The sequence below is a fragment of the Chanos chanos genome, chromosome 8 (genome assembly GCF_902362185.1).
Source record: "Chanos chanos chromosome 8, fChaCha1.1, whole genome shotgun sequence".
In the NCBI taxonomy this organism is placed as follows: Eukaryota; Metazoa; Chordata; class Actinopteri; order Gonorynchiformes; family Chanidae; genus Chanos; species Chanos chanos.
The window spans coordinates 11394897-11537210 of record NC_044502.1 but is presented as its reverse complement, the minus strand read 5'-3'; the positions used below and the strand labels follow the sequence as shown (position 1 = coordinate 11537210).

The following is a 142314-nucleotide window of genomic DNA, read 5'->3' as shown; positions in this document are numbered from 1 at the left end:
GTCCTGTTCCTTGCTATGGAAAGTCAGGAGGGACTTACAGGGGAGCTCCAGGCCAGGGGGCCCAGTGGAGGTGCGAACTGCAGGTGGGGAGTTTCGCCCATCTGCCATGTCTGACTCTGAGCACTGAGGCTCTCCGTGCATCACAGCCAGACCCAGACGCAGCCGCTCCGCAAATGACTGAGCCCTGAGATCACACACACACACACAAAAACACACACACACGCATGAAAACACACAAAAAAACACAACAGAGTGGAATTAATGAACGATGAGCCCTGTGTCGGTTGTAAGACGAAATAAAACTGTACATTTTTGAGAAAGATTGATCGGATTGTGAACAGAATAACCAAAAATTTTAAATGCTTCTTGTGCTAGCAGACATTATGACTCAGCACTCTCCTTTGATCTAACTTATAAACTTATAACTTTTCTAACTTATAGAAAATGGTGCAGAGGATTCTGGGTACTGTAGTTCACAAAATCTGCAATGCTGCCACATTGCACAAATACATCCTAAAATATACTGCACCACTTTAAGAGTTTGCAAGGTATTTAATTATTGTCACAACATATCTAAATAAATAAAGATACTGTATGGTTAAAAAATCAACTCAGTTTGATAATCTCTCCATAGCTTTAGTACAATGAAAGCATTTAACACATACAAACTGCATTCTTCTCAAGCTTTAGAGACAAATATCTGTACCAGCACACAAACACACAGCCACAAATTTAAACAAACAATCACTGAGAAGCTGCCAAACCTCATCTTACCTCTTTGCAGCTGATGGAGATTTTGCAACAATCACGGCATTTCTGTAATCAGGAATCTACGAGAGCGACGAGGGAAAGAACAGATTGAAATCAATACAGAAAACACGGGGCAAAAACAAAACCTATCAACACATCAAACACTGTGGAAAACGTGACAGAAGGAGCAGAAGTGTCTAACAGTTCACAGACGCATCCCACGTTTGGGACAAGAGTCCTTTATCTGCGTTGTCACTACTCGAACTTTTATGACACACGCATGCAGGTCAACAAAATCGTAAATCACCCGCATCTGAAAATCAATAGCAGAACGGGCTCGTAGCCGTAAGCCCTGCAATTAACTCCTTACGCTTCCTCAACGACCTCTCCGCTAACAGCCTGCTAGGCTAAAGCCAGAGCGAAAGGGCCGGAGGCGGTTTAAAGTACCTCCTCTTGGATGTACTGAATGAGGAAAGGGGAGGCGCGCAGGTTGTCCACGGGGAAGGTGAAGAAGCCTTGGATCTCTTTCTGGTGCAGGTCCATGGTGATGATGTGTGTGAGGCCTGTACAGGAGCCATAAAAGGAGCATTAGCGAGGCGTACAGAGAACACGGGGGGTGGGAGGGGGGCGGGTAGTGTACTTTTCCACACACGCTCAGCTCTGCCAGAGGACGGTCTCAAACACGGAGATTTATGATTAAAAAAAAAAAAAAAAGGCGGAAGCAATTCAACTGCATCAATTAGTCATAAACCACATTCAAAAATTCAGATCTGCCTACTCCATATGGTGTTCACACTGTCAGACAGGGATACAGAATTAAAGTGAATTCATATGAACTTGAAGGTTCAGTTCTTGTGGTCGTTCATCAGAAGAAAAAAAAATCACATTCTCTGGTATGCAGTAGGCTTTAACAATTTTAGAAACAACTAAAAATAAAGAATTACTCTCTGCGTGGGTCACCATGGTAACATAACTCATAACTTGGTTATTAACTTGGATGGTTAAACTGAAAATAACTTGACTGAAAATAAATACTGCTTCTCAAAGCTTCCTAAGACCCCCCCCCCCCCTCCCAAAAAAATTCAAAACATAACAGATACAAACACGCATGAAAAATGACACTCTCAAGCTATGACCACAGCACAAAAGCTTCAGCAGAGACATCCAAATGGAACGATCGACACTTTAAAAAAAACAAAACAAAACACAATCCAACTGCTGCCGTGCCAGTGACGACTAAATGCTCATTTTAAGAGCAGATACAGCATGGGTTGGGCCTTTTGGCTCAGAATGACTCAACTAACGACGGCAAACAAAGCCAAAGACACTTCCTTGTCCTACCTGCTTTGGCCAGCATGGAGGCCAGCAGTTTGCACACTATGGAGCCCCTCTTTCTCATCTTGCACTGTTTGCTGTAGGGGAAATAGGGAATGACCCCTATGATGTTTTGGGCACAGGAGGTCTTCAGTGCGTAGGCCATGATCAGGAGTTCCATTATTGCTGTGTTTACATCTCTGTACGCCACAAAAACCAAAAACAAGCGTCAAATACACCACAAACAAAAATAAGCAACGAATCATACAGTGTACGTTACCGAAACTCTTAAAGATGTTCCGAGTCATTTGCGCAAACGCAGTCAAGTCGTTCGCTGCCATTAAATTGAAAAGGAGCAAAACAGTAAAGTGCATTTTGTGTAGTAAAGTAAGGTTTGTGCTGTATTTGTACTACTTTCATAGTTACTTTCAAAAAAATTTACATGACACAAAAATGAAGAAACCCTCACAATAAATAAAACCCTGGAAAATGATCGATTTTAATCTCTGACTCACGCATTTGTTCCACTTGCTCACGATAGTGGTACAGTTTGCTCAATACGGCTGTAGGCATTATTACTGTATTCTGATTGTCCATATCAAGATACTCAGCCTCATATTACCATCTTGAATCTGTGCCCATAGACTTGGCCAACTCTAAACAGTGCGAAAGGTCATATCAAAACAGTCATCCATTCAATGCCTGCCAAAAAATAGAAGTTTAACCTGGATCTCATTAGGGTGGTGTTCTTTTTTTTTTCCCCCATTCTGTCTTTCTTTTTCCCTTTTTTTTTTACATAATTCATGCTTTAACTAAATGAAAGCATTGTTTAATGGGAAAAGGTGCATCATTTTAGATTCCTTGTACAAAAACACTTTAGTCAATAATTATATGAGTTCTGCCAGGTGGGTGTGTTATGAATACCTACACTAGACCTTAAAGAACTGTATGTCGGCTGTCACATATCATTCCTCATGACAATAAAACATTCCAACTGGTTTATAAACGCCTATGGACTATGTGATAAACACGTGCAGGTGGTCTGGGCGGGGTGTGAAAAGGTCGATTCTACTGACACTGGAGATCTAACTTGAGCCGCGAGCCAACTGGCTTCGTGTTACGGCTTCGTTTTACAAACCTCGGCCACCTAAGGGTCCAGCCTGACCCCGTCACTACGGCGAACTCCTGAGCCCGCTCCAGAGTGACGGTGACCGCACAGCGAGTTCCACTTACCAACTGCTCTTAACGACAGATCCCAGATCAGTTTTCCAAACCTCTGCCCTTACTTTTAGGCTCACCATCTGAACTGAACTCTGCAACTGAAGTCAGACTTTGTGCCTACGTCACGGGCTGTCAGTTTAGTAAGCTGATCCTCACGCCTTTTATTTCCATCTGCCATTGCTTAATTTCTCTCACACTGTTCTGAGAGCTTTATCTGATCAAAGGATCATGACTATACTGGAACAATACAATCTTAAAAGACTTTCTCTCTGGTGTCAAGAATAAGCCTGTCTCTGACTGAGTCTCTCTGGATGAAAAGGTTATGAAAGTAAAGGTGATGAAAGCAGACCACTGAGGACTGGTTTATTTTTTCCTCGGTATGGTCTGGTTTCTTACCTCGGTATGGTCTGGATGATAAAGATGTCTTGTCCTCTCACTGACTCTTTCACATCCACTCTGGTCTCTGTTCATATAGAGGGGACAATCAGAGAGAGGCAGTTGCGTAACGCAATCATTTGTCACCTGAGCTTATTGCTTAAACGAAAAATGAGATGCAATGTAAGGCAAACTTAATGACATTGAATCACTTAATGCAATCACTCAATGAGGAAGAAAAAAAATTTGCGATAACCAGAGGGGTGGGAATTATAATGTCTTTACCTCTGTTTGCTTCTTGGTAGACGACTGACTTTCCCAACTCCACACCAAGACGCCTTTGGGAAGACACAGGGTGAGGTCATAAGAGAACATTCCCAAATTCATTCCTTCACACAAACACGTGAAAAATGTTAAAGAGCAAGTATGTCGTCGGCCCCCGAATTTGACCAGTTTCAAAGTAAACAGCAAACTTTTGTACTGTCTGAGATATGGTAGGCTTTATTGCCTGCCCACACCCCCAAAACTAATATTTTCCAGACCAATAACCACGGACCCAAAGTCATCAGTTCCTGATCTTTACAACAGAACCCTACCTCATGCTCAAACAGAATGGGCCTGTTTAAAACAGGACTGGGGAGCAGAGACCAATAAACAGGGTGGGCTGCACTGAACACGTAAGCTTTACAAGACTCATTGTTGAAATGTGAACTATTCCTATGAAACTGTTTTGTGTAAACAGACGTATCTTACATGTTTGTTTTATATTCAGTAATACAAATTCACCCCCCCCCCCCTTCCCCATAAAATATGGCACAGGCTTGCTGTATTGACTGGCAACGCTTGACAGAGAGTCAAACATCAATATATTCCTATCAGACAGTGAGGCGAGCAGACTGAACGGTCATGGTCTGTGTGTCTGGCCGGCTTTACGTGATGCCTGAATGGCACTCATGGTCAGTTCTATTCAGATTCTCTCTCTCTCTCTCTGGGTAGTCTCTATGGGGGAGAATACTGTAGCACATTGGCTTTCATGGTTCACTTCCTCCTTGGCTGCACATTCTATGACAGTTCGAGGACACATAACCAAAACAGAGCAGCACAGCTGTAGGGAGTGACAGCTCAGTGGTAAAAAAATTGAGTTCTTCTTTTTTTTTTTCTTTCTTTACAAACACAACTCTATACACAGAATGGAGGTATTAGAAATCACAAAGATTCCACTGACTGATTGACATGGGGCATTATCTATTCAGAGTAAATCACCGTAATGTGTCTTTCAACATGACACACATCATCACAAACAACTCAGACGGATAAAAACCTATACCATTTGTGGTCTTTCTGTTTTGAATTGTGTTTTGAGTGACTGATAAGTTAAGAGTCAGCTTGACTCAGGGTCCATATTGAAAAACAATTCAGTTCTCTGGGGAGGTAAATAGTCTTCAGCTTGCTCCCGCAGGGGAGTGTAGTTTTTAGTAGAGTATGTCTCTGGGGGTGGGGAGGGTTTCTCCAGCATCAACAGTTCACTGTTTTTCAGGGACCTTGAGTAGCAGAGATGCCTTTCATTTCGATGCGTTGGCCAGGTTAGTGACAGATAGCCTTCACAGATCCTCTGACTCCTTGTTTTTATAATTAGGTTGAACACCTGCAAAATTTCCTCCTTTGATCCCCGTGACACTAAGTGGCAGCCCAAGAGATCTTAAAGGGGCAAAAAGTTCAAAACAGCTGTTTTCTGTCTTTTGTTAATGCATTAATGGTACAAGCAGTCAGAAACCTTTTTTGTCTTGTTTGACATTTCCAACCAATGCCATATTAAACAGTGTTGACAGCATACCTAAAGCAATATGCTTGTCCATGAAAAGCAACTGTCAAGTTAATTCACTCTTTTTAATATCTAACTGTAGATATGTAAAGTATATTTTTCTTTCTCTGAATTTTGTGTTATTTTTGCTGCATTGTCAAAATATTCAAACTCTTCATGCTTCCCCAACCATGAAGATGGTTATGAGAATGTAAAGTTTAGGGTTTAGTATTCTCTCACATGTAATAAAACCATGTAATCTTAGTTGAGTGGGATCTCTTCAGTGTTCTAAGCAAGCCACTTGTACCATTAACAGTAATGAAGTTTACAGAAAGACGAAACGCATGCTAGTCCAGTGGAAAGAGTCAGTTGAGCTCTCAGTCTTGTACGGCAGGAAGATGTTTACAGTATGTGAGAAGCCGCAGTAAAGTTACAAAAAGGACAGAACTCGGGTCAGTAACACAGAGAGAGATGCCATTTTGGGTCATGTTGGCATGACAGAGTTTAAGGGAGCAAGGAGCTTAACTTATAACAGCCGTCAGTGACATTCCTGCCTTCTCGTCAACAGTTTTGCCAAATCCTTTGGGCATACTTGGGAGAGAACTGGCTGTACGCCCATGAATATTACCAAATGGAAATGTGTCACTAAGCTGTAGGCATGTTTGTTGATGAAGCATCGTTGGTTTCAGCCTGCGCTACAAACTGCAAACTCTTACGTGCATTTGCAAAGTATGGTTCTGTGGAAACCACTACACTAAACTGGCTAAAGCTAGCCACGTCCATCCCAAAAAGTGAAGTGGTTACCAACATGTACAACAATGTACTGATGTTTTGAACTTGGATTGAATCTAGAGAAAAAACATAAGATATTAACTTCATACTAAAACTGGACGATCTTGATATGAGCTATGCTCAAAGCAGACAGAAAACAAGGACAAGTACTTGTACTTACTCTGTGATCCTCTTTGCAAGCTCTGTGCATGCTGTGGTAGAATTGGCGGAGAAGACTCGGTATCCGCTTTTTCCGACATTCATTCTGGAGTTGTAACCATAGGACAGCTTTGCAGAATGAGACTGAGAAAAAGAGAACTTGTGAGGTCCAAATCGCCTTTTGGGCATATTTAAAACCGTTGGTCAAAATGTATCTGACCTATATTTCGCAACAAAAAATGCAGTGGTACAAATTATACGCTGAAGAAATGTGACGGGGAAAAAATGAGAGTAAGAACACAAAAGCCACAACGTAAAAGTAGGCCAACCTTAGTTTTCTTGTCAGCACTTCTCACCGCCACCACCTTACCTATGCGGTTTTCATTCACACTGTCCAGACAAGCGCCCACACTGAATAACTAGCCTACCCCTAATATTCAGCACAGAATTTTACTGACGGAAATGACCGTTGCGGCTTGTCTGGACAGACCATGTAATAATGCACCCTAAATAAGTCTATGGCACTCACCTTTAGGACACCTAACAACAGCAATCGATTTGATAATATGCCAATCACTGACGATTTTTTATGTCGTCCAGCATTACCTGCGACATAAGAACTCAGAGATCACCTGTTTAAAGACAGGAAATATAACTAAGAGGTGTGGTTAGAAGACACTTCAACCGTACCGAAAATATTATCTATCGGTCAGCACAAAGACTCAACACAGCAATAAACACGCACAGAAGAGCTGTAACTGCTATTTGGACTTCGCTCGCTTCCGACGCATAGACCACAATATGATTGGTCGGTTGTCCCAGGATCGTTAAATCTACAAACTAAACACTAACGTACAGGGGACGATGGTAGGAACCGCGAAACAAAGGCAAATTTGCTGCTTTATTTGTACCACTCCAAACTTTGTTGCAATGCGGTCAGAAGAATATTATGCCACGCGTAATTTCATTGGACAACTTCAGGATGTGCTCGATATGTTGGGATGACCAATGAAACTTGCCTATTTACCAGAGTAGGCGGTCCGCTGGGTTTTACACCAATCATGTCGAATGGTTGTAAACTGAGGTCACAGTCAAAAATGCCAAAAGCTGCATTGAGCATAAAGTAAGCATTGTATCGTTACTGTGAAACATTGAAACCACATGTGCAGCAACTAGACACTTTTGTCATTTGCTGTTCACTACTGTATTTACGATCCATAGGGAGGGTCTATAATATGACCTCGAAAAACGACCACAAAATATTTACTAAATTTAAAGATACCTGACACGGTTATAACGATTTCAGACCAAGTGGGTAAATAATAGTAGTAAATACTTATTGTAAAGTACATTTCTGAAATAATTCTAAAAATGAGCGTTTACTTCCAGTCTTCAGTAACCACATGCAGATGTTTAATCAATCATTTACAATATTACAATATACAAAATTTGGCAATATAATTACATTTACAACTAACAATTAAATTATCTTTCAAAATAAATACAGATAACACAAATAACTCGATGTACAAGTAGGTAATCCACAAAAATACACATAACTCCAGTTTGCCTCCATGACAGAGATGCAGATTTGAATTGACTGACATCATATGTAGCTAAAATGAACAACTTTTCAGTTGTGGATAGTGACTGTAGTAATGAAGTTGTGATACTGTGATACACAGTTAATGCATTTCCACTGATTAATCACAAGGCCCCTCTTGGGAACGTAACTGCACTTTTAAAAGTAATAGCTCCAATCCTGATCACCATTCCAAAGTGTATTTTAACTGACATTTAGCATACCTACAATAAGACACTACTGGATTATCTTGTTTTCCAGGTTCCTGCTGTGGTTTAAGAACTATGGTTCTCAAAAAGCACCACAACTTTTTCTTAGAACACTTTCCTCTTGTGCAGCTTGTAACTGAGTACATGCTCACCCATGGCCAGCCATCAGTAGATTAGTACATGTAACATGACAGTGCAGTGCACCTTAAGGTCTTAAAGGATAAAAAAGGACTGCAGTTTTCCTTCAAACCCAAAAACTGGATTTAAATCGGACATTCAAACTGACAGTTTTGGCATGCCGCTTTAGCGTGTCATACCGTGGCCCTTTTCCTTGCTAGTTTTTTTAAGCTTGAGGAGAGTTCAAAGCCTCTACGTAATACACACAGTATTGTCAATAGTCAAAAAGAAGAGGAGATGAGAGTGTCAGTGAACACCACCCTCACTCTCCACCCTTGAGAACTTTCTCCTTCAGCAGGTCCAAAATCACCTGCCTCTCCTGTTTCTCCAGTTCAAAGCGACGCTCCCTCTCTTTACGTTCCGCGCCAAGGCGTTCCCTCTCCAGCGCGATCTTGCTCCTCTGGATCTCCAGTTCCTCCCGTCGGAGCGACATCTCCTCCTCGCGCAGGCGCTGCTCGGCCTCGGAGCGCTTCTCCAGGAAGCTGAGGATCTCGGAATACGTCTGGCAGCAGCACTGGCAAGGTCGTTTGGCCGTAGGGGCCGCGAGTTCTGTTAGCTCCACCCCCTCCTCGGGCTCAGGGGTAGCAGGCACTGAGAAGTAAGATAAGAGCAAGGGTTTAACAGAAGCGTCACAACTTAGATACAGTAAGAGCAGAGATGTTATCAAAAGAGTATTGTTATCGTTTTTGAAGACTGATGTTAATATGCCATAATGTGTATGACTGTATTCTGATATTGCGCCTCATGGTAAGAAGGTCTTGGGTTCGATTCCCGGCCTTTCTGTGTGGAGTTTGCATGTTCTCCCCGTGTCTGCGTGGGTTTCTTCCCACAGTCCAAAGACGTGCAGGTTAGGTGAGACACTAAATTGCCCCTAAGTACGAATGTGTGTGTGAGTGTGTTTGTCTGTGTGTCCAGGGTGTTTCCCCGCCTTTTGCCCTATGAGCGCTGGGATAGGCTCCAGCACCCCCCACGACCCTAATCAGGATAAGCGGCTTAGATAATGAGTGAGTGAGTGAGTGTATTCTGATATGTAATAAGATAATCGCTAAGAGGATAGGCAAGCCTCTGAAAGAAATTCCTGTCTTGACTTTATAATGACTGTTGCTATACAATAAACATACTAAAGGGCATACATGGAAAAGCAAGACAAGGAAATCGAACAGCTTGCAATGAACTGGTGCCTCAGGGGCTTGTTGTAATGTCCCGATATGACATGCTTGTGCCATTGTTTCCTCACCAGTGGGTGGCGCTGTAGTCAGAGACAGTACATTAGGTTTGTCAGGCTCTGGCAGTGTGAGTTCCTCCAGTGCTCTTTTTCTCAGCTCCTCATCCTGGTACTTGTTTTCACCTCTACCCATAAGCCCCTTCTCTGCCTCCAACTCCAGCACTTCATGCAGGAGGTCCTCTTTCTGGGCATAAAGTCTCTCTGTCCCAAATCTGAATATGGCAAGCATAATAAATAAGAGGACTACAATAGTGCATTCTAAATACAGTTCCCTTGCTATTTTCATGAAAACATACCAGTTTCTGATTTCCACAAATACTGTTTTTACTGTCTTACAAAATAAAATAATCAAACCAATCTTGGCGAGTGAGACTTGCAGAATTAAAAAAGTGAAGAAACTCTACGATATAAATATTTCAGCTACTCCTCATGCTTATATAACCATGGTAAAGATCAATTTAGTAACTGAGAGCCAAGCTTAGAGCCTAACCGCACCTGCGCAGACTGGCAAAGTCTTGTTTCTTGTAGTAGTCAAGCAGCAGCATTGTTCTCTCCCGACAGCGTCTGCCATCCACCTCAAAGCTCTCATCCTGCAGGGCGGCTGTAATGATCTCCCCCACACGGGCCCAGATGCGGCCTGATTCTTTTGAGTTAAAAGGGTTCTGGGCGATGACCTCACGAAGCAAGAGGATGTCGTGTCGAGCAGAGAAACGCACCTGTCGCTTTCTAGGAGGGGTTAAGGGCCCGGTGATGGGGAAACCTGAAGGATGGCATAAAATGGTGACAGGTTCACAATACTAATACTGAGCACAATTGGTGCTTCAGAGAAGCATAGCAGAACAACTATATTCTTGTCTTTTTAATTTTCAAACTAACTCCATTGTGCTCTGGACAAAGGTAGAGTATGCAAGCAAAAAAAAAAAAAACTACTTAACATCTGGTGATTTCATGTTTGCTTTTTTATTTTAATTTTTTTTTTTCTAACAACAGTGCCATTAGTTGTTAAAATACATGCTAACATTTCACTGATCGTACATAAAAAAATCTGAAAAGCAGGATTACAAAAACAGATGTGTCACTTTAAGCTATTAATGTAAAAAAGCTTCATTCCAGAGAATTCTCTCTTTGGTAAAGTCACCAAAACCGTATTACTATGTAAGATTTACCAAATTATGACACACCATGAACTGTAACGGCGGCGAAACGACACTGCCTTATGTTTAAAATCTTGCTGCGACGCATTCCTCACATGCTGCATGACGTAGCCATAAATCGGCGTGCCAAGCACAAGTAGACACTACTTCTACCATGCACTGACTACGCAGTGAGAAACTGACCCAAATCAATCTCATTTTTTGACGATAATAGCTGTGTTTCTCTTCAACGGAAAGTCATGACGCGTCGGATCCAACATCAAAATACAACAGCCGTGCACGATTTACTACAGTGAACATTTTAGACGTAGCGGTTGATTAGAGGTCTTACCGTTATTCGGCATTTCCACCACACGTTCCATGTTCTCCTATAATGGGAATCAGCTGATACACATGAACTGCTGAGGTCACTGTACACGTCCACTCACCAGTACAGGTTGCACTCTGACGTGTAACTCAACTTCTCGGGAAATCTGGCAAAACTGGGGAACTAAGAAGGCGCAAGACCACAATCTCCCACTAGAGGGCGTACGAATGTCATGTAAATTTCACCGTTACTGTGACGATAGCTCAGAATTCATGCTTCATTTTGAGTAGGTGGATAAGTAATTTAGAAGACCTCATTGCAGCACATCTAGTTGCACACTCAGAAGCCGCTTAGAACACAGAGTTGTAGTAAAACGAGTGGTCTGTGATCACTGAGAAAGAACTAGCCGGTGGAAGTAGTCATTTCATGGAAGCCAAATGTTCTTTAAAGTAACACATTTAGAATAAATAACCATCTATTTATGATTGTCAGTTTTGAAATTAAGCAGCACCATACGAGAGTATCTCCAAATGTGCCTTAAGGTTGAATATGTGAAACTTCTGTGTAGAGCACTAGTCTATGTTCCATCTCTCCAATCAGAGCGCCCTTATTTGCACTGTCTAGAATTCCCTCTGGTGGTTCAATTGGAATCTATGCCCAGCACAGAGCCCCCCCTTAGGTGTGTGGGTTCTGTAAATTGTGTGTAATCAATGCAGAGCATATTTTTAGATACAAATTAGCATCATTGCTTTTACAGCGATATCAGAATCAGTGTATCATTTGCCCAGGTGGTCAGATATAGTTTGTTAACAGAGCATGCAGGTACCCAGAGAGCTAGCTCTCAAATGTCTTTAAGCTACACAAGCTGTACTCATGTTCGAACAAAGTGAGATCATTATAAATGCATACGCAGACGAGGTGTCCAGTTATTCACAATCAGTTCTTTGGGCATGAAATTCAGTCTTCTAATATGAAGACTTAAATGCAGTCTTTTTTCAGGCTACCAGTTTCTAGTTTCCTAATCACTTAAGCCAATTCATTCATCATCACTAATTTTAAAAAAAAGCATAGCTGCATATCTTGTCATCAATGCAGTCATCAGTCCAGTTCCACTATCTTGTGTGTGTGTATGTTGTTGTTGTTTCATTTTCATTGCTTTTCATTATGTAGAGTGCACTGGGATATATAAAAATCTCAGTTAACCACTAATTGTATCATTTAGTCAGGTGGCTGTGGTGAGTGTTTAGATCACTGAGAACTGAAAGCGCGCATAAACACAGAATAAATAACAATGGAAATCCAGGTAAAAAAAAAAAAAATCTGTGCGGGGCATGTGGTAGAGGAATAAACCAGATGTACAATGCATACGCCCAGAGGACAATGGGATCGTTTCATCAAATGGATGGTCAAAATGAGTGTGCTAAAAAAGAAATGGGATATATATATATGTTTTTGCATGTTCCTCTTCTCATCTGATCACTTAGGAATCTTTTATGACTAGACTGAAAACGAGCATTGTGAAAGCAGAGAGAAATAGAATGCTGTTAAATGTGCACGAGGAACACATCAGATTTATTCTATTTACCAATATACATCAAATGTCACACTGTCAGGACAGAGAATTCTCCCACTGATTTACTGTGACAGACAAGGGAAGAAAAAAAAAAAAAAAACAAGGGAAAAAAAAACACAGCTTTGTAAAGAAGCCAGGCTGACTTGTAAATTGCTTGACAAATTACTCTGACAGCTTACTTTAGCGCTTTGGGAGCTCAAGATGAAGTCGTTCAGCAACAAAAGTTAAACTCTCGACCTCTCCGTCCCCGGATATTCCAACGGGTTTGACCTTACATGACCTCTACGTTTGACTGACAGCCCCAGCGACGACACCAAAATACCGTGTGAATAGTCGTAGGGTTGGCATGCACTGATGAGGTTATACCAACAGCCCTGGAGAATGCAATGACTGTTATCAAATTTTGCGCAACGTTTCAGAAAGTGTCAGCACGCACGACTGGAAAAGAAAACCCTGAATAAATTCATGTGTCGGAGAGACGGGGAGGCCTGCTGATTCTGAGATGGAATGTTACTGAATACCTCACACACCTTTTTTTTCTTTCCGGTCACGACTTTGGTTTACTTGCATAGCAAACACATGCAAATGGATGCTGCTCTATGACTCGAACCCCACATACCAATTAAAGATGACCCTCAAATACCAGACTGATGCTCTATTTACCAGCTTGTCTGTCTCGCATTGGGTAGGTTAGCTAAGTTAAAAACCACCGCACATGCCTTGTATATGGATATGACAATACAAAAGTATACAGTGGTCTGTCAGATTATGCATCACTGTTACTGGTATGAATTGTCTTATATCTGTAGCTCCAAATTCATGTCACACACTTTTTCTTTCTCTCTCTGTTATTTACACACACACACACAAACAAATTCATCCGGTGTCACGTGCTACAAACAGTTGCAATACAGGTTCTGTTTGTGTTGTTTGTCACTGCGGATGCACATGCAGTGAACTATAAGAAGTAACCACTCAGATACATGGACTTTGATACCCTTACACCAGGAGGTCATCGCAGGTCTCCATGACGACGATGCCAGGCACCATTTTCCAAGTGACGCCCACGAGTCTTTCATTCTGCTCTGGTTGTCTGCCCCTTTGTTTGGCTGTGACTCACTCGGGAGAAAACTCTTTGAAGGGGACAACCGAGCGCATACACTCAGGGAAGACCAGTCATCAAGCGAGGATAGCAAATAATGTCAGGGATTTTTTTTCTTTTTTTTTTTGTTTGTTGTTGTTTTGCTTTTTTCTAAGCAGACAGTATGGGCACATGGTACGTTTCCCAAACGCATACTGATACATACATAACGCAAATAAAATTATGCTCGCTGACCAAACATACTGCTTTATCCTAATTAGTTTCAAATGCAATCAAAACTCACTTGGCACCATACTCCCCTCAGGCACAGCCGAGTAGCAGCTTCTATTGAGACAGTTTCAGCGAGATGTGTTGATTTGTCCTGAGAACATTTCAAATCTCTCACTCTGCTGCTCTCAGTAACTCAGAAAGACAACTGGTATCGTACAGATTATTAATACATGACGGTGAAGACAGCTCTCGTAATTAATTCAGAACACTGTAAAATACAGAATACAATAAAATGCATGCTTTATCTATGCAACGCATTATTGTGCGGCAGATTTCTATTAAAAAAATGAATTAGTGTTGATTTCAAAATCAATGTAAATCAGTTTGGGATTTTATGTGTGTCTTAGCCCCTCTAACTGCCTTTTCTGTGTGTGCATGTGTGTGTGTGTGTGTGTGCATGGGTGCGTGTGTGTATTTGTGTGAGTGTTATTATATCCGTATATAAAGCCCAGCTCAGCCCAATTGCTTCATCTTTTCCATCACAAATTGTAGGGACAAATCACAGCATGTTGTATCAAGGACCAATTATATGCTACGAAGCTAGCCACAGTTCTCCCCCTGTGCTCTTTAGTTCTTAAACTCCAGTGTGTGTGTGGGTGGTAATTAGTATGCAGTATAGCGATTGCCCTCTTCAAAGGGTCCCTCTCTTGTCTCCTCCTGAGAGCTGGAGGACAGCCACCACCCATTCCTTAACCCTCTGACCCCTCCTGGAGTGGAGCGATGGAGTGATAGGAGACCTCCTATCTGACATTTTGGTCACCTGCGATTGGCATTCTGCGCTGTCCGTCAAGGCTCGTGCCTCTGGAGGTTGAGAGCAGGCTTTGCTCGGCATGAGGGCTGCTGTGTCAGCTCACCTCTGATTATCTGTTCACCTTTTGGGGATTACCTGCGAGACTAAATTATTCAGCTCCTAATCTCTCTCCGCAAAGAGACGGAGGGGAAACCGGCAGCCTTAGCTCCGACATGCTGCTTCTCTACCATTGGCTGGTGTTCCCAATAGTACATATTCCACAGTGGTATTCAAACATATACTAGTATAAAAATCTCTCAATCCTTCCCTCTTTCTCCCCCTCTCCTTCTCTCGCTACTTCTTTATCTCTCTTTCCCACTTTCTCTTACTCTTTCATAAAAAAAAAAGAAGAAAAAATTGAGTTCTCGTTATTATCCGGACAAACAGTAGTCCAGTATAATCTATTAGACCTATCTGTTCCTGTTTCCTCGGCACCATTAAACCACGGAGCTTCACCCCGTCATTAAATTAGCTCTTAGCTCTATAGGCCTGTTGGGGTAGAGCAGGAAAGCGAGTTCGTTAATGACAGAGTCTCCACTTTAGTCTCTGCTGGACCAAAAAAAAAAAAAAAACACATCCCTTTCATGCTGTTATTTGAGCCACCGTTCAGATCAGGAGGGAAAAACGCAACAGAAGCACTCCAGATATTTGAATCCTTGATCTCCTTGATTGCAAAAGCGCACGGGCTGCATGATGTACAACAAGCAATAACACAAGGCACATTTTAGTCTCATTACTTTCTACGGCATCATCAGATAGTGCAACTCAAATTGTAGTTGGAACAACCCCCCCCACTGCCGGACTGCAAGATAGAGCAGTGATGCTCACAGTAAATTGCTCCATATTTAATTGAGTGGATTTAATGCAAACCGATTCCTGTCATAGCGGTGGGCTTTTTTCCTTTCTCCGGAACGTTCTCTAGAGTCCTGCACGGAAGGCAAAAAAGGAAAAAAAAAAACATAGGCAGATCTTGCTATGACAATGCAGACAAAACAACAACATCGAACACAAGGATTGTTTATCTAATCAGGCAGGAAGCTTGGAGACAGGATTTCATTTGGCTCGTGAAGAGAGGGTCCAGAGCATCGACTGACAAAGTCCAGATCTCATGATCAAGTTCATTTAGTGCCAAAGAAAAGGGATCCTTGTCTACGTGTGTGTAATAGAATATACACCGAAATTTCGAGACTAATTTGGAAAGTTAAGCGCCGAGGCTTGCTCAGACTATAAATACGACTAGCATGTGTTACTGTGACAACTGTGGTTACTTTGAGTAGAAGTCTACAGCATTCTACATCTGGTCGCATGTTAAATAGCATCAGAAAGCAAGTCAGACAGACGTGAGATATATTCGAATCCAGAATTATGTGTATGCACGCTGTCTTCAGTAGTCTTAAACAACAAGAAACAAACCAGGAGAGCCATCAAAATGACCACACATCATCTCGCACAAATCCACGCTGTATTTTCAGGAGAGGTGAAAGATGGTTATTCAATACCAGAGGATACAATATGACAAAAAAAAAAAAAAAAAAAAAAAAAAGCACTTTCTGACAAGTTTTCAAGTCCAGTATCACGTTTCACTTTCAATTATGTCCAGCCATTCATTAAACTCCATTGCAGTTTATTCAAGTAGCAGTAATTAACAATTCTTTTATTGCGAAACACCGATGTTTGATAGCCCATTAAATTTTGAAATATGACATCAGTTGTATTTTCTCCCACGCAGGTGCAAGTCATATTTTTTTTCTCAGATTAGAAGATTAATCACCTTGCCCATTTGAGAACACTCGGTTCTTTTAATTCATTGGCTTATTGCAGTGGGAGATTTATACACATCATATGCCAAAGCAGGATGACACAAAGGCAGCGTCATGTTGGTCAGAGAAGTGGGGTAGAGATGGTCTGGGTTACCATCACGCTCATGCCTTGGGTATTCCTCCAGAGAAGCATTCTGTGAATAGTTACCAAGAACTGATTAAAGCAAGTGCAAGGTAGATTTTTTTTTTTTTTTTTAAGAGATTTCTTTTATTGCAGTGAAATACAAATGGGTTGCAAGCCAGTTAGCAAGAAACTTAACTGTGAAAAAAGAGACCTATTCATACTGTTGTAAAATGATCAGTTGGATATGTGGCTGATATGGTTAAATTATGTATTAACTGTGTCTTGAAACAGAAACGTATTCTAGTGAACAGACTATGGAAAAACAACCAATTTTTTAATTTATAACAAACAGAAAATTCCAAAAAACGATTTTTAGGACTCACCAGTTTTCTAGCCATTGCATTGAGGACACTCTCTACATCTAGAACCCACACCTGCAGGGGAAGATCAGTTCAACACAGACAACACTGGTAATCAGAGCTGGCACACGAGGACATGAATCATTAAGAGAGAAACAGAGCAGAGAAGAATCGCTTAACATCTTTCTCACAGAGGACTCCCGTCTCTGTCAGAAAATGCATACTCTACCGCGAAACATTTCGCACATAACTTTTCATTCCGCCATATATTATATATATATATATATATATATATATATATATATATATATATATACTTGACATCATTATCTCAATCAGAGCTGACCTAAAATAAAAAAAAAAAAAAAACATATCTGAAACAAAGGTACTGAGATTTATACGTTGACTAATTACAATCCTCCATGCAGGTGAAGCAAGTTGTAACGGGAACTTGTGATAAATTCTAAATTCACGCTGGAGCCGGTCTGACTGTGATCCCCGAGCCACAGGGGTCACAGTCTGATGTCTTCAAGGATGAATGCGTTCAGTAACGGCAACTGAAAAAAAGCGGGCTGTGTTATCTTACTGTGTGGTTTTGTCTCTTCTCTATGCTCCACTCTCTCACGTTCCTCCAATGCGCTGGCAAGCTAACGCTAGCCACTCTGTTAGCATCTCTTCTGGACATTTTTTCCCTGGTCTTGCTGTAACTGTCCTCCACTATCTCACAGTGCCTTTCACCCAGTGCTTAGACCTTATGTCCACCTGCGATTGGATCGCCTTGACGTCATCAATTCCGCCTTTGTTGGGGGGGCAACACCTATTTGGTGTGATAATTCGATACCTGACATTCTAACTGACCGCGACCCGGTCCCGCATAAGCGGCAGAAAATGGATGGATGGATGGACATGTGTGCAGCCGAACTTGCAGCCAGAACAGGGGTCACTCTCTACCTTAGGGAGTATGTCGATAGTTTGCGTCTTTCGCTTGATGAAGTGGCTCGAAAACTGAAACAAATTACTTGAACTGACAGCAGTGGCCTTATTTCTGTAAACATGACGTTGATTTGTTAATTGTTATCAGCTAGTGGTTTTATGAACTGTTAAGTATTGAGGGTGTGACAGGTGTACTAACGGAGATAGACTGTATGAAATGAACAGGCAAAAAGATTAAGCTGCAACAACATGCTGTCTCCAGGACTCTATTTCAATATGTCGTTAAAAGCCCAACATAAAAATTAGAAAGGAAGGATTGGTGGACAGAATGTAAGTGGGAGACTAAGAAATATCGCATGCTTTATTGCTCAGATAACAGGAGGACCTGGCAGAGGATAGATAAAAACATTGCCATGAAATGTAATGCAATCTTTTAAATTAAAATCTTATCTGATATCCTGACATGACTACACAGACAGACATTTACATTGCTTCTGGGTTGGTAATTTGTTGATTCTCCTGTACTTTGTGTCCTCATATAGCCCTACCTGTGGGGCCAAAGGCTAAGATTTAAGGAGGCACAACGACGTTGGATTGCTTGAATGAGAAAATAGGACGAGTTTTTGAAATGCAGAAAATATGCCAAAGCACTAAAGACAGTGGAAAGCGCTCTTGCTATATGGAGTAATAAAGTAGCGTTCTCACCCTGTGCCTTCCTCTTCATTTAGCCAAGGCATTTTGTCCCTCGAGGCTTGCCGTAGACATGCCTGGAGCTTGAGGTTTCCCATAAACCTGTTTTTAGAAAATCAGAGGGGTTTTTATGAATACAAGCTTCTTCTTATATGACACTGGGTTCCAACACCGAGACACTCAAAATTTTAGTAATCAAACTAATACATTTTCTTCGACTTCATGTCACCTCATTCTTTAAGATTATTATATCATGAAAGCCCTGGATCATCTGCCAGTTTCCCTCCTGGTCAGCTGTATCCCCTTGGGTTAAAACTAAGGTACATACATTTGGGGGGGTTTTTTTTGGGATTACCTTCACATAGGCAGAATCTCAATGCTACTGTCTAGCAAACTCTCCACTGAGAAGTCCCACTGTCATTAGACCTGTACCTGGCACTGGGCCAGTGATGCATGTGCTTAGGAATCACCATGGAAACACAATGAATTAGGGAAGAGATGATGCATTATCAACCTGAAACTAGCTTGGCTTGTCTTTATCTGATATTATGAGGCCCAGGTTTGAAAAATTAATATTCATCCATCACTCAAAAGTGGGGTTTTTTTTGTTTTGTTTTTTTCAAATTTGCATTACGGTATTCTTATATTAAATTATAAGGAATTTGAACATTTTAAGAAGAATCTGATAAAAAAAAAACCTATCGTGGTCTTCTGTACTGTGAGCAGTACCTCATCTCCGCGACCCTGTCTGGCTTTGAGGATGTCACTTGTGTGTGGGTGCCTGATCACCCCGAACATACGCCATCTCGTTCTCCCTGATTTCCTCTGGTTGCCTGGTGTTGAACAGAATGCAGAGATACAGAGAGGGAGACAGACAGAGAGAGCGAGAACGAGAGAGAGAGAGAGAAGGAGGGAGGGAGGAAAAAAAAGACAGACATGTCACTACACATTAGTGGAGAGGAAGAGACAGGGGCCTGAGAAGTCGGTGACTGTTGTCTTTTGCATTTTACTATAAGCGATACTGAATAATGATTCCACTCAGTGGAACCTCTTTTAGCCTGCAGAGAGATGACTCCAGCCGTGACATGTTTGTATCATTCTGTTTGTTCATTTTTGGGGAGATCCTCTAGTAGTCGCTTATGTAACGTACATGCCCGTGAGTCACAGCTAATTAGGGATCCATGATTCAGTTTTTTTTTTTTTTTTCCTGCGAATTTCCTTTTGTAGCTTACGCAATGACTACATAGTTTTCCTCAGTTTGGATATGTGACCCCATTTTGAGTGTTTTATGATAACTGCAAAAATAACTGTGTTTCTGTTTTAATTGTGTTTTTGCAAGGTCGGTGTCTTCTTAAGAAATGAGACATATTTAATGGCAAGAGATTTATATGAAATCTACATTTGAATGTGATTATGTGTCAGTCTGCGGTTACCTTCTCGCATTTACGAGCAGCTAAGGGTTCAGTGACGTGAGATGCTGAGAGATATTCTGGTTTATCTCTCAAGTCAGAAACCAACTCACTGTGTCTGCATTGCACCATCTGACAGACATTTTAAAACTGAGCAAATTAGCGATTTGTGTTCCCTTCGTGTTTTTAAATTGACTCAACTTTTGCACATCTGTTCTCTCCTTATGTAGGATCATTTACGTAACAAGAATAGATCAAACGAAATTTATTATAATATCCAGCTGGAGGACAGTAAATTGTATTTTGTAGTCAAGACAAGATACTTTAGCCATCCTCTTTTGTTATATACATTTTGTGATATGTATTGGGTATTTTATAGATGCTAGAATTTGTCCACGTCCGTGTCAAAACACAGAGTGAAGACTTTTAATATTTTTGTGTATGAAAAGCATTTAAGACAAAACAAGAGAACATGTAACAGACATGGAGACTCTGCTGTACCAGTTGTCATTTATCTGTGGATGCGGGAGGGGAAGTAACACCCATCTCCTTGCATTTCGCAGTTAAACGTTGTACTAAAACAAACAGGCCCTTGGGACAGGTAAGATATTCACACAGAGAATTATCTGCAATATGTCTTTCCTAGGAACCAATGTCTTTCCCTCCTGTTCACGTCTCAGTGCAAGCACTATTATTACAATAAACTAATATTGCAAGACATGAACTTGCACTTTAAAAAAAATGGATTATCTGAAAAACTATTTTTTAAATCTCATAACCTTCTTGTCATGACACAACTTTAAATAAAAAATGGCGAAAGCCTAAGTCAAACTTCCAGTGCACCTCTTCCGCATAATATATGTGTATGGTCGCATGCCTTGGTACAAAAACTAAATCCAGCAACCTTTTTCCTCCACACAGGAAACTACTTTTAATCTCTCTGTCTCTCTGTTTCGAGGTAGACAGTGGCAGCCAAGGTTGTTAAATAAGATAAGGTGCTATGAAATGTACTCCGCTACATATTTAAAGGATTATCAGATAAATTGAGGATACATTGGCTTGACATATTAAGGAAAAGCTTTGACAAATTGCCTGCTCTAAGACTGAGCTTGTTTGACTCCACTTTCACTGAGGCATCTTGCCCTAAGTATAAATACAAAAACCAGGTAGCAAGTGGAATTCGGTATCAGTTCAGCAGCTGTACCAGAGCCGTGAAGCTTCTGAAGCTAATCCATCAAAGGGGGATGTTTAGCGTGCCTTAAAATGCCGTCTTGGATGCACGCTGAATGCTACCCTCCCGCCGCCTATCAACAGAACTTTAATGCAACAACGTAAAGATGCCAGCGTTTGAACATAAGCTTGATTTGCACTAGTTTCACGTCCATTCAGGCTGTGTCTATGAATATTCACAAGGGCCTTTGTTTCACTCACACGCCGTGACTCAACTGTGAGGTACCCTTCAACATCAGTATTAGCAGTATTTTCGAGAGGGGAAAAACGAGATAGAACTTTCTCGCCTTGAAACAGCCGTACACATGAAAATGGAAGAAAGTGAAATACAAATATATATATATATATATATATATATATATATATATATATATATATAAAATAAAAAAACGGGGAAAAAACAACCTTTGTTCTCTGTGGGGGATCCATCTGTGGGGGAGACAATTTTGTAATTACACAAAAATTACATGTGGTTATCAATAACTCCTACAGCGAGCTGAACGATTTAAAAAGATTTCCAGCTCCCTGCTGTTTGTTCGATGTCCATTCCTGTCAGAGTCCAACCAGGTCTCTGCCTGAACAAATCTATGTATTCGTTTTACAGACAAGAAATATTTGCAGATAATATTTCACTAGAGGTTTATGTATGCGCATGATACATGTACGATAAAGCTTTGTGCATGTATGATGAAGTTTTGTACGGAGCAATAAAAAGAAAAACTTATGTTTACGAACGATGTAGACACAAGTGAAAGAGACCATAACATTTCTGTAAGGTACAACATGCAAACACCAACCTCCAGGACTACACATGAAATATTCAGCAGAGACAGACACTAATATACTCACGGCTTGACTCTGTTAGAGAAGCGTCGTCGAAGGATGATAGCCAGTGTAGATAAGACCATGAGCGTTGTGCACATGCTGTCATGGTCATCTACCCAGGCCGGTCCACGGTGACGATGGGCTCAGAACCAAACAGCCATGGCTCCCACTGGTCGAGAGTAGCAGACTTAACAAAGACTGTTTGCCAAGTTACCGCTATTCCTGTTCCCAGCCCCTACTCCCCACCTTCACCAACTGTCAGATTAACCTCAGGATTAGAGAGGGCATGTTATTGAAGCCAATCCAAGGAAGAGTCACTCTCATTGACTGGGGGATTGGGGATTGTGAGCACTGGGTGTGTTAATCCTAACCAAAACACCCTGTTCTCATTCACCGGGACTCAAAGAAATATGAAAGGAGCATGTCATTAGGAAGAATGATGATTTTATAATTGCATGAGCGCATATTGGTGCACATTCATTGTACACATCAAAAATACTCTCGGTATTAAACAGGAGAAAGTGCGGCAATCTTCTCAACATCATGTTAAAATCTTGGCCTCGTACAATCCACCTGGTTCTAGCTAATCATGCTAAGATTAGCATTCTGGAACTCCCCTATCGCACCAAGGGAAGAACATCAAACCTCCATTTATGGAGCTGTTTTAAGATACCTCTCATAAATAGTATTACCTTGACTTTCTCAAACACAGAGAGCCCCAAACAAATGGTTCCTATCCAGAATGCTAAAGATGACAGTTTTAGACACTGATTGAGCTTGTAAATGGATGTGACCTTTGCTTTGGGTAAAACAGGAACCTGCAATATTAACCTGAATCAAATGAATTTGCTCATTCTTTTATTCATTTCTTTCTTTGTTTTTCTTTTTTTCTTTCTTACATCCCCGTCATGATGGAAAAAAAAGAGAACTGGAATATTACTAAACATGTGATTATATCTGAATGTGTCCAAGAGCTGTCCTTTTAGTGTGTTTATGATACCTGAATAGCATCAGTTCTTGCCTTATTAGGTACAAATGAGGAAATGTGTCAGGAGAGGCAGCAGTTGGGGTGTCGAATTCAGGCCAGGATCCATGCGTCTGGAATAGATTAAATTCCTCCATCCAAGTGCTCTACTGCTCACAGCATTTTTGGGAGTGTTCAGAATGCTTCACAATGAGCAGTGATTCTTGATTAGGTCTAGCTGTTCTTTTTTTTATTGTTCATATCATAAATTTTTCAAATATTCAGCGGTCTGGGAAATACAAGACATTTGGGATTTTTAAAAATTAATTAATTAATGTTTCAGATTCACAATTTTCTTAACACTACTAGACATCACTTTGTCCATGCTGCTTACAGAGGAATTTGTCGCATCACAATTTGGAGGCTATATATATAAAAAAAATGTCCATTGACATAGTGGTCTTATGATCAGTAATCACATGTAGTAAACCATAACATGGTTAGGCTGGTCCTCAGAGACATGGCTATAGGTAACTGTAGATCCATAACAAGGTTCTGGACCCGATCAGCACAGTAATACAGTCAAATGTTATTCTTGTCGATGTCCTGCCACTACTTGCCATTATAAATAGCTTTCCTTCTAATCCTCCTCTTAAGCCTGGATCTGCTGAGTCAGCATGTAGGTGAGAGGGGCTGGGAAGGGGTGGAGGTGGGGGGTAAAAAAGGCCACATGCTGGTAAATGGATCACGTGGAGGAGATTATGGTATATGTGCGTCTGTATTATGGCGTATTTGATTCTATGTTTTACGTCAGCAAATTTGAACTTCAAAAAAGGATCCTGTACTTTAGACTAACAATTTTTATGTATTGTTACTGACCATGTTTTAAATCTATGAATTTCCAAACCCAATCTATTCTACAGCCAATTCTAGAAAACGTGTGACCAACTGGATTAAAAATAATATGTGTTTTATCTCCATCTTTGATTTGATTATACAGTGTAATGCAGTAAAATAGCAGACAACTAAAATGACTATAGATAATACATTTATTTATAATCATAGTGCCTTTTCTCTACATATGTGAAATTACAATGTCCTACATTAGCAATGTATACAATAAGGATCATAAACAGTATGTCTATATTCATATTTCAAGACATAAATACTTGCTCATATATTTAGAAAAATATAAAGTCCAAGCTTTGAATTAACAAAACAATTCACAACTAAACTTAAACACAGTGCTGTAAAAATGAAAAAGAAAAGTCTCTGTGACAATATAAATGAACCGTGTGTGTGTGTGTTTGTGTGTGTGTGTATAAGAGTGTGTGTGTTTGCGTGTGTGTGGGCACATACTGTGCATTTGTATGAACATATAAACCTAAATGTACATTTGTATGATGTTCGTGTAAAAATGCAAGTTATGAACCGTTATGTGCATTTTCCAACTGAATTACTGAGTACAGTTTGACTAAACATACAGATGACGGCTTCAATAAGTTGTTTTGTTCCATTATACTCACTGGCCACTACATTGTTATTGAATACAAGTGTGAGGCTCCAATCCTACATACCAGCAAAACTCCATGGTAATGTACTTTCAGCCAGAAGCAGATCCTTGAGGTGTGCTTCCAGAAAAATCTCACTTTCTTAGCACAACTAAGTTAAAAAAAAATAAAATAAAATCAACAAATACCTGCACACACTGGGTCATTGAGGAGGACAGTTCCACTCCTCTGAAACAGAGTGTAAACAAAAACAAGCAACAAAACAAAACCCTCCAGAGAACCTGTTAAAAATCCCACTGCAAAAAAAAAAAAAAAATCTTTGTTCTAAGTGCCCTCTATGTCACCTCTATGTGTTTGAATGTGATTACAGTGAGCACTGCTGAAGGTTATTGCACAGAGATGTGAGATTCTGTCAGCAGGTGGGCGCAACACGTTAATGAAAACATCTGTCAGGGGAAAAGTGTGCTAGATGCAGACAGAGACAGAGAGAGAGAGAGAGAAGAGGAGGGAGAGAGAGAGAGAGAAAGGCAGGAAAAGACAGAGTGAGTGAGGGGAGGAGAGAGCAGGAGACAGAGAGAGGGAGAGAGAAAGAGAGAGAGAACAGTGCATTGCCATTTTGTGACTTAAGGATGGCACACAGCAATGTTTAATAAACAAGCTGTCGAAAGTAGCTCATTCAGGATTCAAACATTCGTTCAGCAGCAGTAACAAAAACGGTGTTAAGAGGTGCAGGAACTAAAAAGGGCTGAAGGCTCAAACAGGCCAGCAGATTACATGTAGATGTGCCACTGACGTCAGCTGGACTGGATAAGGGCTGTTTACAAAAATAACAGTCATGAAGTCCTTCTTGGTTCCCTTTATATCTGGTTATTGCTCACCCAGCAATAGTATGTGTGAGTGTTTGTGTGTGTGTGTGTGTGTGTGTGTGATTGTGTGGAATTTCACTGCTTTGTAGCGATGTGAGTTGTGTGTTGATTTTTAAAAGTACACTTTTTAGTTTATTGTTTCTAGTGCTAGGTTTCTATAGTTTCTAGGTTCCTAGTAGTTCAGCAGACTAAGATATCCAACTTAGACCCACAAACTCTAGATAGATAGATAGATAGATAGATAGATAGATAGATAGATAGATAGATAGATAGATAGATAGATAGATAGATAGATAGATAGATGGATGTGTATGTGTGTGTGTGTGTGTGTGTGTGTGTGTGTGTGGTTTCAATACTGGGAATGTTTGACTAAAAACTTTATCTTGCACTTTTTGCTAATTCAACTTGTCTGAGCTTGGTTCTAAGTAAGGATTAAAGTTGGGGTAATACTGATAGGTTAATCTCTTTTACAGTATGATTCAAAGAATTGTTTCTTAACAATATGACTGCTCTAAGTGCTTAAACCAACTTTTTGAATTTATAAATAACATATTAATAGATGACATCTGAGGGGCATTTCACCCGACAAAGGAGGAAACAGTAAATTACACAGTAAACTATACTGCCATTAAAAATACTCTCTTTCTCTCCCAGTATCTGTTTACCAATGTATGGATATACCTATCTATCTATCTATCTATCTAGCTATCTACCTATCTCTCTCTCTCTCTCTCTCTCTCTCTCTCTCTCTCCATATATATATATATATATATCAATTAGACTAATGTTAAGGTAACCATATAGGTAATCCTATTGATCCTACATAACGGTCTTACCACCAGATAACGGATAGTCATCTAAGCATACATTTAATACATTTAAGCAGCCTGAGCGTTCACAAAAATCAGAATAACCAAAACATGTACTGCTGAGGAGACGTATTAATGTCTTCTAGATTGTTCTGAGTGTGTTTCTTTCCTTCTCATTCTATTCTGAGTCCACTCTGCCATAAATGATCTTGTGTGGGTCAAGGGTGATTTTCAGTCTAAATGAAGTGTTTTTGACGAATGCTTTTGTTGTTGTTGTTGTTGTTGTTGTTGTTGTCGTTGTCGTTGTTGTTGTTTAAAGGTGAACAGGAAAGATAGGCGTGCAAGAGGGTGTCACCCCATGATTTGTATGTGTGTATGTCCATAGCTGAGTCTCAGTGCTAATGAATGATAGTCAAACACAGCAAAGAAAGTAAATTACCAGCTCTCACAGTGTTCTGTAGTACTGAGCTACTGTTCTGTAATATTGAGCCGCTATGTAGTTAGGACTGTGATGTAATATAAGCCGCTTCAAAGTCTGGTGAAATTAGTGTCTGTGTGTGGGCATGTGTGTCCAATGTGATAAAAAAAAAAAATCATTTGCATGTTTCACTAAGACTGAGATTCATTTGGCAAAAAAGTAACAGTCAGTGAGGGCACACATATAGACACACACACACACTCAGTCACTGTGCACTATACAGTAAGGACAGTACAACACTTCAGAGTTAGAAGAACTACACACACAATGCCTCAGTAGAGTCGAGGAATGGATCCACGACACCTGGGATTAGGGGAGTACAGTAGAACACGAGAAGATTCTATTGATTCCAAAAAAATCCTCACACATCTCTGGTTCCTGACTATTCTCCCTCCTAATCTCTCTGTTCATTTGTTGGCCCAGTGAGGAGTTTAAAACCCGCATGCTGGTCCAGTCGGACCTTTGAAAGGCCCAAGGCCGGTCTCACACAGCTGAGCTGGAGAGTTTGACCCAGCCAACCTCGGCGTAGGCCCCTGTAATGTGCCAATAGAGCGCCCCCATCAGTTTCGTCCAAGCTGTTGTCACTTCAGGAGTAAAGTAATCTGGGAAATCTTCCCCCAGGACTTCCAGTATGACACCACTTATGATCTAAGGGGTAAGAAAGGGATTGGACAGAAAAGAAAATGAGAGAGAGGGAGAGAGAGAGGGAGAGAGAGAGGGAGAGAGAGAGGGAGAGAGAGAGAGAGAGAGAGAGAGAGAGAGAGAAAGGAAGTAGAAAGATCTAGGTGAGCAAAATGATGGCCTCACCAGAAGTTCAGTAGTTTAGCTCCTTGCTTATGGAAGCATATGTAACTATAATAGTTTCCTGTCCCTTACCTTGAAATACATGGGCTCCACCTTGTATTTGAGGGCGTGGGCCTTGCCCACTATGCCCAACACAGAGGAAACTTTGTCTGGGTCATGGAGGTTCTCCACTACTGAATTGATGGCATTCATGACACGACGGGCGTGCTTCCGCAGCTGAGTGCTCCGTTCCATCTCCTCTGGATCATCCATATGTTGGAACTGACTGAAGTACTGCTTTGCTGATGGGAAGTTCACAAAGAACCTAAGACAAAAAACAAAAACAAAAAAAAAAACACTTTGTTTAAATGTCTTGATTAGAGACTCACTAAAGAACATGTGCTTCTCAGATTTTGTGTCTTCCCCTAACCAGATCACTCATGCTTGTCATGACAATATTGAAATCTTAAATTGTTTACCCCGAGGCCACAGACTGCTTTCCATCTGATTTCGTTGGGGATGTTGACTATGTCAGAGTATGATCTAAAGCTAATGAAAGTGTCTCATTTCTGAGAACTCAGTCATTCATGCCAAAATCAGCCCCAGGGCCCTCCATTTCTCATCTGGGTTAACTGAATTAATAATTTAAGTGTTTATGCCTATGAAATTCATTAAGGAGAAATTGCAGAGGATCAAGTAAATACCAATGATGGGAAATGACAGATGGATAAACTCTCCAAAGATGTGAAAAATGGAAGGAAGAAGAAAATACTTAGAGGAGAGGATGGCAAAGTAAAAGTCTTTCAGAATGAGAGAGAGAGAGAGGGAGAGATCAAGTGGCGGTGTGTTATCGTCCGCCGTTTGAACGTGAGCGGCAGCCCAGCGTATGATTGCTCTGGTTGGCTGAAGAGGCGCTGATGAGAGGGAAGTTATTAAGTCACGGCGGGTGTAATGAGAGGCAGGTGCAGAGAGATGAAGAGAGAGAGATCGCTGGAGCCCTGCTGTCACTGTTGCTCTCCTAGCTCTGCCATCCTCTTAGCAAATGCATGAGAGCCTAAGCATTCATTATAAGCCTGCCATCATAAACAGTCGAGGAAATCAAACTAACATACCAAAAATTGTTTGTCGCTGTCTCAGCCTCGCATATACATTACAGCGAACGCCTTGTCATGTTGAAAGCGTCAGTAGCTGTCACAGTCCCACTAGCATCGAGTAAACAGGAGAGCCGACTTGTTTACTTTTCCTAAATTTATATATCTGGTGGAATGAGTTCATTCACTTTGACTGTTTCTGTTGTAATAGAAGCTCTGTTTTCTAAATCTGCTCCATATATGTCATCAAAAAAAGAGCGTATCGTTTTACGTAAATGGACTAAAATAGATTGCATATTTGTTGTGATTATGAATATCGGTCATCACATCAGAAGCGCACATCTACTGTAGTTGGACTATTCTTGGTACTTCCAGCATGTCCTCATTCAAAGCGAAGGTTTATAGGAAAGCTATTTTTAGTATGGGCTTCCAGACTTTCAGCAGATAAAGAGGACTTCAACTTTGCTTGCTCTCAGAGCTCTAACTGGAAGATTAATCCATTAAGATTATGTGAGTTCAAAGGAAAGGAAAAGGAAAACTAATAGAGGGAAAAATTTCCATAAATTCTAGAGATATATTTAGGCTTCCCCTCTGCATTCCAGCGATCGCTGTGGAGTCCGGAGAAGAAGGGAAAATGTGACATAACCCAACACTTTTGTTCTCACTTCAATGGAAAGAATTTGCTACGTCGTTGTCATAAACAAAAAAAGATCTACTTAAGTTAGCATGGTTTTGCAGCACTGAAATGTCTGCAGCTCGCACATTCTGCTTCGGCGGTGACCTAATTTAACTTATCCGAGTGCTGTTTCACACGAACGAGACTAACTGGAGGCATTTATTCATTTATTAGCGTGGGCCCTTGGAAACACCATTAAACTGCATCTTCTGGATGTTATGACTAACTGTGAAGACGAGCGCCAGCTCGTAACTGCCCATGCGTACCTTTTCCAGCTGTCACTTTGATCTCTTGGAAATATAATAGAGGAGCCCAACAGTTGTGTGTTCATGAATTAGCATAAAATGCGCTCGCAGCTCAATGACAATAACTTTGGAGATGCGCCTCCTCGTCTCCAAGTTACACAAGACGCAAAATTCCGTACTAGGAGTTACCGTGAAAGCTAGATGCGAGCACTGAGGATGAATAACGCTCACCAGGGAATGTGAGGTGTTGCTAAACTCTACAGTTAAGGAATTACTAGGTCCCTCGGTTAAAACGCCCTTGAAATTGGTGGAGAGGTTTGTTGGGAATAAAGAAGTGTATCTTAGAGCAAGTGCACCCTCTAAAAGCTAACGAATGAATCTGCCCTTGAATTTCAATAACTCTATCACTGCTTCGTAACTGGGGGCTGACTAATCACATTCTGATTTGCCAGGGGAGGACATGTGTGGTGTGGAATATGCTTCGAGACCACGTCGTATACTATAAGACATGTCCTGAAGCGCTCGAGATTCTTAACGCGTTCTGATCAAAGATGAACTAATTGTCATGCTCCACAGATCCGAAGTTGTCTAGAAATTCTAAAGAGAATTCAAAAAGCATCTTGAGCCATGAACACTGTAAATAGCTGGGACTGGTTCCTGTAGCTATTGCATGATACATCTGAAGTCTACCGTGTTAATTATATCAATACAAACCCCCCACCCCCCACTAATTCAACAGATTCAGTTGCTCACTCAGTGTTTTGTGAGTTTAAAAAAGGGCCATATGGAATGAGAAATGCCTTTGGTGGTCTAATCAGTGAGTGAAATTGCATTTGTACGCATTGATGATATTGTCAGAGGCTATTGTCAAGAATGTTCAGTCATTTGCATGAGCATTCATATTTCAAGACCTCGTAATATGGACACTGTGTCCTTTTGAACTAAAAGCTTGTGAGGCATCCATATGAATGCATTTAAGGTTGTACAAGGACAGTTTGGTTATGGGATGTGGGTAGAACCAGGTATTCATCAGTAAATATCCATGTCACACTCATGTCTTTGTAATAACCATAGTTTCTTTTTTTAGGGGTTTTGACTGACGTGTTTTTGAGGGAAAGAGGCAAAACTTAACCAGCTCGCCAAAGTCTCATCCTCAGCACCAGCTGCCGTTAAAGTCGTACTGTTTTCGTCCCCAGTAAACCTCTCATTTCTGTAACACATTATATTCACGTGTCAAAGGTCACTGCAGACAACCTACACCACCCTGTGTTCCATCAGCCTGCGCTGGTAGCTTATTAAAACTGTTTAGTTTTGAGTGTGTTTAGAGGAGTCATGGTTTAGAGGAGGCACAGTTCAGAGGAGTCATGATGCTCACTTGCCAATGAACATGCTGAGAGCCAGGAGTCTACACCGTTTACGAGGGTAACAAATCAGTGGAGTAAAGAGAGAGACATGAAGAAACGCCAGTGCTGGAAGCTGTCATCCACAGATAAGAAAGCATCGCGCAAACACACACACATATACACATGCGCACGCATTCACACACACATTCATACATACACAAACACGCACACATGCATGCGCACACATGCATTCACACACACACACACACACACACACGCACACACACACACACACAGAGGCACATTCTTTTCCATCATCCCAAGGGATTCGCTCACCACCTCTAACCCAAAATCACAACGTCTCTTCTGACAGTCGTCGTGGCAACCCGATTCTATTTTAATGAGCCCTTTGGGTTTCATGTGTGAGCCACAGGGTGTATAAGCATGAAGCCTCAGAACAGGAATATGTCACACAAACATATTGTCCAGTAAATTCATTAAAGCCTGGCCCTGATCTTCTCAGAGCCTGAAGGATATCCAAGGTCACATTAAATACTTGTGGTGCTTTAATATATGATCTCGGTCTCTGGTTTTATATGTATTTCTATATGTATCTTCTGACAACACATTGAAAATGTCCAAGGCACTTCACTTCTACAATCTAATGTGGTTACACTCTCAATTCTAATTGCCATAATTTCTCTAAATTGTTATTCTTCTTCTTCATTTTTTTTTTCGAGTATTTGCCTCTAGTTCATGTGTCCACCGTGTGTTATTCTAGAGGAGGAATCTACCCCTCAGCTTAAGAAAGCATAAAATGATCCGAAATGACTTCACACTAAGAGCGCCTACCTGTTAAAGTAGTGGGAGGTGTTCTTTCTGTTTTCTCTGTATATGATATTCTACAGCTATTTTCAATCAGGCGTAAGTTAAAAATAACCCCTACAGTCAGCAAAGGTACCAACGAGCTGATTTCACACGTAGTTTAGCTCCTGAGACGGTCTGTGTGAACGTGTGTGATGGCACATCATTCCTTGGCAACGTTCACCCCACAACCCTGTCAAACGATTTTCAGAAGAGAACATTACGAGCGCAATACTCGAGAGAAAGACTAGGAGGAGGAAAAAAAAAAGAGAGAGAGAGAGAAAAAAACATTTTTGAGAGTAACTCTTTTTTTATATAGTAAAGAATGGATCATCTGTTTCATTCTCTATGCCATGGTATGGATGATGGGGTAGAACTAACATGCTGAGTGAGTTGGTGCCAGTGCTGTGAACAGCTGTGCATCTGTATCTGCTGGGCACTGCCAAGTCTAACCCCTCTGACTGGCTCTCCTTGCATGATATCATGTGTGCTGTATAAAAGCCAAACACCTTTCCTTAAGCTGATTGGAAAATTTGTGCCTCACATGGTTATTTTGGCGGAGAGAGGCTTTATAGCAGCAGTGTTCAAACCGAGGTGTTGAATGAGCTTGGAAAAAAGAAAATCAAAAGAAATCACCTCTTCTTTAAGCAGTTAAGACATAGAGCAGAAATTTAAAAGGGATGTGTGAATTTAAGAACATCACCCCCAACAAAAAGGAAAATATTTTAAATGTATTACTACTATTATCTTCTGATAAGCTCCCAAGTGTAACATCCTGATGTTAGACTCTTTGTAACATTTTTTTTTCAAGGCTTTATCAGGACATTCGGATAGACTGAGAATACGCCAAACTTTTTAGTGAATAGTTACAGGTTGAAATGGAAGAACGCTGTTCAAAAAGAAGGATCTAAAATCAGCGTAGAAAGACCAAAAAAAAAAAACCCCAAAAAACAACAGCAACAACAACAACAACACGAATGTTAATCGTAAAGAAAAAACAGAGCAAAGTGGCACCTGACGAGGATGGCGACGCCCACATCCTCGCAGCTCTCGTAGACGCGTGCCCAGGTGTCCTGCACGATGGCGCGCTCTGTGTCGGAGAGCGGTTCGGCACGCTCTCGCTCCGTGTCGCTGTCTTCCCTCTCCTTCTCCATCCCGCAGGCGCGCCACGGGGAGACAGGCACAGAGCGAGAAGGGATAACGGCGGACTGAGGAGGTGGAGGAGGAGCAGAGCGCCGATGGAAAAGGAAGGGACAGCAGATGCGCAAAGCGAGAGAGCAGAGAGCGTGCATCCACCCCCCACCCACCCCTCTCTCTCTCTCTACTCCCCTGTTCTATATACTCAGACTGGTACGTTCTCTCTCTCTCTCTCTCTCTCTCTCTCTCTCTCTCTCTCCCCAACTTACTCCTCTCAGCCGTATGCTATCTGTGAGCTGTTTCCTTTCTCACTCTGTCTGTGTGTATGCAGATTTATCTGTCTGCCTGTCTGTCTGTCTGTCTGTCTGTCTGTTTCTACCTCCTTCTATGTCTCTGTCTCTTCTAGACTCGTTTAATCTTGCTTTCTCCACTTCTTCTCACCGCTACAGCTGCTGTCTGCTTTCTGAACTTCTGTTTGTAAGGACCTCGGATACAGAGCCCACAAAAAGAGGGAGGGAGCAAAAGGGAGGAGAGTAGGAGTGAGAGAGAGAGAGAGAGAGAGAGAGAGAGAGAGAGAGAGACTGGGAGAGAGGAAGACGTATAGACAGTGAGAGAGAGAGAGAGAGAGAAAGAGAGAGAGAAAGGGAGCAGTTTGAATTCCTCTGTTACCAACCTACCCCCTCTTATCTCTGTTCTTGCCTAATGTACACATGTATATACACACTCACGCACACACACTCTCTTCAGGGCTGCTGTTAATTGCACTGTGCAGCTGTGCCCAACCCTTTTGAGACACAGAGAGATTGGATGAGGACAAAGACAGCGTAGTCTCATGAAAAAGCGTAAATAGATATATGCAGGTGGACAGTCACAAACACGCACATTCAAATATTTAGATCTACCGAGTATTGAAGCCCATCACCCATCTCACACAGTTAAAGGGGACAAAATCAGATTGGATGTTGTTTTGATTGCTTTGAAAATCAGGGATGCTTAGAGAAAATCCTTTTCCCTCGTAGCCTGACCTTTCCTTTTCTTTTAAAACACGCAGTCTTATTAAATTCATTATAACTAAAAGGTTCCTAATGTTCTCACTAAAGTTGAAAACCATCAACCTCATTTCTTGGAAGTCCTCAGAAAGAGCTGCACATGCACTCTATAAGCAAACAGTTTAGAGCTAATGTGTTCCTCGCTAAGCTCTCTAAGAAGACATACATGAAAGTGGTTGGGCTTTATTAGCTGTTAACCACAGAGTGGAGGGTCAACCGCGGTTCAACGTGGGCCTGATTCTGCCTGACGTAACACCAGTGTTGTCCTTCTCCTCCTCCTCCTCCTCCTCAGATCTGAGGTTTCTCCGAAATCAACAAGGGGGATTTTCACCACAAGGGGACAAACGAGTGGGGTCCGGGGTCGGGTGTAGTGGAAATTTTTAAAAACGCTGCGGTGGTTTTATGTCAAAGGCTTAAATAATGACAGCATTAACAGTCATCGTAACGGTTCCATTTTTAATTTTTCACTGTCATTATCCGGTCTGATGAAAAGATAGATAGATGTGTGTTTGTTTGTGTGTGTGTGTGTGTGTTTATGTACATACATACTGCTAGCTACATATAGACATACTTATATGGTCCCAAGAATGCTTTTTTCTTTTGAGTCAGTAGACAAAGCACTATTTGAAAAGGATTAGTGAATTATTGTGTCGTTAAGTTGATTAGTTGATGAATAACTGCCAAGAACAAAGCAGGCGGTAACAATGCATTGACATTTTAATTGAATCACTCTTATGAAAAGAACATCACTTCACTTGAATAGTCACAGTCAAATTTATGTATCACCAATTCAGTGCATGGACATATCAGCAAAGCCAAGGAGTATTCATCACAGTGGTCAAACTGAAATGTTTTATTTAAAAACTTTTCAATAGCCTCTTTCTAAAAGGATGGCATTCTTTCATAGGAAACATTAAGAGCAAATGTTACAGTTGGCACAGAAACACTCTAAGTAAATCTTATGGTGACTGCACAACCCACTGACTTTGTGGAGGCGTAATGCAAACCTTCTCTTTCTTGAAATATCTTGACGTGTCTCGGTTTTGAGCTTTAATACAACAAAAAGAGAGAGAGAGAGAGAGCGAAAGAGAGAGAGAAAGGAAGGGAAAAAAGAGAAAGCTATCGGTTGGCTCAGCATATCACATGAAGTAAATAGTGCGACACTGAGATTACACTTTGGTCTTTCCTCTCCTCCCCCTGCATGTGTCACTCTTAATATGAAACAAAGCAGCTTGTCAGATTCACTTACCCCATCTGCACGGATCATCTTTCGAGGACTGCTTCTGCTGTGGAGGGAAGACCATTATCATGATTATTTCATAACTATTATCACATTTTCACACCGTGTTAGACGCGTTTTAAAGCCTGACGAATGCGTATTCGCAAGGCTCGCTGGAGCGGCAGAGTTAAAACTCAAAGAGTTTTTCAAGCGGACCAAGAAACGGCAGAGTGGAGAGGTGGGGGTTTAAAGGGTGTAATGGCCTACTTTTGCTTTATCGTGAACTTCTGTGAACTCTTAGACTTCTGTGTGGTCTGGATGGGGGGGGGGGGGGGGGGGGGGGGGGGGGGGATTGTTGGCACTGACATCTGAAAACCAGGGGCCGGGATCGATGCATGTATGGAAAGAGAGACACTTACAACAAACTTTTCATTTTGTATTTCATTAGTTCATTTTGTTGCTTCTGAAACCAGGTTTTTTTTCAAAATGTTCTGTAATCATTTGCTGAGATGTCTAGTTCAGAAAGAGAGAGAGAGAGAGAGAGAGAGAGAGAGAGCAATTCAGCATGCCCCTCTTAATGTGCTAAGTTCATTTATACACACACACACAGATAAATATATATATATATATATACACACACACACACACACACACACATATATATGTATGTATGTATGTGCGCAAAAATTATCATGTGTATCATTGAATGTGACAGAGAGAGAGAGAGCGAGAGCGGGACAGTGAGAATCACTCTTCTCCAATGAGAGAGATTAAATAAATTAATAACAGACGAATGTGGTGACATACTTACATGAAACAATTATCAAGAATTTTCACATGCCTGTGTCCAACAATTCATGTGCACTAAAGTATTATCATAAAGTAATGCACCATGAGAACGTTTGTTTGTTAACTCAAGTTAAATGCAACATTGCCATCTAGTTTCAGTAATGTGCAAACACAACTTAAAAGAGAAGATTTGTCCTCCGATAATTGCACTATCACAAAAGGTTATTCAATGTAAATCGCACATACATCCCCTGAACTGTCATGAAGATGACCAACATTATTTTACATGATTTTATAGTCACTACGAAAAGAAACAACAAAAAGAAAGTTAATACATGTCGTTATGGTAAAAGAAGATTTTGGAGATTTGTTTTATAAAATAATGAGCGATATTTTCTCAAAGACTCGAAATGATCACTTGGGAAGAGTAGGAGCAGACTATCAATTCGGGGTCATTTAAGGTTTTTCAGTATATTCAAAACAGTTTTGGTTACTTACAGTAGGTGACGCTAGTCGATCAGTCATTCGTACAACATTATGCCGAAGCCCATGTATTTGATTACATAATCGTTTTAAATGGTGAAGACTCCGCGTAGCGACACGTAAATTTGCCATTCAATAACAATTAATTACTGACAATCGCATTTTTAACATTTTTATACAACAACGGTACAAGAGTGCTAAAGGAGGCGTACACCATCATTTTTGTTGGGCAAATGGCCAGTATTGTATGCGCAGCCGTTAGTCTTTGTCGGTTTACTCGGTGATGTTGTTCGTTGCGTTGAAACTTCCAGTTGCGTTACACGCTGCACAAACCCCACGGCAACTAATGAACTGAGAAATTCTTAATTAGTTAAGTGTGGACTTTAGAACTCTATTTGTCCTTGTTGCTTTATCGTGAAGAGATGTTTGGGGTTGTAATCAGTCTATAATTAGACTGTGATAGCTTCTCAGTTTGCGCCTCTCGGGGCTCGCCTAGGAAATGAGATTCTCGTGCTGAAACCTTAATCAACTTCTTAATCGTTCGCAAGCATATTCATACAGCACCTCAATATTAATCTCACCCCATCATTTCGCGATTTTCAAACCGTGTGGCATTTAAAAACTCTCCAGAATCACAGCCTGGATGAGAAATTTGTGAGCCTGTCAAATGAGCACACCTTCAAATATTGGAAATGATCTAAGAGACAATGTGATTTTCTGTGAGGGGTGGAGAATAAATGATTGGCAGATTGAGAAGGGTCTGACTGCAGAGCCACAGAGCTGCAGTTTCATGCCAGCAGTTTCACACCAGCAGTTTCAGGCCAATGGCCGATTGTCTAGCCCTAACCCTATATCCTAACCTTAACCCTAACCTTAAAGTGTCATGCCGCTGGCCTGAAACTACTGGTGTGAAGCTGCTGTTAGGCGTAAAACTGTGACTCTGCAGACAGATACTATTGGGCAGATTGGCCTGAGTCAAGTCGGAGGAGTTCCCGTGACTGGCTGATGATCCATTAACAAACAACGCAGATTTATCATGTCTTAATAACAGGCTCGTACTGTTAGTCAGACCAGCAAACTTGGAACACAAAGAGGTGTGTCAAGGTGTGACAAAACAATACCAATGTGGGCTATTACTCTGCCTTACTGGAATGTGACAGTTTTTACTATATTAAATACAGTGACGTCATTTCTGCCTCCACTGACTTCCATTACACCTGGGGGGTGTTCCAGAAAGCGGGTTTAGTGAAAACTCAGAGTTAGTCAACTCAGAGCTAGTAGTAAATCTCCTAATAGCCTTATGGCTTTGTTTTGCTAGGGGAACGAAGCCATAGGGCTCTTCTATTAGGACGTTTACTACTTACTCTGAGTTAACTGACTTTTCACTAAACCCGCTTTCTGGAACACCCCCCTGGTCTGCTTCACTTCAAATACTATTAGGCCGAAAAAAGAGCATACTTAAAGCACAGCACATTTAATTGCCAATGACTATTCTCTTCAAAGAGATTCCTATTCAAAATACTCTAAATTGTGTTTCATTTTTTAAATTTCAATTGTTTATTCAAACAGTGCAACTCTACCGACCATCTGTGCTTTATGTAAGCGTTTAAGCTTACTCACAGTTTATCTGATAACATTTCCTGTGAAAATTTCAAGTTAGTGATGAAATGTTTATGGCATGTAGACACAGGGTCAAAGACAGCCTCAAGGGGAGTTGTGGGAATTTCCATAATCATAGCTTTTCACCACACAGTGTCTGTACTCTATGCTATGGTATGATATTCATTGTACATCATCGTAGTATTTTGAGGGATGACAAATCTGGATTCAAACCACAAGTAAAATGTTGTTGGATGAAGTACAGAGAATATAATCAATATCACAGGTAATCCTGATTGCTTGCACTAATAATCAGCAACAAGAGTCTTAAACACAAAGAAACCGCATCCATTGGGTTGTCTCACAAAAGCATGCTTTAATTTATGTTTTTGATTGATATTATTCCAGTAGTCATTTTGTTTTATTTGATTTATGAGTCTTGAGATTTTTCTGTTTTGTTAATGAATTTAAACCAAGCACAATTTGTAACTGAACAAACCTTTTTGTTCTTGCTCTTGTTGCTGTTGTTGACTGTTAACTCAAATCAGAGAAAATCTTATGTGAAATAGGCTGCAAACAAGTTTTGGCTGCTAACCATGTACTGAAAAACCTTGATATATGAACACTCAGATAAGGGCGTTTACTGCCTTGACAAATAAAAATAACCCTATTGAGCTGTCACATCCTCCACTCCCACTTTTTGGTCAGGGAGGTGAACCACACTGGGAGAGATCTCTTCTCTCTGACAGGATGCCTACCACGGATGCACGCTTGCATGAGAAACAGATGAGCCAGGCAGAACTTCAACAAGCCACGCACTGGGAGTGGGTAGACAACTGCCATAAGAAAACACTACTGTTCTACTGTTAAGCAGAAGACATTTTATTTGTATGAACGTTGATAATAAATGGCTTTGTTCAGCTCAGTTGAAAGCTGAATGAACTTAAATGAGAGAGTGCAAAAATGGGCAAATTCTCTCTCTCTCTCTCTCTCTCTCCCCCAAGTTGTCTTCTTTTCTGATGAGGTCATGTCTGACTTGCAACAGTACAGGTTTGTTTTGTTTGATTACTTCCACTGAATATTGCCTGGATGGGGGAAGAATGTTTACATTCCTTGAAAATGACACACCAGAGATTGGGTGTAATTTAGTCTCCCCATACAACGACATGGCCTTTAATACTCTGTTCTTCAAGCATGTTTATGACGGATATTCAGAATTTTTTATGTAATGAACAAATTAACTCAACCTAAATCTTAACACAAAATTATTATGCATATATAAATGAATATGCAAACGAGCGAGAGAGTATGACTCTCCTCCAATGAGTGCAATTACTCTTTCTCAACACTGGGGAGTGCCCTGGCACGCCCTTAACGTGTGAAACTGATACCCCTGAAGTGCTCACTGCAGTTCAAACTGATGTTCAGACGCAGTGTGTTCCTCGCGCTCTCTGAGCCAACGTGTGAATGAACGTTGCTCGATCTTCCGCACTTAGTGCTGCGGATTGTGACCCGTCCACCCTTATAGTAGAGGATGGATCGCAGGAAAGCGGAACCAGACCCGTCCATTCGCAATGGGATGGGTCAGGCTCTGATGTACGGGGAATTCGCGTCCGTTGGCAGCAGAAAGGTCCGGTACGCGGTGAGTCTGACAGAGCGAGACCTCGCCATTCAAAAGATCACGTCGGCACCTGCGGGACGGAGCAAAGTGGTGCTGAACTTACGAGACTGTGTCGGTTGTCGGGCGTACAAGGGAAATGACAGTACAGATACGGGAGCATATTTCTCTGCCTACTTTTACCCTTTCAAGAGACGCTGGATGAGTTCTGGGGTAGCCCGCCAAAGAGTCGAGCAGAGCTTTCGGGTAGCGATGGTCCAGGACCCGCACCTGAATCTAGAGGAGGCACAACGATGGGCTCGAGCTATCAACGAGGGCTCGGCTCGTCACCGAACACAGAGAAGTGGTAAGAATATCCCAATGCGAATTATTTACCATCGCTTTTGCTTATCATTACCATTAGAAACATTTACACAGCCCTTCAGAAATCCTTAAAGTTAAGTAGATTAGGCAATGTTAGGTTAGATTAGATTAGGCAACGTTACAGTGCAGAAGTGGCAACGTTCCGTGTTGCTTGTTTCAATTTTAACAATCTATGAATAAGGTTGTATATGAAGTATCTCACTGTTTCCTGAGTTTCTTCTCTGCGTAATTCTACAGTAGCATACTTTTTGGTCCAGGATCATGAAAATACATTTTGCAAAAATCAGAGCTTTGTAACATTTGATTCCAGGAGAACTGTTGACTTGTTCTTACTTTTCCTAAAGTTACATCTAAGGAATACAGGTCTATAGGAATATAGTTGAGATCTGTCTTGAGAACAGTACTCACAACGTGCCTGTTCTCTGTCCACTTTAGACCTTTTATGTGGTTTTGCTCTGGCGTTTATCAGACTTTAAAACAACCTCTATAGTATCATTGTGCCAGACAGTATTCTTTTCTGTCTATAGATAACCATGGCAGTAGAACTAGTCTACTCATGTGACACTGTGTGTGTCAAAGGTAAGGGTTTGTGTTAGATTACTGTTTCTCACCGTGCACCATTTCAACTGAGTACACCATCTCAACTGAGTGCTTTTTAGATCCAAAAACACATCACAGCCATGAGGAACAGGTATAGCACAATTATTGTCACTGGGACAATAGTTATTGTAGTTATTGCTGATTTTCATTCTAATCATTAACAACTGTGTAACCTTAGATGTAGACCAAGTATGTATTGCTAAGTCTAAAGCAATGAGTACTATCTTAAGACCTTTGTAAAAAAAAAAAAAGACATTTTGAATGCCCAGAGAAAGACATTATGAATTCCCAGGGAAGTGTGTTTGAGTTGTATAAAGTGCTAAAGTGTGTTTGCATTGTATAAAGAGCTGGGATCACCAACAAGAGGTTAACTCAAGGCCTCAGGGTTCGTGCGCTGACCATCCCATTGGAATGGTCAGCATTCTGCCACCGTCACTTGCCTGCATACCAGAAAACGCCCTGTCCACAAGCTTTCTAGCTCTGTGAATAGTAAAGTTGTCATAAATTTTGAAACTTTCTGCATTTCTCAGTGGAACAGAAATACGCATTTTGTTCTTATATGTTTCAGTCCTATGGGTATTACTTAACCTGTCTTGAAATTAAAAGATGGCCAATTAGAGTTTACTAGAGGGAGCTGAGGGTACGCAAAACTGTATTTAGTTTTGGAGACCTGAATTGGGGCTGCTTTTTGTCTGTTCTGTTAAGCTCTGTATGCTATCCAACCGACTGGTTTTTATTTCAAGGAATTACCTTTCTAAGAGAGAGGAGCGATAGCAGATGAGATGCGAGTTACTATCACGAAAGGCTAAAAACTCGCAGGAGAAAAGAAGCATTCTGTGAGTGTCAAGCTACCTCTCTCAAAGTGGCTAGTCACAGGTGTAGGGAAAGGGAAATGAGGTCACCAGTGTCCATGGTAACAAGGAGGGGACCAAGAAATAGATCTTTTTGGGAATGCTTGTGAAAGGAACCAGTCAGTGCGCCAGACGCTAAACACGGCGGTTCAGCCGAGACGTAGCCTGACTTTGAAGGTGTCTGGATTTCTTGCTGTGCACCTATCAAAGGAGTTGCATAGGGAGTCACCCGCAAACAGGATATTTTTGACCATGTACTGCATTCATTCATGAGTTTGTGAAGCTGCGCGAGATAAAACCATTCAGCTTTTTTTTTTTTTTTTACCTCCACACAACTCTGCCATATCATAATGCTGTTTTATCTGTTTTGTTTGAAGGATTTGTTGAAATAGTCTCAGTTTAATCTTTTGGGAACACCCAGTCCTTTAAAGTGACCGTTAATGCAACATTTAATGCTTAAAATATGGTCTTTTCAGTAAAAATACCTCACATTTTTTTGGTGTTTTTAAAAAAAATCTTTTTGTCTGCAGTTTAGTTTGTATTCTTAAAGAATCATGTTATAACTTTGGAGCATTTGTGTTTTTCTGCTCTTAGAGTACTGTAATTTTGTAAAAGTCTGCCCCAACCAATGACTACACATAAAATACTGATTACGAACACAACAATGGCGTACATATCATGTAGTTGTCCAAAAAGGCTCTTCATTTAGTAAAAAGAAAACAAATCATTTCCTGTCAGGTATGAATTAAGCAATGGCATCATAAATATGTTACCACAAAACTGGAGTGAGCATGACTCACAAACATGGTTCTCAAGAGTAGCTTTTACACTTGTAAAGTATTTTAATTTGTTGGGCCTGGTTATCAAATGCCATTCATGCTGAGTGGCAAAAGAATTTGAGATCACTATCACACAGATAAAAGTTTAGAACAAACTAAAGACCAAATAAGTCCACAACTTCAAAAGTTTCTGTCATCTCAGCTCGGAAACATGAAATCCCCAATCATGGTTTAATACACAGTTGTGCAGTGTCTGGTAGCTAAGTCTTCAAGTCAAAGGGTCAAATTCAGGTCAGAAACAGATTTCTAAAGGCAAGTCAACAGAAAGTGGTAATTTTTTTTTTTTTTTTTTACTTTTTGGCGGTTTTTGGTCTGGCTGTTTGGTATCTCTACAGAAAGACGAAACACTGTTTTGTATGTTCTGGAACAGAGACCAGAAGAGGCCACATGACTACGTTTGAGCTGCATGGTTCATGAGCGGATGCACAGCAAGTGTCTCAGCTCGAAGCAGAGCTGGAAATGGTAGGGAAGGTTTTCCTCTCAGTCCAAGAAAGATGAGATGCCGTCTTTTTGTCCTTAAACCCTCGGTCCTAGACGACTGTTAAAGAATGTTGACGAGGTGTTGAGCAGGAAGGAGAGCGTGAGGAAGTGTGTGGTTTCGCAAAAGTAAGGGGCCGTCCACATGAAGTCAAGCGAAGTCAAAATGAGGAGAGGAGTCGCATGTCTGTTGTGGGTGCATGTAATTGGCTGTCACCTCAGGGGGGTTGAGTCTGTGTGCGTGTGTACGTGCGTGTCTGTGTGTGTCACATTTTGCGAGAGCTGGATATGTACATAAATATATGTCTGCGTGTGTTTGCAATTATGGTTTCAAAGTATATGCATAAAAATTTGTAACACACTTTCTCAAAGCCTACAGTGGGTTTGGTTTCCGTGTGTCTAGTGTGTATCTGTCAGTGTGTATATGTATGAATTTGCATATGTGTGTGTGTGAGGCACCCACAGCCCCTCTCTCCCATAGGACCTCTGGCCTCAGTTGTCCCTCAAGTCCTTCAGTTAGACAGCTGTGTTCTACACACTTCCCAAGTCCACTGAAAATGTCAAATAGTCTTTGTTTTAACAACTGTCATGTAAGACAAAAAAAAAAAACCCAAACTTGAAAGCAGAATATTTTCAGGACATCTCTTTGTTTGTATGTATAGGCTCATTCCACGAATCAGCCATTCAGTTTTTCAGCCACGTTTTACTGTCTTTGGCTGACAGAAGTAAGACGTTTGTTTCTCAGCCTGAATTTCGTCATTGTACACAGCTAAACATCTGAGCCACATGTGGTTGTGGGATTTTATTTTTATCATATACTTTCTCTTCAGCATAATGTTTCCCTGCTAATGTCCTATAATTTGGCAGATCTTGTTTCAATGGGTAGCTCTGTACACCTTATTTTAACAGAAAGATGATTAGAGAAGTAATATTCTCGCTGTTTAAAGTTACTCTCACTCACAAAGCTCGAAATACACTTTGAAATAAACATTCATTCAAGGCCTTTCAGATAGATTTTTTTCTCCCTATGCAGCCCTGCCCTCCCCCTGCTGTCAGGAAAACCCAAGAGACATGCTGTAAATCAAGGACCTAGTTTTCCTATCCTCTCTCTCTCTCTCTCTCTCTCTCTCTCTCTCTCTCTCTCCCTTTCTGTCTCTCTCTTTCTCTTTCTCTTTCTCTCTCTCTCTCTCTCTCTCTCTCTCTCTCTCTCTTTCTCTTTCTCTTTCTCTTTCTCTCTTCTCCTCTCCTCCTTGCCGTCTCTTCGTCTAACTGCCTCTTTGTTTTATATTTACTACCTTTTATTTTTGACAGCTCTGCCCAACCCTCCTGCTGCAGATAAAGATGCGGTTACCTCCAGTGTAATAAAAGAACTGATGTCATCATTATCGACTTAATCCTGAATAATTGGCTCTTAATACAGGATATAATATTTTTTTTTTTTTGTTATGAAATTCTTAACTTGAAACAAATGTTAATTTTTCAAGATATCTGAACCACGGGGGCAATATCTGTCAAGGATGTACAGCATTTACGCTTTAACACATTTACATGGATTTTCTCCTCAGCAAGTAGCTGACGGTTCGAAGAATCCGTTAACAAAACCAAATCATCCGATCACAGTATTTTTGAGACAGTAGTATTTTTGCATACGCATAGAAGATCAGACAACACACAATTCAAATCATAATCAAATATGTGACAACAGCAGAGGGAAAAAAAAAACTGTTTCACAGTGATTTTATGCTCTTCCCTAATGGACAGGTGCACCATCTTAGGGAAAGCCACTGATTTACAGTGATGGATCTGTTGATGGCGACATGAAATATGCATAAGCTAAGTAAGCATGACATAGTTTGTTATTGGGAAACACAAGCTACTTAAGCTATTACCAATTAGGCTTGGTTACCTTCAGTAGTCACATGACGTGAAACCTCTCACAGATAAACCGATAAGATGCATTTTCACACTTATAATCCCACAATACAAATGGTTAACAGGCTAAGGCTAAAGAAAATGGAGATGGTTGACTGAATTATTTGTACGTTTGGTTCAGTAAGAACTATTTCAAAGGTTCCTCACTGATAGACTTTTTTTGTTTTTACTGGAGACTTAAAGGCTTGCCTTTAAACAAAGGAGTGCCTGTTATTGGTCTAAGTTTAAACATTACTGACTCCACAGGTAATCACAGGGAGACAGACAAACTTTAGCCAAGGCAATGTTGAGATTGCACTAAAAAAAAAATGTCAAAAACAAGAGGACAAGCTTGGAATGATATATGATATAGTTATACCCGGTATTGCGACATGGTCGTGCCTGAGGAAGACAACTGTTCAGGCTCCCGGTTTTGGAATCCGTTTGCCAATTCGATTAGAACTGAAATTAAGGAAGATGCAGAAGCACTCCTTGCTCGTTCCTAACTATCTGAGACTAGTAACATAGTTCTCGGTAGCAATATCAGACCAAACTGTACATGTCAGAAGCTTAGCACACTATTCTCCTTAAAGATTTTAGATTGTTTTGACCCCTCCCCTTTGCATTTGCTTTAGTTAGAGGATTCACACACCCCCAGCCAATAACTGGTGTGTGTTGGCAGCCAGGGCCGTGTAATACATGAGGAACAACCGGAGAGAGGACAGGAAGGGTGTCACAGATAGTGTTGTGGATAAGTGCAAATGATGGGAAAAAAAGAGGGAAAAAACAAAATCGACCTCAGCGAAGGTTCTGGAGAATGCAGAGAAAAGCAAGACAAAAAAAAAAAAAGCCAAAAGATTTGTCCCATGCAAAAAAAAAAAAACCAAACCTTAAGTTTTCCCAAGCTTCTAACTGCTCTGAATTGGGGGTTTTTGGGGGGTACATTTGATGTATATTGAGATCCACCAGTTTGAACTGACATGGTCATCAGCTCTATGGTATATCTCATTAACCTTTTTTTTTGCTTAACTCGTGGCGGAGCACCACTAACTATTTCAATCCGGTCCACACGTCTAACGAGTCCGTACTGGTCTGGGTAGGATAATGCAGGGTAGTAAGTAAACCACCAAACAAATGCTCATTTCTGCCATGCTAACAATCCAACACAAACAGACAGTGAGAAGAGGCAACAGAATCTGCTGTGTTGATCCGCGCTGTGACTGAGACATAGAAATGGTCTAGCTATTGCTTTCTCCTCTCTCAAACGTGCTGACGTTTTTATTTACTTACATACCCTCCTTTACCTCTGACACGTGCTTGTGGACTGCTGATGATATGGTTAATTGTCGCTTGCCTGCCTTTTTCATTTACGCAGCTCTGTAAGCAACAATTATGCTTAGCTTTCTTGTTTTCTACTGTTAAGAGAGCTTAGCATTAATTGGCTGTGAATGTCCTTATTTGTATTTTTGATAGATACTGTAATATGTAAACAGTTGTCAACAACTGTGCATGTAATGTTACTGCACGATGTTGAACTCTGTGGTGTCCCATGGTCATTTTACAGTAAATGGTCTTGGCATCATTGTGTGGGTGTAACTCAAAGTGAGTGTTGATGAGTGATATGTATGTGTGTGAAATCCTCTATGTTAGCAGAGCATGTTATAAAAAAAGGGGGGGAGGGCATGTGGTGAAAGGGTTGGCCATGACCTTATAAGGGAATGCTAGTCTATTCATTCACAGCTCCACAGAGGTCTGTCTACTGAGCATGCTCAGAGTTGATTGTGTTTGGACATAGATCTTTGTAGAATTCAGGGGAGGTCAAAAAAAAAAAAAAAATCACAAACATCGCCATCCAGAGTCACCCGTTACAGTATTCTGGAAATGCATCCATAGTTTTTTTTTTTTTCCTCTCTCTCTTAGACACAAAAGGCTCATTGTTTGGATTACTGTGAATGATTTGAGTATAATTCCAGATAGGTCTCACCAGTCTCGTGTTTATTTACTCTTTTCGTTTACCATCTGTTGAATTTCTCAGTGCAGTGTGTGTGTGTGTGTGTGAGTGAGTGTGTGTGTATTCATAAAGAGAGAGAGAGAGACTGATAGTATGAGGTAAACTCTGTGAAGTAGGCAGTGTGCTGTAATGGGGCTAGCAGGTCTCTGTAAGCCCAGGGCCCGGTCACAGCAGGCTCAGGTCCGGTGCCAGCCGTCTTGGCATGGCACATCTGCTGTTATTCATTTAGGCGGCATCATGACACACAAGGCCTCTGAGAGGTTCTGTCTGGGCTGTCTCAGTTCACATCCTCCAGCAAAAACCCCAGTCTCTAACTAAACAGAAGCCAAGAAGAGCAGATATTTACTTTTGTCATAACAATAATGTTTCTATGACATCTGAGGCCTTTCAAACCCTTTGGATGACCGCAAACATCTCAACCTCACTGCTCAGTCACTTCTCTGGACCCTGAAAATAATAATCCTGGGTGTCAGATTTCAACAGGAGAAACTTCAGTCAGTGCAGAACACTGAGATGTTTAGACTGCCTAACCAAACCTTCCCATTAAAGTTTTCATTAGCTCACCCTATTAGTGGAATGTTTGTCAAACCAGTTTAGCATGCCTCTGTGACCTAATTGTATTTGAAGTATTTCAGTTCATTCTTAATCTTGCACAGGAAATACCAGGGATTTTTAGTTTGGATACTGACAAGGCAAATGCTTCATGACATATATTTTAATAGTTTATTTGGACTTTCCCCAAATTAGGGCTGCAATGCAAAATTGCCATGTATTTTTTTTTTTTTTAAATGAAATCCCTGTTGTCTAGTTTTTTACTAAAGCTAGAGCAGTAAACATGGCACCAGTAACATCATGGCTGGAAGAAAAAGGTTACATTCTCTCTCTCTCTCTCTCCCTCCGTCTCTCTCTCAGGTGCACACGGTGAGGTGCGGCGGCCATGTCGTGTTTTGTTGCTTCTGAATCCCCACAGTGGTAAGGGACAGGCTCTTGCCCTCTTTAACAACCATATCCAGCGTATGCTCCACGAGGCCGGAGTTCCATACACCCTGGTTATCACAGGTAAGTGAACACCACTGTAGTCAAACCAGATTGACCACAGCATACAAGACCGGTCAATGTTATTTGACTACTGTTAACGGCACCAAATAGCACGAATGCTCTGTGATTATTGATGTTCTTTGTTGTTGGTGTTTGACCAGATTAAAAATCAAAGCAGTGCTCATTCTTAACTTGTTACTGATTAGAAAGTTGGAACATCCCACCACAGAGAGTGCCTGTAATCATAGTATGCTGACAGGTCAACCTCTGTGGTGTGTCCTCCTGTCCTGAGATTACTGCAGTGTAAGGTATCAGTTAAGTGCTCAAAGTGAGGCAAAAAACAGTCTTCTTAATGCACAAACTGCACATCTAAATTGCTGACAATGGAAAATGTAGAGTTCTCTTACATTTTCAGTAGTTTGGCAGAACTTTTCCAAATGTCTCAATGATTCTTTGAGGGGATTCTGTGTGTTTGTTCTAAATAATAAAAAAAAAGGTATAGTCAGTACTTTTCATGGTTGCTAATGTGCCACAGGGAGACAGGAGCTGTGATTTTGAATATTATTCTGAAATCTTTTTCGTACCCATCAAAATAAAGAATGTTACAGTTAATGTGCCAGCACAATGTTTTGGTTTTTTTTACATTAATGAGTCGTGTTGGAAAACATTACCCTTCAAGCTGTGGGTGTCAGTATTACATAAACAGAGATTGTGTGCTTGATTAACCAAGTAAACAGTAGCGTTACATTCTTTGCAACAGTTGTAAACGCTGCTCGAGTTCTTGGGTTGAATTTAGTGTTTACTGCTCCACATCAGGAGAAAATTACCATCTGTGGGCAGAACATTTTTTAATGATACAAGTGAGATGAGATCTACCCCTGCTGTGTTTGAATGCAGATCCAGGAGGCCAATGGAGAACTGAAAATTTGACAAAAATCATAACTAGGAACAATCATATTTAATTAATCAATCTGATTAATCAATATGATAACTATCATATTTAAATATAACAATGCTCTTTTTTTTGTATACCTTCAGTTTCAATGTAATGTTAAGCAGTTTACGTTAAATATAAATTGACGATCCATTAAGACAAGTATCTAAGACCTGTATCTAAGGTTGATCTGACACAGCACAAATGGATCTGCACTGCCTTAGAAACTGCAGTGGAATTGAAATCGAGTTGACCGACATGAAATGCAGCCTCTCTGTCTCTGAAAAGAACAGCGTTTTACACTCAGGATATTGTCAGACTCTGCCAAATGGTGGCTAATGGAGAACTGACAGTTGGGCTCAAATGAGAAATGACAGCTTGTGTTTTAGCTGCTTTGACCCTGTTGACGGAGTACGCCTCAAGCCATAGAGGAGGAGAATCCATAGCCGTGGGCTCACTGAGTCAGCTCGGCGTTTGTTTTTCCTCCTCCATCTGTAATCATGGCTGCTGTAATGTTTCGTATGTTAGCGCGTAGACAGCATTGCTTAATGAAGCGATGAGGGACTTCATTTTGCTATCTGCGTGTGTCTCTGTGCTAATGTTTTCCCTGTTCTCCTGTAAGAACCATAGGCTGTCTTTCCTCAGCCGCTTTCACACCGAGCCCCTCATGATTACTCGCTCAGTACATTGGTGCTGACATTGACTGCAGCTTCTCTATTTTCAGTTTACCTTTGGTGTGTTTGGGTGACAGAATGACCATTCCCACCAGTGGCCCTAGGCATCCCAACCTTCTCTCCAGAGGCTGAACAAGCAATATAGGAGAGAGCAACTTGTGCTCCAAAGGACAGGGCGAACTAAAACTGACCCTCAACCTACTTCTTTGATGCTGAAATAGCTCAGAAGAACGTACTTTCTTTCAGTATATTGTCACCGTTAATTCTCAGTTAGGGTGAAATATTTGCCATTTTATTCTCAGTCCATTAGCTTGAGATGTAGTACCTTAGAGAAAAGCGTACTTTCATTTGATGTCAGTCAAACTCTCTCAAGCTGAGAACGTATTGTTGTAAATTGTGTTTTATGTCAGGAAATGAATGTATGTTGGGTTGTCTTTGTACACTGTAGGAGAGCACTTTTTTCTGTCAGCCTCAAAAATGATGTAGATTAATGGAATCTAGTTGTCTGCTGTCGCTCTGGTATGCTACATCATAAAGCTGCCTGTGAGACTTTAGGCATCAGATGTCACTGTTTGGCTGAACAATAAGAGTGTACAATTCAGTGTCAGTCTCAGCTTTTGACAAAATGGAGATTTAAGTTTGGGGAGGTGTTGTGACTATTGTGCAAGGTTATGTGTGGGTGTGTGAAGGTTTATTCATTGGTGAAACACAAAGAGAGAAGGGAAGAGTATCGCAGGTTCAGGTGTCACTGAAAATGAAGCCTCAGGCCTTTCGAGAAAAATGAGTCCAATTTGGATCTCATTGTGAAGCACCCTAAGCAAAGCATTCACCCTGAACTCCATTTTACCTCCTGCTCAGGGCAGAGTGTCATGGCTTGAGAGGCTCTGGCATAATGAATCGGGAATTGGATTCACTTGGTGGAGTCTCAATGTCACATTGCCCTGAGGCTGAGGTTGGGTTTGGCACTACGACCATTTGAGAGCATTTGGGTCGTTTAGCCACAGTAGCGTTGTTCACAAGCAGTTTAAAAATAGTTCGTAGCTCAATATGCAACTTCAGCCTCTGAGCTAGCATAGCATTCATAAACCAGTCCTTAACCCCAAGTAAACAAACTAAGCTTTTTCTCTCTGAAGAATAAAAAAGGTTACTTTTGTTACAAACTCTGGACTTGCTATATGCAAATGTCAGATATGCTTACACCTCCACTGCCTATCAACCACAAAAGTGCCCTTCAGACCACAATCTAGCACACCTAGTGACTAAATATATGTCAGCTATCCAGCAACAGTGCGCCATAGCCAAGACTGTTCTGGTCTGGTCGCAGGACTGTGTGGAGGCTCTTTAAGTGTAAACATAAGGACCAGACCATGTTTTCTGAACCTATGATGAGGATATTGATGGGCTGTCCATCTACATAATGGACTACACCAAGTTTCATGTAGGCGCCATAATAATACCCACTAGGTAAGTCCACTGTTTCCCGAAAAACAAGCCTTAGAATATTGCTAAGGCCGTCAAGGTCCTCTCGAACCGAAAGAACAATACAATCCAGTCCACCCACTTGGGGGAAAAGCTCACAGCCATACAGGTAGAGAGTACACTGGTATGTTGGTTCACCAGTTATCCAAGCAACTGGCCATAGTTGTTCAGGTTAAGACACCACCTCTCTGATGTCTTCCCACGAGGCGCAGGAACACTCCAGGGAGTTGTACTGTCACCATTCCTTTGCACAATCCACGCCCCATGACGTTAGATTCAGCTAGGAGTCGCGCCAGCTCCAGAAGTTCTTGTATGACTCTAAAATAGCGGAAAGGGGATGGAGGGGAAGCACAGGATGGTGGCGGACAGCTTCACTGAGTGATGCCGGGAGAAACATCTCCATCTCGATATCAGCAAAACAAAGGTGCTTCTGGTGGACACCCAGCGGGGCAAGGCATCATCGCCAGCACCTGTCTCCATAAAGAGATGCGGAGATAGCGCACAAGTACCTGAGGGTCCACATCAGCAGTAGGCTGGACTGGGTGGACCACGCTGATGTATTCTTCAGGAAAGGACAAATTAGACTCCTCTTCCTGGGAGACTCAGATCATCCAGTGGAGCAAAAAGCTGCTCCACGTGTTTTACCAGTCCGTTGTGGCCAGCGTGATCTTCTCTGCTGTTGTGTATTGGGGGGGGGGGCGCAATAAAAAGAGGCGGAGGCAGTGAGGCTGAACGAGCTTGTCAAGAAGGCAGGCTTTGAAGTGCAGCAGAGTCTTGACTCTGTGGAGGGAGTTGTGGAAGAAAAGAGGATGATGAACAAGCTGTGTTCCATCTTGGATGATGACTCCCACCCTCTTAATGGGGGAGCTGCTGCTGGACCAGAGGAACCTCCTAAGACCCCGGCTTAACCACCCACGGCACATCACAGAGCATTTCAGACGCTCCTTCACGCCACCTGCCATCCGCCTCTTCAATGTCTCCTGCCCCAGTGACCCTGAGACACAATCAGCGGGATGACTGTCAGGAACTGTCTACAGCCGCCCTATGAACTATCATATTATAAAATACACTTGCGGTAGTTTGCACCATGTTTCTTTTTTGCATCACAAGCACAATCTATTGGTTTATATCTCATATGCATAATTGCACTTGGCACTTATCTGCAGCTAAACATTCACCATTCACACATATTATTCACTGTACTTTGTATTGGATACACAGTGTACTTTCATCCACGTACATACTCCTCAGAATATCAGACTGTCGCACTGCTCTGTGCACCTTATGCATATTTCATTTCATATGCAGTGTATCTCTGCATCTTGCTCTTTATCTCATATGCACTTTATGCTGTACATCACTGATATTTAAAGTGTTGAGGGACATAGTTGGGATTACATGGTAATTGTAGTAAATTATTAGTAAACTGTTTTATTATCCATCGATAGCAGTTTTATTTTTCTTGTTTTGGTATTGTTATTTATTTTTTGTGTGTTACTTGCTGCTGGAGAAATTCCCTTCAGTGATCAGTAAAGTCTTATCCTACCTTATCTTACCTTATCTTTCAGTCCTGACTGGGTCAGTTCTCTGATTAGTTCCTGCGGCTTTAGTTTCTCAAGAGTCCGTGTGGTTTACAGGCCCTGCATAAGAGAATGTGATGTGACTAGACTGATAAAGGGGAATTGACTCTCTGCTTGGCTTCACAGAGCCCAGTATAAAGCCTGGTAATGCAATGCCTCCCCTGGGGACTGCACTTAAGGGAGCTGCTAGCCGTTGTGTGTAGGTTAGCAGAAAACAATGGCCTTCGCAAGTGAACAAATATTCCACCAGATATAACAAACCAAAACAGAACAAGGCTCCTAGAGACCAGAGACATGATACTTCTGGGTTTCAGTACTTAAGACAAATGAGAGACAAGTATGTTATCGGATGCTATTACAGGGAACTTGGCTTAAGATGCAGGTGGATATTTAAGAAAGGATTGATGTTAATGGACTTTCTGAGTGGGTTGTGCACTCTCTTCACTTTCAGCTTGGATGGTGCTTACTTAGGAAAGGGCTCTCAAAATTAGTGGTACGTGGAAAAGCTGTAATACAGAATGTGTAATAGTGAACATGGGAGAAAAGAGGAAAATGGCTTTTGTTGATAGGATATGCACCAACCCAACTACGTGCTGCCCCCTGCTGGCGTTTTTTTTTTTTTTTTAATATGTATGTGTGTTTTTGTGATGTTAAGCTTAACAAACCATGCTCAAATCTAAAAGACAATGTATTAGCAGACAGAAAATGCCCTGACATCTAGTCATATTTGTTGTGTACTCGTGCATTAGATAACAATGATTCATAACATTACATAAGTGGATTAAGTTAAAAAAAAAATGTGATGACAGTCGACATTTTTGGTCAGTTGGTTTTAATTTGATTAACAAAGATGGCTCTAATGTTTTGTTCCTATGTTTGTCATTTTTACAGAACGTCAAAACCATGCGAGAGAGCTGGTTCGGGAGCTTGATCTGTCACAGTGGGACGCTCTGGTAATCATGTCAGGTGATGGACTGCTGTTTGAGGTGACGTTTCCACTCTTAGTATCTCAGTGTTATCCTTCAGGTAGCAATGAGTAATTAGTACATGAACTAGTAATCACACAATTATTATACATAATTCAGGCCACTAGTAAGAAAGTTTCCCCAGCAATGTCATTCTCTTAATGTGATGTATACAAAATGTAAATCATACATGATGACATAACTTGAATTTTGTAATACGTATATATCAGGGTAGTTAGCATCCATCATATCTATAAATATTGTGGACTATAATATAAAATTCTCACGAGCTTGAATGTTGAAAATATAAGCATTTCAGACAGTCCCCGAACATGTGGAAACACAGAGCAAACCCATTTATCCCTGCTGGTAAACTGTGCTATAATAGCTACTGATAGGCAGCCTATTAGTCTGGTGTGTGGAGCTTGTCCTCTGTATGTCCTCAGGTGGTGAACGGCTTGATGGAGAGAGAAGATTGGGAAGATGCCATCCAAACTCCTCTGGGGGTGTTACCAGGGGGCTCAGGGAATGCATTGGCAGCCTCCATACACCACTACTCTGGGTGAGGCCCTATCGTGTTTCCATTACTCATGCCTGGCAGGTGCCCTTTGTTCAAGGCTGGCTGAAGTGTTCTAGAACAGAAACTGCAAGGCAGTCAAAGCCAGTTCTGGGTGTTTGGTTGGCATGGAGACTCAGCACTATGCCACACTGCAACCAGACAACAGCACAAAGAGAGGAAGGATCCAGAGACTGGTTTGTTTTCTCTGTGTAGGAGAGTGTGTCAGAGTGGGAGGGGATATAGTGTATGGGGGAGTGTGTTGCAGTAGGAGGGTGTAGGAGAAGAATGTCTAACACTACCATCATGAATATGGTCCCAGGTGCTTCCTAAACAATTATAAATCTATATTTGTAATAAAATACCAGTCTCTGATCCTCAACATAGACTCCTATCTAGGCATCTCCTTCCTCAAATGATTTACTAGTGTAAGTGCAGTTATAAGTATCTATCTTCAAAATACTTCACAAAGCAGTGGAGGAAACATAACACTTCACAATGTGAGCTGCATACAAAGCCATTGTGTGCGCTATTAATTATTGACAGTTTTCTCCACACAAATAAACAAAGTGCTTAATAAACGTTACATAATGCAGCTGAGCATTACTGATAGCATCTTAGACTGCTCAGCTGATGCAGACAGTCTCAATCAGAGCTCCATGGAGACTGCATGTAATCGGCTTGAAAGCAGACAGGGGGATGGGCTGGGGGTAGCTTGACTGACACGGGGCTGGCAGAGTGACCTCTCCGCCCCCTCCAGCTGGTAGGTGTCTTTGTTTTGGGGCTGTCAGCTGACTGCATGTCGTCCATTCTTGACAGGTCCCAGCCGGTGTCCAGTGAGGAGCTGCTGTTGAGTTGTGGCTTCCTACTGTGTAAAGGACTGGTGTCCCGCCTAGACCTAACCTCAGTCTCCATGGCCTCCAACCAGAGACTCTTCTCCTTCCTGTCTTTGGCATGGGGGTTTGTGGCCGACGTCGACATCGAGAGTGAGAAATATAGGCACGTGGGCGCTGCGCGTTTCACCGTGGGCACGCTAGTGCGGTTGGCGTCGCTGCGCGTCTATCGTGGCAAACTGGCTTATCTCCCAGCTGAGGAACCCTTGTCATCCAAAACACCTAACGGTCACCTCACAACACTGACGCCGGCCAACGTCTCGCCTCACAATGAGGCTCATACCTTCCAGAACTCGTGTAATTCCAACAACACTCTCAAGACCAAGCGGACTGAGTCCTCCCCCGAGCTTGGGCCCCAGGACAATCTGCTGGTTCCTCTTGACCAGCCTGTGCCCATGCACTGGACAGTGGTCCAAGATGAGGACTTTGTCCTGGTGCTGGCCATGTATCAGTCGCACCTCGCCGAGGATCTTCTGGCCGCTCCGGCTTCCAGAGCGGAGGACGGTATCATCCACCTCATGTATGTAAAGGCAGGCATCTCACGTGCTGCTCTCCTGCGTCTCTTTCTGGCTATGGAGAAAGGTGCCCATTTGACCACAAACTGCCCCTACGTGGTGTATGTCAAAGTGAGGGCGATGCGTCTGGAGCCTTACTCGCCCAAAGGGACCATCACCGTGGATGGGGAGCTTGTGGACTATGGGCCGGTTCAGGCACAAATCCATGGCAGTTTGGCTCGTCTAATAACTGGATAGAGCTGTAGCTCATCACTGTTGAGTCCAATCTGAGCCTCTAGAGAGGGAACTGATAGATATTTCCCAGAAGTGCTCATCTCTGTTTTTGCTGTTTTTATTACTCTGGAAAGGGAAAGGATTACGGAGGGGTCGAGTCATACTTAATTTATTTGCACGTTTGATGTCAGAGTAATTACTGATGCTACAATTTCAACATACTGGACAGTTTATTTTGCTGCTTTGAAAGTGCTACAGTTTGAAGGTTTGAAGGTCTGGAAAAGACTTAGATTGATTCTAATTTTCTTCGCCCATCTCACTTTCTTCTCCTTTTTTACCAACAATGACGTATCAGCCTGCTACACGGTTTTAAGGGCAAAGCATTTGTCACTGGATAAAAACATTTTTGTTTAGCCTCTTCAGTGAGCTTTAAGAGAAAGAAGAATAGGAGAGGGGAACAGGGTGTGTGATGGTGCTATCTAGATCAGTGAGAGGGAATAAAGTAATAGGTCACAGGCTCCTCTTCCATTTCTCCATACTGCAGGCTAATGATTAGTCTGGATGCTTTGCTCATCGCTCAGCCGTGGGCGAGCCACTGTCATCTCTTGAATGATCTCCCTGGAGTGTAATGGGTTTCGATTGAAACCTTCAGTGGTCAAGGCCTTTAGCTCAGAGAGCTGTACAAGGCAGCCCAAGGCCAGCACTGACATTACAAAACTCAACCCGTGTGAGCCAACGTGCCATTACAGGCCAGTGTTTGTCATTAGCGGCAATTAACCATATTCCACTCACTCAGTGACTGCACCACACCACTGAGTAGGCTATATTCTATAACCTCTTAAAACCAAGTGCATTTTGTGTCTTCTTCAAGGTTTTCTTTTGATAAACGTAGTTTAAAACTTGGTCCTGCAAATGCAGAGAGTAGCAGTACTACATGACTGATGTAAGGTGCATACACTGAGTCTTTAGGCTGTGGGGTTGCGGCTGGCCCCTCCTCTTCCTGTCGAGACCCCCCACTCTCCATCTCCCTTGGTTGTCTGCAGGCCCAGCTAACTGCCTCTGATTGTACACAAGACAATTAAGCTATAATGCCCGTGCGTGTCCTTATTTCTGAGGTTTATTGCTAAAAGGGAAGGCTCCGCAAAGGATGATAATGAATAAGATGATGATGGTGTTGATGACAACGACGATGATGGTTTCGACAACAAATATGACGACAGCATAAGGTCTTGTCCAAAAATAATCCGGCTTTTCATTCGTAGTGGTTTCTCGAGCTTTGGTCGGTTGTTCCATTATATTCACAACAGGGGAAAATAGGAACTCGGTTGAGCGGAGAATCAGTCAAGGGAGAAGAGAAAGGATGGGAAAGGAAAGGAAGAGTGTGTGAGTGTGTGTGTGTGTGTGTGGGGGGGGGGGGGGGCTTATTGACTTTTTTAACGCTGCACGAGGAGCCAGATGGGTGTTGAGTTCTTGCTACGACAGCGTGTTAATATGAGCACTGGAATAAATAACGCAGCTCCCAACCAACTCTGTGACAAAACAGACATGTGCTCATGCATTTCACAATATTGCTGAGTGAGATCACAAGCCTAGTGATTTCCCTAGGGGAATGTTTGAAGCTTAGCGATATTTGAATTAAAAGTATTGATGTGGTCCATGGAACATTAGTTAGCGATGAAATGGACCCTCTAAAAACCTAAACCGGCAGGCAGTCCTTTGCTTAATTGTGTCACGCCTTTCCGTTTTTGCTTGTTAAAATCCGCCTTAGGATCAGACTCGCAGTTACGTTTTAATATTGACCAAAAAAAAAAAAAACGGAAGAGGACTATTTTTGTTGATTTGCACATAAACGCACCTTTCAAAGATGTACTGTAATGTAGGAATGTATTAACTGTTTCTTTTTTAAAGTCCATATTTTTCCTTAGGAAGTCATTCCTCCTGCATTTGTCCTTTTACAGCTGTTTCTTTCTGAAAACACTGTACACCCCCTTTAACAATGCTCCAGGTGAGCAAAGATTGTAATGGAATTTATCAGGTTTGGAATGTAAGCTAACTAGCACAAAATGCTGTGATGTCATACATCCATTTATTATTTTTACTCTGTTATGGATTTATCATGCTTTGGTCAACACAGTAACTGTGACTGTTATATACAGACTGTAGAGAAAGTGTCAAGTTTACAGAATCCTGTCATGTTCAGTACATATCCTCTTGTTAGCTATGCAAACTCTGCGATGTCTGTTGATTATACAAGGTAACTGTATCAGAGTGTATTGCTGTGCCTTGCTTGTGTGACCGCTAGCAGTGGGAGGAGGGCAGGTATGCTATTTTCGTGAATGAATGAAAGAAACAGCACAGCCATTCATTTCAATTAAATGAAGGCCAAGGCTGCTTTTGCTGAACAGCTCTTGTTGTGCTATGATCAAATTTCAAACTTAATTTTAAGTCAGGATGTTCAATTCATTTTTACTTATCTCTATATGAAGGAAAGGTATTTCAGTTAAATCAAAATAGTAGTGAAGTATAATTATGATTTCTTCGGTTAAATCTTCTCACAGGATTCAGTTTTATGGGTATACATAAAAGGGGAAAACTATGAGAGAGATTCGTTCATTTAAAAAGGATAGTCAATTTGCACCCAGTTTCTAAATGCTACTTTTCAGCTAATTAGAAATATCTGTGTGTGTGTATATGTGTGTGTGTGTTTTATTGGGGAGGAATCTGAAGTAACTAATGTACATCTGCCCAGTGATCCAATTATAAAGCCACCCCTTCACTCTCACTCCAAAGATAAAGTGGTCTGTCATTATAATGAAGTCAATTTAAAGCAATGCGACTTGCTGCTCCACTTTGCTGTTTCTTTCATGAAGAAAGTTTGACCTTCTTTTGTCTTTTTGGATTTCTTTTTTTTTCCCTCTTAGTTTATACGGTGATGGGATTAACTATGGGAACTATTTTGTATTTGAATGATTGAAGCCATGTATTGAAATAATGTGTCAAAGAGAGCTCTATTTTTCCATTTTGAAAATGTATGTCAATTTTGTAATCAAAAACAACAACAACAACAAAAAAAATCTCAACTGGAGTGATTTCTTTTTGAGTAAAAATAGATTTGAAATCATTGATCCTTTCTATTCAATTCTGTGTGTGTGGAAGATTACAAACACCAAAAGAATGAATGCTATAATCACCATTTGTTTCTATGGTTCTGCTCGCAAAGAGTTTAATGCATCATTTTATACAGTTGTGGGTTTGTTTTTTTTAATGCAATCAAAATAATAGTAAAAAAAATACAAATAAACCCAAAGGAAAAAAAAAAAATCATAAGAATAATACAATACACACACTCAGCAATTTATAAGCCTCAAGCATACACATGACAACTTAGAACTCACTTCTCTGTTAAATATATATCATTTATATAATCATGACTTCTGTACAGAGAAATCAGGCTACAAATCATATTTTATTAGTTTACCAATACAGGCCACTGTGGAAATGTATACATCGTACAGTCAAGTCTTGTGTATAGCCATTTAAGGCTTAAAGCAACATATTACATGCTTTGGCTGATATCTCTCATAATATGATTAACTATACACATACACAGGGAAGAAGAAGAAGGGGGAAAAAAAAAACAGTTCAGAGCTTCGTGTGCTTGATGACCACATCTGTTCCAGGTTTAACTTCACATTTTTGTGGTTGCAGCGGTTGAAAGCTCACCGTCAACTCTTCGAAAAAAAGAGCCAGTGAGTAAGAGGGAGAGACAGATGAGCATAGTAAGAAAAACAGCCAGTTCATGTCAGAGAACTCCAAACTAGCATCTTTTAGGTCCACCATAAATCAGCGAAAGCATCACACACGTAAACACGGCCACAATTTGGGGATTTTTTCGACGTATTTGGAAAATTCCATTTTTTTTTTTTTGTGAGGAGAGAATTTATAAAAGATCGATACGTCCGCGAGTGCTTTACGCAGAAGTTCTTAGCATGTCAGATACACAATGATGGATGCTAGGATGATACTACAGAGTTTTCTGACATGGGGGGGGGGTTGCAAATTGGGGATTTGATTGCCATGCCAGGAATGTATCTGTGAGGAAAAGGAAGACCGATGAAGATTTGAAGGAAAACAACCAAGCGGGGTAAGTTTACAACTCACTGTCTTGACCCTTTTTTTTCCCCCTCTATTGACCTAAATCATTAAAAGCAGAATAGGTGTGCTACAACATGGCACTGCAACACAAGTGCACGAGTGAGCGTCAACTTTTGTGCAAAACAGAACTGCTTCTTTCACATAGGTAACACACAATAAACCTTCCACAAAAAAAAAAAAAAAAAACCCCAAGGGGAGCATGTGTGTTTTCTCACGGACATACACGCCTAATTAGTGTAACGTGATGTGCGTATGCGCGTGGGGAAAAAAAAAACAAAAAAAAAAAACACACACTCTTTCACAGGTTAAGTATACTGCACTTACGTAGAATTATTCAAACTCCCCCCCATCACATCCCTTTTTTTTTAATAGTGTCTGCAGACTAAGTCTAAATATCAGATAGTCTGAAATGGATGTAAACAAAACAATTCAAGTCAGTCTCAGTTGATCAATATGTAATGGCAGAACCAGACCCAAAATCCACTTTCCAAACTCCCCATCAGAGACAGTCAGCCACTGCCCCCTGGTGGCAACAAAGGAGAAGTGAGGAGATTATCAGCATCTGCAGTGCTACATCATATGTAATACTGACTACCCTTTGTCAAAATGGAAATTAGCCCAGGTACATATAACGACAACAACAACAACAACAAAAACAAACAATAAGACAATATGACATGGGCTGATATGATTCTATGTTTCACAGTTGGTTTAAAATGAAAAAAGGACAGAACTTGCTCCCCTTGTGCTTCAAAAATCAATTCTAGAGAAGTTCAGATTGAGTATGACTAATTTAGCCTCAAGCAAAAAAAAAAAAAAAGTCTCAAATAACCTCTCTAATAAACTGAAAAATGAACACTAAAAGTCTTTGCCTGAAACCATAACTTCTGATTTGTGTCAGCCCAAGTTCTGAAGGGCGAGTGTGGCAGCACGTGATTCTCTATACGAGTACGCCCCGGCCCCCAAACCAGGACTTGCGGCCGTTGATGGCATTTGATCGGGGCCGTGAAGTCTGGCTTTAAAAGGTGTGGGGACTGCTGTGTAATGGCCAGGACAGGGCAGGTAAGGCAAGACGCTTTAAACCACTGGAGAGACTGCGAATGAAACTGTGAATGAAAAGGGAATGTCGAACTCGTGTCATGTTTCAACGTCGGTACTCGACTAGGAGGTATGAAGTCAGGTCTAGACCTTGTAATTTTATTTTTCAAGTCTATGAAACAAAGCTAATGGGAAGATGCCCCCACCCCCCCCCCACACCCCTCCCCCATGTCAAAAAGAAGTCATTTGTTTTAGAAAAATGTAAAACGTTTTTTGTAATAAATGAGCGCGTGAAGGTGTAGCAGTTTCAGAACGTAATGAGATGGATATGCACCGCACAGAAAATAACAGGGTGTGCCAGTGTGAGTCAGCGCATGACGGGCCAGACTTCGTTTTTGTTGTTGTTGTTGTTTTGTCTTTTTGTTTCGTTTGTTTGTTTTTGAGTGCGATAAACCTACTTTTTGTCTGATCCAGTTATAACCCAGAGAGAGAGAGAGAGAGAACTACATTTCCAGTTTGAAGACAAAATCTGTGATGGTCTGGCTATTTTTGCATGTAAACTTGACACTCAATGTCTACGTAATTTTGGTGCAAAAACCAACAGGAACTAGTAGAGCGACTTGTTCGGGCAGTTTAAAACATTCTTTTTGTGCACGTTTATGAGCTTGGGGTGGAAAAAAAGCATTGTATCAGCAACATCAACATTAAAAGAGTGGATCTTTTTTCCCTTCGAAATTTGATGTGAATTGAACAGGAAGATGGTGAAGCAGCACATAGAGCAGCACTGATTATATATATATATATATTTATTTATATATATGTATATGTAGTTCTCCATCGCCAAAAGAACTACAGTCTGCCTTAGGTGTCCTAAAACTTGCCTGATTCAAAATGTCATGGCAACACTAATAGTAATATTAATCACCACGTTATTTTGTCCATCCGATAACGTTTTCACAGACTTGTGCAAATCCACTATGTGGTGTCACTTTTATGAATGGCTAGCAGGCAAACAAAGGATTCTCTCTCCCTCCCCCACAGAAATGACAGACAGCATGACAAATTGGAGCAGTCGATGGCACAATATCTTGGCGCCTTATTGGAACAGCTTCATCTCTCAGGCACCACCCAACCCTCCCACATGTCTCAAAAATGTCTCGAAACCATCTCATACATCTCAGTCATGTCTCAGAACTGTCTCGGAGGCACGTGCCCATTGGCTGTGGAGCGCGTTCTGCGTTCATGACTCCCTGAGTGACCAGTGTATCAGGAGGGTCGTCAGGGGGGGCGGGGAAGGGTAGGAGTGCAAACAACGGTCCCCAAAAAAGCATGAATGAAGCACACTAGCATCTTGTTGCCAGCAAGAACTCGAAGAGAGTGAATACACACGCACAGCGAGGTGGGAATTAGTTGATTTTTTTTCTGTTTAGAAAAACAGAGTGCAGGCAGCTGCTGGGGTAACATTGTTCCTCCAGCAGGGAAAATGTGGCTGGCTGGCTTGCTGGCTGGCTAGCAAAGTGGTAAAGTATGATAAAGGGGCAGTGATACTCCCACAGATATAATGAAATGGGGAGAGAGAGAGAGAGAGAGAGTGGGAGTGAGAAAGAGAGAACTTCGGCACTTTATTTGTCCTCTGGGTGCTCGGGGATGCCGGCAGCGGTCAGGGCAGCTCGGTAATGCGAAAGGACCCCGCGAACGCTTTTTACGAAGCCTTTGGAGAGCGGGAAGAGAGGGAAGCCAATGTCCGGATATCCGCTCCGCTCCGGCAGGAAGCTTCGGTAGCTCTTTCTTCGCTTCTTTGGTCTGACGGCGGGCTGGGGGTCCTGGGTGGTCTTCCCGGCATGCGGTACCGACCCGCATCCCAACGCCCCGTCCAAAATCTCTGTCCCCTCGGAACCGGCGGCCCCCACGCTTGAGCCGTCAAAGTCCGAGGTCTGGCTCAGGTCCTGTTGTGCGGCTGCGCCAGGAGGCCCGCTGGGCCCCACGGTGGACGGGCTGAGGCCTGAGTCCTCCAGCTCCTCCTCGCTCCTCAGGTCCTGCTTGCTAGGACTGCTGTGGGCCAGTGCCTGGGGCAGTTCCTCCTCCAGGGTTTCTCCCCGAAGGCTTCCACCGCGGGGCCCACGTTCCACCACCGCCCCGTCCAGCTCCAGCCAGGACTCGAGCCGGTGGACCAGCCTCCAGCCGCTGGAGTTGAAGTGCTCACGGATCTCCTGCTGAAAGACCTCCACGGGCTGCTGCAGCAGTTGCGTCATGGACTGAACCATCTTAATGAGCGCCATTTCGTTGTAGCAGCGGCTGTTCTCGTAGCCCTCCTGGAGCCCACGGTCGCTGTCAAACCCTGCTTCGTTATAATAGGGCTCATTGACCAGGATTAGACCTGAGGGAAGACAAACAGGTGTGCTGCACAGACTCTGGAGAACAACAAACATCTGCCAAACAAGCCGCGGCAAAAACGGATTCTGGCTGCTGATAAACTGTTAAGATCCTCCTGAGAAAAAAAAAGTATTTGGCAATAAAACCGAATGGTAGCAATCCTTAAATTCTGAAATGTACCCAACGAACCCAACAAAATGGTTGCCCGTATAATGTTCAAACAGTAAAGAACATGCTGCACAAACAATAGTCAAAAAAAAAAATGAAATAAGAGTAAACCAGTAAAACTATAAGCATAATGCGATATACACGCTCCGCCACATCTGCTCTTAGTGAAACAACATAAAAGAAAAACGTTTCTACGAGAGATGAATATGCAAAGCTGACCTTGAATAGATATGAGGACTTGGAGTAAACTGGACTTGCTAGTCCATCTCTCTGTGCCCTGTGGAAAGAAAAGACAAACACAGTGAGTCACAGTGACCCAAACAAACAAACAAACAGCAAAGCTACTGGATATTGCAGCTTTCGGTAAGCTTTCAAATAATCGGAGCAAATGGCAAAACAAGTCCCAACACAAGGTACCTGATGTTCAATTACGAGTGAAATCTTATGGGGGATAACAGATTTGTTACCTTGCCGATCCAGGTCCCCAGCAGGCTCACGCACACCTTGCCGTTGTCATAGAGATTGGGGTTAAGGCGACCGCTGCATTGGGAGAGATATCGGAAGAGGGGGGGGACGGCTGGGTAAATGTTGGGAAGCTGGATGTCAAAGAGGAACAGGCCGTCCTCATACGGTGTACGCGTGGGGCCTTTAATCAGCGCGGAGAACAGGTCCTGGAGCACAGAAACAGAACAAATCAGTATTAAGAGAGTGGAGCCAAGCCAAAATATTTCAAAGAAGCACTCCCAAACACCACCTAATGACTGTTACACAGATCAAAGATGATCGCCTCTCAGCTAAACAACTTCAGTTCTTGTAGGGCTGCTTTTTTTTTTCATATTAGGGGTAAATTGGAAGCAAAAAGGAAGCTTATTGTATCCTTTGGTTACTGAGAGTGTCACATCAAACTTGTGGATGCTTTTAGAGGACTCAAACTATATGTGCAGATAAAGAGGAAGCACACTTAACATCTGAAGGCAGAGACATGAAAAGAAGGAATAGTCAGGTCAGTTTGACAGACAGATACCAGAGTTTTAGAAGCAAGCTGCCTTGTTCACAGTTTCTACTACAGACATTGCATCTTTTGTAATGTAGAGCGTGCAACGTGTTCCATTCCGATACTTTGGTTTCAGACATGTGCCATTCCGATACTTTGGTTTCAAGGCCTTTAACGGTTCCCCACAAAGAGGTATACATCTGCCTTTCTTAAGTTTGTTTACAGATGACTATCAGAGAGGGGGAAAAAAATCATATCTTTTGCTCAGTATTCTGAATATGTCAGTATAAATTCTCCAATTCATGTGAATCAGTGTGAAACTGAAGTGAAATGGTCACCGATGATAAGTGATTACTGGCTCTGAGATCTAAAGTCAAAAACAGACAAATGTAAAACATGCCATGCGGTCCTCGAAGGTCTTGACCATAATGCCGTCAGGCAGGGAGGTGGCCAGTAATGCCATCTCCTTTCTCACTGTGCTAAAGAACTTCTTTGCCTCTGCCGGCTGGAACTCCATCTTCTTAAAGGTGTGGGTGTCTGAAGAGAGCAAGGAAGGGCATTTCTTGATATAAACAAGGATGGAAAAGATCTTCGCAACTTACTTCTTTCTAAGTTTCTCTGAATAAGAGCTTTGGCAAAATGAATGAATTGAAACATAAAAAGTAAGAACGATAGGTAGGAATATAAAGGGGAGTAAGATGAGGAAAATAGGAACAGGAATTGAAACTAATCAAGTTTCTGAGGGCATAAAATTTCGGTTGGAGCCAAGTTTGTTTATTCATTTTGCCCAGAAAACTAATTAAGGAGCCTGGACGTCTACCAGTCAGCTGTATCCTCAATTTCGTTTTTTGTTCAACATGAATGGCTCACTAAATGATATGGGCATATTAAGAATTAAACATTAATGCAGTTGAGCGGTGTACTCTACCTGGTGCCCACTCCAAAACAGAAAAGACTTCTCCTTTGGCACTGGTAAACGTGACACCTGGTTTGCCACCGCTCTGTTGGCACAGGACTGGCGTGTCACTGGGCCACTCGGAACGCACAGGAGTCTGAGGCTCTGCCGGTACCGGCACCGTGGCTCGTTCTTCCTCGACAGCAGCCTCCATACGTTCTTCCTCCACAATAGCCACGTTGTCCAGCGTCTTCTTCAAGTTCTCCTGCAGTTTCTTGATGTCATCGAGGAAACGCTTCTCCTTGGTCGGTTTGGCATCAGCGGGCGTGGTCGCCGTGGCAGCGGAGGAAGGTTCTGCAGTAGGTGAGGTTGGAGATCCAGTCCACAGCTGTTCCACCGTCATGTTTTTCAGGCTCTCCAGAATCTTCAGGGCCTCCTTCAACTCACGGAAACCCCGTGGAGGTCCCTCCTTGGCGGGCTTCTCTTCTGTGGCAGGGCCCACACTTCCACCTTTGAGAGAGTACAACAGTGTTCAAAACAAAAAAACAAAAAAACAAAAAACAAGAACTCTCCAAATTTCATCCGTGTTGTAAAATCTTTTGCCAACACCGATTTCATAATCTTTTAGATACAAAACTCACAAACAGGAGCAGGTTAGCCTTTTATTCCAGAGGAAATTTTTTGAAACATAATAACTGCCTGTTAACTCAACAGTCACATCAGGTACCTCCAGCCATGTCTGGTGTGAGGCCAGCCCCCTGTGCATCTGTACTACTGGGGGAGAAGGGTGTTGAAGGCTTCCCCTCGGCCAGGGCTCCAGACGTAGGCGTGGCTACAGCAGGTTCCTCGGCATGTTCCTCCGACACCAGGCCGTCGTCCGTCTCCCAGCTGTCACTCTCGTCCTCCCATTCTTCTGAGGAGGCTCCACTACTGCTCCCTTCTACCGAGTCATAATCTGTCTCCTCGATCTCAGACTCAATATTATATAAGTGCTGCAAAGAGAAAATGGGCTCTCAGGGGAAAAAAAAAACGATACCAGAGACGTGCGTATATCTAATTACTTACCACAGAAATCAAAGTATTATTTTGGGAATGCAACCTAAAGATCAGATCACAGAGTTTAAGTAGAGAACAGGCTGTCCAGAATTCTCGGCACCTCATTAAAAATACTTCGCGATTCTAAGCAAAGGACTCGCTGTTACTTTTAGAAGTCAGCAACACAGGTGTCACGACAGCTTCGTTCCAGCTTCCCCAAGACCTTGTGGATCACCTTGGAATGCTACAGAGTATTGTATGATCGTGGATTTTGCAGAGAGCTGGCCTACCTGCGGCAGTACGATGGTCTTGGAGTTATCCGCCCACACCACCTCCACCTTACTGCTGACATCCACTCTTGACACCTGGCCCACAGACGTCTAGGTGGACAAACGGGTCAAAAGGAAAAGTGAGGTCGCAGAAACTGGAGATGTCCACAAAAAGACCGAACTGCTATCAGATCGTAAGCATACACTTTATTTGTGCGGTATAAAGCGTGTTTTGCTATCCAGAACGCAATAATAGCAGAACAATGATTCCATATAAAACAAAATAAGTAAACTCATGAAGGGCTGATTCTGCACCCTTTGAATCTATTTCCAGTCATCAAAAACGCACACTGCATCACAACGCAGAGTCAGATTTAACTTTGATTACTAAGCACAGAGCGGGAGTGTCACCTCATTCTCACAGTCCTCTGTGTCTGAGTGTCCTATTCTGATGACGATATCGGTGGTGCGAAAGTGGAAGTCTGGATGATCGGCGATGTCGTAAACACTGACATCCTCTTCCTCCCCAATCACCTTGACAACATACAACATAAATCAAAAGCTCTTCTGTTTAAACGGACTCAAGTTATCCTGTGCTATCCAACAGGAGAACTTGGCATTTTGATCTTTTTGGCCAAAACCTTAAGAGAATAAGAGCCTTTTGACACTGTACTGGAAGTTCGGGGGTAGAGAATTAAGAAGATAACAACGACCGTAATCTTAAATGGTCACTGACCTCAACATCATCTCCAGAAGCGTTGAGTTTGACCCATTTAACAACACATGTTCTGGCCTTATGGTCCCCTGACTGTATCACTCCGTACACTCCTGGATCCTGAAGAGCTTGAGCTGAGGGCACATTACAAAGACCACATTAAAGGCCCATTTTAATCAGTAAACATTTATGCCGTAGCTTGATTCATTATCAAAAGAGGACAAAAAGAGATGGATTCATTATGGAAAGGGTAGAAAAGGAGCGCGGCTGTGCCGCAGACTTACGGCGTTTGTCGACCACGTAGTCTCCGGGGCAGAACTCGTGGTTGTCGAGATGCTGTATGGGTATGAGGTCGTTGGAACGGATCCCCGTCTCAAGTCTGCCGTCCTTCCAGAGAACGTCTGCGGACGTCACCGTGGAAACCACCTCAACGGCCACCCTACCCCCACCCGCGAGGGACGAGAGACAGGAGTCAGACTAGGACAGGAGCCCTGTTCTTAAGGCCATCCTATATCCTATTTATGGGTCCTATTTACAGCATCACTGAGGAGACGGTTACTATCAATAGAGAAGGGTGGAGCTGTAAAAGAGAGGCATGTGGGACAATGGCGTAGATGCTTTAGGTTTCATAAATCTGGCCTAGTTGGCGGTCTGTTCTTTTTCTCTCTTTTCCTCCACCACCTGCACTCCATCTTTCCTTTGCATCTCTCTCTCCCTTCCTCCCTTTCTCTCTCTCTCTCTCTCTCTCTGTGTCCCTCTTTCTGTCTCTTATGCCACATTTACAGCACAATAGGCACCACAGGTGTGAGTCTCATAAGCGCTGATGATACTTCCATCCAGACAGAGGACATTCTCAGGAAGAGGATGAGCGATCAATAAACACGTCTGTGTTTGAACAGGGGTGTTAAATGTCTGCTGCCGCCTGATGATATGATCCGCTAACTGCCTGGCCCGTGTTCCTGCCAGCTTCTGGACACGCTGAGAGTTTTGTCAGACTGTCGTGTCTTACAAGGCCAAACGTGTCCTCTATTCATGGCAGAGCTTTGAGAACTGAGACATTTCTCGCGCCTGAGCAGATGACTGACTGACTCATAAACGCTCAGCAGATTAGAAAATGCTGCAAGCAGATTTTCAGAGCCTAAGGGTACATAGCTAACTGAATATTTCTACAATAAAGAGTATACATATATTGAGAGACTCAAAGATATCCAGCACTCTCTACTCTCTTTCGATATTCCATTCAAATAACAACCAGTATTGCTTATCTGTATGAACTGAGGTGAACTGAGGTTCTGTTGAGCCTTTTTGATACATTGACATTTTCTATGAACCAAACATCATCTACCACAGCAATACAAAAAGTCATCTTTGGAATGTTGTCTTTGGTGAACAGATCTCCTTCCTCCAGACTCACCTGTCTCCAGGCTTGAACTCCCGAGAGAACTTGGTTCTCTTCTTCTTGTGCTTTCTCTTTAGGTTTCGGATGGAGAGGGGGATGCTCTTCTTACGGCTGGGGCCGCTCTGGAGCGATGCGGTGGAGCTGGCTGAGGATGTGATGGAGCTGGTGTCGTCCGTGTCCTCGGCAAGGTCCTCGTCTGAGTCCAGTTCTCCCAGGTGAGCCCACTGTCCTTGGTTCACCTCTGCAGATGGACCTCCTCCTCCTCCTCCTCCTCCCTCCTCCGCTGCCGCCGCCTCCGGACGTGGCATGGGGCCATTGTTTGAACAGCGAGGGACAGGAGGCTCTTCGGTGCGATCACGCAAGGCCTCCTCCTGCACCTCCTCACCTGACAGAAAAAATATGGCCCACGGTCAAAGTCATCTGGAGTGTCTTAAAACCACTGTATAAAAAAGAAACATACTTACACACCTCGATATGAACAACAAGAGAATATAATGTACTTGTTAAAAAAAAAAATGTCACCAATTTCCATAGGAGTTAACAAGGGGAGCAGTCTGTCTGCTGTCTGTCCTCACTGTGCTACCGCTGATATAATCCTCTGTAGGATTCTTTTGACTTTCTGTTTTAACATTCTGCTAAAAAAAAAAAAAGGAGAGTTGAATACCTTCTGTGTTTTCTGCTTTCTCCACAGGCTGCACACTGTTGCTGTGTATGTCTGCGTTCTCCGTAGCTTTCTTTCCAGAATCCTTTTTAAACATTCTTTTCAGCTGTAAAAAAAGAAAGTGGAGCAAACACACACACACACACACAAACAGAAAACGAGAGTGAGAATGGCCATATCCCTAGTGACTTGCCTCCATTATGACGCAGTTTCTTTTTGTGTAACAATTTGTACAACATAGTTTTTGTTGAATGTTTACTCTGTGCAATACCACAATACTTCACAATGCTATGCCACGTAGGAGTGAGAGGTATGGTATACTCACACATAAATCACTTCCTACCTTGCGTGCCACGGGGTCTTCAGGGAGGACGGGGGCCCCCTCTGGCCCCTCACAGGTAATGCGTGTAGCGTCTCCTTTGGCTGGGAATACATACAGCGCCCGCTCCCCAAGCTGCCTCTGGGTATGGTCATAGTAGCCCAGTCGCTTTACTCTGGAAAAACAAACCGTATGCCAAAAACAAACAATGAACATGCAACCAACTGTCATCACAGCAGGGGCGTCCCTCTCTATCTTCAAGAACCTCTTGAAGACTCACCTCTTCCGAGAGCACCTCCTCTCATAACTCTCCTAACACCTAACACCTCTTACACTAACATGCCTTACGCTCCTGCCTCTGTCTTGAGAGAAACTCGCACTTAATGCTTGCACTTACTGCTTGCACTTTAAAACAGATATAATACTTAGTCATAGGAGTTGCACTATACTGGAACTTGAATTGCTTCCCCACTTGTAAGTTGCTTTGGATAAAAGCTTCAGCCAAATAAATGTTATGTAATGTAATGTAAAAATGTTACAAAATCAGTCTGTGCTTGTGTGTGTGTGTGTGTGTGTGTGTGTTGCTTAGAAGTTTAAACCCATTCCTACATATTTCTCTAGCACACCATAAATGAAATTTACGGCGTGTTTTTAGGACAACAGTAACGGTTAACCATAGCCTAAGAGCAGATGTACAAAACGCTTGCTGCGTGTGTGTGTGTGTGTGTGTGTGTGTGTATGTGTGTGTGTGTGTGTGTGTGTGTTGAGAGGGGGTACTGCACCTGCAGAGGTTCTCCTGGGTTATGGTGGAGGGAGGGGGGTAAACACTATCAGAGCCTTTGGGTGAATAGCTCTTTGTGATCCACGTTACCTTCAGCTCCACCACCTGCACCTGTCCGTCACATGTGTAGAGACACGGTCAGTCACTACGGCAACGGTTCAACGTTACTCTCTACAGGCGTACAACATAAATACATTCCTAGAGTGTGCGATTAAAACAATGACAACGCGAATCCATATAACCGGTCTTAAGAACTTTTAATGTTTTCCACTCTTTCTGGTTGTTTGAGGACATAACAGAATAAATGTACAGTCAGGATGATTGGGGCTCAGTCAGCATGTGAACATGGTGGATTTATGTAATGAGGGTTGTGTACAGGACTGACCTCCTCTACCACCACTCTGAACTTGCTCTTCTTACTCAGAACTGGTTTCATGCCATACAGCCACTGTACGCTGGAGAACACCTTAGATGGTCCAATCAGCACCTGCCCAGGGTAAAATCCATACGCTGCATCGAAAAAGAGTCCCTAAAAAGACAGAGGGAGGGCGAGAGAGAGAGAGAGAGGGGGGCAAGAGAGAGAGAGAGAGAGAGAAAACTGAAGAGTTATAGTTGGAATTTGACTAGCTGGTGAAAAGACTCGAATGGTTAACATGTAGCATCTGTTTCAGATTTGCTCTCCGAGCCAAACATACTGTCTATTATTCTCAGGGTCGATGTTAGTGACAGAGATTAAAGGAGGATTGATGTCCCTGTCTTGGGAGCGCATGATGAAAATGAGTATGGCTTAGACACAATGTGCCCTTACAGCGCGTACTTGCTGTACATTTGGAGTCAGTTTTAAATGAAGACAAGTGTGAAGGAAAGTGTCCGTTACAGAAACATGAATGTGAATGTGCGGGTGCTCAGACAGGAGTAACAACCCTGCTAATCCAATAGAGAAGTGTTAGTACATACCGAATCACTCACGTGAGGACAAACATCGTAGAGTTTGGCACCGTCCTCTTCACTCATTGAACATCTGTGTGCAAACCACAAACACACACACACACACACACACACACAAACATCAGTGAGGGCTGTAATCATTAAGCCTTCTTTCTCAATTACCTAATTAATTAACTGTGAATATCAAGAGTACTTCCAATGCTTTAATTACAACTCGTTGAGATCAAAGGACTGAAGACGTGATGAATCATTCTCGTACATATCAAATCAAATGAAGTCATGATTAAAGAAGATTGCTTTCAAACACATTACCGTGCTCCGTTGGACAGCTTGAGAATGATGCGGTTGCTCAAGTCATAGACTTTCCCCAGCCAGAAGTCGTAAACAATATAATCTCCATACATAAAAGACTGACAGGAGAACACGACACATAATATAAAACATTAATCTGCTGCTCTCTTAAAATCTCAGACGTTCTCAAATGAATCCACTCTATCGAGCATTTGCTTCATATCGGAGCCGTACAGCCACGCTCAGGGTCAGGCAGACGGAGGAAAAACCTTTAGAGAATACCGTATACCATGAAGCTAAAGCAAAGTGCACTGGTTGAAAATGTAAGTGCAGTAAAAGCCAAAGCTGGAGATTTGATTAACTGGCATTACAGGGTAATACTGTTAGAGGACTTACCCAGATGTGCTGCAGGTCTCTGCTATTCACAGGATATAGAACGCAATTGGTCCCCACTATTTTGACGGCACACTCAATGTTAATGTTGGTCACGATACCGCACTGTTTGTCCTGCAAAAATCAAAATAACTCAAAAGGTTACGGACCGCAAAATTCTTTGACCAATTCAAATGTCAAAGCAAAACCTACTCGGGAGCTAAACACATTCCACGGTGTAAACACCGTAGAATGTGTTAAACACTAGAAACTGATAAACACTAGAAACTGTTAAAACACTGGTTTGTCCTTACATTTCAGCTCGGCTATCCATGTGGAGGGGATCCATTAAACGCTGGTCCAAACAGATTTTTCTTTTTTTAATCTAAAATTATTTCATCCTTTGGTTTCCATCTACTGCTTCAACCTCTCTAATTGTATGCAAGTCATGAAAAGTATAATTACCAAAAGTAGGTGATAAGGGAACAACTTACATTTGAATTCATCCGCCGTACAAAGTCTCTAGGCACTATAGATCGATCTTCAAGTTTCAGCTGAAAGACAGACAGACGGGGGGGTAGGTGGGGGGGAGAGAGAGAGAGAGAGAGAGAGGGAGAGAGAGAGAGAAATTAATATAGACAGAGCTGAGGGGTAATTGTAGTGGAACCCCTTGCATTCCTCTTCTGAACGAGCTCTCTCCATTACTGGTTACCCCAGAGAAATGAGGCTGCTGGTTTCCACTGAAATTTGTGTTGATTAGTAAACCACAGTTCAGAGCACCACAGGTTAGCTATGCTTTAAATAAATTCATCTCTGCAGCAGAGCGTATCAACAATAAACCGAACCTGCAAAAGGTATATTTCTTTCTCTCCCTATCCACTGTTCCCAACATTTTTTTTGTTTTCAGCACAAGTTCATTTTTCACCGGATTAAAACGGGGTATGTTCTGCGTCACTATGTTGAGCTCAGCATGCCAGAGAGAAGCCAAGCACGGTCCACAATATCATGTTGCATATTTCAACAAATCTGTCCAGCTTTTCATTAGAAGCTAAGTCACCTCTACACAAAATGTCTAACCTTTATCGTTTTCTAACATGGTTTGGCATTGTTCTGCCCAGCACACTGCGTAGCCTGCTACAGTCAAAGTTTAAAGTGAACTTATCTCTCCAATACACAGGAGGTACACATCAAAGGGCGCGGTTTCAGTATTTGCTTCAGATAAAAATGCTTCAGATGGTTTGCAAAGGCAACGCTGTTCAAACGACCGTGACGTGTTCATCAGACAAAAAAAAAAGGGATCAAACAGCTCCACGTTGCCCTCTTGAGTTTACTGCACAAGGGTTTGCCTTCTCGGATGAGCAAGGTCAAAGGAACACTCCATTTGGTTAAGTCACGTGATGACTGAAAAGGGGAGAGAGAGAGAGAGAGAGAAAAAAAAAAGCGGTTGTCAAAAGCCTGACAGGAAGACACAATTCGCCAAACGTGAAGAGCATGGAGAATCTTTTTTCCCCCAACATTCACCGTATCCACCCAGAACCGATAAACTTGTTTTTACCTTAACATAAAAAGCTCTTCAAAGCCTCTTTTTTCTCTCTCTCTCTCGCTCTCTCTCTCTATTGCAGAATGTTGCCTAGGGTTCAAATTTCAGTCACAACTGAGTGCAAGAGCTGTATGCCTTCTGTAAAAATATCTAACTATGTTCCTTGTTAAAGAGGTGTATCCTTGGAGAACTAAGTTTAGGCAAATCCATTTCAATTTGTTTGGGATACAAAATGTTATGATTGTAAACTCAAATTTCTCCTCTTGCGTTGGAGGACACGGTTATACGCATACGCAGACCCCTACACCTCAAACACCCACACAGATCTAACTGCAGAGTAACTGTTAAAGAGGACAAGCAGAAATCATGATGCTAGATAAAATTAAAGACAGTCAAAGGTGTCAGGAAAAAAGCTGCTTAAAAAGATAAAGAAACAAAACCTGTGATGTATCATCCAAGCTACCTGCGTGTTACAATCTTGCAAATCTAAAAAAAAAAAAGTTTCAATTATTAGGTTAAATACTAAATATGGAATTGAGGTTATCATAGTCCTTCTGGTATATGGGACATCCCAGAGAAAATGCTCCTATATGGCTCAGTCTAAAATAGCAGACGTTGGGAGAGCAACATTGCTGACTGAAGAACTCCACCTCCATCACCATCCACTCCTCCCCTTAGCAGATGTTTCCACACCAGATGTCTGGACTAGCGACAGAGAAAGACAAGACCGTGCTGAATCATGTGTATCTATGTCTATGACTTGGAGAGCACACCAAAGAGAAGTCAAGCAGGGTCTATATAGAGAAGTCAAGTCAGGATCTGTATTTTAACTCTGTTTGTTGACTGGAGTGACCCGTGTTATGTTGTCAGTGTCCCAGGATACACCCTTGCCATCTGACATCTAATGCTACTTTCATCTCCTGTCTGAGTCCGCCTGTTACCTCAACCAGATAAACACTTGTTGAGAGCGGAAGCGGAATTGAGAAAATGCTTGTCTGTTTTCTGAAAACGATTCAAACCATTTAGAAACTATAAAAATCACGAAGGTGATTCCAGAGAAATAACAGAGAAGAAAGACGCGAGAAACTTTGTCTTGCTCATTATTAAAAAAAACAAAACAATGAAACACTCTTCGAAGACATACAAACGGTAGGCGTTTTGTGGGGACCTGACAGGCCAGTTAGCTCGATTCAGACAGCTTGTCTCTGGTTGATGTGTTAGGTTAATTGCAAATGAAGCAAAGCAGCTAAGGAAACCCGGCGTTAGCAGGTCTGAGAAGAATCGAGAGGAGAGGTGTTAGAGCACAAAAGCCCCGATTGAAAGAGAAATATAAACAAGAACATTAAAAGTTGACAATAACTTGTGTGTGTCTACCCGTTGTTAAACCACTTTGCCAGACAAGGATTACGTCTAGGCTTGGATAATACAGCATTCTAAAGGAGATTTAACCTACGACTAGTCTTAATCTTTGTGTGGAGGGACTGTCCAGAACACATATCGGGCCACTTTTGCTTCACTTCTAATCGCTTTCCATCTCAACTCCTTCAGGTGTCAGAAATAAAAGTTTCTCTACCTGTGAATTAGACAAACTTGGCTGTCAAGTGGTGCCAATTATCTCTACATTACTTCAGTGCTATTGAATTACATCTGTCACCCCACAGATGTTAATGTTGCTGTGAAGTGATATGTGTTTATATTACTTTTTTTTTGATGACAGCTGTAGACTGCACACACACATTACGTCTGTGCAGTCTCTACACATCTTTATAGCCCCTCCTTGACCTTTTGCTTTTAAAGCAATGTTATGACTGTAAAGCCACTGCAAAAGGTTGCACCAAGGAGAATGGGTTTAAGGAGAGGACGGTGTTGTTATAGGTCAGTAACAGAAGCTTAAATGGGCCAGAAGAATGCTCATCTTCTTAGAAATCAATGGCTCTCGGCTTAGCTGCCTGGAGAAATTAACGACATCTCCCTTTCCTTAGCTATTACGCTGCTGGGTTAAGCTGGGGGAAAAAAAAAAAATCAAGCTATTGATAAGCGAGGCCTTCGACACCATCTCATTTTTATAGTTCTATTACGGGCCAAATTAAAGGGAAGACCAGCTAAGCGAGAGGAGACTAAGAGATGGATTGAGAAAGGAAACAGATTGGGTTTTACATCCTGCTGTTTTTCTTTATTTTCTTTTCTCAGTTCACGCTGAGCCCTGATGAACACTTTCCCAGAAAATCACAGGTGTGAAACCAGTAGACCTTTAAACTAATGTAAAAATAAAAATCTGCTGGCATAGAGCATAATATTACAATACTTCCTACACACATTATCTGATATCTCTCTTCTGTTTATGACAATAGGATATTGTTATTACTAGCATTTCAGATGAAAAGGATTATGATTATGTAAATGATTATAACATAAGATAGGAATTTGGTGGTCAGTAGCTACAGACCAGTGATTGGAGGAGGATGATGTCATTCACGCAAACTCACACAGCCATGCTGATAACAGAGCCTGAGTACGTTGAATGATATGTCAATCAACAAGAGGACCTCCTAAAGTTCAGAGCCCAATGAGATGACATCACAGTGATTAGCAGTTTCTCTGCCCAACGTCCAGGATTTGTGGGCAGTCCTCACACGCGCCATGAAAACCACATGCACGCTCCCACACACACACACACACACACACACACACACACACACACACAGACAGTAGCAATCTCTCTCCTCTCTTTTTCATGAGTCACAGAACTGGAAAAAACACCAGGTTAGTTAAAATCCAGCAGATTCTGCTGCTAAAAACATACAACAATTACAGCAAAAAACAAAAAAAAACTTTCTTGTTTTCCTAAAGGCAGATACCAACCACAAAAGACCCCGATGGTCAGGCATGGGGGGGGGGGGGTGGGGGGGGGGGGGGGGCTTGTGGAAAAGCCCCCTTCTTTTTGATGGCTCGCTTTTGTTATGAGGCCAGAACCTGCCAATTATCAATGGATGCAAGTCAGCACTCCCTCCTGCCTGGCAACCAACAGACGGTTCTATAACAACAGGCATTGGCTGCAGTGTGGGTGGTAGGGGGGGGGAGGGAAGGGCATATCTCTCAGCCTTTCCAGCACAATCACCCCCCCCCCCTCCCCCATATCCACCCCATTCACACTGGGTGGGTACAGATCCCCTAACACGATCTGTGCCGCGGTAAAAAAAATTGTGATCGGTCGACACCAAGCCTGCGGACAAACAAGACAGAGCCATTTGTAAGGGGGAAAGAAGCTTGATGCCCGTCAGTGGAGTTGGCTTGTTTCACAACCTTCGCTTTGGCCCAACAATTAGGAGACACGGATTGATTACGGTGATCGATAGAGAACAGCTCTCCCTGGGTTTGTTTTGACATCCTGTACTAATGAACTGGAGTGGCCCCGACTCACCGTGCCCTGGAGGAGTTCAGAGGGGAGCGACTGCAGGAGAGACTGCAGCGCGGGGAGCCACGCCTTCCGGACACACCCGAATCCGCAGTTTGTCCGGCGCGCGCGCACACACAGGCACCACACAAAACATCATAAAAAAAAAACAAAAAAAAAAACACCACGTCTCCTTCTACATGTGATACTTTGCTATTGGAACGGACCAAACAGAATTTTGAAACCTCATTTTGAAGTTGTGCATAATTGCTGAGTAACTTAACTTGGCTGATTCATCACAGACAGACTATCTCAGATCATTTCTGCTCAATACACAAGCACTAGAAAGCGCAAATAGCATACTACCACAAAAAAAAACCCAATAAATTATGAATCATTGTTATGTATACCCATATATGTATACTCGGAGGAGACCGTACATATATGATCAGACATTTGCTCAATCATTAATGTGTTCAGCTGTCATAAGCCAGTGTCTGTCAAATCCAAAGCATCTACAAGAGACAGAAAGATATTTTTTCCATTTCTAGTTCAATTCACACCTTAATATAAACAACAGACAACGATTCCAGCTCAAGCTTTCTATCCACTGCTAAGCACAACCCAGAATTCGCTACCATGAGAGACTCAACGTTTCCACATTACATCACTGTGTTGTATCGTCTGATAGATTCCTGAGAGATAGGGTGGTAGAGGGTGGTAGAAAGAGAGGGGGGGGGGGGGGGGCAGAGAGAAGGAGGGAGGGAGGAGACACAAGACTGTGCTGATTCACCATTCTACACAGACACACACACATCTCTCTCTCTCGCTCTCTCTCTCTCTCTATTTCACTCTCTGGCCTTGAGGTTTCACAGGTTGACATAATATCATCAGTTATACATGTCTGCCCAGAAACCCTTGTCATCGCGTGAGTGTGTGTTCCCACCGTCACATCCCGTTCACCCCTCCTGACCAATTGGGAGCTTTGATAAAAGGCCAAAGTGTTAATGAGCGTGTGTGCCCCCCAAGGTCGTGACGATTTTCTTTTTTTTTTTTTTCACTGCACAACACAGAAACACAGACACAGGTCCTTGGCACGAGATCAGCTCCACTCAGCTTCTCCACTCAATGCTGTCTGCATTGCAATCTGTCATAGATTAGAGGTCCGCGGCAACTGGGCCTGTTCTGTACGCAAGGCCTGGAGGAATTTTATCCTACCAACATAGGCACCTCTCCCTGGTCACATAAGCTTATATGAGGTTATTGTTACGATTAGCAGACAGTTCCAACATCAATACTTCTCCCTAATTAATGTCAGTATATGTATACCCCAAATGAAAAAAGAAAAGAAAATCACAAGGCTTATACTGGGATGGTAGTTCAACAGGGCAATGCTTCTGTATCAGACTTAAGCTAAGTCAATTAAAGTCTTAGCGCTGATATAGCCGGTGTAAGCTGGGAAATGTTTACTGTACCCTTAATATGCTAACAATATCCTCACACCGAACAATAACTGACTCTAAAAATGTTGTGTTTCAGAAAGCTCACGTTACATGAGGTTTTATACCAACAATGTTTTCCAGTAGGCTTCTTCATTCGTGGTTCTCATTGCATTTTTGACAGCCTTAGAGAGTGTTTCTTTTCACATTTCAGGCTGTAATCTTAGGGCCAAAAGGTAAGAGAACATACCTCACTTTAAGTTGCATGATCATGGTATTCAGAATGTTCAATGCGCATCGGTTTTCGAGTTTTTTGGTCTATGCCCTTTTCAATATTCATATTCAGTTATTATATTAATTCAGTCATCTTTTTCGTCGATCTAAACAAAGGTCAAAGACACCGAGGTGGACAAACAGGGAAGGAGTGAACAAAAAGCTCTGTCAGTAGCAGCACTCTCCTAGCTTTAAATTCATTTATTCAACAACTTATAAATTAAGAGACAGACAGACAACTCCGATGCCTAGGGGGATGACGAAGCAAACTGTAAGCCAAGTACGTCCTGTCTATGCGCATAACAAATTCCCCTTTGGGTCCTGACAGGGTCAGAGAACCTTGTCCGGTTTTTTTATGCTTCTTTAATATGCTCAGTGACATTTTCTGCTTGTGCCATGTTAACCCCATACCTTCACACTTCCAGTCAAGCACAGGGAAAGAAACTGGGGTCGACAGACTTGCCTGTTTTGACTTCCCAATTATCGAGGAGTCACAACCATCTTGTCTCTGCCTTCTCTTAACTGAGCTAGAAACAGGACACTGCGCTTAACTAAAGATGAATAATTAAAAAGATATTAGTCTCTGCACGATGTCAGGGCTTCAAAAAAATCTCTGGAAACTTTAAAAGAGGGAGGGGCATTCTAAAATTGGATGTAACGAGGGAAGAAAAAAAAACTGTTAGGACAGAAAAAAAAAAGGCGCTAATCAGTTGTCAAGGACAAAAATTACTTCATTAGCATAACAGCCATCTGTCCCTTTTGCCTGATGGAGGAGTCAGTGGGTCTGACCCCATCCTGGGCCACACCCTCTGGCTACATCTTCAACCGGACATCTCTCAATCACTCTCCTGGGAAGGCCTCCTGACAGGTCTGTCACTGTCCTTCGTTTTCTGTCAGTACCAATGGGCCATCCCCTTGTTCGCTACTGCAGGACCAAGGACTCTATGAAGAACCCCACATACAGTAACCATTGTCCTCTGCATCCTGACCTGTGGTTAAACTACAAAACTGAATACATACATTGATAGTCATGAGACTTATGCTCCTCTTAGGGTCATGGCTATGAATGATGATGTCTTTGTTGAATTTTTTTTCCCCCTCAACTAGGCTGTTTTATAAATCAAAATCAAAAAGAGATTAACTTAACCTTAAAATTTCATTTCAAATGAGTTCATGATGAATCTTATTCAAGTGCAATATCAGCGACGCAAGCTATTTTGGTCACAGTCCAGCACATATGGGGTAAGCTCTGCATTTTTTTTTTTCTCTGAAACACAATGACACTGTGCTGCACCAAAAGTCAACTCACACAGGCTGGTTGGTTAATTGTTTATCCAATCTACTCATCCAAGTGTGGACAGTCAGAGGGCACAGATCCACATAATGGAAAACATTTGGGGAAATGGCTGTAAGTCATGGCTGTATGTGTTAACACCACAATATGATAAACTGCAAATATATTTTTGCAACACAAAATTTTCTCCTAACATTTACTTTGCTTCTAACATTATGCGGAGTGTTGATCAGATTATGTTATTCAATGTTCACTCTGTTTTAAAAATTGCTTAGAACAGAACGAATTAACGTTGTTTATTTTATTAACTAACATAATATACAGTTACTTGGTGCAGGAACTGGCATCAGCTTCCCTAACTCCACCAAAATAGGAAATCCCTAGATGCATCAATACAGCACGTTTTATTTGAGCTGTAGGTTTAAAACCAATCATTCTTCACATGAGTAATGCATGTCTATGGGGACCTTGCATGTATAGAATGACTAACTGCATGAGAAAGGAGCTTAGGCCTGGTCATCTCACAGCAAGCTATTTACTGTCATTGTTCAAAATACAAACGCAATGTGGCCTTTTGTTTAATCCTGAAATACAGATCTATGGCCAGAACAATTAGTTGTGGCATTGAAGAGGTGAATAAAGGAACGAGTATCAATTAAGTTCTATCCAGAATCGTCAGCGCTTTGTGTGGCCTTGACTTCACAGGCCTGCAGTAGGTGTGTTTCACCCTTCTGATGTATCCAAATAACACTTTCAGAAGCACTGATTTGCCATTTATGAGCTGTTGTCTTGGTCAAAGCGTTTAAGTCATCCGATCGGATGCTTAAAAACTTCTGCTTTAATTTTAGTTATCTTGTCATGCAACTTAGTGTCAGTCGAAAAATGTACTTAAGTAATATGCGCTACGCCATGGTCTCTTTACAATGAAGGTGATGAATACTACCATCTGTTCGATAGTTTGATTTTGTCCGGTATATTCTGAGGATGTAAAGGGAAAGCAATATTCAACTAATTTGATCAGATTTAATGACTGCTGTAATGTTTTAGTGTGATGACAGTCGCTGATTCAGCGTCCATTCAGCCTGAATGTTCTTAATAGTCGCTAAATACATGGGAAGCACCATTGTCACGTGCCAAACCATTGAAAGACATGTTTCCGACATCCAAGGCTGTTGACTACGGCCATTCAGTGATTTATTCATTCAATATTTAATTTTTCCGTCTTTCCTTCTAAGCTGATTATCAAAACAGCTAGTTAGCTAGACAGCTGCACTGTGCTGGAAAATAGTGGTTCTCTCATAGGCCATTTAAATGCCTCACGGATAACTTACAGAAGCAATGATGTACTTGTCTCTTGGAAATTGGACCAAAATTCTAGAGTCAGCCCAGAAGTTGCTTACCCTCGTTTTTCATCAGAGCGTTGAAAGAAAGCATGCATAACTTTGTTTCAGGTTAATTATTTGTAGTTAGCTAAGGTAAACTATGGGGAGCCACAAAACGGCCGTTGGCTAGCAAGCAAAGCTAGCTAACAAGCGTTGATGAAGGTAGCAGAGGATCAATGGGGCAGGGTGCATCGCGAACAATGAACCGAACCGATTGCTACCAACTATCCTTACCTTCGTTTCCCGCACGTCTTGCTTCCCACCTTCAGGATACCACTGCACTCGCACAAAGCCTCTTCCTAGAGGCCGTGTCCGTGAGTCTGCCGCACCGCTTTCATTATCTGAGTTACCGGGAATACCACCACCTCCTCCACCGCCACTACCACCGCCATCGCCGTCAATGTCCGAATCAGAGTTAAAATCCTCCTCACCATGGATCATTCTCACAAGGCCGAATCGTACCGAGCCACGGTGCCGACCAGACACTAGGTCATGCGAGAACAGTAGTCGTTGAGAACCGTCTGCGGAGGGTGAAAGCGCCATGGAAGGAGGCTCAGAGCCCGGGCTTGCTGCTGGAGAAAGGGCTGGGGTAGGGGACGGGGATGCTGCTTCTGTCGCTGTTGCGTCCGATGCCACGGGTTCCGCCATCGTTGCTGTTGGCAGGGAATGATGCGAGAGTGATGATGGTGTAGAAAAATGAGAAAAAGACCTGTAACCAGGGACCAGCACGTGTTTACGTCGATACGTAAGCGCTGCACGTCGTATATGTTCAAGAGTTGTGGCCAGACGGCTTATAGGGACAGCAAAGTCAGCTAGGTCACCTGTTAGCTGCAGATGACTTAAAGCAATACAAAACAGCGTCCGATTTTGTATAGGACCCCAATCAAATTTCAAAATTAAAACTGAAAAGATGATGTTAAGTCATCTCTGTGGTTCGAAATAAATTTGCATTTCTCCTTTTACTGTGTAGCCTATTAAGCATACCTAGCTTTCACCCAATCGAATAAAGTGCTACTAATAATCATAAATTTGCAACACAAAAAATATTATCTGTTCCGAAAGGTCAACGCAGGAAGCAGCTCTCTAGATATGGTAACCTTGGTTGTTGTCAAAATGCAATCTTGCTTGGTGCGTGCTCCGCCCATAAGCATGATGTGAACAGTGTGTGCCAGTTAACCGCATGGTGTCAGTATCTGAATGCTGTTTGCATCGTCGCAGCAAGCCTTTCAGAAGAATTACTCAGATTCCAGTCTTGCCTCTTACCTCTTGCCTCGCTTAACTATTCTGTGTTAAATTACACTGGCCTCTTTTCACATTATATCTCAATAATAAATATTTTACCCTTTAAAGAGAAATAAACTCTCATTTATTCGTCTGTAAATCAGTTCTTAACCGTTTATCTGACATATAAGTAGTGTTACTGTTTCAGTAAAATTTGAATGTGAGTGAGATGTACTAACAGCTATACTTTCGGCTGCTTAAAATGTGTTGTCTTTGAAACACTAAGAAAACGCTCATCGTGCTACTTCTAATTTTGTTGCCTGGACAACACGTACAAAGTTATCAATAACATATGACTAATCCATCAGCCTAATCTTTCCTGTAGTCCCTGGAAATTTACCGTAAAGCTCTGACAGATTTAATCTCAGACTTTAAATACATTCCGAAAAGTCACATGAACCGAATACCATAGATTTGGCCTATCACAATAGTGTACATGTAGTATTTTAGATAGCCCAGAGAAAGACAATATTTAGAAATATGAGTAGCCTACTTTCAGGTGACCTAAAGTTTTTAGGGTCAGAAATATTTGGTAGTGGCATTGCTCTTTAGCGAGGCGCAATAATTTCTCTCTTTTGAAATACTACGTTTTATGGTAATCAGAACCATTAAATAAGAGCATCAAGACATTTACACACAAATTATGTAAATGTGATTATTGGTGACCGTATTCAATAACAGCGGATTTGGTCATCGTCTTCGTTGTAGGCTTATGACTAATGGTACTTAAGCACTTGGGGTATAAATACGCTTGACGCGCCTCGCTATGGTTCATTTTACGCACAGCATTTGAAGACTGAAGAAACGGGAGAGTGGTTGACAGAAAACAACCGAGACTAAATCAGTTAAAAGAGACAGACAGAAAACTAAAGGAATACGACAGACGGATTATATTTAGAGCAGCAAAGCGAAATCTTGGTTGGAAATGTCGGTTGTGAGCGCACTACCTTTTCTCAAACCTATCCATATGCGGACTCCTGTTTCTCCTGGCCGTCAGCGCCGGCACACACTTCCAGCCAGCGAGTTCAGATGTCTTAACACGGAGGACGCTATCAGTGTGTTCGAGATTGAGAGAGAGGGTAAAGTTGTTTAAATACTTCACCGTCATTATCAGGCTGCGAGTTTTTAAAACTCTGTGAGCCAAAATTTCCCCCTCCAGTATACTTCGTCATTTTATACTCCAGTATTTCGCCAGTTTAAAGGAGAATTTACCCTAACGTAAAGACGGATAAGGACTTTATAAATTATTGCTGTAAAAAGTGCAGGAACATGGTCTTTGTTATTCTTGAGTTATACGATCCTATAAGACTAACAACTATAACATCTTTTCAATCAAACGAGTAATTTAAATCAAATCCAATTTATGCACCAGTGTTTCGCAGTTTTATATTTTATATCATAAGTCGTATTTCAAGGCTTTCACACAGAATGTCGATTATGATTGTAATGAGTTTTTTTTTTTAATTTCAGCATTTATATCAGTGTCTGGGGAGTGTCCTCTTTATCTTGATGAAGTCCGACACTTCCTTACCCTCTGTCCCGAACTGTCTTTGGGATGGTTTGTGGAAGGGCGTCTGGTCGCCTTTATCATTGGCTCGCTTTGGGACCAAGACCGTCTGACGACAGTAAGTATGAATCATTGTGAATTAATTTTTATCTTCATATCAGTGTAAAAGTATGGTTAAGATTTCCTCTGCATATATGGTCTTCTCACATGAATGTTTAATTGAATTATTTGAAGAAAGAAAAAAAACCCCACTGCCTAGTGACTTTTTTTTTTTTAGCTATTGTGCTCAGTGAAAAACTTCAAGTGATAAATTGCATATAGCCTCCTTGGCTTGGTAATTGTCACTTTAATGTATAATGTGGGGCTCACCTTAGGCTTCTCTTGGCTGTTTCAGGAAGCCCTGACCCTGCACAAACCCCACGGAACCACAGTGCACATCCACGTGCTGGCCGTACACCGTACCTTCCGGCAGCAGGGCAAAGGCTCCATACTGATGTGGCGCTACCTGCAGTACCTGCGCTGTCTGCCCTACGTGAGACGTGCTGTGCTTATGTGCGAGGACTTTCTGGTCCCTTTCTACCAAAAATCTGGTTTCAAGGTCCAGGGTCCGTGTGAGATCACAGTGGGTCCCCTGACCTTCATTGAGATGCAGTATCCTGTCAGAGGCCACGCGTTCATGCGTCGTAACAGCGGCTGCTGAGTCGCTCCGGGCCGTTCGTGATTGTTGTGTGTATGTTTACCCCCCAGGCCTGTCTATGGAAAGTGAAGACCGAGCAAGGTTTGGGGAGGGGGGAGACTTTAAAGCAGCTTGCCGGTTTTGGTGTGGGTGTCGTGTCTTGTGCGTGCGGCTAGGTGTTTGTCCACTTTTAAGCCCTGGCTTTGGTGAGTGGGTGGGAAAGTGCTTATTTAAGGGATTCATCTCGGTCACCTCTCCGCCGCCCCCCCCCCAAGTACACAATACCAGTTTTACATTTTTCAGTTGTTACTGATACAAAATGTATTTTTTATGTTGAAAAGGGTAAATTATGTATTTTTCTTTATTATTTAATGTTTTGGAATGAAAATTTAGACAGGGGCAGGGATGGAAAGGGCAAAATAGTAGAAAATTCAACGGCATATTGTAGCCGAACGTTGGCTGTTTCTGTGCCGTGGGCTCGGTTTATTTCTGTTGCTCTCTGCAAGTGTCTTGTGGCTGCTCCAGTTGTGTATTTTTCAGATGCAAGCATTAAAATAGCATCAAATTATATTTACTCTTTTTTTTTATTGTGGTCTCTTGTGATCCAAGACTCCAGAGAAGACACAATATTTGCCAGTCTATCAGTCAGTGCCAATTTATTATAGAGAAATTGAAATAGTTTGAATTTAATATTTCAAAAAGCTAACCGTCATTGTTGTTTTTTTCTGTGAAAGTTATTTGAACACACTGAGTAGCCAAAGTGACATTGATGAGAACAACAGAACAGCGAGGGAAGTACTACTGCTTGCTTTTAAAAAATCTAGTCATTCAGGTAATTTATAAGATTTTGGAAAAAAAAAAAATCCATTTCTAATACAGACTTAAGTATAATCTAGAATTAGTCACTTTAAATCTTTTCAGTCAAGGTTGTTTTTTTGCCTCTTATTGAGGGCAAACAGAGGGTTTGCTAAACATCTGACAAAGAATTTAGTCACGTAGACTTTGATTAATGCTAGTCCCATGATAACTGATTTGGGGCTGTTTTTGGTTGTTTTGATCCCTGTTAGAGAGCCACAGTCCTGTGCAATACAGAACAAAGGCACAGACTGCCGGAATGATTCCACTCTCAGCGCCAGTAAACGAGAATGTACGTGCTGAAGTGTCAGAAGCCCTTATCTCCATTAGTGGGCATTACTGGGTGTAAACAGCTAAGGATTTACCTGTTTGCTACAGCTGAGTGATTAAGCAGTATGTTTGGTGTAAGCACTTTTATCGTTTCCTACTGGTAAACAGCACGAGTCCCACTCATATGCAAGTTTGAATCATTTTCCTCTGGTAAATTGTCATAGGACAGCGTTAACCATTCGTATTTACATTGTGTAATAGAAAAAAAGGATTAGTACAAAGAGCATATTTGCCTTCCCAGTAGAAAACCACCAGACCTGCCTCAACGACGTCTTGAATCAAGACATCTGTGATTTTTGTATATTTTTTTTTTGTAAGTAGCACATATGAACAATAAAACAACTATTTTTCAGACTTTTTGGTGTTCTGGGCTTCCTTTTGAAATGGATGCAGTACATCCAGGGTTTGTGGTTTACAGTGGCTTCAATGCAGTTAGCTAGAGACTTTCAACTTTTATTGTGTAATTTCAAGATTCTATTAAGTTCTTCCTCTGTGCGATAAAGAATTGTAGAACCTAAGACACAGTAATGTACTTGTTCCAGAGCCTTGTATGCATTTATATAAATTATGTTAAAACCATAAACCATGGGAAAATAAGGACACATTAATTCATTAATTTATTTACTTACACAAGACATACACATTTGAGGAATATCATATCAAATTCAGCAAAAATATAACAATATCCTCAGTAAAAGATATATTCAAAAGTGTTATCTTTTAACATTTAAATTAGGATGTGTTGTACAGTATATTTTTGGTCCAGTCCTATTTATACAAAGCATCATATGACACAAAGTAATATTTTCAAACTTATTAAAAGGCCAATTTAATTTAATTTCTTAAGGCACAGAGCGTTGCTATCTTTAAAAAGAATGTGATATGTACTCATACAAAACAGCAGATTTAGGCTTTTACACAGAGTAATAACATTATAGTGATAAAAACAATACAGTCCGGGCACTTTAAGAAAAGTATGAAACAAATATTGACAACAAACAGAAAAAAAATGTTCAATTTATTCCCACTGTCCAACATATCTAACACAAGCAGTAAATCTCTCTCTCGAACCATAATATAGTGCAACGTATAATGACTACCAAAAGCTTCCCACGACCAAATCACCTCAATAAGGCCATAATCCTTTTCACAGTCATCGTTTTCTCAGCAGATAAGCCAGACATACAATAACGCAAAGGGCTCTGAAACTGGTGTAAATAATAAGCAATGTTCCAGAATCTTCCATGGCCAATGAACTGGGCCCGTGTGAGTGTGACTGACAGCTCAAAGAATGTGTAGTCCATGAGCAAGGCATGATACACGCTGATGTACTGGTGATTGTCTAGTCAGTTTAAAAAAAAAAAAAAAAAGGATTCTACGAATGTCATGAAAGTGTCAGCGCAATGCTAACTCAAAAAAAAACAATAACAGAGATAAAATCCTCATGGCTGAAATGTTTCCGTGTGATTCTCATGCGCACTGCGGACAAAGAATTCTGTAACTTTACCATCAATAACAACAATATCTGTGATCTTATAAATTAAGAAAAGAAAAGAAAACATTATGCAGCTGGTGTAGTAAAGTCTAGAGGTGTTTATCTTTTTTTCCCTTCTGTTCTACACTGTTGGTACTGCTGAGGTAAAGAGTGCTAAATGACACAGTACATAGTGCGTGTGATGACACTAAAAAAATGTTCTTTTCATGATGGGCATAATTTGAAAATATTATAACATGAGAATATGATCCAATCATATTCTTCATTCCAACTTAATCTTGGAATCAATTTCTCTATGGCAAATCAAACTGATGCATGGCTTTTCAGTTGAAATACACCTATGAGTAAATAGGTTTCCTATGAAAGTAGGTGGCCGCTTTGTTTCAGTGTTAAGACAAACACTACGTTAAAAAACAAAAAACAAAAACAAAAATCAACACAGTCCCAGACTTTTAGTATAACAAATGTATAAATCTATTGCGTGACAGAGTCAATAAAAGGTCGCACAGCTCGGACTCACAGTCAATTAATTCTTAGTGTCAGAACCTAATGTGAGGAGTTTATCAAATGTACTGTAACAAAAGCCTAGACAATTAAACAGTCAGTACTTCACTGGAACCTATAATCAGTGTGGCTGACAGTCCAAAGCAAGCACAGTGCTGTCACGTCTTGAAACTCCTCGCTGTCTTTTGGCTTCTGTCCCTCGTATCAAACGTACGGTCAACACACAACGTCCCGCGGTTCGGCGCCACGAAACACCTCGGAGCCGACCTCCACGAGCTTTCCCTGACCTAAGTTCCCTTTAAGGTTCCCCGGCATACTTTTCCCTTCAAGTCCAAGGTAGAAATTAGTGATTAGCTCATTAGTGCTAGTGGACCACATGGTCAATGTCATAGCGCTCACAGAACTTGCTAGTGAAGGGCAGGCAGGTAAGGTGCTCCAGCCAATGCCAGTTGATAGGGTAGACGTAGAACCACACAAACAGTGAGGAGAGTAACCCTATGTAGACCAGCAGCGACAGAAGGATGAGTATTCGTTTGCGGTACTTGTCCATCGTCCCGAAGGTGATGTAGGGCAAGAAGGCGAAGGAGAGGAGGAGGCCGCTGAGGAAGCCGAAGATGTGGGCGATGTTGTCGATCCACGGTAAAAGGCCACAGAGGAAAAGGAAGAGCATGATCCCCAGAAGTTTAAAGAAAGCCTTCCATGGTTTCTCCAAAATCTGCCAACTCTGGAAGAGCTCCACGAACAGGCAGGCCAGCAGACCGAACTGAGACCCGGCAGGACCCACCTGGACCACAAGGCAAAGAGGAAAGGAGTTACACATCAAAGCCACGATAATTCAAATGTCATCTAATCATAACAGTGCAATGTAGGCTCTTTAATTCAGAGGTAGTTAGGATTTTGTCAACTGTTCCTTGAGGCCATCTTAAGTCTTCCCGCGTGAAAAGATTTTTAAGAGATCATTGCTGGAATACAATTTTGTCCAGTAAAGCTGGTCAGTTTTAAGTTTTGCCTATAACGATACTTCAGACTTTTGCGCTGTAGAACTAAGCTCTTTTTTTTTGTTGTATTTTCAAGTCCGGCATCATGTGCTCAGAACTCAACAGAACCCAGAACAACGTGTAAATTTGTCAAGAGTGACGTCATTTGCCGAGTGAAATAATATTTTAATCAGCTGTTTGGGGTTTAAAGTAAACATCACGTTAATCATAGGAGTGTACCGTCTTGGCTTTTGGGCTAAAACATTAAACACAGGGAGCAACATTAGCACATTGGGCTCTGTTGTCAGACGGCATTGCGCTAATTGACAGAGTCAGTACCGTTTAGGGAAAGCTAGCCTGTTATTATGGGCCTCTGATGTAAAACACGGGCAAGTGATCACAAGGCTAAATGGAGAGCAGGTGCAAGCGGTAGGCTTTGAAGGGACAGGTTGGAGAAAGTATAAGCAATTACACTGCTTATACGTATAGCTAGCATGAAAAAAAAACCCCATCATCATCATCCATTTCCTCTTTGCTGAAAGCGACCGATTCACTGCCTAACAATAAAGCTCCACAAATGGATATGGGAACAATGATAGAAATATGACGAACCCATTGCCTAACAATAAAGCTCCAAAAATAGATTTAGCAACAACGGTGGAAATCTGACATCAGAGACAAAATTATTCGCTTTTAGTCTAATGAAAGGTCTCATATTCAAACATCACAAGAAGCAGGTGATGAAACAGACAGCTCTTGACCCAAACATTTGTGGGGGATGGTATTTGTTACCGCATAATTATTTTAACATTATCAATGAATGGGCTCAAAAAAGGGTTTTGTGACGATCAATACAATTCATTCTTTCCACGTCCAGCCTCTTATTCACGTCTACATATTTAAATATCCATTTTTTCGGTGGTAGGTCACGTCGTGCTCTCGCAAAGCTCCAAGCTGAGTGTTTTCAGAGCGAGCGCCTTAGCTTTTGGTTTTGCCAGAGAAAGGCATTTACTTAAAAAAAATCTCAGCAACCCATCTCAGTAAAGATATTCAGAGAGCCAAATTCTTTATCCTCTTTCTTTCCGGTCATCACCAGCTCACACACTTCTCCCCTTACAATTCCTGTTAGAACTGGTAGCGACAATAAAAGTCTTCTGACGAAGTGTAAGTGACATTTAAACGTGATGCATCACTCAGGCTGGCTGGTCGCAGCGGAGGGACATGGCTATTGTAACCTGATTAGCGTGACGTCAGGGTTACAGTGTGTGTCCGGGGCAGATGGCTAATCTGGGAGGACTCATCTTTCTGCAAGGACATGAGAGGTTTCCTAAACACGCACGAGTGACACGCCCCACACACGCGGCATGCATGCTTCGGACACGCTGGAGACAGGTTTGAAAACCTGCTCACGCCAAATGGTAAAGAGCCTTAGGTTTTCTTTAACTGCGGGTTGAAAGTTAATTGAGGGTGATTGGCGGGTCACTATGCTTAGTATGTGAACTGCGCTTTAAAGCACCCTGAGGAAAATCTTTCAAAACAGGGCACAAAGGGCTTCAAACAGTCTCTTACTGCACCCGTGTACCACTAGAAGTCATTATTTGAAATATTGCCATAGGCGTAAAAATTCCCCCAGCCAGAAAGCTGAATGGTCCATTCAAGGTAGATGTCTCAGAGCAGATCAGGAAAGGTACATCCTGCGTGAAAGATGTTGAGTAGAAGGAAAGTTTATTACCATGCATACGTAGCCATTCCTCCAATCTGATGACCACAAACTTTATTGTGACCCCCTGACCAAGAGAGATGATCTGATCAATGGGTAATCCACTTCTAGTCTGCTGAGAAACATCATGTAGCTTCAGGGGGGCTTTGGTTGAAGTTAAGCGTAACTGAGGTATAACGTCACATCTAACGCAATGCACCAGTAAACTCCCATGACTCTGCAACTCCTACCCAATACACATTAGCCTGACACACGTGCACAACCCCGACCACACACGCAATACGCAGTGTGTGTGGACTGGGGGATTATCTCACAGTAAGAGACTGCTTACTAACTGGACTAACTGGGGACATCTGGACCTGGACTCACCACGAGTATTGATCAACCCAAAAATTCTTCTACGCCAGACTGAAAAAAAAAAAGACTCTTATCATGTCACTTAAATCTACAATGTCAAATCACTGATTTGCATGATCTAAATATTCAATCACTATACGCGTATCCACAGTAAATTTCAACATTACCAAGGTCGTGTTGTTTGGTTTAACTGGATAATCTATGCTCTAATAGGCTTGGGGGGGGGGGGGGGGGGGGGGGGGGTCATTATTCCACAAGACATGGATTTTCATTTGTGACATCTGACAGGGAATAGCAGCAACAGTATGGTGCTTCTACCGGGCTGCTTTCATTGTCACTCTGCTGGTACATCACCTTCGGGCGTATGTGCACGGGTAACTGCAGATTACTGGCCAGGCTAAAATGCTTAACTCTGATCCTTTTTTCAGTTTATGCCATTACTGACATTTGAAACTGAACGCACACTGACCAAGTCACCTGGTAAACTTTTTCCAGTTTTCTACTTGTACGGGCTAGTCACAAAGCTCTTACACAAAGGACGATGGCTAAAATCTTTTTTCTTTCTTTCTTTTTTTTTTTTTGCAATTGCAGTTTCATCACAGGAAATCATTCCAAACGCCAGCACGAAGCTTGCCTAAAGCGCGAGATATCTTTCATGTCAAAGACACACAAAACCAAAAGAATTCAATCGTCTTACACCCTTCAGTCACTGAACTAGAAAACCCTACTCACAAACATACATATTGCAGTGAAATGTGTGGCTCCGTTCTGCTTATTTTACCGACGCACACTTCAGTAAAGAGTGAATGGAGCTAAGTGGGTTAAATAGGGTTGAAATGTGCTGTGCCAACTGGGTAATCCATTATTTCGCATAGCAGCAAATAAAAGCAAGTACAATCGGCTTGTGTTTATTCACAGTTACAAAAAAGGCTGTTCGTTTAGCAACTCCAACGGAATCACAAGTAAGCTAAATCACTCTTTCTGCAAGGACGAGAAAAGTATATCTTATATTCCTTTTCAGAACATGTTAATATCTCACAGGAAAACACACAGAAAAATGTATTTTCACACACGCTGATGCCTGTGTGCTCTCTGACCTCACTTCCTGTACAGGTTAAATTTAGGGTGTGCTGCTTCAGCAGAGCTCTCTGTTTTTAGCATCACCTCACAGACATTATTAATCCACTCACCAAGCCGATTCTGCTCTAACTTTCCATCAGCACATCAGACAGATAAAAGGCTGGATTAACCAGGGAGGGGGGGGGGGGCTAATGACCAGATAACATACATTGATCATCATTTTATCCGTCCCAGAGTACAAAGTGGAGTAGTCTTGCTTTAGGACGGGCAATGCTTGTTTGGCAAGTGACTAAGTCCTTTCAGCGTCATCTTTTCCCAACAGCAGCTGAATGAAGTGAAGTGTATTCAGCAGCAGAGAGAGAGAGAGAGAGAGAGAGAGAAAGCAAGCTTGTGAACAGACAAAATTCTTGTCTAAAATCTTCCTGTTTGACTTTTTATGTTGAACGTAAGTCTCACAGACCTCAAAAAAGTGGCCTCTTTTCAGTCTAATGGCAAATCGAGTACTGGTAACGATTTGACAGGTTTTTTTTTTTTTTAAAAAAAGCGAAGACCTAACCGAACCTCAGTACATCACGCTCCGTACGGCTGAGTGAGATTTGACAGGAGTCCTGGTTCAGCCGGGAGAGGACAGGAGCCTGAGGTTAGTTAAGATTAGGCCAACGAGGGGAACCACTTACCCTCCAGACAGGCACTCTCACACTCAGTAATCCCACACAAAGCTCCTCCAGTAATGAGCTAAGCTTTTCACTTGGCAACTCTCAGAGGGGTACAACTTTTATGCTCTCTCTCATTCTCTCTCCCTCCTTCCAAAAAAAAAAACGCCTGACCAGCTCGACAGTGAGATCAATGCTTTCCCAAGTACGAACCGTAAGCCTATTTAACATTTCACAGATGTCGTCTAAAGGAGGGGAGTAAGGTCAGGGAAGAACCGGCCGTCATCTCCAGCGCGCAAGTAAAAAGCGCCGCGCCCGCGTGCTTTGCACGGCGGCGTGCTGCGTCGAATTTGGCGTTGAAGCGGATTCAGTTTCAATCAATGCAATCCATTTATGAGCTGAACTGACACTGAATTAATTTCTCAAATATTATATGCTAATGAGAATCATTTAAATTCATGTTCTGAACTGTGCGAGCGAAAGGTAAATTGACTTTGATCTTAGAGCGCGGCGCTGCGTGGGACTCTAGCACGTGGCGTCGTTTGACTCTGTTATACGCTGATCGGTGCGGTACCTCGGCTCTGTAGGGCAGGAAGAGGGCACTGGCCAGGTTCCCCGTGATCCCGCTCAAGATGTAGATGATAGAAATTCGTAGCCAACCAGCAAGCTTCTCCAGATCCCTGAGGATGGTCATTTGAAACACCACAGAAACCAGGCAATGCAGCAGCCTGTTCAGGTAAAGACAGTACACCGTTAACCAACACAGCAGACGGCGTCGCTTTCAAACCATGACAGCGCTACACAGGTAATCCCCCGATCGCACAGAAATTCACCCAGTAAGTGCTTTTGCAAGAAGCGACCTACACGACGCATTGTAGCTACACGTTAGATAGAGTATGCAAATTATAATATGACATGGGTAAGCCTTTATCCTCTGTATCTAAATGTTCCATCTGACCGCATTTTAAGATAGTCAAATTGCTCATTTGAATTCAACTTTAGATTAGATTGATGATGTAGTGTCTAACCCAGCATGAAGGAAGAGAGAGAGCCACAGTCTGTAGAACTGATCTGGGACGTCAGGGTTTAGGAAAGGCAGGAGACCACACACGTCGTCCAGACAATGTACCTACAGAAGAATAGAGGGGAAAAAAAAAAAAAACTGGTATTAGAGATGTTTTAAAAAGACTGCAGTGGGTCGTGTCACAGACTCCAGCAGATTTTGCCGGAGTCCAGATATTTTAACGCGCCACAAACAGAACGACGAGCGTTACCTGGGAGCAAAGCGTGGCCTCTTCGTGAAAGTAGCCGTGCATAAACGTGCAGTAATCACGTGTGGCTATTTCGCACCTGACCAGATGAAGGAAAAAACAAAAAAAAAACAAAAAAAGAGAGAGAGAGAGAGAGAGAGACAGAGAGATCTGTCTGTTATAATCCATAAGCCTCATTTTGGCATATCGTGTAATCTGCAAATCAGCCAATTCAACACAGAGAGTCAGTAACTCTCAGTTGTCCGCACCCGCAGTCTCCCCTGCTTTGTGTGCACCGGTTGAGAGACGGCGAGTCTACAGGGTTAAAATGAACACAATGGCAACCTCAGATAACCTTGCTGGTTTGGATTAAGCCAGAACGGAACCAGCTGTTTTAAAGCATAGCAAACAGGAAGCTAAACAGCACTGGGAGAGCATACGTGCCGTGCTTGCATACGCACTGATTAATCAGGGAAATACCATTTCATGAGTTTAGGCGACATGAGACTGGCGTTCTGAATGAGCCACTGAAGACTCTGCTGGAGGAGTCTGTTACCTGCCCTTTGTTCCTATGCAGCAGGGCCTGGCTTTGATTGTGCAGTCCATGTGCCTGTACCCCGTGTGATTCCATTTCTTTGGGAAAGTGCAGATCTGAGAAGGGAGGAAAGGAAAGTCCGCAGTTTAGTCGCTCAATTAGTCGAGAAGAGTCAAACGGGGCCGTCAGCTTCCTCGGCCGCTTAAAGGAACCTGAACTGCTTTTCATTACGACCCCTGAGGAGATTAACCAAATAACTGAACTGCAGATGTGTGTTCTGTAGGCTTGGCTTTATTTATTTTGGATTCTTGCCTATGTGTATCCCGTAAGCGTTGGGTGGGGGTGGGGTGGGGGGAGGTGGGGGGTTAGGCACTGCTTACTGGCCACTGCGTGATGTCCTCGGGCCACACGTGAGGTGGTGCTGAAGCGGGCTCTTCACAGGTCCTGCTCCCAGCATGCATTTCACAACCAAAAAAGGCAAAACGGTAGATGTAGTGAACGAACAGAAAGCAGAGGTATTTATATTAGTTTTTTCCCCATAGATTTATTCAGCAGGGTTAAAAAGAGTCCATTCCCCTGTGTAAGGGTCCTGTTACTGTACAAAGTGTACCTGGGGTCTTGGTGACACACTGCACGAGTTGCATCAGCTTCATCATCACTGGTCCGTTCAATAAAGGTAGCTAAGGTCTCCTGCATACATAAACAGACATTTAAATCAAACGGTGTCCATGCAAAAAGATTAAACATAATTAAAATTCACTTATAGCAGAAAAATTTAAGTTTATAAATATACAGTTTATAAATAACTGCAAATTGAAAAATAATCAGGCTCAACTCAGCATTAAAACAATGTGTACTTTGGCACTGAGTAATGTACGAGTTATAACCTCTAGATGGCAGTAGAGGGCTAAAGCATACTGTTCATTGCATCTCTGTGCAGACAGGCAGTGAGAGGCTCCGTGTGACAGCAGTGTACGTTAGTGGTACTGTTACTATCTCACACTACTTTTTCTGAGTGTACGTGTGTGTGTGTGTGTGTGTGTGTTTGTGTGTGTGTGTGTGTGAGCATACCGAGCAGTCATCTCTCATGGTCTGAACACAACCTGAATTGTCGTTTTGTACACAGCAGCCTGACTCCCTCTCCATGTTCTTGGCTTTCTGAATAAGTGTGACAATTTGACTGTCCTTTCTGATGCAGGGGGAAAATTTTGCCCCCAGGTGTATCAGATCTTCCTGAAAGACAGACAACACAAAAAATAATTCACTGTCCTTTTAAAATAACATATTGACTTTACAATTTAATCAAAATCTCTTTTGAAAAGGTTTATTCAGAGGTCTTTCGGCACTGCTGGGTTGTTAAATTGAATTGAATTGAACTTAGTGGCAGTTTATTTAATCAAAACTGCAGACTGTGACTCACAGAGCCTGGACCGACCCAAAAGTTCTCCTGCTGCACATACTTCACACTCTCATAGATCCCTTTATTTCTCAATACCTGAGAGAAAGAGAGAGAGAGAGAGAGAGAGAGAGAGAGAGAGAAAGAAAGAGAGGGAGAGGGAGGGAGACAGAGAGAGGGAGAGAGAGAGAGAGAGGGAGAGAGGGGCAGCAGAGTCAGAGAGAGGGAGAGAGAGGGAGAGGGAGACAGAGAGAGGGAGGGAGGGGCAGCAGAGAGAGAGAGAGAGAGAGAGAGAGAGAGAGAGAGAGAGGGAGAGGGAGAGAGAGAGAGGGAGGGAGGGGCAGCAGAGTCAGAGAGAAAGAGAGAGGGAGAGGGAAAGAGGGGCAGCAGAGAAAGAGAGAGAGGGAGAGGGAGAGAGAGAGAGAGAGAGGGAGGGAGGGAGAGAGGGGCAGCAGAGTCAGGGAGAGAGAGAGAATCTGTTTTGAGACATGGGTAGAAACTGAAATTGTTCATGGGGTGTGTCTATCCTAATCGCCTCAGAAGCAGAACACTCCTAATTGCTCTCCATTTCAGACCTGTAATTCTATACTGCTGAAGGATTCCCTTAGAGGGGCTAAAGGCCACAGACCCCTTCAGGCTTTCCCTTGTTGACAGTAAGAGCTTACAGAGGCAGGAGGTGGGGGAGAGAGGGGTTTTGAGGCGAGTGAACACAACCATTTTTAACCCCAAGGACAGAGACAGAGGAATTCTGGGTAATTACAGGGCGGCAAAAGGGAAAAGTGTGGCTGTCGTGGCAGGCTAAGGCTCATGATGATTTCTGTCATCAGCTTCCGGAAGATACTACTGCTTAAGCTTCAGCACTGAACACAAACATATTACTGATAGCCCTAATTAACGACTAGATGCTCTACAGTACTGTACAAGACACACCGCGGTACCTACAATTGCTTTCAACCTTTCACAAAACCAGAACCAGGGTAACTACAAATTACACTTCAGGCAGTACTGTCATAGGTACGTCTTACACAGATCTTACACCATCTTACAACATGAGCTTTCCCCAAAGGCTTCTCGCACATAATTCTTACCAGCTCTGTAACGGCGTGCTGGGCAAAGCCAACTGGGGCAAAGCCATAAGTGCAAATGGCCAGCAGCGTGATGACTATGTGCACAAACGTGATCCAGTAGGTGAAGTAAGGCCTAAGAAAAAGAGTAGGTTGAAATGAATAAGTTTCTATGAGAATGTTATCATTTTTTAACGACAACGAAGTCAATGGAATTATTATTGTAATTTGGCTGAATGGGAACATCATTTATGAATGAGACGAATAGTTAAACACAAGAATTAAGCCTTAAAGTCTTTGCCGTCTGATGTAGGAAGAAAGTGCCATCAGTTAAAGAGTGCGCAAACATTGCCGATATAAAAAGAAGCCGACAGAACTTCTCTATTTTAGGACCTAAACTGAATAGAAAATGTAAGTAGCTCAGACACATTTGATGTTTTATTCAAAACAGTTCATGAAAAAAAAAATAGATTCACAGACATTGAACTGATGGGATGCGCCGGGCTAATGCTGTTTGAGACTAAGGAGAAAGCCAGTTCTGTGAGAGTTTGCGCTCACCGGTGGCTGTGGAAATCTTCCAGTTGCTTCTGGACTTGACTGCTCAGGCTGTGACGGTAATGTCGGTTAAGCCACTTCCCCACCACCCCCATCCCGTACTGACGCTTCTGCTTGTCGAAGGCAAAGTGCTTCACCTGGGAGGCGATCCGCCGACCCCTCCGCGGGTCGCCCTGCTCCGCCGGGGGTGGGGTTTTAGAGATGTCCTTACTGTGTAAGAGAGAGGGAGCGAAAGAGAGAGAGAGAGAGATAGAACGAACGTATAAAAGCATGTGGACAGAACTCGAGCGAAGAATTAAAAGAAAGAGAAAATCTCCGACAATTTTGAAAACGAGACCCGCTTTTTCTTTTTCGTCTCTTTGACTCACAAGCTTGGATAAGCGGCTCCTTCCCCGAGGGGCACGTCGGCCGCGGCAAAGGCGGCCGACAGAGGGGGTGACTCAAACACATCATCCGCCATGGAGTACAGTTCGTCATGAACATCCACCTGTTAGGTAGGAGAGAGGTCAAGAAGGCAGCAATTCTCATCTACTGACTCTACAACAGAAACATGACTGGGCTTTTTCTCACCACATTCAAACCTTTATTGGAACTACCTCAACTAGCAATCGCTGATTATTACGTATCCCAGACAAACAGGTGCTAACGGTACCAATCACATTCGGTACCAAACTGTGCTCTGTCGCTTGAAATCCGAGTATGTCGGCGTAATAATGAATATGTTTATGCCAGCGGTGCCCGCTGGCAACAAAAATAGCAATTTGACATTTACTCTTGATTATCCAGCTGCTGTTGCCCCGTGTGTTAGAACCAGCTGAGTTTACCTGTGACAGTGGGAGAGAGTGGATGGAGTAGCAGCACAGCATTAGAGAAAGAAAGAAAGAAAGAAAAAGAAAGAAAGAAAGACATGCACAACAAATAAATACAAGAAGGAACAAATGAGGGAAGAGCATCGCGCCAGGTCAAAAAAGGACAGAGACACACACAAGCTGAGCACATAGACAGTGCTAGAAGGATCAGAAACAGAACCGGGGGGAGGGGAGGGGGGGGACAGCAACACAACAACACGGAGCTTGGACCCTTGCCTTGCTGAAGAAGACTGAGTCAGACGTGTCAACCCCATCCACCGTGTCCTCGTCTTGCCAGCTGGGCCTGGCGAAACTGCGTCTCTGGAAACCACGCCGTGTCTGAGAACCATGCAGACTCGGACGACCCTGTGGAGCAAGACTTCTCAAGTCAGCCACAGGAATAAAAAAAAAAAAAAAAAGACTCCCATCCAACAGAAGGCAAAGCTTGCTGAAGAACACATATTTTCAACACAGCAGTAACAAACTGGGCAAATTATTTATAGTCCACTGTCAATCTACTTATATGCACATATGGATAATTTGACTATCTTGTGCGTGCATGAGACCAAGCGTAAGGACGAGCAAGATGATGACAAAACAAAAACAGACAACGATACAGGTGTTCTGCTACAAATAGAGCGAGGGGGCAGAAAAAGCATGCGGTTCCCATGGAGACACTGACCCTCAGGAGGTTGGAGGCGGCACGGATGCTCATGCGGGCGACAGACTCCCTCTTTCTCCGCGGGAGGCGGGTGTAACCCGAGCGCTGGCTGGTGAAGGAGCAGAGCGAGGTAACGCCCGGGGTCAGCGGGGCGTGGGCCGTGTGGGGCGTCCTCGGCCGATCCGTGTCGTCGTAACGGAATGGTCGTCCACGCGCCAGGGGGTCCACAATCTGTCAGGGCGCAGAGACAACATCACCAGAGAGCAAGTCTGCTGCAAAGTCATCAAACGCGCGTTGGCACAAAAGACGGAGAGATTTAAGAAAATTCCTGCAGACCGTAAAGCCATATACAACACTTTTATCCTACGGATTACAACACAAATCTCAGAGGAATACGAGCAAAACAAGACTGACCCCATGAATAACAAATCTAAAGAGCGTTATATTTCATACGTCGTCAAAAAATTAGGGTGACTCTTAAGTCTGTTAAGGTAACAGAACATCACAATAGTGAATGAATGAATGAATGAATGACTGAATGACTGAATAAATGAATGTTTGAAAACCCAACGCCCTAGCATACAGCTTACCAACCAGTCCCTTTTACTGTGCGAGAGCTGAGGACTGGTGCAGCATAGCACGGCCAGCAGTGTAAACGTACGCTGGCTGTGCAGACTCACAGGAGCGTGTGCAGCCTGGAAGCATGAGTGGAGCTAACGCGGCCACAGCGAGAGTGTCTAAGTCTCCCTCCATCACTTCCTTCACTCCCTGCATTATTTATGGACCAGAGTGAAGCTGCTTCCCTTAGTGCTGCACCCCCTTCTTCATCTAGCTCTACCAGATTATCAGGCCGGCCCCGCGGTGCGGAGCCCAGCATGCACCAAGACGAGCGTGGGACTAAAAGTCGGTTTTATTTTTGGCCCGGTCTCTCAGAACAGAGTTTTTGAGCTTCATACTTGGCATTTTTGTCTAATGTGTTGTGGTGTTAAGATACAGTTCTGAAGAGAGGGAAAAAAAAAAATTTATAGAACAGACTTAAACCTTCATGACCTTTTTTTCCCTCTTCTGTTTTCCACAGTTTCACATGACAAATTTCCCAATAAGGCAAACTGAATAGCATATCTAAGTGCAGAACCCGCGATCGTACTTTTGGCATCTTGGAGGTTGCCGGGGAGTCCGGGCCCTGGTCCACGCTGGGCATTTCCTGCATGTCGCGGTACTGGATTTTGAGTTTGCCGAGACGCTGGCTGCAGTGACGTAGACTCTTCCTCTGCCATACCTGCTGCTTTGCGTCACATTCACCCACTCCAAACCACTCTGCCGTGCCTCTGTACAGCACAGCCGGGACAAAGCAGTGAATCAACATCAGAGAAGAACAACATGTGCAGTTTTTAAAGAAAAAACTGGTTAAAATAAAGACAAAAAAAACCACTCAGAAGCTGAAATGGAAAGGTTAATTAGGTCTAATGTCGATGTAGGGAGTGGAAGAATGGTTGATAGAATGCTCGAATATAACTGGTTACAGTTTACCGCTTATGCAAATATCGTATGGTATGGTGTATCATGCCAACTCCACTAACAACAAGTGATGTGCTAGATAAGATAGATGATGATGATAAGATATGATAAGAATAACAATCAGCACAGTGTGAACCACAATGCAGGAGGGAAAATAAAAACATAAGAGTTGCCTGAGGAGACAGATGCATGGGAGGTGAATGCTGATGCGCTGCATATGAGTGCAATTTTAAAGCAGCTGTTAGAGCTGGAATAGCCGCGGCTTCGGCGAGAAGGCTCACTTGCGTATGCTCTGCGAGAGAGAGGTCTGTCTGCGAAACGCCGCCCTCCGTTCTCCTGCAGACGGGCCGCCGTCCGACAACGCATCGCTGGACTGCTGTAGACTCACGCTCTTCTTCTGTGATGCTCGCAGTGGCTGGAGAGGACGTGACAGGCAATAATTAACACACAGAGAGAAACACAGTAATTTAAGGGGAAGTGAGTATATCCAAGGGAAATTATGCTAAGCAGTTACTGGATCACAATGATAGGATGACAAGGCCTATTAAAAAGTTCCCACGAGCATTTGAAAAACAAACAAATACATCATAAAATACGTCATAACTCCAGAAAACTAACAGAGAAAATTGGCAGGTGCTCCCCCCACCCCCCCCGTGTAAAGTTTACTGCCTTTGCCCAGGGTTGATTTCAGAGTTACGATAAAACCATTAAAGCCTTTAGTCTACCAATTATTCATGTGAAAGTGTTATTTCCTAGTTCTTTCATTACTGTATTTTCTCTAAAGAGTACTTCTTTACACTAACAGTAAACATCCGTTAGCGTGGATTATGGAAAGACTCTTAGAGCTTAATAAAAAAAAAAAAAGCAAATTTATCATGCTGGGGTCCTTTGTTTGTCTTTGTGGCATAAAGACTGAATTTCATATGGCACTAATCAAACAAATTTTCCCATGGCTGCGGATATGCTGCAGTGCACACGTGACAAGCGAGTGTAGCGAGAAGGGCTTTGTTTTCCTCCTGCTAAGCTATGATATGGCTATGACACATTAGTGATGCACTGTAGCGTGTAACATATGTGCTACCGGACTGGATGTCAGCAGGGGAACAAAGTCCAACGGCAACGTGTTTGCAAGCGAGCGTGTGTGTGTGTGTGTGTGTGTATGCACATCTATGAAACGCGCATAACCATGCACGTGTGTCAGCGAGCACAGAAAGGGGGTGAGGGCTTGCACGCGTGTATATATATATATGTTTCAAGCTATGACAGCTCGTGTTAATAAAACAGCACTCCCTTGGCAGACTCCACTGCGCCGAACTAGTCAGTTACGACAGCCAGAGATTCCGTGTACACACACATACGAAGGAGCAGGTAATCTCAGTTTAAGCTCTCACTTCATGAGGAGGAGCTCTTAGAAAACCCAACTGGGATTTTTGGTCATTGAACGTTTGACCACAGAGAGGGTTGAGGAAGAGATGGTAACTGCGTGAGACACGACTGGGTTTAATGGTACGTGCAGCAGCCACTGCGGGCAGAGCCGCGGACCGGCTACAGGGATCGGGATTTGTTTACAGTTTCAAAGCAATAACCGCTACGCTTGACCGCACAAGTTTGTTTGACTACTGGGACACTGTGCGCTTCAAAGGACTACACAAACAAGCAGAAAGACCAACGAATGGGAAATGGGCCGCAAGAAGGTGCTGAGAAGGACGTTTCTGAGAAGTTCTCGTCGATCTGTCATCGACAGAGAGAGAGAGAGAAACAGATAGCATCTTGCGGGAGCATATCTGCATTGCTGTGCAAAAAGAACATAAAGCTTTAAGTCAATGACAGACTGACGCTGTTTCTTAACAAGGTCACACGTGTTCCCTGCCTCGCAAATTTATGCAGATTGTTATTCATTTCCATTTGCTTACGATTATAGAGCATAGGATCTTTAGAATGAGACATGCAAACATAAACACGTGCATAGCAGGAGGTAACAGGAGAATTGAAGTGAGAAAAAAAAACACTTGATCCCAGACATTTGTCTTCATCTTAAAATTTAACATTACTGTCTGCTCTCTCCGCCACCGAACCAAAATGTTCACTAAGCCGCAAAGGTCAAGAAAAGAACCGGCTACAGCAAACTGTAAAGTTTAAAATCAGTGGTGGACAGCCAAGTAATCTCCTCCCTTGTCATAGCAGTACAATATACTCGTGCAATACACAATATGACACAACATATGATTAAAAATGGCAAAGTAACAAACGTCATCTGCATGACACATTCTTAGTGTCAGTGAGGAAAGAAAAGTCCCCATTCGACATTACGTTCGAGACCTAAACACGAACACAAGGAACGCAAACCTGAAAACTAAGTTCAGAGGAAACTTGCAGTAATCTCTCATACTTGTTTGGCTGTTTGATCTTCTTCCTCAGAGGGTGGAATGGCAATGGTCAAACTGGGCGGTTTCTTGCTCTTCAAGCGGCTGTCTGATTGGCCGCCGTTGCCGTTTGGATCCCCTCCATCCCGTTCGGATGACATCCCCTCTGGTTCTTCGCGTTCTTTAAAGGAAAGAGAAAGAAAAAAAAAAGTCAGACTCCATGGCTTTTTATGTGACATTCCCACAAACAGTTTCAAAGTAATGAGTCTTTTCAAGTAAGTAGGCTAACTGTTAAGTTACAACTTTAATATGATTGCGGCTGCCGCTGTAGTGGCGATTTAAACTTTGGAAAAAATTCAGCAGCTTGCTAACGCTGTCTAACACAACAGAGGAGGTGGGGAAAAAAAAAAAAGAGACTGTCTCCTGAATAACAAAGTGTAATTTCCATAAAAGAAACTTTGCTCCAATGTAGGCTATCACGGGATCTGGTGGCTTACAGTATATCTGAATATTGTGGTGAATGTTGTGTCTCCTATATCCTAGTGCTGTGTTATTCTTCAACTCAATCAGAAAGTGTCAGCACTTTACCACTGCATGAAAGCACGCGCGACCACACAGCAACTGCTAATTGTGCTAAACGATCACCACAGAAAAAACACCGGGAACTAAATAAGGCATGGCCACGCACTATTGTATTTTGTTGCTAAGGGGTTGTTTCAGTTTCTAAAAACTCAAACTTCATGGGTGACCAGCACTGGTGTGCAGTCATGTACATGAAACTAGTACACACCCCTGATAAACCCATTTCATCAATTTCACACCCACTGAAGTAGAAATGAAAGATAACGGCGTGAACCAAAATATCCTCCGGTTCAACGCTATCAAGACTGAGTAAGATCAACGTGTGTTTTTCTTGGTTTTGTGTAACTCTTTGTGAGAATTGCAGTGAGCTCCTAGGCTACGCAAGGAATAAATACCTGCTACACACAGAATTTGCTGGGAGAGAGAGTGTATTCACTTTGCAGGTGACGGTAAAGACATTGCCATCCGAAACAACATTCAATTCAAACAAACGGTTACAAAATTAAGACCACACAAACAAGATTTTGGAATATCATCTCGCTGCGCAGTGGTCCTTGTCAGAACGGACACATTATATTCTGGTGTCCGTTAGTTAAAAGTGAATCATACACGACTGTTTGGCAGATCATGCCCTAAAGAGCCACGGAACCAGAAGGAACATACAATCCAAACATGTACCATCACTACAGACAGTTGTCAAGTTATTGCAATGGGTCAGCTTCTCAAAAGGCAATGGTTTCACCCAGCATTTCATAAGTCACTAACACTTCTCAGTCATTTATTGATGCATCGCAAGTGTGGATTTTTAAACTACTACTCATTAAATTATATGTGCAATACATCATTTCATAGGTTTGTCAATGCTAACAACATAACTGTGCGCCTGAATCTTATAAACACAGGCTTGATGAATTCCTATTAGTCTAAAAGCACTCACACAGTAAACAACTCAGAAAAGTCAATATCGGTATGGATGCAGCAATTTATATAATTAGGTGAGTGATTCATTTCCTTCACTACTCAGTCCAAATGCAACCTTGCAACTATATTAGGCATACTGAGCAGCTGCATGTGCACGAAAAGATCTGAAACATTCTCCAAGTCTTCCAACATTTCAGAAATGATGGAGAAAAAAAAACCACCATATGCAAGAAGGAAAAAGATTTCTTTGAAATATTTGTGTTGCAAGTTATTACCAAAACAAAAACGCCTCAAATTTCAGGTTAAGCCTTCTCTGCATTCAACAATTAGCTCTTTGCTCACTGGTGATGAACTGATGGGTAGATATTGGACTGGCGCTATGGTTTGTGAAGGTTTCCTATATCCAAATCATTCTTGATATCATCAGCGGTCTGGAATGTGCAACTGTCAGTCAGCAGCAATCAATAGACAGGCCAGAATGACAGTCTTCTGAGACCTAGCTATGAGGAAAAGGCACATCTAGGGAAACCCGACACGAGAAAAGTCAATGCCACTCTATTCTGTACTGGAGTGCAATTATGGAGGGAAGGGCATTCCGCCTCATGAAGTCTCTGAACCAGCAACCCCCCCCCTTCCCACAAACCATCCTTACCCATGCTATAAAACCCTGCTTAGAGCTGTAGAGTTCTCTCACGGTTTCGCTAATGCAGATTTTTACAAGGCATCTGAGAGTTACTTTAAATTATTAACCACAGTTCTCTTCTAATCATCTCAGTTTTCTGACAAAAACAACGGCGTACGCCTGATCATATAATCAGTGAGGTAATGCACACTGCTATGTTCTTTCAAGTAGTGGAAGACACAGAGGAAAAGGTGACTTAGGCACGGAGAACGAACGGAGACGTGATACTCCGCCCACCCGTTTGACACAACCCTGGTCTAACGTTTTACACGGCTGCGTCGGTATTTTAAGAGCCACGGAAAGGCACACCTAAATGTCACACAAAGATAAACAACAAAAAAAAAAAAAAATCCTGAAGCCAGCTCAAACGAATGGAAAAGCAAAACAAACTTGCTCTGGTACTATGAGTCACGGATGGGTCACCGTAAACATGTTATTACGCTTCTAATTCAGTGCTTAGATCTGGAGGCAATTTCATTTAATCTGGCTTAAGGTTTTAGGACAGGTCCCCCAGATTACGAAAGAAAGGTCCCCTAGATTAGCCCCACGAGATGGGCACTGTGTAAAGGGGTTGCCGGAAAAAAAGGGGGCTATTTACAGGTACCCAGGAAGGTATGCTGACATTCTGTGGCCCAAATAGCAACCATGTAAACAAACCTAAAGCTGGAGCTTCTGTGTCGCAACTGGTCTGTCGTCCTCACTTGGAAAACATTGCAAATCTAAGTGGATTAAACGCACTACACAGGAAACATCCACACGCTGCGAGTTACATGGCCCCTTTGATGGTAGATAATAGCTTTGGAATCAAGGGAGGGATTTTCTTGCAAGAAAATCTTCCTTTACAGAGCATTCCAAGAGTGATTAAGTATATTGTCATCTCATTCTGAGTCAAATTTGTTCCTCTACTGTGAACTGTTTGTTCCCCCGTTTGTGAGTCGATTTGGATGAAAGCGTCAGCCAAACAAATGTAATGTAATGAAAACGTGATGTGAGCAGCAACAATCTGACCACACCAAGAACCCAAGCACATGACATGAACATACACGCCAAAAAAAAATGTGTACAACAACATAAGCACAAAACTTCCCAGTAAAGCCATCCCACAAATTTGACGCAACACTTAGCAAGAAGGCTAACCCCACCTCAAGTGTTGAAACGCTTATGTCCTGAATAGGCTACAGATGGGCTGTTGCTAATGGTAGTGACATGCTGTAATCTTAACAAGTCTTAAATGAATTCATTTTTAATAAACATATCATTAAAAATGAATTAAGAATTCTTTTGGGCCACCACATGTTCTATACAGTGGGTGTCTGTATCTAATTGTTTCTGTGAGGTACCACTGTATCGATGCATTTCCAAAACATGACTACATAGACAATGAGTTCACCTAAACCCGTTTTACACAGTACTTTTGACATTTTCAAACTGTGTTCAGTAAGAAATACCTGTTTGGCAGTGTCCTGCATGTGGACCAAAAACAGTAATGATTCACAGTGAGGACACTGTAGCACACGCTCAGGCAACAGGCTAGTCAGTCCATCTTGGCTTTCCAGGGCTGCACCAGAACCATGTTTCTTTATGGTCCCAAGCCTTTACAGAAACTCCTTCCCAGCCACAGCTCATCATTTGGATGTTTAACTAGAATTCTCTGGTGTGTTTTATGTACATCCCATTGCAAGGGTGCTGCTTCAATTGGACTAAAATTGACATGAAACTAGCTTCAAACTACACACAGATAACAATCATCTTACAGTCAGCGGGCCTGCATACAGAATTGAAAGTGAAGACCGTCATTGCAGGCTGTGTGATTTTATACTCACATGGAAGGCAGTTCCACACATACCACTGCCTGAACACACCAGCTGTCACCCTCTGCAGTAGCCGTGGAGACAGACTAAAATGTGCTAGCTCCGAATGTCAAGGTTTCGTAGCTGAATACCATGCCATAGTGTAACCCAGTACATGCACCCAAAGATAGACAAAACACAGAGAAGGTCAGGTTTCGCTTTCTACAAACTGCTGGACCATCTGCTACGATTAGGTCGATTAGGCTTCAACATAATGATGATCCACCCAGTTCTGGCTGCATGCTCACCTTACGCACCAAAAACATTTTAGAATATGATGTTACAGCAGACATTATAACAGGAACATAACAGGGTATTGAAGATATTAAATAGTAAGGCCTCTGACTGGACTCTTCAAAGGAGGAATTCATCGTTGCTGACAGATGGGCCTTTTTTGGCAGTTACTTCTTGCAATTAAATTGTCACAGTAGTTCTGTTATGTTTTTTCAGTGGACAAATAGTAATCAGAGTTGTTATAAGTTACAGTCTGAAATACTGTAAGCATATTAATGCAAGCTTTACATGAACTAACCAAGCAAAACAGGTCTTTAGTTCTTTAATTCGTTCTGAAAATCATTTTGAGCAAAATTTCTGTTAACTAAGCTGCGACTGTCACTGGTTACTGCTAAGGGCGCTATAAATCAATTCAGTTTTGAGTGTGTTTTAGGTTATTACAACTGGCAATTCTGGTGGGAAAACCCATGACAAACCCAGAGGTTCACAACAAGTTCATATGTCAAAAGGGGTGTGGTCCCCCTTTATCTAACACTACAGGGATTCACTTTAAAGCAAAAATAGTAGCATGATGCACGCTGGCCTTCTGCATTCAAGTCAAGCATTAAACACCAGTAACCAGTCCATGAAAATCAAGATTAACCTCTGCCTTTCAGACACACTACTTACACACACTTACTTTCTTTAGAGTAAATCAACATTTGTACAAAATTTGTAAAACAAAATGCATTATTTGGGACGGCGCCTAAGAAACAACCTGCTGTCAGGCAAAGAAAGAAACTGTTAAAAACTTCTCAAACGGTCTCAACACCCACTTTCCTCCTGAAGAGAGAGAAAACTTTCGCACGTTTGCTATTTGACAAAATCACCTCTTGCTTAACTACGGTCAACTTTATCAACACTAAAAACAGAAGTGTCCAGGGGATAGTTTCATTTCTTCATTTTGGCCCTGTCTTCTTACACAACGCTCTATGACGAAAAAGAAAAATCAATCAATAGGTTAACTGCAAAACAAAAGCTATCAGTCTACATTACGTATTTGAAACCGTAAGACAAATAGTGATGTTACGAAGAACATTCTGGGAAATAATACCATGATATCTTTGTATGAAGCAGAAGTCTAACAGTCAGATGTGTAAATCAAAGAGAATGACCTCAGTGTGCCACATCATACTTGTGGCAGAAGGTTCCCGCTCATTGCTTTGTCATGTAGGATGACACCATCTCACATGGTCTCAGTTTTCAACTGGTGTGACTGGTTGTAAAATACCAAAATGCCGCTACGCATCACCAATGAAATCAAGTCAAAAGTGAACTTGCTCTGCTTTCAGTTTAAAATGAACCGTGTACAATGACAAGGCTCAGTCTATAAGAAATGTCCAGACAAAGAAACTGCCCATAAACTGCGAGATTCAATAAATGACGTAATTCATGAAGCCCGTATTATACTGAAAATGCTTTGATTATTTAAACCAGAGCTTACTGTGGCTACAACAAGAAAAACAAACATAGAAGTTCCACAACTCTCCTCTCCTGTGGATGATGTTCTTGGAAATTCCTTGAGTATCTTTCAGCCCAGTTTCTTCATCTGTGCCATAACTGAAATTTCAAGTTGGGACCTGCAATATGGACGGAAAACTGACTTTTTTTTTTAGCCCTACCCTCCCCGACCTGAAAGACTAGAGAAAACGGGAATAAATAGAGTAGAAAAGCTGTATTAAAGAATGGAAAATGCTGATACATACCTTAAGGGAAAGGGTAAAAATTAATTAAGGATTTTTTTCAACCTCTGGGTTCAGTAATTTAAGTAAAATACGCTAGCTACAATGGAATGTAGCTCTGAATGACGTTCTAAAACAAGACACAGAGCTAGCTCCGTAAAAATGAGGCATCTCTTTGCAAATCCCCACTTTCTAATGGGCAAGTCATAGCAAGGCATTCGTGTGTGTCAGAGCACTGTGGGTGTGTAGCCTCTTATGTCTTAGACAATCAATGCTAAATAAAAATGAATTAAAATAGAAACCGCGAGTCCTTTACTCTGTGGCAAGGGAAAAGAGGTAATATGGCTATTAGAAGGTCAGATATGTCATCAATAAAACAAACAGCTAACCAAAACAGAAAAGCAATCAAGCTGTATCAGTTCATACTTTCATATTGTCTTATCACAAGCATCACTAAACTGGGTTGTCAGTATTCCTTCCTCCTGTTTGCAGGTGTTTTGTGGTATAGCCTAACTTCCAACGAAAAGCAGATGCAGATGACAAGAGTGAATGTCGTTCCAGTCTTAAACAAATGTTACCAACTCCAACACGCTGGTACCTGCGATTTCATTCATAAGGAGTGCGTGTTAAGCAACTGACAGAAATCAAGAGAACAAGTATTTCTGCACATTGTAGCCTCTGTGACATTTGATCGCGTAATCCATTACTGTCCTTGGGGTAACTATGGTTTCATAAACTCTGTGACCACTGAAAATTCGTCACTGTTGATTAATATTTCCGCACTCGGAATATATGAAAGATCAACAAAACACGCCTCTAGTCCTTTAAATAATTAAATAAAGTACATAAATCGGGCGCGAATCATAGGTGAACTCCGAACGGAAGTTGCGTGAAAACTACTTTAAAGAGGGTGTTATATGTCTACCTCAATTTCTCGTAACACATAATTTACCCTTTACCCAGAATAAAGCAAAGCAAAGCAAAACAAAACAAATTACCAGCATTACCTTAGATACACATCATACCCCATGCGCAGATATCTTTGGGAGATTTTACGTTGTTAGACTGCAAATGCAAAATACTGGACCAACTATGGGCGGCATGCTTCAATAGCATAAAAATACAAAAATAACGCTAATCCCAATGACTTCGTGTGTAACCGTACTCAAGTACGAAACAGTTATCGTGCGGGTAGCGGCACGCTTTGTCCTTGTCAAGTAACATTCACCTAGCAAATATGTGACAACAATCTTCCCACCTTCGAAATCAAGAGGTCAGTGTCTTCCAACAGAGTTCCATCGAAGTCCGAAAGTGTTGTTGCGAACAAGAACGGGTACACTGTTCAGTAGCGTGGTACTTTCCTGCACTGGGCACTTTCCTTCGAAAGTAGGAGGGATCGTTACTCCACTATTTTGGCCTACCTTGATGGTACAATAGTTCAAACCCACCAACTGAAATAAGGCGATATAACAAAGAAATACGCTGCTGCATGAAGAAATGTGTCGACAAAGTCTTCTGTCGGTCAACCAGCTACACTCCTCGCCATAAATCGGAATTCCTCTTCCTACTCTCTACCACTACACCCAACTCGCAATGCTAGAGTGACGTTGCCAAGAGAATGGAGTCATTCCCAGTAGTATGAAAACAACTGGGAAATATTGTTAAATCACGCAAGTCTGAAGTAATGACTAACGTGATTTAAAACATTGTTTACTGCCAACATCTAATATTAACCAGAATCGGGAGGAGTAGTGTACCTAAGCAATTTAAGAAGAGCCCAAGGAATAGGTCTGTGGTCCCCCAAAGCTGCTAGACTTAATTTCGAATGAATAACATTCCCAGGAAAAAAACTGGTTGTGGTGTTGACGGTATATTGTAGGAAAATGATCTCATAAGAAGAAACTGCAATAGCTAATATTACATTTCACACGCTACATCCTGTCGTCTTCTTTTACGTTAATCTCCTTCAGTGCTGGTTAGAGCGCGAAATTTCAATTAATGTGAAAAGAAGACAAACGAGCAATCTTTATTGTTTAGTGAGGTACTAACATTTTTTAATCAAATCCTGACCTCTAGTGGCTAAATTTTACAATTGCATGGGTCGAGAGTGAAAAATTAAAGACTGCCAGACGCGCAAGGAAGGCATGAATAGAACAACGTATAGTCCAATCATTAAGGCAGTTCAGTACTGACAAAACAATGTTGATTTCACCTCTTAATCTCTGTGTATTCTAAATCCCCTCTCATTCACTAAAGGTTAATGAAATCAGACAGTTTCAAAAATCATAGACATGTCAAGTCAATATGCATGACACAACAAAAAACATTGTTATTATTGTGTTAAACTTTTGGAGAAAAACAAAACAAACGAACAAAAAGCAGCAAACAAATACTATTGGACCATAAGTGAATATTGTCCATTATAAATTTCCAGAAAGGCATGATTTTGCAGACAGTATAATTGAAGTTAAGGTTTACAGTTTGTTTGAATACAATCAGTCATGATTCATACTTACAGAAAAGTCTGATCCCCTCACATAAGGGCCCTAAAATATTACTCTCATTTTCCCGCACTACTCAAACTGTAGCCCTCTTACACAGACTAAATGTATGATTTGTGCAAAAATGGTTGAGTTGCCTCAGTTTTGACTCGGGCATGAAAATCACTGAAAGTTAGAGTACGCTCATATCTGTTCACAAATTGCCTTCCCTATAACCTTAATATCAGTAATAACATCAGGAGATTCCACTGTTATTCCATTTTGGAATTGTTCTCACATGACTTTCTCATGAACAAGCTGTGTAAATATGAAAACTGACTGGGTTGATTTCAGATTCATCTGACTCACGAGATAACTTTCTCACAGTACTTGTGGTAGATTCAATACCTGCATAGCATTTATCAGTTATGATATATCATTCACACTGCCCAGAGTAAAAGAAGAGCCTTAACAGTCTGTAAAACATGAATTCGCTATTGCTCTTTACTAGTTACCCTCTTCTTTGTAGAAAAGTAGTATAGAAACAAGGCAGAGATCAAAGTGATCTAATTTCTGATTATTTACTCTCAAAAAGCAGCATGTCTGCGTAGGAGGAGAAGAAAGATGTAGCCTGTGCAACTTAACAGGCCGCCACAAATTAGCATATAACACTACCCAAGTCGTGTTTACATCAGACTTGCAGAAGGATTATTATTGATCATGTGACTAAACGGCCCCTCTGATTGTAGGTATTGTAAGTCTAACGATTGATGTCCCGCGGCAAATTAACGTTGTTAGTTCTCCTGAATTTGTTCTCAACGGATTCATCATTCACAGCTTGGACTGCAGCGGTTTCAAGTACTTGTGGTATGATTCGTGAACCTGTGGTGGACAGAAGAGAAATGGAACAAATGTTAGGTTTCGAAAAATTCCACATGGTCTTACCGGATGTATGATACAGACTAGCACTGCACATACAACACAGCGTTTAGTATGTTTTGCATTTCATTCAAAATAAAGTTGATTTCAGCGCCCTTAATGACTGAGGAATCGGCGGTTTCTTACGGTAAGATTGATATCTACAGTTTGTCAGTCACCGAAGTACCAGAATGTGTTAGCAAACACACTAATTGTGATCAGTGCTTTGGTTAAAAAAAAACAAAAAAAAAAAAAAACATTGCACTTATCCCCACACGCTCTCTCGACCCTGCTTAACTGCTGACCTCTGTTCGGTTCAGGGGGGACTTGCGGGCCCACTCAAACATGTGCTCGTAGACGTTGCCATCGTAGCGGCCCAGCGAGGAGTTGAGCATCTCGTCCCTGTAGTCAAAGGCGTCCACCAGGGCCACGGCGTTCGGCCGCAGCTCAGAGAGGAGACCCTTGAGTCGCTGGGAGATCTGAGACAGCTGGGGAACAGTCAGGAGACCAGCCTGGGCGAAGGGGGAAGGGGTGAGAAAGAGAGGGAAAGAGAGAAAACGAAACCAGACGGGAAGCAAGCGACGTTTCAGATGCTGTTTTCATATAACGAGTCTTTAAAACAGAATTGAGAATTCCTGTAAAGGATATATGAGTGACTCTGAGGTACAAAAACCATGACAGTTAAGTGGGAGCCAGATAATCAAGGCTATTTAGAAAACTGTTGACAGTTGAACTGGGCTGTATTGTGTGGTACCTGGAGGAAGTCTCCGGAATGAATTGAGACTCCATGCAGGGCGTATAGCAAGGCCAGCGTGCTGAGAACAGAGTGGATGGCTGTGTCTTTCACCTCACTCAATTTAGCAGTAAAGAGTTTCACCACCACATAGTGACAGTGGGCCTACGGAGGACACACACAGAGAGTGACTCAAAGCACATTCATTTAGATTCATTTAGTCTCTTAGTAGGTCCATTCCTGAGCCATCTTGGTCTTGTCATCTTTTTTAGTTTAATAGTTTTTATTTGTCAAGTTTCTAGACTTTGAAAGTAGCACTCAAAAATCATTCCAAAAACTAAAGTTAAAGTAAAAAAAACCAAAAAAAACCCATATACACATGACTGAAGAAAAGGAAAAAAAAAAACGAGGCCTTACGTCGGAGGCGCGGACAAGGTCGATTGATGTGTTGTTCCATGCGTCCTCTGGGCTCTTACTGCGCTGCATCTCCCCCTGCAGGCTCTTAGCCGCCAACTCCACCAGTCTGACAAACATTCACACAGAGGGAGAGCTCAGTTACGACCAGTTGTCTTTAGGATCTTTCGTGGCTGCAGGAACTCTGAGTTTTGATGTGTCGTATCGCATTTGACAAAAAATAAAATACTTAAAAAATTCAATTTCTCCACAACACTGTTGTGAAAGTATCAAAATAGACTCATAGCAGTAACAATAAACAGCAAATCCAAAAGAACGGATCATTCGTTTTACCTTTACAAAACATAGTCTTTAAATGATTCTGCAAGGAATACAACACAACAGCGGACAAAGCATCAAGGACAAGCATCCCGTGCAGGAACAGCTATTTCTCTTCTCTGTCCTCCGGGTGACCGAGTTACTCTCTCTCTTCACTCACTTGGCTGCGCGGAGTTTGTAGGCCTCCACCAGGCTGGCCAGGTCGTTGATGTTGGTGACGGTGGGGCGGGCAGACACAGGCTGGGGTTGAACGCGGCTCTGAGACTCATTCAGGTAAGAGACTATTCCACTCAGCCGCTGTCCCTCACTCGCCTGTCTGTAGCTCTTCACTAGATACCTGACCAGGAGCGGAACGGCCGTGGTTAACGGGATACACCGGGTAAACGGGGCTCGTAGTGTAAGTGTGGATGACACGTCAAGAAAATATACACGTTCAGCCTCTTTGGTCTGATAACTGGGTGTATAATTTTGAATGTCTGCTGCTTGTGTCCTGATGTTTAAAGAGGTTTTATGTCTTTCTACCTTTTAGAAAAGGAATGTGGAAATTGAAACGTTAAAAAAACACTTCTCAAAAGCATAAAATCCATTTTCTTTTTCTGTAAATCGTCTCTTAAAATAACGGTTTGGGTTTTTTTTTTTTTTACTTTAGACTCTGACCAAACCAAGACTAATCTTAATCTTTGTCTATGACATAAATATGTGTCTGCGTATGTCAGACTGCGATGGGCCAACTGGACTCCCGGACCCGCCTCCCCGCGTCAAGCCGCCGGCTCCATTGATGCTTTAAGTACCTGGCGGTCTGCAGCATCATGACCGTGTTCTCGCCTTCGTAGGTGCAGGTCGGGGTGAAGGTGACGTAGATGTCGGGGAGGCTGCTGCAGCGTGAGTATCCGTGTCCGCCACACGCCATGCGACACACCTCGATACCCGCGCTGGCCACCCAGGTGGTGAAAGCCTTCAGCCCGGCGGACAGGGCATGGAGCTGCAGAGAGGCACCACAGGTAAATGACAATAGTTAAGTTCCATCCCTTACCATGCCTACAGAAGAGGAACGCTTATAAGAAACTGTGATGAAATAAACAGGTTGCTATATAATTACGTAAGTAAAATGAAAATGAATATACATGGGATTTTAAGGGTAAAGTGCTAGGAACCTTGTGCAGTAAGACAGAGCATGTATCAGTGAAATGACAGACGTTCATAAATAATTACTATTAATAAATAATAAATGAGTGCTGTTCTGGAATATTCCTCTGCATACCTCAGGAAGCTCGCTGAAGTCTCCTTGGTTAATGTCACCGGTAATGCGGTGGTAGGTTTGGCTCATGTACTGGCCCACGAAGCGGAAGGCATAGGCTGTAGCCAACAGGGGAAACAGCTTATACTGCTGAGTCTGATAGTCTAAGATCTGTGGCTCCGGCTCTCTGTGCACATTACCAAAAAAAAAAAACAAAAAAAAAAAACACATTCATTCTCATTAAATGTGGATTTAGAAAGGCTAGGTCAGGAAATCCACTCAAAGAGACTCTGTAGCGCTTCATCTTTGAGGCCTAATAACACAAAAGCATGTGTGTGTGTGCGTGTGTGTGTGTGTATGGATGCATGTGATCTGCTGGCACAATAAGGCTTTGTGTTTGTTCAGATGCATGTTACGCCTGTATGTGTGTGCCTGGTTGACACTACTCAGTGTGAGGTCGGTAGTGTGTGTGTGTGTGTGTGTGTGTGTGTGTGTGCGCGCGCGAGCGCTCACCCGGGCCGTATCTCAGACTGGTGCCGGACGGCGCTGTAGCGGATGGCGATGGTACAGGCCTTGGACAGGGCTCGGGACGACTCGCCCACGATCATGGAACGGATGAAGACCATAGTGCCGTACGTCAGTTTATCACTGGGAGGCTTAACGTACGTCCCATCTGGCTGCACCTGTTTACCAGTCACACACACAGGATTCACACACTGCTAACACAGATAAAGTCATGCACAACACAGTGTCTCATTATCTCACACAAACTTCTACCGCTGTTTTTTTTTTTTGTTTTAATTCTGATACTGATACATCGTTTTCTATTTCAGGTATAAACATGATTTAAAACATGTACGTTTTACAGGTGAGTTTATCGGACTACAGAGTGACTTTTCTCACCTGAGCGTACTTCATTAGCATGTTCGTCCGGGGAATCCGGACGTTTTCTAGTTTCAGAAAACCATTATCAACTTCATCGAACCCAAATTTAGGTCCAATGTCACCAACCACCACACCTGAAATACGAGACAAACTCGATTGCCACACCAATAACTATTTACGTATGGATTAAGCGTCCAAACACATTATAAAGCATTGTGCAAGAACACCCTTCATTGTGTGAAATGCAATGATTAATTGCTCTCTTGATGTTTTTATGTTTAGGCTTAGGAAACAAGGTGGCATGTCCCTAAAAACACCGCAACGGTTAGAATCCGGTTTGATTCAGTTTAATTTCTGCCAATGTGGAATCAACAAGATGGATACAGGGAAACTTATGAATGAGTAACTGGATCAGAATTGGCCTGTATCCGAATAATAACTGGATGATAATCAGATGGTTACTACATCAAATACTCATCCAAACAAACGTGAATACTAAAGGAATTCAACCATTAATCAGACTTGATTAAAACAATATATATACATACATACACACACACACACACACACACACACACACACACATATATATATATATATATATATATATATATATATATATATATATATTAGAGGTTGCACAGAGTACTCGAGCATTCGAGCACTCAAGCAGTTACATCAGTTCCCGAGTTTCTACATTAACATCGAGTACTCGTTAATCACATGATGCTAGATCTCGCGCACACTCAGTTTCTAGTTAGAGCCCGTGGTAAACAAGAGGAAGGATGGCGACAGCAGAAAAGAGCGAAACAGTTGTTTGTTTGCTATGTTGTTGTATTTCACTGTGCAGATTCTCTTTCCCAACTATCGCTGTGATGAAATAAACACGCAACAGTTGTGAGTTGTGGATGGAGTTCTCAAGTCCATTAGGCTTACTAATGATGACAAGGCATAATTTCAAAGTTACGCACTGGTGCAAGCCCTAATATACATACATAGAGGCAGAAAAAGGGTAGAAACTAGGTTGCTGTTGACATCAGTGGAGGTTCTTGGGTACTGCACGATTCAACAAGTGAGTAGGTGGAATTGATAGGGAACAGTGAAAATGGATTTACCCCCCCCACACACACACACACAGACACAGACACACACTCACACGCACACGCAAACATAAACACAAACCCATAAAACCTCTGGAGTGTACCTGGCAGCGGCATGTGTGTTTTCATGCAACGGGTCTGGACGATGAAAGCATGGAGGCCGTGACACTTCCCCTGTGTATACAGCTGTGCCAGCACAATTGCATGATTGGCTGTTTTACCCACTGTAAGTCACACAAACAGAAACAGAATATGAAACAAACTCAGTCTTTACAACCGGTTACTCCCAAACCGTTATCATATCATGGACAAAGTACAGCAAGTTTCTCTGAGATTTTTTTTTACATGTTGGTGAAACTGCACAAGTTGTACGAGATTCTGATGAGGGAAAAAAACGTTCACTCACGTCCTCCTGGCCACCATTTGATGGAGGTGACAGTGGGACTGTTTAATACAAACTCCTGAGTTGAGGGATCATAGGTAGAGGTGGTTTCAAGAGCACGGATGTGCGTCCCTGGAGAACCAATGGAAGGGAAGATACAAAGACAAAAACATACAAGGCACAGGAAGAGCTTGGTTTTAGATACTTTAGAATGGACAGGTGGACCGAGATCGTCCTGGTATCTCTTACAGGTGTTTGACAGCAGGAAAAAAAAAAAAAAAAAAAACCTTCAAGAAATAACAATCCTAATTGACCATTTTCTAATTTAAGGTGAAAAGGACAAAGTGAATTATGGATTGCTTAGCTTCATAACAAGAGCCGTCTTTTGATTTCTCTAAGCATCACCTCTTAAAAGAAGAGAGATGGACTGAGAAAGTTTTTTGTGATACTCTGGAGTCTAGGAGAGAAGGACTTCAAAGCCTCTTGGCACACAAATCCAGAAAGGCTGGCAGTAACGTTCTTGGCATTCTAAGCAGGCCAGACTTCATTTAAGCCATGCATATGCCAGGCTAATACCACAAGGGGACAAAACTAACAAAAGCACACCTCTGAGTGAATACAAGAATCATGTCTCTATGACTGTGGGGGAAAATATTTAAGATAGAAATATGTGAAGTAACGTCACAGCATTAAAACGAATTGTACGCATGACTTTTTTCCTGGAACGTTTTTTTTTACGATCAACCACCACCACATTAATTTGAGCAACGTCAACACAGACAACCGGGATGAGTCTCTGCGCGTAGCTGGCGCGAGGCCCTGTTGTGAAGGTATGTGTTGTTCTGTAAGGCTCTCAGCCAAAGCTGATTACCGTGACCCATCTCGGTCTGAGCGTAGGTGCCAATGATCTCCAGGTTCCAGGCGGGCATGAAGAAGCGGTCCTGCTGCTCAGACGTGGCCTGGTTCAGCAGCGTGGGCAGAAACATCCCCAGGTGGAGGTCCAGGGGCTCGGAACGCCCGCGGTGCACGACACTGGGGTAAGCCGGTTATCGAGGGGGGTGGTCAAGGGTCGGCGAGGAAAATGCAAAGACAGAAGTAAGGGAGCAATACAGATGGAGGGGTTTTTAACGCCACAGAGGAAGGGACAGACAGTAGGTGGATCAGGTGTGTGCGCAGTTGTTTGAAGCAGAGGAATGTTTCATTGAGGAAATAACATTAAAAGGGGATAAATGGTGTGGTTTAACAAATGGGGAGATGAAAGAGTACAAGCAATATCATTGCAGACAAAAAAAAACCAAATAAACAAACAAAAAAAAACAGAAAAAGAAAACAGCTCATGAGTCATGCAACCCTTCAACTCAGTGCAGATTAAACAGAGACAATTCATCATTAAATCCCATCAAAACATAAAACATTTCATTATGAGCTGGCTCCAGGCAATTCTATGAATTTCTTGGTGGAAGTGCTGATTCTTAAAAGCAGTGTGGGCATTTGGAAGACAGAGGCACACTCAGACTTGATGCTGAAACACTGATAAATACGATTATTATCGAATCAACAGAACAGTTCATGCAGTGAATCTGGAGTCGGTTAATGTTTCTTCCTGTAGTCATAACCTTCCAACCATATCCAAACTGTGTGGTTTCCAAAGTTCAAGATGAAGGTGAAAGGTAATAAACTTCTTGCCAGAATACCTTTGGCCTTCTCTGCAGGTTTGCCTCTAATGCTGTTTAATTACTTTAACAGTTGTACTTTTTTAAAGCCACAGCCTGTATACAAATGCAAATCCTTGATATCCACCAAAGTTTTCTCCGGTGTACTCCGAATTCCTTTGTTGAACCTTCTTTAATTACAAAAGATGTCGTTAAAATATTCATTTTACTGTATCCCAAAAGGATGTTTGGTTAAGATTGGTCATGGACCATGCAAAAAGTCTTATTCTAGGCTTGCGATGGGCAAATATTTCTTGCCAGCACAGCAACACTTGTTTTCCTAATCCCACCCAAGAAGCCAAAATCCAACGACAAATATGCAACATTCCAGGTTCAAATAAAGTCAGTGAAGAAATCCCTTCAGTGAACAATTCAAGTGTTAAAGTTCTTATTCAAACTGAGTGAGTTTAATTCATGGGGGGAAAAAAAAGTGGTCGAGTGGAAGGAAAGTGTTAAGGATGGCACTATCTTGGATATCAAACATAGTGCATGTAGAAGGGATACAGGTCAGTCCGAGGTCACTGACATGGTGTACTAGCTTGGCCTACATTTCCATCTCACAGACCTCCCCCTTTCCCTGACGACAATACTGGTTTGAAAAGTTGTTATTCTATCCCACGGTACTCAATGGTTGTTCTTTGGCAGGTAACCCAGTGTCCTCTCTTACAACTAAACGAAACAATGCTGTTAGTTTCAGGACAAGCTGCATTAATATTGGCTTGGAATATCAGATTCTCAAAGTAACACAGCGAAAATGTAGGCTAAATATTCTTTACAGCTATACAGCATTACTGCAGTAAAACTATGAGAGTTTTAAAGTAAGATGAAGAGTTAGTTAATCACGGAGATTCACAATGCACACAGGCCTGGGAAAAAGGTTATTTATGGTCAATCTGCTGGTTTATAAGTGAAGAGGAAAGTAAGACAGGAGGGAAGTTAGGACCAAGAAAAATGTAACATTCCTTTAAAAATCAGAGGAGTGAGGATGCTGTAGTAATGGGTCTGATTTCTTCTCAGTTACCTTCTCTCCAAGTCTCAGGAGGATCACTAAATGATCAGACAGAGAAAATCCTACTACGGGAATGGTAGTATGCAGGATGACTAATATTGATCATTTGAAATTTAAAGGAATAGTTCACTCTATATACGCCAACCACAATAAGCTGTCAAACACCTCCAAGAGAGTAATTTATGTCCACCTTTTAACTGGATCAAACAGAATTTGGTAAAAAAAAAAAAAAAAAAAAAGGCCTGCAAGGGGGGAAAAACTACATCTCCCAGAAGTCCCTGCAGGAGACTGACCGTGCCCCATCTCAGTCTGGGCGTAGGTGCCGATTGCCTTGAAGGACTCGGCTAGCGGGAGCCACTTCTTGCGCTGCTCTGCATCACATTGGCTGTACAGGGTGGGCAAGAACATGACGAAGTGAAGGCCCATGGCCTCATGCTGATTTCTGTTCATGGTGCTAGGAGGGGACAGACATACACACACCGACACTGATGTTCAGTGGTCACAGAATGCGGAAAGCACCCCCCAAAAGAAGGGAACAGACAGGCTTTCCTGTCTGTTTCAATATCTACCTTTCACTTAAAATGCTCAGCTCCGGAGTATCATAGAGTTAACACATGATGATTGTTTCCCGGTATTGGTTCCGGTTTAAATGCAACAGGCTATCGTCTTCCGATCAAGGGAGTTATCATTTGTGTCTAGTCCCTTACAAAGTACATTACAAAACACAAAATCCTCACAATTTCACATTAACCTTCACAACCTCACACGTCATTTGACCTCCGTGACCTCCTCTGTTAACCGAGCATAGCAGGGCGGGGTCGGAATACGGTGAATAATACAGTTTGAGGCTACAGAGAAATGTTTTAAGAGGGCAAAGTTGAGATAGATAAGGAAGTATTCTGAATAATCAAACTGAAATGTTAGAATACATTTTAAAATCATATAAACTTAAAACGTGGTTAATTTTATGGGGGGGGGTTTTCTGTTACAAGAAAGGAAATAATTAAAACAACCATGACTTTAAAAAGTGCTGTGAATTTCTCCTTTCTCCATTCACTGATATTATATAATGAGGAAGCTTGCACGGTTTCCTTACACTAGTTAACTGTATTGCCTGTCTTACTAAATGAACAATAAACATAGACATCACCTCTGACACACTTTTAACGTAGAAATGACCTTTGATCAGGCATTTCAAAATACTCCAGGGCGTTCATTAACTTCAGGCAAGTGGTCGAGTTCAACCCGTTTTAGATTGCTGTTCCACCAAAAAATTCACATCAAAGCTGGAGGCACTGTCTCTTCCACACAGATTTTTTAATTAAACTGGAAACACATCAAATAAACATCAACTGACGTGTCATTTACTTAAATAAAAAATGATAAATTCGAAAAAAAAAAAGCACCATAATGTGCTTCCAGAACCGACTCGTCCTTAATGAATCCATATGGCATAGTACTGTGGCTATGACCTCAACATTTCCTGTTTTGTAATTACATTTATTCAGAGTTGACTTACCCCATATTTCTGCTCATAATCAAGTACAAGCTACAAGCTATGGCAGCAGTCAGTGGATGTATGATGGAATGAAACTGTAAAAGCTGTATTGAAGTGTATATGTGATGCCTGCTAAAAGTCAGTTCACATCAACTGTTATGAAAGGGCGGGGGGGGGGGGTGTTAAAGTTGATGACTAACACAGCTTTGTCATGTTTTGATGTTTTGTGATGTTTCCTCACCTCTTGTAGAAGTAGATCTCCTCTGGGTCAGAGATGCCATATTCACGCAGCTTCAGAATCATCTGGGCGCTCTTCTTCACTGCAGCCTCATACCTTTCACTCCGGGACAAAAAGTTGAGGTCCTCGTGTTGGAAGTCAGGGTCATTGACCACCAGAGACTCTGTGTTGGATCAAAATCAGTCAGCATTAAAAGGAGGTGTCCAGAGGAAATGAACTTAGAGTTCTATTTTGAGAAGAATTTAAAAAGGCATATAATGCATTTTAAATAGTCAGCTCCGAAAGAATAACACAATCTTCAGAGAACCCCATCGTAGCCCCACAACACAGCATGGAACCATCATTTGATAGCTTTTGTGCGGTAAACAAGATGGAGAAGCCACTGGCAAAATTCTGGGGAATGCAAAAGTGCTGATAATGAGCGATGTAATTGCTTAAGTGCATTTATCATATTTGTAACAAGTTGCTACAGGCTGCCGTGGTAACAGGTTCCCGAGATACGATCCGCCAAGGTTTACCGTAAACGACAAGTTCAGTGAGAAGTCAAACATTATTTGATTTTTCGAATAGGAACAAACCTCAACAGTGATCTAGTCTGAAAACAGTGAGATATGTTTTATTCAAAATCAGAGATTAAGCTTGGATAACAATGCTCGGAACTGTTGCGACTGCCCTTGGTCAGTGTATCGAAGCCCCATTCGGTTCGGTCAGAAACTGTTAGCCAGTTATCTAACGTTAGGAAAAGTTAAGTAAAGAGGAGCAACACAAGTTTTCTGATATGCGTCTTTATGTTAGTTCATAAATGGATGCACGTACTGCGTTTGACGATATGAAACCATTCAAATAACAAATGGCAAATGTATACAGTGTTAACAATAGCCACTGACCTATTTCTCTTCTCCTACGGGTCTTCTCAGGACCTCCGTCCAGTATATACGTGAGACTCTCCGCGTTGAACGTTGCATTTTCCCGTTCTCTACAGATGTCAGGATTCATGGCGAATGTGCAAGCTCTCCTGTCTTCGTACCTGGACAGAATTACTGTATCTATATTATATAAGTAGTTTTATTTCAACTCTGGCCTACTGTCTAGTTGTTATTCGATTGGCCTGTAAGTTACTCCCATTTCCTTAATGCTGTTGCGCGTATGAATGACGTTTACATGATGCTTAACATGTTGCGTCCAATCAGAGCCTTCGGCAGAGAAGTCTTCATCCAATCAAAGTAACTTCTTCGCGACGTACCCGTGCTGAACGCAGTTCTCTCCAACTATGAGTCGAGCAGGCTTTTTATTGTAAAGTACGTTTAATTTTGTTAAATACAAATTGTCCATTAAAACGAACAGATTTTCATCAGGGTCTTTTAATCACAGCAATTAATGGTGAAGAGTAGACTGTAGATATGCTTCCTGCACCGGCGGTTTTCCACTTTCCCTGGGAACTCCATCCTAATGCAGTGGAGGATGGAGCATCTGTCAGAACTTTTGGCAGGTTTGTCACTGCCATTTAGCAATGCTTGTTGTCATATAGAACTCTTAAAAGTGCATGTATAAAACAGGTTATCTTTGTTTCGTTATAGTGGGGATTGATTTTGGTTATTTAATTCTTTGCTTAGACTTACATATTACCGGCCTGAAGAATCAGTGGCTATCTTGACTTCCCAACATGCTTCGGTGCAATACCAGGTCTCAGTTCGAACAGGGTTCGTGGAGCCTTTTCACTCAATATTGGGAGCTCAATACTTAGTTCTTGGAGAGATAGAAAAGGCGGAAGGTAAGTATAACAATCGTTAGCATTAATCCTGAGGGACATCTTAGCCTTTATGTCTGCGTTTTTGTTCCATAAGATATATTGAAAGCTTGTTAAACTACCCATGTATCTGTTTCAACTAATGTGGAGGCCTAAACAAACACTAAACAAAATGGTACCGTGATAGCTGGTATAGCTGCCTGACATTGATCTCCATTGACACGGAGACTTTGCAGTGTCTGTAAAAGTTGTATTAGTATTTTGAATGTAATTTCGGATTATTTTATATCCAAACTTAAACCCAGACATAACTGCTTTCAGGTGAGAGTGCAGTTACTGTTCGTGCACGCATACTGAACTGTGTGGATGGAGTAGATTTGGCTGTTCTGCACCGAGCCATAACTGAACAAAGGAATTTCCTCGAGAGGAGGCTCATGGAGACTGATTCCCAGACATCCCACACATATAATGACTGATATCTTTAATCATGAAAAAAAAAAAACACAGCACATTGAAAAATGGGACAAGTGCTGATGTACATGCTGATGTAATTGTGGGACTCATTGTCTGTAGATCTAAACTTGTGCCTTGCTCCATCTGAAGTGGAGCACAAGACTAGTCTTTAATCTCACGTCAAGGACTCTGACATAGAGACTAGACAAAAACATACTACTTTCAGGTGTTGAACAAAGTAGCAGGCATTGAATGATATAAAAATGTGACACAATGTTAAATTGATAATGAATAAATTCAGAGTGTTTTTTTTTTATTGGAAATGTGGATGTCAACATTATGTTGGTCTCCTTGCTTGAACCAAAACTGCTGATTCTGAGATTTGGCCCCTTGGTTTTAATTACTGAAATTTTAGACCTGAGCATTCAAATCTGGTTTGTATTTAATTTAATATGTGGTCTGTATGCTGTAGCTCAAATGTGTAACATTACAAAGCTCTCAAATTTGTACCCACTTTCCACCTGACACAACTCAAAGAGATTAGATGTCAAGTTCATGCAGGCTAAGTTTCTATTCACTGTCTGATGCACACTTGTCACTTCAAATGAGGAAGAACTTGAAAAACAATTATGTTTTGTGATACTGAAAGAGAAACATGGACATTCTGCGCAGGGAATGTGAATTATTTGCATATCATGAACTTTGATGTTTGAATGATACTGTGTGTTGTCTCATGTTATTTATGTTCATATACATCAACTGTTTTTCTTTTCTGGAGGCTGTTGTGTGTGATGTGTGTGATGTAAATAAAAAACATAGATCTTCCACAGCTGTTGATTTCTTTAATAACAAGAAACTCAATACAGTTTACAATAGGACAGCTTTAAAGGAAAGACATTAAATAATAATGATATTGATATTCAAAATTTGGTATATCAAATTGCACCTTGCCCCATAATCCCAAGTAAAAACAAAACCGTCACGAATAATGATTTTTTTTTTCTCAAACGTAGTATCTTCTTTGTATCTTGGATGGATTTCTTTGTGGTATTTAAATTAGACTATAATGTTCCCTCCCATCACATACAAGTTAAGTAAACAGAAATATCTCAGCAGCAACAGTTGCGATCCTCTCCTTCTTTCTATACAGCATAGTAACAAGGCCAGACTGACAGACTTTTCCTGAGACCGAGAACAATATTATAATCGATGTCATGCAAAAACTGCACAAATTGAGATTTTATATACTGAAATTAATAAACTTTTTAAGACAAGAGTGCCGATCAGTGAGAATGTAAACAGGTCTAATAGTGGCCATAAGCTGATGATCGGTGACTGTAATATGAAGGCACATAGCTTGTGTCTTTGGAGGAGGCAGGAAGCATTAGAAGACCTGTCTTTGGGTCTACTTTACAGCGATCCATAGCTTGCTTGTAATTAATTTTCTCCTTTGTGACTGGGTCAGTAAGCTCTTTCGGATAGTTGGCCGCTGCTTGGAGCTCTCTCACCATGCCACTGTTAATCATTTTAGTTGCTGCAGCTTCCATAATGCCAATTCGACCTGCTTTCTTGGGGTCTACCAACCCACCGGTCAGGAATTGCACCTCCATATACCTCATGGCATGCTCTCTTGGTACCCAATCTTTCTGGACAGCTTCTCCTATTGAGAGACGTTCTCTAGTCACAGGGTCTTCCACCCCTGTGAAGGCCTTCTGAGCATTGAGCAACTGCTGCAAATGGCTGCTGTCAATAAGCCTAAGATCGACTGCCTTGTGTACAGAGTATCGTTCCTTATTGATAATGTCCACAATGCCACCAGTGGCAGCTTGAGCTTCCAGAAGCTTTTGAGCTGTGGTAGCATCAATCATTTTTCGTACCATAGCGCTGCGTACAGATATGCATGTATTAGTGGCAGTGTCCATTATGCCCGAAATTGGGAACTGATCATCAGTGGTGCTGATGCTGCGGCTGTATGAAGGCATTGAGATTGGCTGTGTCTTGGTTTCTCCAGCAACCAGAAGAGCAAACTCTGAAATAGGCATTTTACCATCCTTGTATTGTTGCAACTGATACTGAGTCAATCTGCCATCCTCCAGTGCATTTTTTATGGAGTATTGCTTTCCACTCTTGCGGTCTTGCAGCACAGAGGTTTCCCCATCTCGCCCCTGGGTAGTGATCTCCTCCCAGTCACATTCCAGCTCCTGTAGATGAATGTACTGGCTGCGATCGATTAGTCCCTGCATATAGGCATCATACGGTGACATATCCTTGCCAGTGTCAGGGTCCAGAATGGTAATTTTGGTGGAGACATTGGTTTCTTTAGTACGTGTTTCTGAGTTATCTTCTTTCCTCAAGCTGTTCTGAAGTTCCCTGATAATATTATCTCGCTTGTAAATCTTCTCCTTTTCATCTAGTATCTCCCTCTCTAGACGCTGAACATCTGATTCCATTCTGATGCTTTTTTGTCTGTTCATTTGGTTTCTCTCACTCATCAGCCTCGACTGTTGTTGGAATGAAATGCTGGTCTGTTGCTTTTCTGACTGCAGTGTTTGAAGCTCGCTGAGGAGGTTCTCTTTTTCTTTTTGTAAGGAATCTCTGTTGCGGATAAGAAAGGCCTCCTCTTGTGACGTTGTTGCTCCTTTGCTCTGAAGTCGATGCAATTTCTCAGAGAGACGTCGAATTTGGTCCTCAAGGTCTCGTCTTTCATTTTTCTCCTTTTGCACCTGTTCTCTAAGGTGAGCACGCTCAGTTTCGACAGCTTGGTCTTTCTCTACACGGATCACCTCTTTATATACCGTCCTCTCTCCAGATTTCTCTCTCTCCAAGATCTCCAGCTGTAGTTTTATTTTTCTGATGTCTCTCTCAAGACGTGCGATATCGCTGCTCTCTGTATCCATGTCTTTCCGAAGACCACTGGTCAGTTTTTCCAGTTTTGGATCCCTCTCCACCTTCAGAACCTCTTCAACCACAATGTTCTCTTCAATCGGTGGTGGAGCAGTTTCCAGTTCATTGATGCGGGATTTAATTTGTCGAAGCTCAGTCTCTACCTGAATTTTCTTTTGTCTTTCATCATTTTGCCGCAGCATTCTCTCTTTGTCTTGAACCTGTGTTTTCTGTTGCTGCACCTCCAACTCCAACTTCCTGCGTGACTTGATTTCATCATCCAGGTTTCGGTTAAGCCTTTCATGTTCCATGATCTGCTGGGGATCCTTCTGCAGGTGTACCACCTCTTGCACCACCACTTTTTCCTCCGGCTTCTGTCTCTCCAGTTGAATATATTTGTTTTCAAGGTCAAACACCATTTCTTCAGTGGTTCTGCGCCGCTGCGTCTCCTCACGTACCTCCCTCCGGAGACGATCAGCTTCCTTGTCCAGGAGTGGATCATTTACGTACTTAACCACCTCTTTATTGAGAAGCTTTGTCTCTACTTTTGACTTTTCAGCCTTCCATTCATCTCTTTCTTTAGTCAGGCGTTTAAGCTCATCCTGGGCTTGATCAAAGGATCTCTGGAGGCTTCGGACTTGATCTTGCAGCCTGTTAATTTCTCGTGTGTTTTCTGGACTTCTCTCCTCTTTTACTACTTCTTGTACGACTTCCTTGTACTCAACTTTGGGCTTCTGAGCACGAAGTACATCTAAATCTGCTTTAACAGATTTGATTTCTCTCTCATAATTTGAGGTTTGTCTGTCTGAGTCTTGCAACTCTTTTCTCAAGCGTTCTATCTCTGCATTAGTTTCTGGGGCGACTCTGTAGATCTCATTTATGATCTCCTTAATTTCTACTTTGGGCTTCAGTTGTTCTACCTGGACATATCGTGACTGAAGTTCACTCAGTTCTCTCCTCAAAACACTGTTCACATTCTTCTCATCTTCTAGGCTGGATTGAAGCCTTTTGGTTTCATTGATGAGTTCAGGGTCTTGCTCAACTTTCTTCACCTCCTTGACCACAACCTTGGGCTCTAAGGTCGGAATTAGTCTCTCCAGTGCGTTGATTTGGCTCCTTGTTTGAAAGATCTCATTGTTCAGGATTTTGCTTCTCTCAGCCTCATCTGAAATTTCAGTCTCAAATACCTTGACTGCCCTCAGCATTTCTGGATCTTTCTCCAGTTTTACAACCTCCTTTTGCACCACCTTTTCTTTGATGTTAGGTTTCTTCTGCTCTAAGAAGTTTACCTCTTGTTTCAGTTGAACTTCTTCATTATCTTTAAATCGGACTTCATCCTTCAGATTCTTAATCTCACTTCTCAGTTTAGAGGCTTCCACATCCAGCTGAGGGTCTCTCTCAATCTCGGTCACCTCTCTAGTTACCAATTTGGGCTTTGTGTTCTTAAGATCAGTCTCCAGTGCACTGATTTTTTTAGTCAGCAAGTCAATTTCACTTTGGGTTCCAGTGCGTTTCAGGGCTTCCTGATGGACCGTGTTCTGCAGATCTGCTAGGTCAGCCTCGAGTTTTGGGTCACGGTAGTACTGCAGCACCTCCTTCTCCTCGACACGCTCTACACCTCTTCTATTTTTCAGAGACAACATCCTGTTCTTGAAGGTAGTGAGGTCTGTTTCAGCATGATTGCGCCTTGCAACCTCCTCCTGCAGCTCCTTCTGGAGACCCTCAATCTCTTGAAGGTCTCTTTGTTGGCTCTGTAGTTGTGATTGCTGCTGTGCTACTACAGCTGCTTTCTCTTCATTCTGCTCAAATGATACAAGAAGTGAATGTTTCAAAATCACAGTAATTTTTTTTTTGCCTCACAAAATAAACTGTTATATAATCCACTGTTGTACCGTACCTGAGCAAGAATGGTTTTCGCCATGCCCATCTGATTGAGTAACTGCTTATTCTCTGCTGATGTTTCAGCATAGCGGTTCACCAGAGCCTTTTCCTGTAAAAGAGAAAAATTCTCAAGTTCTAAAACCTAATGAGTACATTTTGCAATATTTTTTATTTAACAGACACAAAACGTATGATAAATTAAAGCTGACACAATTTCCAAGTGACTGATTTAACACATGAGGTACTTATTCAGTATCTAAATTAGAACCACAAGCATTACTACAAAATGAATGATTATGATGCAGTGGCAATGTCTCAACCTTAACTAGCAAGACTGAGAGGACCTCTTTCCTGTTTCCCTTAATAATATAACTCACCTGTTTTTGTACAGAATCAGCGAGACTGATGGTGGGATAACTTTTAGGAGCATCTGCACTGGGCAGTGTTGCACTGTACTTGTCACAGTTCCTCTCGTATTCCTGTCAGTAAGTCATTGTAGGATTATTTCAAAATAAAAGCTATTAGAGTATTGAATGTGGCATCTCTTGTGCTATCATTTAATATGTTTGAATATTATTGAGTATGGCGTGGGCAAATGGTCCCTGTTTTTGGACTGTACTATTCAGTTTTGATCCCTTTTGAAAAGTGTTAGAATGAAAATAAATTTTGGCAGAAATGGTTGATCGTCAAATAAATTGTGAATGTTGCATGTACAGGTATTCTTACATTAAGGATGTTCTGCAAGTCTTGTGAGAGGTCAACTACACGGTCCATGTCATCACCTTTTCTCTTAATGTCTTCCACTACCCTCTAAAAGAAAAGAGAGCAGGAAGTGTTAGAATATTTCTCATGTGAGAACGTTTCTATCTCATGGCAACCGCTGTGCATGCTGATATAACTGACCTCTTGTGAGGTCTGCTTTGCACTAATTTGAGACAAATCATCATTGGAGTTAATCTTGTTGCTGGGAAGGTTGTCCAGGAAGGAGTTCAGAGATTGGGCTGCATTCTGGAAATCCTGATTTTTGGTGGCTGCATCTTGCAGAAGTCTCTCTCTGTAAAAATGTAACAATTATGAAGATCTCATTTATGGAGAAGAAAACAGATTGGATGATGAACAAAGAAAATAAATAATAACATCATAATAACTTGAAAGAAGATCATTTTTCAAAAAAGCAAAACAAAAAAACAATCAAATTCCCAGCATCTTTTGTATTACTGCTGCTCCCCCCCCCCCTATTAATAGACCCTGTATCTGCCTTGAATTATGGTGCCTACCTCTCTTTAACTTGATTGCCCACGTTAGCGTAGCGGTTCTGCAGGTTCTTGACTTTATCCTCTTGCCGTTGGATGTCGGGACAGTATTCCTGGTAGCCCTGCTGGAGGGAACTGCACAGCTTCTCTGTAGCCTCCAGGTCCTGATTAAGCTTCTGCATTTCACTTTGTGCAGCAGTTACATCCTTTTTCAGGTTCTGGTTCAGAAACAGCGAGTTACTTTTAAGTGTTATGTTTAAAGCTTAATATCTTCCATGAATAACCATGTGAATAACCTAATTTGAAATGTTTTGGCTCACTATTATATTGTCAGAACATGCATCTACATACATTCCTCTTGGTGAAGTAATAAAGTATAAGTCACACCGAACTTTACTCACTTGAATATCCTGGCTGCGGGTTTGGATTGCATGGGGAGTGTCTGGGATAACACCATCATTATTCAGCTGCTTTTCAAAGTCAGAGATGATATCATCCGTTTTCTTAATCTGGTTCTCCAGATTCATAGAGGCGTTAGCTCTGTCAACATGATGGATCATAAAATAGTTAAAACCCATAATAAGAGTCTAAACTGCCATACTATTGTTGTCTGTATTCATATATATATATATATATATATATATATATATGAATACATATACATATTGATGCCCAGTATCGTGTATCATGTAAGACTGACATACTTCTTGGTGTATAAATCAGCAAGGCCAGCCAGGCTGTCTTGCTTGTTTGCAGCTGCGTTCAGTTTTTCAGGCAGAGAGGATGAAGTGGGTCCACTGGTACTTTTAGAGAGGAGGGGTGCTAGATCACTCTGGGCTGCTGCCTTCTGCTGCTCCAACTGCCGAAGGGCTGCGGCAGCTCTCTGGAACGCAATACAGAAGAGATTTCAAATTCCAGTGCCCAGTTTATATGTCTTACGAGTTGTTTACAGAAGGGTTGTGGTAAAGTGATTGAGCTGCGAGTGATGCTCACTTCTTGCTCCCTTAGACGGTTGGCGAGGTCTCTGGCTGGGTCATTGCGATCCAGTGGGGCTCTCAGACGACTACGGATGTCCTGCTCCGCCTGCATCAAGTCTTTGTCCATCTGGTCAAGCTGTTCAGCCAGCTCCACTGCTTTGGGGTCCTCAGGCACTGAAGCCTGCACAGCTATAGAAAAAGCACACACACACAAAAAAGGAATAAAAAAAAAAAACAAAGAGAGTTCTGTGAGACAGGATCTCATCTCACACTGACTATGAAACAGTGACTAGTATGTGATGAAAAGATGCCCTAATCAAAAACTGCCATTACCACAGACTCTGCTTTAAGACTGTAAATGCAAATAGTTTGAATGAAAACATCAATAGCTAAAAACATTTAATTGATGATCTCGTATTCATCCGCAGTAAAAATACTTTCCAGCGCTTACTTTTCTCTAGAATCAAAAAAGAGCTACAATGGGTGCAAGTCACAACAAAATATCTCGCTAAAAATCCGTGCAGGAGTGTAGTGTAAGCCAATAAATGAAAATGAGAGAAAGCATATCAGTATGGTTTACCTTGCTGGGTACGGGATGGTTCTATGGTGTGATTCTTCAAGGAAGATCTCACAGAGGCTCGTCTTCTCTTCAGATCCTCTAACTCACGGCCAAGACTGCGTTCACAAACAAAGAGCAATGTTTACATCTGCCAGCTCATGGGTAAACCTGCGTATACCGTTGTTTACACATCAAAAGTATTACATATACAAGGTCACCTCTCTAAACCCTCTCATCACATTATAGTTACATTTTTTTTTATCTTGTCACAGTGAAAATGTAAATTGCATCCATGATCTTACAGGTCAACTTTGTCAATGGCCTCAGGGTCGGGAGGAGGAACCAAGAAGCAAACTCCTGGAACTGTCTTTGTCACCCCATTGCTGGATATCGCTTCCCAGTTTTCATTATCTGCGTTGGACTTCAGGGTGAGTTTTTCCCCTCGTGTTACGGAGGACTAAAATGAGAATAAAGACATCAATTAATGAAATACTGAGCTTTACCGTTTACCAAACCAAACATCAGTAAAAAAAATAAAACAAAACACAACAAAAAGAACAGACTGCTACAATATTCTATCGTGGTCGGTAGCTGTTCATTGTTCAACTAGTCATATGAATCTATGTCAGGTTACCTTGGGTGTAGTCCAGTCGCACAGTGACTCGATGGTGGTGGCTCTAGTGGGAGCAGTGCGACGGAGTTTGAGTGGAGCGATGCTGGTGCTCCGCTTCCTCAGATCAGCCAGGAGCTGCTCGTTTTGCTGCACCGTCTTCTCCTCAGCCTGGAGAAAAAAGAAAGAAAGAAAGAGTGCTTCTGATTCTACACTGAGGGACCAGTCGATGCTCTTTTTTTAAGTAAATATGCCTCTCTGACACTAAAGCTAAATGCTACTAAAATGTGAAGATTCTGGATATGGGCAACAAAAAAAATATATATATTGTTTTCTGCTAAGCCAGATACACAAGCACCAGCACTAAAGTGATGAGTTGTTATTCAGTAAAGGATACTTAAACTTATGTATATTTTCATTTGCCTTCCTGTACATGAGCATGAATTTATTGTACAAATTCGATGTATTGGAGTTGAAATCTAACCTCAAGTCTCAACAAGGTCTCAGTGTTGCTCATTTTGCTGAGAGTTTTGGGGTCCACGGTGGAAGAAAGTTTGGTCAGAGACTCCGACAAGGTGTCCACGTCGAATTGGTACTGAGTAAGGAGCAGAAAATACAAAGGACATAAGCATTCCGACCTGTTTTAATTTATAAAATAATTACAAACATCGATATCATATCAATTGTTTGTCGCCTCTTTAGTGCGATTACCTTTTTGAACTCCTCCACGTTGTCCAGGTGTGTCTCCTGACAGATGCACAGATTAAGGAACTTCTGCCACTCGTTTCTCAGGTCGTCCCTTTGTGTCTAAAATCAAACATATCACTGTTGAGTCAATATTTATCAGAATGTAGCATATCAGTATCGACACACTCTGAGGTACACACTTACAACGGACCCTTTAATTCAGCGCTTCCTTTCTTACTACGCATGCTCCATGTGTGAACCGAATAAACGATATCAAGATGATACGTAGATGAAGTGAGCTGTTGATCTGTTAGTTGCTGAATTTAAAACACATCTGGTACTGACCTCCACAATGCTGCTAGCGGGGTGCTTGAGTTCAATGAGACGATCTCCATCGTCCTGTAGTTTGTTCACCTCGCCCTCATGAGAGAGCAGACTATTGTTCTTAAAATTCTGTTGGAAATCAAACATAAGCAAGCGTAAGAATAAGCATTCAAGTTCAGGTCTCCACTTGAGGATTCTACTCCTATAAATTAATCAATCGTACAGATTTATCAATGTTCTGACAACTCTGTATTTAAAGTGTCCATATAACTTTACTTTTGTGTTTTTAAAATGTTTTCTTTTATATAGCGGCTTTACATAATGTGTAACCGACGGCAGATAGAAACAACAGTACACCATCATCATCCATACATATTAGACAGATTGAATTGTAATGTATCTTTACTTAACTGTCAGCAGCTGTGTAACTTACCTCATACTGTCTGCGGACGTCTGGAGGGTCTACCATTCTGTCACTCCAGTCTTGCTGTAGGATTTTGTCCTGTTCTTCTTTGAGGAAACCCATCTCTTTTTTACAACCTTGCATGTAGTCGTACAGGCTGCTGAGGTAATGATGTCGCCATTTGGAGTTGTCCTGTGATCCCAAAAATATAATTGATCAATATGTATTTGGAAAAAACACACGAGACATTTCCTCAAATATAATTATTAGACTCATTTTGTCGTGATCACCTGATGGTCCATTCAGGTGAACAGTTGTTATGTATAAGGTGTCAGCGTAAAGTAAATTCACCACTAAGCGGCCTAGCTTTAGCAAAAAAGTTCTTTGAATTATGTGCAATGTGAGCAATTTCTTACCAAAAGGTTGATGTATTGCTTCTTCATGGCATCAAACTCCTCCTTGAATAGCAAAAATGTACACATCACGTCAGTATTTAAAACATATTGACTGTTTTTGTCCCGCAAAGGAACATGTCGGTCCTGGTTGTATTGATAAAAGAAATTACGTGATAATACAGTACAGTATTGGAAATGAGATGAGAGATTTAGCGGTAGGTTTGTTACCTGGGTGCTTGTGGTCCCCGGGCTAAGCTGTGTGTTGTATGATTCAATCTCCTTGTGCAAGATATTGTGGGCAGCAATCTGTTTCTCCAGGTCTGACAGTGTGGGGCCGAACAGCTCTGAGTTCACCTCTTTCTGTAAACCAAAAACCAGGACCATAAGCAATTAATGGACATCTGCAGTTACGTTTTACATAGAGATCTACCCTGAATTGTCAGGTTATCATGATTTCAGCTATTTCAAGCATTTGGGTTGATGCAGTTTCATTTTCACTCTTTCCTGTATTTTTTACTTTCACTCTCTCTTACCTGTTTCTTGGTGAAAACCTGAGCCCAGTCAATTCTGGGCAGCACCTCCACATCATTCACAGGCTCGTAAACGTCACGATAAAAGGCGCAGTCTTTCAGCCAGCGTTCGTGAAGGTGGATGATACTGCAGAAGAGAAATGAAAAAAGACAGACTCAGAAACATGGAAATTACCATTTAGTATGATTCAGAAAAACAAAATACTTATCATTTACATGTTCATAACAACACAAAGAGCTCGCACTATAACATTATGGGGGGGGGGTTATAGATCAAAGCTACGATAATAGAGGCTGTTTCTTTCCTTTCCAGTTGCTAGAACTTTGGACTCATTTGGACTAAGTCAAGACCACATCTCTGATATCACCAGAGTTTAACATGGAACAATCTATGACTAAGGCAGGAGCCATTTTGTGGTTAGTTTGACTTGGAGACACTAGTACTCACTCATTTTCAATCTCACTGGCCTGTGGGTGCTTCAGTTTTTTGGCCTTGCCTACATCCAGAAAGAGCTCCTCCAACAGGCCCTCCGCTCTGCCCAAGCAGTCTGCTATCTCCTGTTGGTGCTGGAAGGGCCTTTCTTTTTTCTCATTTTCTGCATCCTATTTTGAGTGACAGAGAGGCAGAGAAAATATATTCGATAGTAGGATGGTTCATTTCACATTTCTGGCAGGACGCATTACAGTTTTGACAGAATTCCTTGGTATCCATAAAATATGTGAGCATACTGGCAGAGCTGAGATGTCAGGATTTCAGGAGGGAGTTTGACGTATTTGTGAGGAACTGCCGGCAGTTATCATATTATCGTGTTGAAATTGTAATAGGAATGTGCTTACAAGTGTTTTAAAAAATTTTTTTGTGTGTGTGTGTGTTCAGCCTGGAACCCTGTGGAAAATTCTGGAAAACGTATTTCTCACCACAACAAGTAGCTCCTCGGCACGCAGCACGTCTTTCTCCACCGTGTCGGCATTCTTCTGCATGCGCGCTACCAGCAAGGCCAGGTTATTGGTGTCAGTTCTGTGTGGGAGAAGATCAAAGTTAGAGCTCTGTCCAGACTCACCAACCCACATAAGTACAGAGATACTGTGTTTTTACAGAACAGCATTCAGGAGCATAGCAGCATAAAGTCAATTAAATAACCCAGCTAGGACTAGTAGGACCACAGGTGTGCATTTAAAAGAATGGTTAACATTATAAATTGAAAACTGAAATGAATTATTAAGTAACATAAGCAGAAAACACAAACTCTTGGAAACAAGGAAGATAGTATTCAGTGAGTGCTTGGGTAAAAACAAAAACAAAAAAAAACAAACATGTCCATGGAGATTCACTTACACTATCTTTCTCTCAGACAGACCAAACAGAGTTATCTAATCTTAAAACTTTCTGTATTTGCTTGTTATGTACAGTACCTTGTGGCCCAATGCAAACACAGTCACAGAGATAGTAAAGCTGTCTTGCTACCATGACATAAATCATAACTGCTGGCACTGTGAGCAGCAGTGCAGGTACAGGAAAGGCTGGACTGTCACAGAAGATTACTCTTTCGGAACTGTCACAAAATTCACAAAATACCTGTCATTCCACAACCCATATCTGTCACCGCCTGAATCAGTTTATTGTTCGCTCTCTCTTTTTTGTCTCTTCTACGCTTGCTCCCTCTCTCTCTCTCTCTCTCTCTCTCTCTTTCTCTCTCTCTCTCTTTCTCTCTCTCTCTCTCTCCTAGACCTCACCCTGTGACAACAAAGACTAAAGGAATTCAAGCTATCTTACTTCAGCAGACTGCCCACGCTTTGGGCCTTTCTTTTAAAAAAAGTAATCATCTTTGTTGTATACAGTGTATTCGTTGTACCCCATTCTTCTGTAACAAAAGGCATGATATTAGACATTTGTAAATGACAGCGATGGACCTGAGCACATCCTTACTGTTTCTGATCCCATTGGTCTCTCCCATTAATATTCCAAACTGGTGATGAACTAAATTGCAAAGGGTTCCCTGACAGATGAAGCTAAGCATTGTGAACGTACATCCAGTTCCAGCAAATCCACATAAGGGCACTGTATGGGTATATATATATGTGGAAGTGTATGTGAATGTGTATATGTGTGTGAGAGAGTTTTTGCTTTTCCTTTTTTGCTTTTCCTATCCTTTTGCTCTCATATTCTGTCACTACAATCATCTTGTTTATCTGTTGCCTACTCTTTTAGACCTTTGCAATTGTAGTATTCAACTGGCTTGAGGCGTTTTGAATGACTTAAATCTGATTGGTTTCTTTTGTGTAAAATAAAATAATCTTTATTTGACTTATTTGTATCATTTGTACAAGTGTTGTCGGTATGTAGATACCATTCCATCGTAAACAATATTGAAATATAGCACCTGTCATTTTCACAAAACTGTTATTTCAGAATTTCTTGCAGAGCATAGATCCAGACATTACCTTTTTCACCAGTCCAAATCGTACTCTCAGTCTGCACAAAATTTGGTTTAAACTATACTTATCTTGTTGAGAGCATTGGTCGTAACAAGAAAAATCACGTTGAAATCGAGTCCCAGCACAGAGCAAGATAATCATGTTCGAACACTAATTATGATTTTTCATAATGAGTGAAAAATCAGAATTAGTTTTTTTTTTTTTGCTTTTCTTCCTTGCGCATTGTCAGAACACACAAAGCCAGATCTTGGCCTGTGACTGACAGCTAACGTTCTGCATTAATACATTTGTGATTATGTAAGAGTTAAACGGATTCAGCGGCTTGCAAAGGAGAGGTTAGTCACGATGGGTGTGTCGCAGGTCATTAAAAACAAAGCACAGAGAGGTCATCGCACGATCTGACAGTGAGGTTTGTCCTTTTGTCTCAGTGATATGCTCATCAGATAGGAGACCCTGTGGAGAATTTACGAGATACTATCAGATAAGGGACTCGTATTAGGCCAAGCTTTTCAGAGCAGTTCCCCTCTCGGTTTCACTTAAACAATGGCAACAATGTCCAAAGAGTCCTTCCATCACACACTCTCTTATTTCTACTCTGTCTGTTTTTGGTGGCGAATCCCTGGGTGACTCAGTGAGTGCTAAGCGCTTTTCCCCGGTGGGGTGGCTGGAAGTGTGCCCTGAGGATACGAGTGTTTAGACAGCTTAGTCCAAAAAAAAAAAAAAGTCTGACATAAATCAACTTCCGGAATGCCAATGTGTCTTCAAACTCTGGAGGTCTGTTTTCCTGTCCTCCTCTGAGGTTTAAAGAGCATCCATAATAAAGTGTTCTTCTGAATATAGCGTATTTAAGAACTATGTTTAATATTACGTCAAGAGGACGCGTCTTATGTGACATACACATCGCCAGCCCAGGACAGTTACTGCGCTGATCCGTACGGAATGTCTTTGTTCAGCAGCCCCGCATCCGCAGTAACTGTCCGTCAATGTTGTCACATTACACTATGTGACTATTCTAATCTCGTGTCACATGTCTCCTCCATAAAGACCGAAATATCAATTTATATTGGTACCTGTCGCTTTAGAAATGGGTGGATACTGTGTCAAAAAACGAAAAAAAAAAAAAAGAAAGAAACAGGTATCTGTTGCATCTGTGTACAGAGACCTGAGTCATTTCTGTGTTAAATGCCTTCATTGCATTAACCATGATGAAGGTATGAGGCAACACCCATGTGCCAGCCATAGAACAAGCATCACAGCTCTGCCAACTCTGCATTAGGTGCTGCCTTCTACCGACACGCCTACAACTAAGCCAAAAAGTCTCTCTCTCTCCCTTTCTCACTCCCTTTTCTCATTGCCTGAAGTATTTGTACATGGTTAAGGAATTCCAATGGATTATGTTCATCCATTCATAATGGTAATGGAGTATTGCAAAACTGTCTGTTGAAACTCTATGCCTATTTTTGCTGACCGGTCTTGATAAAGAATTTTTCTGTGAGTCAGCTATGATCGATGACTCCACAAATCCCACAGCAATCACTTATTAATGCCATTATAACCCTAACAATGTTTCATTGAACACTGACCAGAGCAAATGTTCCGGAAACGTGTTCTTCTTTTACAAAGAGTTGAGTCATTCTAGAACCTACCGGTATGGTCCCAGTTCAACTGTTTCCCACTAGAGTACAGTATTTAGTAGAACAATCACAAAAGTGCATTACCAATAATATACTTCCGATATTTTTTAGCACAAGCAAGAGAATTCACCAAACTTCAGTTCAGCTCAGTACATTCATATGAAAAACAGACATACTCTAATTTTCTGGATAGCAAAATGAATGCGTAAATAAGTTCCAAAAATGTTCAAAACACACACTTAAATACATGCTAATCAAAAACAGTTTAAAATTGATCTGAATGTTGATTCAAGTCATTAATTAATCTGTAGCACAAGCTGCCTTGACAGTAAAGTCAAATTGTCCTCTGTCAAACCACTGACTGGTTCTATCAAAACATGATCCTCAGTCTCCAACCTTAGATCTGTTATTTACAATTGGACATAGAGCATCAAATACTTGCCTTTTTGCATGGTGCTTTGGTCTGTACGAACATGATGTACAATGAATTGACTTTGAGATAAATTTATGCTGAGTAGATGATACGCTTACGTCCATTAAAGTCTGATATTTTTCAAAATCACTTATCCCAAAAACTATCCTGTCTCACTCTCAAGAAGAGAGATATAAGTTGTATCTGTTACTGCCAAAATAACCACGATCGTGTGAACTCCGATACATCTTAGAGAGGGAGACAGGGGAATGCTTTTAAACCTCTTTTTCCAAACCAAATAACCTTACGTATGTTTACAAAGCAAAGCCAACTGAGAATCACAATACTGGATAGGGGCATGACGAGGTTCCAGAGAATCAGAACTGTGACTTATGTTTCCACTGCCTATCGAAGGGTTAACGCTAACTACTCCGAGACAAACTTCCGATTTGACTTGAATCTCCGGGATTGTACCCCAGACTCTGAAAGTGCATAACAGAATGATCCAGAACACAGGAGACAAGATTCAGATTTGACCTGCGTGACAGCCAGGATGTGGCCGAGTAAGCGAGCTCACTCAGCGTAGCCTTCAGGTTACTCTGAGTTCCGAGCTCCTGAATTAGAATCGACCCAAAAAAAGACACACATCCACTCTCAGTTAAACTACAGACATTAAAGCACCAGCACACTCACTTGCTGAGTTTGGTGGACCCTTTGATCGTGCTGTCCTTCTTCTTGAACATCCTGAAAGCTGTGTGAAGTAAGGTTCCACCACTTTTCTCTTCTGTGTGTGTGTGTGTGTGTGTGTCTGTGTTTCTTGTTTCTTCTGAGCTCTACTGACAGACTTCTCTTCTTGCTTTCTTTCACACACACACTGTCTCTCTGCGTCCCCCTGGAGTGTAATCACTGTGTTAAAAGTGGATCCGCTACCATTTGGGCTCCGCCCTGTGAAACAGGTGTAGAACACCACCCAGACATCTATCTTGTTCCACAGGACCGGGTAGACCAGTTTCCCCTCTCATATGCTTCTCTTACTCACTCACACACTTTTTTTCTTAACACCCCCCCCCCTTACTCCACCTCTCATCCATTCACCTAGGGGGTGTTTTCATTCCATCTTGCCTGATCACTGAGCACAGTTGTCTGGGAGACACTTAAACATTGTCAATATGTTTTCAGTACCAAACAAATACAAGCATTATGTTAACAAATCTGGGCTTCACATGTTTTCAGACTTTGATTTAGAGTAATGAGTGCACAGAACTAGTGGTGTTCGTTGATTACTGAACAGATAAATATTGGAGTCATTTTCTCCTTTGCCCTTCAAGCTTACAAATGAAAAGAACATGCTAAGAACGAGTGTATGTGAGAACTGAGTTGATAGAACAACTTTCTCACTTCACTTTACATTTGAGAACAAGTTTAGTCAACTGAAGGATTAGTCAATTGTTAATTTATACATATTCAAAGGTTCTAAGAACAACTTTGTTGAATTGGTAAATATTGTCTGGTAATCTAAGGCAAAGAACAGTAATTCTCATTCAAACATGACCTCTTTGGCCATTCAGCACAATGCACCAAAGAGATCAAGGAAAGATCCAAGGCTCTATGAAGGAAATATCCCACATAGCCTGTTAATCATTATACTCTTAGTATCAATGTGTACATAACATTTTATGATATCACATCAGACATGCATAACTCCGCTTGAGGAAGCGCTCGGTATCACTGGATGCACACAGCACGATGAGCAGTACGTCATGACACGACGGTGAGGTGGGAAAGGTTTCGAGTAATTGTTTTTTTTTAATGTAGGTAAGTATGCTAAATGTCTTCCACTCATTTTTCTTCCGACTAAAGGGGATGTGTGAACTATGGGATGGAAAGGAATGTAACCTGGCCGCGTACATAGCAACGAGGCTGGGGCAGAAAGCCTGCATTTCTGGTGTGTTCTGTCACATCATACAGGTGTGTCCAAAAAACACAACCCAAACCCCTTTCCTCCACTCTAGATGTCACCGGTCACCCCGCCTGAGGGCAGCACAAATTTGAAGGGGTTACCACCTTCTTTTCCCAGACACAAAAATGCAGTTTAGACCAGTAGTTCTCAACACCGGTCCTGAGGGCCCCCTTTCCCGCATGTCTTCGTTTTTAACTCTTCATTATCACAGTTGATTGAGCTAATCAAGGGCTTAATAATTAGTTGATCACTGCAACAAGGTGTGTTTTGTTTCAGTTCAGGACTAACACACTTTATTCCCCTGATCAAGCAACCCTTAAGCCTTTGATTAGCTCTCTCAAGTGTGATAATGAAGAGTTAAAACAAAGACACGCGGGAAAGGGGGCCCCTCAGGACTGGAGTTGAGAATGCCTGGTTTAGACCTTGAATCAACTCTTAAAGCGAATGAATGAATGCTATGAATGAACAAATCTTCAGAGATATACCTTTTCTAGGTAGAGGTGAATTGAAACAAAAATAAAATAAACATGAGAAGATATCACATTGATTAAATACAGGAATAGAGATCAGACAACAGCCATTTTGTACATGCTGCTGACCATACAAAAGAGCCACAATCGTTTGTACATACTGTATATGTGAGAATGTGTAACATCCCTGCCTAACTCCTCTTCCCATGGGAATCTTTCTTGATTAAAACCCACTGTGAATGGAAGGTCCACTCTAATGGGAAGGGTGCATCACAACAAGACTCCATGGACTGTTTACCTTGTGTTTACAGCTGAGACCAAGCTTGAAAAGCATCAAAAGGACATCACCCATTCAGTCAGTGATACTCATCTAGATGAGGGTGTGTGTCATCTTGTGGGTGAGTGACTGCGTGTAGGTAAAAGGCATGGCAGTTTTGGGTGTGTCGCATGCTTTCGCCCAATGCTTCTCGTGTCCTTTTTCAGTCTTGCATATTTTTACTTGGTACTCGCATCTTGGATACACCTGTTATTTAAGAAGAACATTGAAACTGTGACAGAATCAATGAGGCTAATATGACACCGATTTTGGTACCAATACTGATTGCCACAGAGATTCTCTTCCCTGTTTCATTGAGCAGGAAACAGAACTTGGTTCACACCATGTGTTCTAAACCGACTATGAAACCGTTCAGTCATAGAATAGGCAGTGGAAAGCAGGTAATAAGTAGAAGAAAGACCTTCCCAGCCAAAAACACCTGGACATCTCATCCTGAAATGAACTTAACTGTCGCTAAGCAAGGTTATGTACTTGTTCATTTGTTTCCAGGTTATTGTTAAAACATTTCAGATATGATTCAAAATGTCACAAACAAGCCTCATGAAATAAGTTAGTT

General features: G+C 41.9%; 9 protein-coding genes across 15 annotated transcripts in view; 3 read left to right on the top strand and 6 right to left on the bottom strand.

Moving 5' to 3' along the window:
* Window positions 1-7131, bottom strand: part of LOC115818016 (phosphoribosyl pyrophosphate synthase-associated protein 1-like) — a 12962-nt gene extending 5831 nt beyond the window's left edge. For 3 of the 5 annotated variants that reach the window (XM_030781227.1, XM_030781228.1, XM_030781232.1), the window contains exons 1-7: window positions 6414-6617; window positions 3946-3998; window positions 3682-3748; window positions 2092-2264; window positions 1198-1313; window positions 775-830; window positions 39-184 (exon numbers count right to left, since the gene is read on the bottom strand). In XM_030781227.1, the coding sequence (XP_030637087.1) occupies window positions 39-184; window positions 775-830; window positions 1198-1313; window positions 2092-2264; window positions 3682-3748; window positions 3946-3998; window positions 6414-6580 (778 nt within the window). In that variant the 5' untranslated portion in view covers window positions 6581-6617. Of the gene's footprint in view, window positions 1-38; window positions 185-774; window positions 831-1197; window positions 1314-2091; window positions 2265-3681; window positions 3749-3945; window positions 3999-6413; window positions 6618-6920 lie in introns of those variants that run through there. The other 2 variants (XM_030781229.1, XM_030781230.1) reach the window with 2 other exon arrangements.
* Window positions 7132-27221: 20090 nt separating this feature from the next.
* Window positions 27222-35803, bottom strand: cygb2 (cytoglobin 2). Of its 2 annotated transcripts, XM_030782178.1 has the most exons (4): window positions 35767-35803; window positions 32755-32908; window positions 27615-27846; window positions 27222-27386 (listed from the first exon to the last, which is right to left on the bottom strand). In XM_030782178.1, the coding sequence occupies exons 1-4, from the start codon at window positions 35801-35803 to the stop codon at window positions 27222-27224; spliced, it is 588 nt and encodes a 195-aa protein (XP_030638038.1). The 2 variants fall into 2 exon arrangements, with proteins under 2 accessions (XP_030638038.1, XP_030638037.1); XM_030782177.1 differs by lacking the exon at window positions 35767-35803 and having other exon boundaries at window positions 32755-33032.
* A 3747-nt stretch (window positions 35804-39550) lies between these two features.
* LOC115818717 (sphingosine kinase 1-like) lies at window positions 39551-55557 on the top strand. Its single transcript, XM_030782176.1, has 6 exons — window positions 39551-39980; window positions 47599-47745; window positions 53283-53377; window positions 53803-53918; window positions 54732-55056; window positions 55141-55557. The coding sequence occupies exons 1-6, from the start codon at window positions 39551-39553 to the stop codon at window positions 55555-55557; spliced, it is 1530 nt and encodes a 509-aa protein (XP_030638036.1).
* Window positions 55558-62348: 6791 nt separating this feature from the next.
* ube2o (ubiquitin-conjugating enzyme E2O) lies at window positions 62349-81916 on the bottom strand. The gene is made up of 20 exons (XM_030781642.1): window positions 81503-81916; window positions 72441-72500; window positions 71971-72081; window positions 71596-71693; window positions 71293-71356; window positions 70721-70864; window positions 70337-70446; window positions 69579-69729; window positions 69239-69341; window positions 68590-68959; window positions 67460-67614; window positions 67197-67309; window positions 66872-66994; window positions 66482-66571; window positions 65884-66148; window positions 65190-65666; window positions 64662-64798; window positions 63735-63938; window positions 63487-63544; window positions 62349-63103 (listed from the first exon to the last, which is right to left on the bottom strand). The coding sequence occupies exons 1-20, from the start codon at window positions 81914-81916 to the stop codon at window positions 62349-62351; spliced, it is 4002 nt and encodes a 1333-aa protein (XP_030637502.1).
* Window positions 81917-83474: 1558 nt separating this feature from the next.
* On the top strand, window positions 83475-84756 carry aanat1 (arylalkylamine N-acetyltransferase 1). Its single transcript, XM_030781643.1, has 3 exons — window positions 83475-83628; window positions 84020-84174; window positions 84451-84756. The coding sequence occupies exons 1-3, from the start codon at window positions 83475-83477 to the stop codon at window positions 84754-84756; spliced, it is 615 nt and encodes a 204-aa protein (XP_030637503.1).
* A 3524-nt stretch (window positions 84757-88280) lies between these two features.
* On the bottom strand, window positions 88281-110182 carry LOC115818759 (inactive rhomboid protein 2-like). Its single transcript, XM_030782234.1, has 18 exons — window positions 110142-110182; window positions 102920-103074; window positions 100812-100945; window positions 100160-100340; window positions 99034-99243; window positions 98589-98717; window positions 97872-97990; window positions 97507-97713; window positions 96973-97084; window positions 95909-95983; window positions 95560-95721; window positions 95099-95178; window positions 94869-94932; window positions 94510-94604; window positions 93978-94053; window positions 93732-93832; window positions 93278-93431; window positions 88281-88700 (listed from the first exon to the last, which is right to left on the bottom strand). The coding sequence occupies exons 2-18, from the start codon at window positions 103052-103054 to the stop codon at window positions 88281-88283; spliced, it is 2454 nt and encodes an 817-aa protein (XP_030638094.1). The 5' UTR covers window positions 103055-103074; window positions 110142-110182.
* A 711-nt stretch (window positions 110183-110893) lies between these two features.
* acox1 (acyl-CoA oxidase 1, palmitoyl) lies at window positions 110894-122876 on the bottom strand. 2 transcript variants are annotated; one of them, XM_030782634.1, is made up of 14 exons: window positions 122695-122876; window positions 121811-121970; window positions 120365-120525; window positions 117375-117482; window positions 117073-117192; window positions 115887-116002; window positions 115497-115666; window positions 115008-115170; window positions 114538-114728; window positions 113907-114083; window positions 113432-113537; window positions 113036-113179; window positions 112587-112793; window positions 110894-112245 (listed from the first exon to the last, which is right to left on the bottom strand). In XM_030782634.1, exons 1-14 carry the CDS (start codon window positions 122801-122803, stop codon window positions 112195-112197), a joined length of 1983 nt encoding a protein of 660 aa, XP_030638494.1. In that variant the 5' UTR covers window positions 122804-122876; the 3' UTR covers window positions 110894-112194. The 2 variants fall into 2 exon arrangements, with proteins under 2 accessions (XP_030638494.1, XP_030638493.1); XM_030782633.1 differs by lacking the exon at window positions 120365-120525 and adding an exon at window positions 118222-118382 and having other exon boundaries at window positions 122695-122874.
* A 249-nt stretch (window positions 122877-123125) lies between these two features.
* Window positions 123126-124776, top strand: ten1 (TEN1 subunit of CST complex). Its single transcript, XM_030782635.1, has 3 exons — window positions 123126-123296; window positions 123421-123578; window positions 123876-124776. Exons 1-3 carry the CDS (start codon window positions 123208-123210, stop codon window positions 124028-124030), a joined length of 402 nt encoding a protein of 133 aa, XP_030638495.1. The 5' UTR covers window positions 123126-123207; the 3' UTR covers window positions 124031-124776.
* A 535-nt stretch (window positions 124777-125311) lies between these two features.
* Window positions 125312-139734, bottom strand: evpla (envoplakin a). Its single transcript, XM_030782851.1, has 22 exons — window positions 139685-139734; window positions 135428-135527; window positions 134958-135112; window positions 134513-134636; window positions 134208-134339; window positions 134001-134042; window positions 133615-133776; window positions 133203-133310; window positions 132882-132977; window positions 132655-132765; window positions 132195-132341; window positions 131863-132017; window positions 131582-131676; window positions 131018-131190; window positions 130729-130907; window positions 130426-130564; window positions 130049-130242; window positions 129675-129825; window positions 129498-129581; window positions 129149-129250; window positions 128788-128880; window positions 125312-128689 (listed from the first exon to the last, which is right to left on the bottom strand). The coding sequence occupies exons 1-22, from the start codon at window positions 139732-139734 to the stop codon at window positions 125312-125314; spliced, it is 5970 nt and encodes a 1989-aa protein (XP_030638711.1).
* Window positions 139735-142314: the final 2580 nt, after the last annotated feature.

Coding starts and splice junctions, on each gene's coding strand:
- cygb2 (XM_030782177.1), bottom strand. CDS start 33,032: ATGCACGCTCTCTGCTCTCTCGCTTTGCGCATCTGCTGTCCCTTCCTT. Junction 27,847..32,754: donor GGCGTCGCCATCCTCGTCAG/GTGCCACTTTGC, acceptor TTTTTGTCTTAG/GTTCTTTGTGAACTTCCCAT. Junction 27,387..27,614: donor TGGAGCCCATGTATTTCAAG/GTAAGGGACAGG, acceptor CTTACCCCTTAG/ATCATAAGTGGTGTCATACT.
- LOC115818717 (XM_030782176.1), top strand. CDS start 39,551: ATGGATCGCAGGAAAGCGGAACCAGACCCGTCCATTCGCAATGGGATG. Junction 47,746..53,282: donor ATACACCCTGGTTATCACAG/GTAAGTGAACAC, acceptor TCATTTTTACAG/AACGTCAAAACCATGCGAGA. Junction 53,378..53,802: donor GTGATGGACTGCTGTTTGAG/GTGACGTTTCCA, acceptor GTATGTCCTCAG/GTGGTGAACGGCTTGATGGA.
- ube2o (XM_030781642.1), bottom strand. CDS start 81,916: ATGGCGGAACCCGTGGCATCGGACGCAACAGCGACAGAAGCAGCATCC. Junction 66,572..66,871: donor CAGAGGACTGTGAGAATGAG/GTGACACTCCCG, acceptor TTGTCCACCTAG/ACGTCTGTGGGCCAGGTGTC. Junction 63,104..63,486: donor AGTCCTCATATCTATTCAAG/GTCAGCTTTGCA, acceptor GTCTTCCCTCAG/GTCTAATCCTGGTCAATGAG.
- aanat1 (XM_030781643.1), top strand. CDS start 83,475: ATGTCGGTTGTGAGCGCACTACCTTTTCTCAAACCTATCCATATGCGG. Junction 83,629..84,019: donor GTTCGAGATTGAGAGAGAGG/GTAAAGTTGTTT, acceptor TTTTAATTTCAG/CATTTATATCAGTGTCTGGG. Junction 84,175..84,450: donor ACCAAGACCGTCTGACGACA/GTAAGTATGAAT, acceptor TGGCTGTTTCAG/GAAGCCCTGACCCTGCACAA.
- LOC115818759 (XM_030782234.1), bottom strand. CDS start 103,054: ATGTCATCCGAACGGGATGGAGGGGATCCAAACGGCAACGGCGGCCAA. Junction 99,244..100,159: donor CAACCTCCAAGATGCCAAAA/GTACGATCGCGG, acceptor GCGCCCTGACAG/ATTGTGGACCCCCTGGCGCG. Junction 93,432..93,731: donor TCTCTCTTCCTTCATGCTGG/GTTAGACACTAC, acceptor TTACCTGAACAG/GCTGCTGCATTGCCTGGTTT.
- acox1 (XM_030782634.1), bottom strand. CDS start 122,803: ATGAATCCTGACATCTGTAGAGAACGGGAAAATGCAACGTTCAACGCG. Junction 114,729..115,007: donor ACTTCAGCGAGCTTCCTGAG/GTATGCAGAGGA, acceptor GCCTCTCTGCAG/CTCCATGCCCTGTCCGCCGG. Junction 114,084..114,537: donor ATGATGCTGCAGACCGCCAG/GTACTTAAAGCA, acceptor GCTCCTGGTCAG/GTATCTAGTGAAGAGCTACA.
- ten1 (XM_030782635.1), top strand. CDS start 123,208: ATGCTTCCTGCACCGGCGGTTTTCCACTTTCCCTGGGAACTCCATCCT. Junction 123,297..123,420: donor TCTGTCAGAACTTTTGGCAG/GTTTGTCACTGC, acceptor TTCTTTGCTTAG/ACTTACATATTACCGGCCTG. Junction 123,579..123,875: donor AGAGATAGAAAAGGCGGAAG/GTAAGTATAACA, acceptor AACTGCTTTCAG/GTGAGAGTGCAGTTACTGTT.
- evpla (XM_030782851.1), bottom strand. CDS start 139,734: ATGTTCAAGAAGAAGGACAGCACGATCAAAGGGTCCACCAAACTCAGC. Junction 129,826..130,048: donor GGCAATCAAGTTAAAGAGAG/GTAGGCACCATA, acceptor ACATTTTTACAG/AGAGAGACTTCTGCAAGATG. Junction 128,690..128,787: donor CGAAAACCATTCTTGCTCAG/GTACGGTACAAC, acceptor TCATTTGAGCAG/AATGAAGAGAAAGCAGCTGT.